The sequence below is a fragment of the Cygnus atratus genome, chromosome 14 (genome assembly GCF_013377495.2).
Source record: "Cygnus atratus isolate AKBS03 ecotype Queensland, Australia chromosome 14, CAtr_DNAZoo_HiC_assembly, whole genome shotgun sequence".
Lineage (NCBI taxonomy): Eukaryota > Metazoa > Chordata > Aves > Anseriformes > Anatidae > Cygnus > Cygnus atratus.
Window position 1 is genome coordinate 19,984,339 of NC_066375.1, and position 101,258 is coordinate 20,085,596.

Consider the following 101,258-nt stretch of genomic DNA (forward strand, 5'->3'; position numbering starts at 1 on the left):
GGGCGGATGCAGTTCCTTGTAGACCAGGACTCGTATTCCCTGTTGATGCTGCTGGTGGTGACCTGGGGGGAACAAACCCCAGCCCCTCCTGCAGGTGGTACAAGTGCTGAACGCTGCAGGGAGCTGAAAACGGGGGAATTTGCCCCATCAGGGGAAGCAGGACAGGAAGGCTTTGCAATAAAAGTAGTCTTTCAGGAGGAATTTGGTGAACAAAAAGTGAGGTTCTTGTTCAAGTATCTCGTGATTTCCTTTAAACGAGCTGTACTCAAATGGGAAGTAACCATTTGTGGGAATTGCTTGTAAAAGGTTGTTCAAAATCAGGCCGCCGTAGCCTTGTGTTTCAGAAACACCTTTTCTCTCCTGGCTGTGCAGGCAAGCACAGTTCTTCCCACAGCACCGGGGAGCATGAGCAAAGCATGAGCAAAGCAAAGCCCAGCCTGTGCTGGGCAATTTCTCCTCTGGCCCGGGCTTCTTTCAGGCAGGCTGATGAAACTGGATAGGGACAGGCTGCCCTTGTGCCAAGAGGGGACCAGAGGACAGCGCAGAAGGGGTGAGACGGGGGCACCTTGGGGAGGTGAACCTGCTGCTGGATCTGTCCCGGGCTTTTGATGGGATCCTGGAGGACAAAGTACAGTAGCTCACGTGGCTGCAAGGCAGTGTTAACATGCTCCTGCTTCTGCTCTTGACTGCTCTGGACTTTTGCAGAGTCCAAGCGCTTTCCTGTGCCGGTTGGTATTTTTCACCTACAGAACAGAGATCACAGCACTTCCCTGTGTCCCAGGGCTGCTGGGGTGGTGGCTGAATAAAGTCCATAAAGGGCTTCAAAAGCTGCAGGAGAGAGGCAAAGGAGGACAAGATGTTACCGCTGGTATTGTTCCCACCTCCTTAGGTCAGTCATGTGGTGGGCGCAGAAATGCCGTGGTGGTGTCGAGCATATCCTGTCCATGGTACTTCGGTGCAGTGGGGTGGGTGGGATGTTATATTTGACATAAACGGGCCCACTTCTCTTGCTGCACACAGAGCACCTGTGCAGTTTCACTATTAATTGCTCATGAGTTTCCTTCTCAATCAAAACCTGAGTTTTGCAAGCAGAAGAGCTGACAGAGCTTGGGGTCCTGCTGTGTCTTATAATCAAAGAGGTGTCAGCCACAGATGTGCAGAAATCAGCCCTCTGCCGGAGCAGATAGGCCTTCCGCTGACTGCTGCGTCCTGCAGCCCAAGCCAGTTCCCCTGACAGAGCTGAGCACCCCTGAGAAATGAGATTTTCCACCCCGTGACATGGTCAGAGGAGCACCAACAGCACCTGGGAAGGGAGAGCCAAGGGTGCTCTTAGCTGGGAAAGGCGTCTTTGGTCCTTGCACCCCTGATAATCAAAGGCAGCAGAGATTTCCTGATTTACCCCAAAGAAAGGGGCACAATCCCATTTGCAAGAGGACGAGCCTCACAACCTTCTGGCAGGGCTGGGCATGCTGACCCTGCCGCTGCACCCCCCTGGCTGTCCCCTTGTGCCGGTGTCAGCCCAGGGCTGTCCCCTGCACTGAGCCTGGGGACAATATTCCTTAGGTAAAATATAACAAGGCAAAAATCTGCAAATGCCCTTCCAGAGCAGCACAGAGGGAGCCATGTCATTGGGCCGGCGGTCAGGAGGGGACGAGGGCTGAGCGTGCCCTGTGCCTGCCAAAGGCCAAGTGTGGGACCCAGAGCGGAGCCAATGAGCAGTGCCTGGGCCGGAGACACCCCGCGCTGCGCCAGCGCCCGCCTGCGGGCTCGGGTTTCAGCTGCCTCTGTTTGTGGATCTGGAAATATTGTAGGGCCTGGGCTGTGCGGGGTGAGGGGCAGCAGCAAATGGGGCTCCTCTGGGTTAGGGCACGCGGCCCCCAGGGGACCTTGCCAGCCCCCCGCGCGGTGACACACTCTCCTTGTCAACAAAATTAAATGTGGCCCCAAGGGGACCAGCCTAAGGGCTCCCGGCTGGGTGGGCAGGGCTGGGTGGCCGTCCCGGTGGGCATCGGGGAAGGGGCTCTGCAGTGGGGCAGTGGGGTAAGCTGGGGGCAGCAAGTGGGAGAGTGCTCCCCGGGCTCCGCTGCTGCCCTGCCGTGCAGCCAGCTCCATCCACACGGGCTGTGAGCAGCCAGCACTGCTCCCCACGGGGCGGGCAGCGGCTGGCGATGCCGTGCCCCCATGTTGCACTGGGTTTCTTCACTGGGCTCCTTTCCACGAGCTCTGCTGCTTTTCCTCCTAAGCCCTGCCGGGCTCTCAGCTTAGCGCTGTGCTTCAGGAGGAGGCACCAAGCTCAGGGACCCAGCATCGCTTTTCCTCAGAGCTTTCTGTGTCCGTTGGCTCCTGAGCAGCCGTGCTCACCTTGCATTTGCACAGCTTCACGGCCAGCAAGGATTCACTGCTGCAGAAGTGCAGGGGACGGTCCGCATGGCTGCGATGTGGCCCCTTACTGCCTGCAAGCCCCCAGCAGCATCAGCGTGGAGCGCCGTCAAAGCCCTCGCGCAGGCACACAAGGGACTGATGTCCCTCCTGACCCATGTCTCTGCGTGCTGCAGCTCTTTCCCTGCAGCAGAGAGAGGAACGGAGCTGCTCTGCGTTTGTCAGAGCCTGGCTCCAGTCAGCCTACTTTTGCATCCTGCAAACCTGCATCCTTGCACATGGAGCTGAAGTCAGGCTGTTACTGCAGAGGAAACCTACAGAGAGAGAAACGTGGTGGCAGAGGAACAAGAAGGGCTTGAGGATTAGCTGCTGAAACAGATGGGAATTTCCTGGAGCGAGATGCAGAGCCGAGCGGGGCAGGGAAGGCTCCTGTGCGGTGGCTCATGCCGCCTGCCAGCTGCGTGGGCTGCGCGAGGAGACCACGCTGCTCATGGCCTCCTCGTGGCGGTGCTGGTGACTCACGGCGCTGCGGGAGGCAGCACACACAGCCGGGGCTGAGCCCCGCTCCGGAGCCCTCGGCACCGCACACCGGGGATGGGAAAGCAGCTAAATAGGGCCCAGGGCATGCCACTCACCCCGCTGCCCTGGGGAGGCTGCCCTCATTGCATCCCGATGCAGGGAGCCAGGCCTTCCCCTTGCCTTTTGGGCTGCAGATCGCCATGTGTGTCCCCTGCAGCAGCTCGTGGAGCAGTGACACTGGGAATGTTTGCTTGCCAGTGCCAACGGGAGCCATGCCGTATGGTGTGTGTCCCTCGTGCTTATTGTCTCAATCCAGCCGAACTCCAGCTCTCGCACTGCGCTCACAGTGTCTGTCACGTCCCATCGATGTCACCCCGCTGTCCCTGCCTCATCTCTGCCTGCCGGGCTGCCCGTGGCCTCGGTGGTGCTCTTTGCCCAGCCGCTGCCTGGCAGGTCCCCATCACCATGCCACCAGCCCTGCTGAGCACCTGCCCCCCGGCCTTCCTCACCCCACCTTCCTCCTCTCTGCCTTCCTCCCCCCTGCCTTCCTCCCTGGGGGTCCTTGGAGAGTGGTGAGGCCTGGGCAGGGGCTCAGAAGCCAGGTGTGGAGGCAGCAGGTGCTAATGTGGGCCTGGGGCCCTGCATGGCTGGCCCTCCCGGCACCTCAGCACTAGCTCCAGCCAGCTCTATAAATAAAATCAGGCTCTTCTATCCCACCAAATAAGCTTTCATTGATTTTACCGATTCCTCCTCCTCCTCCCTCCCCTGGTCCCTTTGATATGTGGAGTCAGCTGCGGAGGAGCTCTGGGAGCAGTCAGGCTGGCGGGCAATATGCCACCCCCCTCCTGGAGATAGCTGCTCTCCCCTGGTTTTCGCTCACACTGCTGGAGAAGCAGTAGCACAGCTCCCCGGTGGAAGTTTGCCGGCTAATGATTTATTCATCTCCTCCTGCCAGTGCCATCGCCGGCAGCGAGGGAGCCCCAAGCCCTGTGCTGTGGGGAGGAGGATGGGGAGCTTGGGGCTCACGGTGGCCAAGGGAGCTCGGGGCAAGCTGACACACGGCTCCCTTCTCCGGCTGCTTCGCCTGCAGCCATGCTGGCAGCTGGGATAAGGGGCCAGCCCTGGGGCTCTGCATCCCCACCCCGGCCAGGGTGTGGGCTGGTCCCGGGGCGCTGCCTGCTCCCACGCAGGCGATGCTCAGCCCCCCGGCCGGGCTGCGAGCAGTTCCCGTGCACACAGCAGCTCCCTGCGCAGAGCCCACTAGCAACAGAAATAATGCAGCAAAATCGCAGCTCGCGCCGTCTCCCTGCCGCTTGGAAGTGCCTGGAGAGCTTCAAAAGCCGCAAGATGCTCTCGTTCCCATCCTTTTCCCTGCTGCCTTTGCCGCTCGCTGTCTGTGCTTTGGACCCCCCCCTTTCCGGAGGGGCACGGTGCTTTCTCAGACAAACGGTGACAAATTCAGCATGGCGAAGGCTGCCCGCATCCTGCAGCGGGAGGCAGGCGGCCGGCGCACTGCCCGCCCGAGCGGGGCTGCGGGTGACTCATCGCCATGCAGCATGCGATTACAAAGGCGAGTGCAGGCCCCTACTGTTTTGCACAGGTATCTGTGTCAGCTGGGGCTATTTCGATCTCTCCTGTGTGCTCTCGGCTCATGAGGAAGGTAAGGAATGCAGCCATGTAGCTAATTTGCCTGCCACGGGGACGGGCACGATATTCCCAGGAGCAAAGAGCCGGGGGTTTGGGTATTGCATCCGAATCCCCCAGTTGCACAACTGGGGGAGAAGGGAGCGGCATGCAATTGCCCACACATTTTATGCAGTGAAGGGCATGCACACAAACTGAATGGAGGCACCAAGATGCATCATGACTGCACAGCAGCATTTCTGTGAACTAAGCGACAGGCGGGGAGAATTTGGGGCTGTTATTGTTAGCCGTGCTGATACATATAAGAGGGAAGCATCAGGGCTGGGGTGAAGCTGTGTTTGGGAATGGCCTAGCTGGCAAAGCAGGGGGGGCACCGGAATAAATGGAGCAAGGCAGAGGGCAGCAGTGCAATTTCTCCTCCCTGCCAAAGCAGGGAACTGGGAGCTCCGAGGGGCCACGTCTCTCTCACAACCCGCACGCTGACTGCACGCCACCCCCTGTAAAGCCGCTAAGCTGAGCGGCGCTTGGAGAGTGAGATCTTTTGATTTCCAAAACGTTTGCCCAAGACTTCACTCATTACTCTTCCTTCTCTTCTCTGCAAGCAGGAAGCGGCGGAAGGCTCAGACGTTGAGCGGTTCTTGGCTGGGCTCCAGGCGAAGGGCTGCAGCCCTCCAGCTGCAAGCAGCACTCCCTGCAGGGCTTTAAGCAACCAGGGTTGTCCCAGCAGGGCAGCAGCCGCAGCACAGTCCCCTTGGCCACGAGTGGGGGCAGCTCTGTCATTGCACCACCACTTCGTTCCCCAAAACTTGTCCGTGCCAGGATGTACGCACCATACCCACCTAAGAAGCCCACCTGGGCTGCTGCCTCGCACAGCCTTCAGCAGCTTTCCCAGGGTGCTGGAGGTTCGCTCAGCTTCACCTGGAGGCCGCAAATGCCCCGAAGACAAGTGGTGTTCATCTCCCCACTGGGCTCAGGGAGATGGGGCTGCAGGCGTGGGAGCAGGGGCAGAGCCAGGGAACGCAGGGCAGGGAGGCCGGGGGCACCTCCTGCGGTGCCCGACCAGCATGGGGCTGGCCTTTAAAAGCACAACTTACTTTTAATAAAATCCGAGCTAAGCAGCAGCGTCGTCAGGGTGATAAAAATAAAAAAGCAGCAGGGGTCACAGCCCCCAGCATTCCCTGGGAATGGGGCCTGGCAGCGGCCAGGTTGGGCTCCCAGTCCAGCCCGGCGGTGGGGAGGGGAAGGAAGGGGGGGAAATGTCCAGTGTTGGGCAAGGCTCCGCATGCCAGAGAAGGCAAAACTTGTTTGTTTTTTTTTTAATGACAGGTGCACTTCTTACATACACTTGTTATTTTCTAAATATTTAGTAACTTTAATTTCATTTGTTGCACGCATAAATGAGCAAACAGGACATATACAAATGTTGAAAAGTAAACTAGTTTGTTAAACTTCAATAAAATAAATTATGAAAATACCTAGATTGGAATGGGCTGACATCACATTAGCAACAGTGATAAGAAATGTTGTTTATCCATACAAATCTAGCTCTTTGAGGCTTGGCTTTGACAGCGTGCGTGGAGTCAATACACAAATTGTGGCAACTGGTGGCACCTCCGTTTGCCCAGAGCTGTGGTCGGTCACAGGACAGAGTTTCCCATCCTGGGCTGATGACCAAGCTGAGATATTCACCTCAAGATTGTCCCTGGAGGTCTCCTCTCTCTGGCTAGCCCCTGCCGGCCCTTTGCACAGCAGCCGCTCCCCACGCCCAGCCCCATGATGGCAGCACAGCGGGGTGTGCAGAGGAGTGGGAGGCTCCTTGGGAGAGCCCAGCCTGGCTCCCACATCCCCATGTCCCCATGTCCCCACGTCCCCACATCCCCACATCCCCACATCCCCACATCCCCATATCCCCACGTCCCCACATCCCCACAACGTCCCCACAATGTCCCCACATCCCCACGGCGCTGAGCGCGCCCCCCCCGAGGACTAATGCTGCTCCCTGCAGCAGGGCTGTCACTCTTGGCAGGGCCCTGCAGGGGCAGGGTGCCACTCCAGGGCTCCTTTCAAGTTCCATTTCTCCCTGGATTTTCTGGACCAGCTTTATTTGCAGGCGAGAATCCTGTGATCGGCTGCATTTGAATGCTGCTTCTCCTGGGCAGAGCGTGGCCATGTCTGGGGCAGAACAAAACCAGCATTCACGGGCGGTCATTGAAATTCCCAGCAGCCGTCCCATCCCCTCGCTGCTCACAGCCACACGGGTGGGTTTGTCCCCGGGCAGCAGACGAGCCGCGTCTTCAGGGAAGCTCACCTGTGAGCAGCATCCCTCCTGCTCCCTGCTGCGAACAAGAGATCAGGTCTGGGGCTGCCGGCACATTCCCAGCCTTGTTCCTTCCTTGTCATCTTCCTTCATCCCCCAGGGCTGAGCCGTGCTGTGGGGGCAGCCATGGAGCCAGCCCCCAGCACTGCGCCTCCTGCTCTGACGGCACGGCCCCAGCCCCAAGCCTGATGCCATGGGGCTTTGGGCCACCAGCAGCCAGGGGACCCGAGCAGCAGCTGAGTGCTGCATTTTCAGACCCCAACGTGGAGGAGGAATGGCTCGCAGGTGGCGTGGTTTGGGTGGGTTCGTCCCTTTGGTCTCACAAAGGTCCCCATCCTCAGCGGGGTGCCAGCAGGCGGGGCTGTCCCAGGTGGGGACAGGTAGCTGTGGCATGGGGCTGGTGGGGACACGCTGCCTGCAAGCCCAGCAGGGCTGCCGCTGCGAATGAGTTTAGTGGCCTCGATTTAATTCCCACTTGTGCATGTTTAAAAAAAAAAAAAAGAAAAAAGAAAAAAGAGGAGGAGGAGGCGTGAAGGCACAGAAGCACTTATCCTCACAGCCCGGCCAGGATGGGCACGCACGAGCCACGTAGGAAGCAGGAGTGGGATGTGCCCAGCCCAGGGGCACCGTACTGAGGTGGCGGCACACATGGGTGCTGCAGGGGGCCCAGAGGGACACATCCTGCCCACATCCCGGAGCCCCACACACAGGGGCTCCATTGCCTGTATTTGAGGTCTTTCGCCTGTCCTGCTCAGTGAGTTAATGGCTTGATTTCTGATCTGATGCTCCTGTCCCTGATGACTCAGGCATGAGAACTGCAAGCAGATACGAGCGCAGAGGCCTGGCCAGAGGGATGCTGGTGGCTGCTCAGCACCAGGCACCCCCTGGGCCTGGAGCCCTCCCAAGGGATTCCAGAAATGCTGCCAGCTGCATGAGCGGCCCCGCGGGCACGGAGAGGGCAGCGGCTCAGGGAGGTGCAAACAGAAGCAGTGGGCACTGGTAAGAGCTCAGCTCAGCCCCGTTACGGCTGTGCCACCACCCCGGGAAGGGCACGGGGTGTTTGTGCTCTGTGTGAGCCACACGGGTGGCATGGCAGCACCTGGCCCTAGGGAGCCCAAACAAGTGGCTGGGCAAGACACACGTTTTATTAGGTATGGGGCGGTTTTTTCCTCTCCCCAGTCATTTGCTTCCAAGTTCCTGAGCAGAGCTCTCTGCAGCTGGAGGGCTAACACTGCATCTAGTTCAAAAAAAAAAAAAAAAAAAAAAAGACCCATTTTTTTTCTCCTTTCCCCAAATCCAAGCATATGAGGTGCTAGGTGCAAGCCACGAATAAATCCCATGTACCCTGACCGAGCTGGGAGATAGAAGCAGGGGAAATGGCTCCTGCCTCCACTGCTCCAACCTGGGCACGCAGCTGTCCCTGGGCTTCCCTCTCGTGGGATGAAGCAGCAGGGGAGACGCTGGATGCTGCCGGGCAGCAGTGCTGAGCCTCTGCTTCCACCCAGGAGCAACTCCATGAGCAGGAACCCTTACCTCCTTTTTTTTTTTTTTTTTTTTTTTTTCCCCCTCAAGGCTTTATTTTCACTGCAGGGAATGATGCCCGGGGGGCTCGTGTGGTCTCTGCACCCTGGGGACCAGAGGCCAGGTGGGAATCCCTCCCTGGGGCTGCTCCAGGCACTCCCTGAGTGGAGCGGCACAACATAGCCAACCTTGAACTATTCCTATCACGTCCCATCTGGAGACAGAAATCTGCCTGCTGGCTTTACAACTAAAATTGAAATGATTTGATTATGGGGATTCATTAGTAAAAACAAACAGCAGGCAGCCTTCCTCCCCCTCCCCGCCCATCCTTTCCTCCCCAGGGTGTGTTTTAGGTAAATGCTAGCCAGGATGCAGGCTGAGCACACAGGAGGGATTTGTGTCTGCAGCCTGTGCCCGTGGTCAGGAGCAGCTCATGGGGCACAAATCCCACAAATCACCCCCTTCAGGCAGGGGTACCCCCTGCTCCCCCAGCCCCATTGGGCTTCTGCTTTCCACTTTGACTCGATTTGCTCTGTTTCCTGAATCCCTGCAGTGACTCGCTGCTGTGCCCTCGCTCCAGCCTGGATTTCCCTTTGCCTGGATGTATTTTTCTTGGCCGCAGCTGGCTCCTGCCTGAGGGTGAGGCTCTGCGGAGGCTGCCCAGTGGCACACGGAGGTGATGGAGTCCCCAGAGCTGCGGCAGTGCTGGGGGAAGTAATTCAATTAACATCCCGGCCTTGGGAACAGGCTGTGCAGGCCCCAGGAGGAGGAATGCTAATGAAGGAGCGCTCACAAGTCCCAGCCACGTTCGGTGCTAAAGGGGAGTCGGGGCTGCTGGCGGTGCTGGGTTTGTCTAGCAGCTGGGATGGCTCGTGGTGATTCGGCAACAAGGTGGGAATTACTCCACTTTTTTTTTTCCTTGAGGTGCCTGCGGCTAGGAGAAGGCTTTGAAATGGCTCCTGGCACTGCATTGGGGTGGTTGGAGGAGGTGTGTGCACACAGCAGGCAGCCCTGGCTGCCCGTGAAGACCCCAGAGCCTGCAAAAGGCAGGGTGACATGGCTGTCCTCAGTCAGGAGGGGCAGGGACACGCCTGGGGACGTTCCCCTCGGTGCTGGGATGAGCTTTTCCATCTCCATCTCCCACCATCAGTGTTTGCTCCAGCAGGAAGCTGCGCAGGGGATTCCCCCAGCACCGGTGGGAGCAGCCAGCTGAGCAGCACTGCCTTTGCACCCTGAGGGCCACCAGCACCCTGAGAACACCCCGAGAGGCATTTAGGATGCTCTTGCAGCCCCACGTACTGCTGTGACAGCCGTGAGCAGCCACCCAAGGGCGCAGGAGCGCCTCAGGCTGTGGGGTCTGCCCTTTAATCAGCCTGGCAGCTGTCACCAGACGCAGCAGGACCATGCCCTGCTCACCCTACACCCCTCACCACGTGCACCAGCCTCTGCTCTCCGGAAAGTCCCAGGAGCTCGCCCGCCAGCAAAGTCACCTTGGGGACGGGAGAGCCTGCGGGGACCTGCCGATGGCTGCCAGGAGGGTGAAGCGCCCACACCGAGGGGCAGGGGAAGCCCAGCGGGGGGGGCACGGTTCATCGCCCTGGGACCCCCGCCCAGGGGCTCTGTGCCCAGGGACGCTGCGGGGGTGCAGCAGGGACAGGGATGCATGGCGCGGTGCGGGGCCAGAGTGCTCACCCGGCTACCCGCGGTGGGCAGTGCTGCCTGGCCGCTCCAGCTGGCTCACATCACGTCGGGGACAGGCTGGCTTTGTGGTGGCAAGAAGCCTCCCCCCAGCTGATGGCATTTGGCTGAGCTGCAGCAAGGGAAGGCGGCGTGGGTTATAGGGTTACGTGAAGGTGCAGGGGGCATGGTGAGGACAGCGCCCGGGCTGAGACAGGGCTTTGCCTCCTCCACAGCACATCCCAGGACAAGCACGTCCCATCCCAGCTTCCCTTTGGGACGAAATTTTTAACCAGATCAAGGGTTTAACTTTATCAGCGGCTGGAAAACGTGACTTTTTTTTTTTTTTTCCCCTGGGGCAAAGTATCTTGGCTGCCTGGCATTTCCTGCAGGTTGCTGCGCAAATCCCACGCACAGCTCCCTCTGGCTCCCACTCGGCAGCTCCCTGGGCACAGGTACTGGGGGGTCAAGCTGGGAGCCCCCCGCAGCCCTTGCACAGCCCCATCCTCCCTCCAAAATTGCTGGTTGCACAGATCCAGGCGCACAGAAATGGAGCAGCGGGCATGTCCTCTCCCCCAGGGGACACGGACTGCCCTCCCGGTGGAAGAAAAACCACCACAAGACCTCTGTGTCCCCTCCAGGGGACGTCCACCTGCTGGCACTGCAGCCCCCAGCAGCACCCCCAGCCCCGGAGAGCCTCGCACAGCAGCCAGGCCTGGAGCAGGAGCATGATGATTGATTATTGCTATTAAGGCCGGCGAATGGTCCCTGCTCACATCCCAGTGGTTCGGCAGCAATCAGTCACCGCGCGGCGGGGGGACAGCCCCGCTCTCCTGCAGTGCCAGAGCAAGGGTCCCGCAGGGCTGCAGGCGCCTGGCACAGGGAGCACCGCCTCCTGGCACCCCCCAAGGCATCCAGAGGGCAGGCAGGGGGAAAGTCAGGGTCCGCAGCCCCCATCCCAGTGCCGTGGCACGGTTTCATGGCCAGCCGAATGCTGGGCGCAATATTCTGGGAAGGGGCTGAGCAGGAGGCAAGGGTGCTCAGCACTGGCTGGAGGGTACCAGCAGGCACAGCACTGCTGCGGGGCTGAGCCGGGCACAGCTCGAGCCAGCGGCTCATCTGGCAGCGCTGTGACAGCAGGGACAGAGGCAGCAGCCAGCTGCTGGCTGGGAAGGGAGGGCCTTAATGAGGGTCCGTCTCAGCAAAGGTAGCAGAGCATGAAAGCAATTTCACACTTTATTAGACAATTCAGGTGCTGGCTGTGCAAGGCAGGAGCCAGCAGCGCTGCTCGTGCCTCCCTTCCCACCTCCCAGCCCCAGGGGCGCACTCTGCGGGGCTCAGCCCCCTTCTGGCCCTGCGGGCAGCTTTCCCGGCAGGTCCTGGGGGTCCTGCTTCCCCTGGGCCACCCGGCTCCTGCATCCAGCCCCTCTCCCTGCACACTGCTGCACGTTTCCTCCCCTCCTTGCACCCTGGGGTGTGGGGATGGGTCAGCGTTTGGGAACCCCAGCTTGGGACTTCCATGGATGCTGCTCTCCTCTTTGTGGTGCTGGCTGGACTGGGCTCACGGCCATCCCTGCCTGCCCCCGGTGTGCCCAGCTGCAGGCACGCTGCGGCTGCTGCCCTGCCAAGCCTCCTGCTGCGTCCCTGGGGCTGTGCACACCTGGGCAGGGAGACAAGGCAGAGGCAGAGCAGAGCCTGAGCAGCCACTTCCTGCCTGCAGGAACATGGCTGTGCTGGCACCCTGCTCCTCGGGGACACCTCTCTTGCCTCTCTCTTCCCACCCGAGCAAGGGAATGGGGGATGCTGTTGTCCTTGGGGCCGAAGCACTGGGCAGAGAGGCAGGGGAGCAGCTCTGCGCCTCCCCGAGCACAGGGCTGGATCCTGCACACCAGGAAGATGGGGCAGGGCACATCTGCAGCATGCTGCCTGGGGCTGCCACGGGGACGAAGGGAGCTCCTGCTCCGCAAACAATCCATGCTCATGGAGCTAACGCAATGCTAGGCCAACATATCAGCTCTGCAGACCCTCCCAGGGCTCTGCACCCCTCTGTGCCAGCAAGAAGCCCCGTTTAACCCACACTGGCCTTGCCTTGACCACTGTGCACCCCCCAGCACACAAACAAGCGGGCCAGGGGCCAGCAGGTCTGATTTGATCCCTGCTGGCACACCCTGCGTGTGGACACCATCCAAATGCCTCCATGTCCAGGATGTGAATTAGCCCCAGCGCTGCGCCAGCACCAAACGCCTCGCAGGGCAGCGGGCAGGACACAGGCAGCAGCAGCCACCCCGCAGAGCCCTGGGCACGGCGAGACCCCGGGCTGGGAGCATCTGCCATGGGCACGGCCCTGCTCCAATACCTAACCTTGGCCTCGGCGCCTGGCCAGGAGCCGTCCCTGCCCGCCATCCCCCCGTCCCTGGTCACAAGCATGTTCCGCCCGCCTGGCCAGAGCATTCCTCCTAGGAGAGTGTGTCCTCGCCGTGCTATTTAAAGGCACTCTTGTGCCCTTTATTTTTCCTTGTGGTTAGGCTGGAAGAGACCTGTGCCCTGTGCTCACCCTGAGGGAGCAGCTCGAGGCTTGGGACAGCAGTGGGTGCAAAGGGTTTGGGAAATACTCTGGGAGAAGTGAGGGACGTTGGTGCCCCGCAGCCTCACACCATGTCCAAGGGCACCTCCTGGGGACAGAGCCTGCAGGTAAGGTCCCATGGCCATTGAGGTTCGGCGCAGGAATAGCTGGTACTGCAGAGCCCAGCTCACCCCTTGGGGCTGGGAGAGCAAATGAGCAGCACCAGCTACCTCCCCTCGCCCCCCTGTGGCACTGCGGCCTTGGCAGCTTGGACCTGAACTACCTACGGACAGTTCCATCTCATCACCCCTAGGGACACTTTTCCCACTGACACAAATTTCAACAAACCCCTGCAAACCTGCAGCCACCTGCTGGCACTCCGTCCCGAGCCTTCCCTCTGTGTCTCCCAGCAGTAAGCAAACACACGCGGGACACGCCACCCTCCTGCCTTCCTGCCCTCGTGCCCATCGGCACAAAACACGTCTCCCCACCTCCGTGCCCGTGCCCACGTCCCCTGGGCCATATCCTGCTGCTTCCCCAGCCCGGGGCCGTGCAGCCGCCCCCCTTCAGCATCTCTGCGACGAGCTCCTCGGGTGCCAAGCGGATGGCTCTCAGCTGAGAGCAGCACAAAGCCTGTGCCCTGGGGTGCTGGGCTGGCGGTGCTCACACGGGCAAGCTCCAGCCCATGGGCTCCTGCACGGGGACTGTCACCAGGTAGCTGGAGGGCACATAGCCCCTCTGGCCGTTCACCTCCACCAGGCTCCACTCCGTGCTGCCCTTCTTGTCATGTGGCTCCAGCACCACCACGGGCTGCCCCGCCTGCAGGCTGACCTCCTGCGGACTCCTGGCAGCGAAGGAGAAGCCAGCGATCACCTGCGGAAGGTGAAGGAGGGGAGGGAGCCCTTGCTGGGAACAGGAGACAAGAGGGGAAGGGACAGGCAGGGCAGGATCTATAGGGGACACAGAGGCTATTTCCAAGAGGGCAGCACAGTCCTGCCATCAGTGGAGGGACGGTGGGGACCCCACCAGGCACAACTCGCTTTGCTCTGTCCACAGCAGGTCCCAGCAAGGCAAATCCCAGCTGTGCCACTCCTGCCAGGCACACAGCTACATGCATATGATCCCACGTGCTGGAAAAGCAGGTCCACATCCCCACCCGCATGCAGGGACAAGCACCAAGCTAGCAGGGTCGTGAGGAACAGCCCCAGGGGTGTCCCCCACTCTCACCTGGAAAGCCGGGGTGAACGTGGCTACCTGGGGCCTGGGAGCCTCAGGTGATGCGTATGAATGTCGCCTTCTGTCTGGGACACTCTCCGGGGTTGGTGTCTGCATCCTGGGCTGCTGGCTTTGCACCGGGCTATAGGGCTGCAGTTTGCCAGCAGGCACAAACCCTCGGGGACCTGGAGGACATGCACACACACACCGTTCAAGCAGCCCTGCTGCCTGACACATGTAGGGCTGGCTGGAGGAGAGAGGGAGGATAATCTGGCTATTGCCTTGCATGGCACAGGAGCCCTGCTTAAACTGGCCCATTGCTAGGGGACATCCAGCAGCAAAACCCAAAAAAAGGGGTTTCAGGATGTTTCTGCATGCACAGGGTTCTCCTTTCCCAGCCGCAACAATTCTCAAGTGCTCCCTCGGGGAACAAATGCAGAAACCCAAGGTTTAGAGCTAAAGGCTACAGGTGTAGCTGGCAAAGCAGAGCTGGGTTTGGTCTGAGCCACCTTCATCCAAGCTGAGAAAATGGTTCGGATTTGGTTTCTGACCCTGGTGCCGAGGCAGGGAGAGCCTCCCCACAGCGCTCGCAGTACCTCCAGCATCCACCAGCCATCTGCTCGTGTTGCCCTTGGTGTCGACGCGTTGCAGCAGAGCCACAATCTGTCCCCTTTGCAAGGTCAGGTCCAAGTCTTTGCTGCCGCTGACGTTGCTTGTCACTTGGTAAAGTTTGTCTGGGCCGTGTTTGCTCACGAGGGAAAGGACCTTCCGCTCCTCGGCAGGGGTCAGGGGCTGGCGGGGAGCAAGAGACACAGGAGCACTTAATCAGACATGCAGCAGGCTGAGGTGCTCCATGTGCATGCTCCATGTGCACGCTGTGGCTGCGGTGACCTCCTGTGCTGCTGTCTGAGCCAGCCTCCCCCCAGGAGATGTCCTGCACCACGCAGCCTCAGTCCTGCTGGCCCAGGACACCCCTCCCAGCTCCTACCTGTGTCACGGGGCTCGGTGTGACCGTCTCAAACGCCTGGGTGAACGTACGGAGCTGGGCACCAGCCTGCTGCAGAGTGTCCTCCACCAGCCTCCAGAAAGCGGGCAGAGGCATGTGGCCATGGGGCAGCTGTGAAGACAGACCATGAGGTCAGAGGGGCCTGTAGGGACGCACAGAGCTGCGGGTAGGGTCAGAAAAGAAGGAGCAAGAAGAAAAGAGGTGACAAAGCAAGAGAACAGAGCGCTAAAGATGCACCTTGCAGTTGAGATCCAACCCCTCTCAGCAACAAGAGCTGCTGCCCTCTGGCTGTGAGCCGTTGGGCTGCACCCAAAGGAGCAGTGCCCAGGTCCTGTCCTGAGCCCCCAGCCTGTAACACCTCACCCTGAGGGACACAGGAGGGTCTAGCTCAGGGCTCTGCACCACAGGCCCCCAGGCCGAGCAAGGGGAACCCAGCCCCACCACTGGGGACATGCCAGCAGTGCCTGAGATGCGGCTGCACCACGTCCTCGTCTTGGTCACGGCTCAGGCCAGGGCCATGCTCACCCCTGAGCAGAGCCATCGCTTGCCAACAGCAGGCTCACGGTGCACGTGGGGTGAGGCCTCCTGGGAGGCATCTCCCAGGGTTTGGGGGCCCAAGCGATGCTCCTTCTCCAGGCCAGGAGCTCTCCTCCTCCTCCTTGTCCTCCTCCTCCTTCCCCTTCCCAGCACAGAGCTCTCCGGAGCTCAGAGCGAGCAGTGATTCTCCCAGCACCACATCCACAACTTACTAGCGCTACCCTCCAACAGAGAACAGGACAGCTCCTGGCAGCAAGGAAGAGAAAATTTGGCTTTCCCTGGCCGACGGGGAGGAGGGATCGCTTACAAGTGCTGGACAGGGAGCTGCGTGCCTGCAGGGCAGGCCAGGGACACAGCGAGCCCTCAGGGCCCTCATGGCCCGAAGGCAGGTCAGGCTCAGCACATACACCAGCATGTGCCCCCACGCCGAAGAGCCTCCCTCACCTGCTTCAGCTCCTTTTCCGCCTCGTGCAGGACCTCCGCAGCCAGGTCCTGGTGCAGGACGCAGAGGGAGCCCAGCACCTGCCCCAGGAGCTGCACAGCCACCTGGTTGAACCGCGGGAGCTCGGCCACGAGCAGGGCATTGATGGCAAGGTAGGTGTTCATGGCGGCTTCCTCGTCGTACGTCACACTGCCCAGCTCGCTCTTGCGCTCCTGGATCTCCTCGTAGTCCAGCAGCTTGTCCAGGCGCTTCTTGACCAGCTGCTGTGGCCCCACCAGCATCTCCGAGAGGCTGCAGAGGGGCTGCCAGACCAACCTGTCCAGGCGTCGCTTCTGTGGGGCAAGAGGACCCAAATCTCCACGTGAACCCCAGCAGGCCCAGCCGTCTGCACGGGGCGCTGCCTTGTGCATTAGGAAAGGCCTGGGGGACCGGTTGGAGGGCTTGTGTGGAGTAGGGCGCTCCCGAGGTGTCCTCCCCTGCAGGCACATGGGATGCCCACCAAAGCAGCCCCTTGGTAGAGCAGCCACACTGGCCAGGACACAAAACAGGGCTCCACAGGCCCCCCGGGGCTGTGCCTGCTGGTGAGGATGCTCCCTGCACTGGGGCCGCCCTCAGCTCCTGGCTCCCCAGCCCCTGGGGAGCAGCCAGCCCTGGCAATGCTTGCTTGTGACCCTGAAGACCTGTGGGGAAGGAGCACTCACAAACTCGGGGAAAACAGCGCGGTGGAGGTGCTCTGCGAGGCGGTGGTACTGCTGGGCAGGGCCCTCCTCCATCTGCAGCTCTCGCTTGTGTGGGGCAGGCACCAGGAACGCCTGAAAGGGAGGAAGCGATCGGGGCTGGCCTCCAGACGCTGCCCAGCACCAGCCCACCACGTTCCCCTACACCCATGTTCCCAAAGGCACGCCGCCCTGACACTTGGGTTTGGTGCTCCAGCAGCTTAGGGGCTTCCTTGTGTTTGTGTGCAAAGCATTTATGGAGAGCACAAGGGGTGGGAAGGGAAAGGAGACCTCTCCTTTGCGGCCCTCCCTGCCACAGAAGGGACTGGAGATGGAAATACAAAAGGGATTGACCCTGTGAGCAGGAGGTGGCAGCTCTGATCACTGCTCTGTGTGCTGCTCCCCAGCCCTGCAGAGGTGCTCGTGGCGATGTATGAAGCAAGGTTTGCTTCTGCTTTGTGCTGGGGGCACAGACATGCACAGGGCCCTGCCAGCCAGCGTGGGGATAGGCCAGGCCACCCCTGCCCTACGGGAATATCTTCAGTGACTCCCTGGAATGGCTGCAAGAAGCTTTCCAAGGGAAAGAGACGTGGCACAGGTGCAGCAGGCACCTTCCCCGACATCCAAGCCCAGCATGACTCCTACCCCAGCTTATTTCCTAGGCTGCCAGGCCTGTCTGCAGACCCCTGATGCCCTGGTTGAAGCCAAGGAGGTGACTTATGGAGATGCAGCTCCCCGAGGGGCAGTGCCAGGCAGGTTTCCAGGCACACCCGATGTCCTGGGGAACAGTCAGACCCTGCCACATCTCACTGGCGTGCAGATTGCCATCCTCTTGTTTTCCGTCCTTTTTACCCACTCTTTGGGCTCCAGGGAGTTTTCCTGTCCCATTTTCCTCCATCCCAATCCAACCTGGGGAACCTTTCTCAATATTTTCATGACAAGATCTTTCCACCCTTCGAATTCCTGCTCTCTGAACCCTCTGCCATTTCCTGAGATTTTCCTGGTAATAGTGTCTGGGGACTGCAAGCTTTGCCATCACTCATACTTTCATTTCCTTCAGATGCCCTGAGGGATTTCAATGAGAAAATCACAGCAATTACTGACCCAGGGCACCTCCAAAAGGAAGTCTGCTATTGTGCCTGATTTGGGGACACTTCTGCCTTCTGCCTCTTAATGCAAGAGTTTCCAGGCTGAACAACATTTAGCACTTTCAGCTGTTTGATGCCTTGCAGTAATGATCAGCATAAGGACTGATTGCTCCCAATAGACACCCAACTCTGCCGACGACGCCTTTGTTTTAACCTCCCCTGGACAGGAGCGATCCTCAGATATTGTGCAAGCCCCCAGCAAAACAATTCATTTTAGCTGAGAGCTGCAAGTCCCTGCACATTTCCAGCTGCTGTTTCCTTGCTTGGAAGTGTTCTGCTACCCTCTGAAATGCGTCCTGAGGCCTGGATGGGGCCAGTCCCCTGTAAGCGGTCAGGGTTTTACCTCTAAATGTGCCATGTAGGATGCCACGTTCTCCTTCAGCGCAGCCACACTGGATGTCACGCTCTGGAACTTCTCCTCCAGGTTGTCATATTCCTTGTCCTCCGTCTGCAAGACAAGGGGCAGCTTGTCCCTGGCTCGGGCAGGCCAGGGAAGGGTTCAGGCAGGGGTGATGAAGCTGGGGGATGAGGAGGGGGAGACCCTGAGGTGCTGCGGGAGTTTGAAAAGGGCCAAGGTCTGGGGTGTGTGGGATGCACACGGGAACAGGGCACTGCATGGGGTTGTGGTGGTGTTGGGGAAAATGCCACAGCTGCAAGCAGTGCTCCCTGCCACTGGGTTTGTTTGCTTTTGTTGGGATGCCCAAGGATCTGCAGGGCTTCTGGAGGTCAAGGCGCTCCCCTGTAACGCCTGCAGCTCCCACGGAGGCAGGCAGGGAGCTCTGTACCTGCATTCCTGACCCTTGCAATGGGGCAGCAGGAACCACCCTTAGGTCACTTGGCAGTGGGACAGGGGCTCGTATGGCGGCACGGGCCACTGGGCGTCAGCATCGGCCAGGCTCGGCTCTCCCCACCTTGGGTATGGGAGGAAAGTGTCAGAAGCAGCCAGAGGAGGGGCAGCGGGTGCTGGTCACGGACGGGCAGGCTCGCACCTTGCTCACGAAGCCGGCCTCGTGCATGAGGAGCCGGCTCAGCCGCGTGGTCTTCTTGGCAATGGAGTGGGTGTTGAGGCGAGCCAGGCGGTCCCGCAGCGTCAGGTGCTCAGCCTTGTTGTATTTGGTCGCTGCCTCGGGGGAGACATGATGTGGGGAGGGAAAAAAGCTGGTGAGGGGCCAGGCGTCCCCGGGGGCCCGGCACTGGCTCTGCAGGGGAACGGGCAAAGGGGCTGCTCGCACAACTGCCCTCCCCTACAGCATCCACAGGACCCTGAGGGTGCATTGTTCGTTGCTCGTAGGACAGCAGGGACCCAAAATCCTGTCCACAGCCCCTGGCAGACACAGATCTAACCCAGCGCAGCAGATCTGGCTCTGGGTTTGATGCAGCGCTATGTGCTGGCAGTTTCGCTGCAGGCAGATGTGTCCCTTGTCCTGGCCCTGCCTCGCAGCCCGAGAGGTCTCGGTGCGTGCTGGGGCAGCTGGTTGGAAGCTGCTGGGAATGAGAGGAAAATGAGACATGGCTGGAGAAGTTGTAAGAGCATCCTCGGCAGCCTGGCACAAAGCAGGGAAACTACGAGGTGCGAACAGCAGCGAGGCTGGGGCTGATCAACAGGATAAGCACAGCCCACATCAAAGAAGGGCAGCCCCGGGGGAAATTACCATGAAAACCAGAAAGAAAAGTGAGTTCAGGTTTGTGGGGAGCTTGATTTCTCCTGTCCCAAGGGCAGGGCTGTTCCTCCCGATTCCCCAGCCCGGGGAATGCAGGCAGACCAGTTCTGTGCTCCCCCGCTCCCCGTGCCACCCTGCTCCTGCAGCTTGGCCAGGGTGGCATCTGTCCGAGCAGGACCAGCGGTGCCTTGCGGCCCTCTTAATGAGCACAGCGCCAGGAGCTGCCGGCACACTGCCCCTGCTGCAGCTCCACCGGAGGGCAGGAGGAAGGGAGAGCTTGGACTTGAGCAGGAATTAACGCAAAAACATCAGGACACGACCGGGGTTGGACTGAGGCTTCCCGGGCACCGAGTCCATTGCCAGTGCCGTGCCCCCTGCCCTAACCATGCCCCCACTCACCCACTTCCTGCTGCCGCTTGTACTCGTTGATGTTGGCATTGGCCTGGGCCATGGCGCTGACAGCTGCGGCGAGGGCCTGGTGGGCGCTGGTGCCGGCGGGGGTGTTCTCCAGGATCTTGCCCAGCAGCAGTGGGTATTTGGTGACCCTCTGCACCGGCATCACCAGGAAGAAGCTGAGGTCCGAGGCGCTCGTATGAGGCCTGGTGGAGAGGGGAATTTCATGAGGCCGATGGGAAAGAGCAGCCCTCCTGCCCTGCTGCTTCTCCATGCTTCTCTGCAAGCATTTTGGGGAGAAAACGGAGCCTCTCCAGCACCAGGAGAGATTTGCTGCCTTGGACCTGCAGGTGAGCTGTGCCTGCAGCCCCGGTGGGGTTTCTGGCCATGAAACCCAGCTCCCCTCCAGCTGTGCCCCCCCGGGCAGTGCTGGCAGGGGGCTGCTGTCGCCCCCAGCCCCGAAGGCAGTGCCAGCCCCAGGAGGGTTCCTGGCCTCCCCGAAGAGTGCTGGGCTTGTCCAGCTGCTAGGCACGGGGTATGCAGGCAGGGACCCCTCCTTCCCACACAACCAGCCTCAGGAGTCATGTCAGCAGTGCTCCAAGCAGCAGGAAACCCCAGCGGCTCCTCCGCTGCCATTCCTGCTGCTGGCAGTGCTCGTGACCACGCTGATAGGGCAGGAGCAGTCCCCTAGGGCCAGCCTGTCTCTCTAGTGACGCCGGGGAGTGCATGCCCTCTGTGGGCACAGCCCTTTGGATGGGAGCGATGTGGGGGTGAGGAGCGGGCAGGGGCTGTGGGTGCCACCCCATCCCTCGATTTGGGGTCTGCCATAAGAGACCCCCAGGCTGTAGTGCCAGTTTGGTAGGTCCCAGAGGACGCAGGAGAGGCTGCCAGCAACTACAGCAGGCAATGCCATGACGATCCTGCACTCAGCATGGGTGCGTGCTCCTGGGCACAGAGAAGTCAGCTTGTTTAGAAGGGCAAGGCCAGGAGGCAAACCATGGAGAGGGAGGTGGTGGTCTCGGCAGCAGGTACCTACACGGTTGCATTCAGGGTGTCCATGATCTCCTCCTGCAGCCTGGGGTCCTTGCGGTAGCTCTCCACCAGCAGGAGGGCGTGCTCAAAGCTGGCGCAGTAGATCTTGTAGACGGTCTCCATCTCCTCTTTGAACTCCTGGAACAGGGTGCCTGGGGAAGGAGGGCCAGGCTGGAGAGGCTGCTCCTTTCCCATGGGGAGGGGTCTCGTCCCACACACCGAGACAGCTCTGCACCCCCAGGCACCTTTGCTGGGCTGGGCCCGACGCTGCCCCCAAGCACTCGCTTTCTGCAGGTCAGAAATCCAGCAGAGACCCCTGGCTGCAGAGGGGCCACTGGTGTGGATCTGCTCTTGGCACTGCCCTACTTACTGATGCCCAGCAGCTGATCGTGCTCCTGCACAGCCGTGGCCTCAAGCCCCCTGAGGAACTGTCTGGAGAGGTGAAGGATGTCGTCAATGTTGGAGAAGAGTCCTTCCAGGTCAAAATCAGGCAGCTGAAGGGAACAAAGTTGCCCCAAAACAAGCCCAATAAATGAGGTGGAGGTGGACCTTGCATCCCAGAGTCACGCCCACCCTCCCGAGCACCAGCGTCCTTCCAGCTGCCTCACATGACATTTGAGGAGCTGGAAATGCTCCATTCCAGGAGGCATTTGGAGATACTGAGAGCTGGCTTTGTTCCCAAGCAGGACAATGAGGCCTTTCTAACATTACAGAGGTACCAGTTAGAGCCTTAGGATGGCTGTACTGGGTCAGACCTGATGACCGTCCAACACAGGACCTTGGCTGATGGAGGCATCTGGGGAGGCTGGGAGGGCAGGGTGAGCAGGCAGTGACCTCGCAGCCGTGCTCAGCACTGCCCTTGCCAGGATTCGGGTGCCCCACCGCTCTCAATGGGCTCACCCTACAGTCCCCAGCCTCAGCACAGGTGCCGACAGCCCCCCTCACCTGCTTCTGCTGGAGGTGTGCCCGGATGTCCGACAGGCACAGCTGGAGGTTGTGCACGTAGCTGGCCTCGGTGGTGATCAGCTCCTCCACAGCCAGCCGCTGGCTGAGCTCCATCCTCTCGCAGAGCGTCACCTCCTCGTAGATGTGTGCGTCGGGGTCGGCTGTGCCCTCGGCGGGCGGCTCTTCGGCGTGGGGGCTTGCCATGCCGGCGGGATGCTCTGCAAGGGCAGGTGTGTTCAGGTCATGGGCTGAGCAAGGACTGTTCTACGGGGTCTGGCTTGGTGCCCACACTCGGTCCCCCTGTACCAGGGCAGGGAGCACGTCCCCGGGCACGTCTCCAGGATGCACGCTTGTTGCACAGGACACACAAGCTGCGGTGCCATACTCCAAAACCATAAAACCATAAAAACACTGCGGGTGAGGAGCAGGCCGGCTGTCAAGGGCAGGCACCCACGTGAGGCAGGCGGGGACTTGCCAAGCACCGGTGCCCAAATTCCTGCGGCTCGGAGCAGACAAGGGCAGCCCTGGCTGCAGGCAGGGGGCCGCAGCAGCACCCCCAGCACCAGCTCTGCCCCCCTGCCCCAAGAGCAGCCTGGGGCTTCAACGTCTCCGTGCCCGCGCCGGCGCTGCCCAGGCTGGCTGATACTGCTGTGGCAGCGCCTGGCGTGCTGCCTCGCATTCAAGAGTCCTATTCAAAGTACAAAGAGTGTTTTTGCAGCGCCTGAACAACAGGCGTTTCTGTGCTAGGCAGAGCTGATTTACTGGGGGGTGGGGGGGAGGGAAGAAGTGGGCAAAGGCGTGGGTGCCTTTGCCAGAGGCACTGGAAGCCCCTGGTGCTTTGCACCGCGGTGCCTGCTCCAGCTCCCTCTGCCCGCAGAGAACAAGAAAAGTGGAAGCTGATTCATGGCATTTCCCTTCCTGGGGAATGTCCCCTCTTCGTGCCGAGGCCGAGGAGGAAGGTGCAGCTCTCAAGGCAGCACAGATAGTGCTGTGACCTGGCAGCGCGAGGCAGGAGGCCTTGAGAGAGAGAGAAACAGCCCGGCCCACGCCAGCACGGCCCCCGGCATGCAGCTGCACGGCACCGCGGTCCCACGGGTGCGGAAAGCCCCGGGCACCTGCAGGGGAGCAGGGGGCTGAGGACAAACCGGAGCCTTTGCTCAGGGTCTGCTCTAGCAAATAGCGGGCGATGTGGCTGTGAGCACCAGGTAGCGTGGATGACCCTGCCTAGCAAAGCCCAGAGCTGCTCTGGAGGAGCCCTGGGCTTGGCAAGGGACATACGCTGAGAGGGAAGGCACGGCACCTCTGCCCGCCTTGCAGAACTTCACCCCATGAGCCATGGGCATGCCATGCCATGAGCAGGCATCCCTGCCCTCTGCGTATTGGGTATATCTGCATGTCGGCTGCGGCGGGGCATGGGGAGCAGGGTCCTGCATCCTTCTGGGTGCCACGGAGGTGCCCAGTCAGAGGGATGCCACCAAACGTCGTTAAACAAGCGAATGGCTGGGGCTGGCAGAGCTGGCTGTGAGCTCTGTGTGGTGCTGGGCACGCAGGTGTGGGGACCGAGGTGAGGGCAGAGCTGAGGGTCCAGCCCCGCCCCCTGAGCCCCCGCTGCTGCCCTGTGCTGGTTTCCCTGGGGTTTTGGGGTGTCGCCGGTCCCTATGCCAGCACCTGCGGTGTCACCAGTCCCTACGGCAGCGTCCGTGCGGCTGCCCTGGGGTGTCACTGGTCCCTACGCCAGCATCCCTGGGGATCATTCCCAGGCTGAGGAAACCTCTCCCCCCCTTCCATCTGACTCCCCAGAGGAAGAACAAAATCCAAACTCCGCAGCGAGCGGACTGCCGAGCGGGCTGATCCCCCGCTCCCCTCCCTGCCTGCCTCCCCCAGCGCCCCCCCGGCTCGCAGCATCCCTGCCCGCTGCGCCCGGCGCTGGCAGCACCCCGGGCCCAGCACCCTAAATCCCATCCCCCCCCCCCCCCGGGGGGGCAGAGCAGGGCCGGCTGCGAGCCCCCGGCTCCCCCCGGCTCCCCCCGGCTCTTACCTGCGGCCGAGGCAGGGGCTGGCGCCGGGATCCGCGCTCCCGCTGCTGGGGGGGGGGGCGCTAACGATAAACCCGCTGCGTCACGGCGGGGGGGCCGCGGGCGGGCAGGGCCGGCCCCCGGCGAGGGCCGAGGGTGCCCGGCAGGGTCCCGGCTTCCCCAGGAGCTGGGGGCTTCGGGGGGCCGGGAGCAGAGCTCCCCCTCGCCCCCTCCCCGGCAGCTGTGCCCGCAGCAGGCGCGGGTTCCCCCCCGCTGCGAGCAAGCGCGGCCCCCGGCGTCCTGGTGCCTGCTGCCTTCGCTCCCGCCGCCCCGTGCTCCCGGCCCCGAGCTTGCTGCAGGTGCCCGGACCCCGCCCCAGAGCCCCCCCGGCCCCCGCGGGGTCCCCGCGCCCCGCCCCCCCCCGCGCCTCCCTCCGGGCTGGGGCATCCCCTCGGCTCCGCTGTCAGTGCCCCGCTGCCCGGCCGCAGGGAGAGCTTGGAGCAAGCAGAAACGAAGGAGGCGGTGCCGCAGATGGCGCAGCCGGCAGCCACGGGCGTTCGGTGTTAGTTTTGTACACACACGTATTTATTCTTTGCTCGCGCCGTGCTTGCAGCCCTGCAAACAAGCTACGAGAAGGCAGAGCCCGATGCACAGCTCCCGCAGCCCTGTGCTCGTCCCCAGCCCAGCCGCGGGGAGGTGACGGCCACGCTGGGACTTTTCCGGGCTGACACACAGCGTCCCAAAAGCGGCACCGCAGAAAGGGCTCGCACACCGCCTTTTGGAGGGGTGCACCGGGGGCAGACACAGCCACGGGAGCACGCAAGCGACCCACACGCGGACAGGCAGCGAGGGCTTTACCTGGCCGGGACTTCGGGGACACGGGTGTGCTTCCTCCCCTGCAGCAGCGATTCTAGCCTTGCCCAGGTACCTGTGAAGCAGTGAGGTGCCCAGCCAGGCGGCCTTTGGGCCAGCATTGCAGTGCTGTCACGAGTTTCCCAGCTCCGTCCTTGGGCAGGTGCAATGACACCACGTCCGACAAAGCCGTCGCCCCTCGAGGCACATCACCACCTCCCTGCCCACATCAGCACCGGCTGCCTTATCACACCGGGGCCTGGCACAGGCTCCCCCAGGTGCGGACGGAGCCCTGGCCAGGCAGTGCTCCCCTCCTGGCTATGTCCTTTGCCCCAACGGGCTGGGGCAGCAGGGCAGCATTCCTGCCTGCCCGCTCCGCCCCAGCTGGCTCACACCGTGGGCGTTCCCCCAGCACGTTTCAATTCCAATCTGTTTTTCCAGATGCTTGGAAACACGGCTCAGGTGATTTCCTTGCAAGAGCACCGTGCTGTTGAGTTGTTTTCCCGAGTGTGAACGGTTTCCTTCTTGGTTTCCTCCCATCCAGCCCGGGGCTGGGGCTGTGTGGCTCCACACGGGTGGCTCTGTGACAGGTGTCACAGCTCTGTCACCACTCCAGGGCTCCCTGGGGAGCCGGGAAGGCGAGGGAGTGGGCTGGCCGCCACCGCTGGGCTCTGGTTACAAGGGAAAAGCGAATAGGTGAGGGCTAGCCCAGCACAACTGTGTTCCCAGGTTTGGCGCTCCCATTAAGCTGATCTGTAGGGCCCCAGTGCGCTCTGTCCTCGTGGCCAGCCAGCCCTCAGACCCTGCAAACACGACACCCAGTGAGCTTGGAGGGAGAGGCGCATGGGAGGGCGCAGTGCAGCGGGGGCGGCAGGGCAGGGCTGCCTTCTCCTGCTGTGCACCAGGTTGGTGCAGCCTCGCCGCACGCCTGTTTTTCCAGGAAGCTTCTCCCAGAGCCACCTCCACCACTGCCCGGCCCCGTCACACCCTCTGCTGCTTGGGAGCTCAGTGGCCGGTCCAGGACAGGGCGATGCCCCTGCGCAGGGTGATGACAGCCCGCTGACATCTCGCCCCAAAGCTGTTTGCTGCCGATGGCTCAGAGCACAGGGATTTTTCCAGCTACGCAAAACCTTAAAGCTCAGGCTGCTCAGTGAACGCCAAAGCCATCAGGGGGCTCTCTGGGGACGCAGCGGATGTGCTGTGAGCTAGCCAGGGCTTGCTCTGAAAACAAACACAGCTTCCAGCCACGCAAAGCACAACAGCTCTGGGTATGCCCGGTACCGGCAGGCAGGAGGTTCTGCTCGGAGCAGTGTGTTTGTACAGGAAAGTTGTGTTTACTTTATTTAGTCTTTCTCCATTATTATTGCTGTTCTTTGGATTTCTTTCCTGTTTTGAAAGGACTTCACGACCACACACTGCTATCAGCCATTCTTGTTGGAAACAAAAACACTTGGAAAAAAATAACTTGCTCAAGAATGCGCTGGCAGGTGTGTCCTAATCGCAGAGCTTCCTCCCACACCGCAGGTCTAGGAAGTGGACTTTGCCTCCAACACCACTGCGTGTGTGTGCTGTGTAAGCAGAGGATTCGAGCCAAGGTGCTAGGAAGAGGAGAAAAATGACGTGAAGCTAAAGGTCTTCGTATCTAGCTGCTCATCAGAAAAAGCGCCACCTGTAAAACCACATAGATGCCATTCCATATAGATGTCATTTCATTTCCTGCTTCTTCCCCTTCCAGTTGACACAACTGGTACTTAAATCCACCACGGGAGCAAGGAGGGCTGGGCACACCTTCTGCCAGTGCTGACACCCACGTGGCTCACGGGGCTGCGCCGAGGGGCTGCTCCCTGCAGGCAGCGACTGCCTTAGCTCCAGCGGTCAGACAGGAGCTACAGGCTCCAGCCTCATGCCGGCAGGGCACTGCCTCCACCGTGAGGCACAGGAGAAGGCTAAAAATAAGCAGATATAGAACTTGATCCAAGCAGAATAAATTGAGCCAGCTCTTTATTTCTAAGGGGGTCGTTTATGGGCTGTAGGCCTGCGTTTGTCTTAGCTGCGTGATGTGCTCCTTCGTTGCGCTGCATGAGGGTGTCTTTGGTCGCAGCGGCAGAAATCCCCATCACTGCTCTGCCCCCAGCTGTGCCATCACCTCCCTGCTCTCGTTTCCCCACAGCACGTGCCTGGTGCCCACAGGAAAAGAAGCACGATGATGGCTGGTTGACAGTTCCCTGTGCACAGACCGCTGCCGCTGCCCCTCCTGCTTCCTCCCAGGCCGTGGGCTTCAGCCTCCATTCCTGTGGGTTTTTCCTCCCCCACTGCAGGCAACCCCATGAAAAGAGCAATCCTCCCGAGGAAGGTGAAGGGCAGACAGACCTGCTTCATGGAGGAAGCTTCGGCTCCGCTCTGCCTCTCCAAGGCTGCAGCTCCCATCTCCTGTACCGACATTTTAGTGCCTGAAGCTTCGTGTCCACTGGCCTCTGTGGTCCTTCCCTCTCCCCACCACACCCCTAATGCCTTGCATTGCTTTCTCTGCTCTGAGATCCCCTGTGCCCTCCCAAGGCTGGTGATTCTGGGCCTTTTCTTGCTGGTATCTCTGTGGTGGAGGGTAACAGTTTGCTGGGGAGCACAGTCAGCCAGGTAGCAAGCGGGTTGTTTTGTAAGGGCCATGGTTTGCATCCCATTCCTGCCCATCAAGGACGCTGACGCGGGGTCCCTCCTGGGTTCTGGTGGCCCCACAGCCGTGCAGGATGTGTTTCCAGGGCCATAGCTCCCTCCTCTGGCCTGGCCACACGCAGAACTGTGCATGGTGCTTGGGGACAGGGGCGGCTTGCCCAGAGCTCCGTCCCACCGAGCCCTGCCGTCCCTCTGCTGGCCGTGAGGAGGCACGAGAAGAGGAAGAAGAAAATTTGGCTAATCTATGCCGATCCATCAGCAACATTGATCAAACTGACATCTTCTCCCTGCCTGACTTTGTACAGTTTCCTGCTCCACCCACTGCAGGATCGGAGCCCCACGCTGCCGTCGTGACGTCGCAGAGCACACCGTGCCTTCGCTCAGCACCCCACGGCCAGCACCCCACCCCAGGGTGCAGTTGCTGTCCTGCGCAAGGTGAGGGCATGAGAAGATCAGTAGAGGCACGTCCCCACAGGATTCACCTTCACCTTTGGGACCAGCTGCCTCTGGAGTCCCACCAGCATCCGCTCCTTGGGCAAGCCACTGCAGGAGCGGTTACCCTGCAGCAGCCACCGCAGTAGCTGCTCCCTGAGTTGCAGGAGGTGACTCCTCTTGCCCATTAGAGGAATGGAGGGTGGGAGGAAGGCAGGAGCAGCCTTTGAAGCCGCCAAGCCAGTTCGTGTACCAGCTCTCCAACCGTTTTTCCACTGACGCAGCTGGGAGTGTCTCTGATGTGATGGGGCTTGTGTCTGCGCCGCAGGCAAGCCCAGCAGCTGCCCCTTGGAAGGGGGCGTTGTGTGCTACTGGGGGCACAGCCCCAGCCCATGGATCTCAGCCATGGGCTGTGTCCCAGAGCACGGTACGGACGGCTGAAGGGAAGACTTTGCAGTAGGCCACCAGCTCCGTGCCCTGCCACGAGAGAGGGATGGGGTGGGCAGCCCCCAGGCTTTCTGCAATGGGCTGGGGAAGCCCATGGAGCCTTTTCAGAGGAAAAACCCAATGCCTGGGCTTCCCCTTCGGGTCTTGAGCAGATAAACGGCCAGCCAGGAAGAAACAGGCATCTCCACTGGGGGCGCTTCCAGCTCCACCAACGCATTGCTCCCTGCCTAAGCGGCAGTGCCCGCCGTGAGTCTCTTGGCTGTGAGCGGGGCTCCCCGTGCGTCAGCAGCAATTACCGCACCGCCTCCCCTGCGGCCGCATGACGATGGCAGTGTCACAAGGGATGTCGCCATTGTTAACCCAGGTACATAGTGCCAGCTCCAGCTCCTCCACCCACCTTGACTCACCAGCCTACACCCCAGCTGGAAACCTCTTTGCCAAGCCTCGGATCCCGCTCTTGGCCAAGGAGGGTCATGGGGTTCTCCAGGGCTCTCCAGCATCCCCAGACGTCTGCCTGAGCTGGAGAGGAGACAAAGCCCGTCCAGGCTCCAGGGTGGACTGGCACGGACACTGATGCTCCTTATAGGACAGCTGGCCTTGGAGAAGCCCTTGGGTTGTGCAAACCACCCCATGGCTGGTAGGAAACCAGCACGTCCCAGGTTTTGGGAAGGGGGCCTTTGGCAGGGGATGTGTCCTTCTGCCATCACACACTGCAGCAGGCAGCCTGCTGTTTCCCCGTGGGGGAGCACACCAGAGGTCTGTCCCCAGGTATTTTTGCACTGGGAGAGCAGATCTGAAGCACACAAAAGGTCAGCAGCATTGGGCAGGCAGCCGCCACTCACAGTGTGCCCTTCTTTCCTCCAGGAGCCCGGACGCATAATGAGGGATACATTTTCTTTCTGCTCACTGTCAGGTTTCAAGTCAACAGGTTTTCCTGGCTCCCAGCCTTGCAGGACTCCTCGTGCTCGGTCCGTGCTCCTGGCTGCAGCTGAGGTCCTCTCCAGAGGGCTGTCAGCAGGGTCTCCTTCCTCCTGTACCACTGCACCCATCGCTGGAGGACTGATGTTGCATGCTACCTCGCACCCAAACCCCATAGGCAATCTGCCCTTATCCACGAGCCACGGAGAAGCTCTGTGGACAGAAGTTCCAGGTCAGACCGGGATAAATGCAGCACTGGGGCAGGCTCGCTGGTGTGAGAGCAGCCTGCAAGAGAAAATGCACCGGTAACAGGAGCCCTCGGTTCCCGTGGGTCTGCCACACACCGTGCTGGCATATGATACTGCAGTCATGTTTTCAGATGCTCAGGACAGTTCAAGGAGCAGGCAAGAAGAGGAACAATCGTTGATTTGGCAATGAGCGGTTCCCAGAGCCTGGCTGATCGGTTACTGTTGAAAAGCCACTGATTATGAGAAATTGTTGCATGCTCAGAGTCCACAGCACCGCAGGCAACAATGGCCCAAACATGCCTGATTTGGGATTTTCAGAAAAAAAAAAAAAAAAAAAAAAAAAAAAAAGAATGGCCTGAGAAAGGGGAGGAACAGCAAAGTGACCGCAATTGCCAACAGCTTAGGAGGCTGTGTGCAGGTCTGGCTGTCCCCACTGCCTCTGTCCCACCGGGGACATGGAGCAGGGAAGGAACTGCAGCCTCTGTACAAGGAATGCTCCGTGGCCAGGAGCAGGGATGAGTGGGAGGCTGTGATGCAGACCTGGGAGGGACTGTGCACCACCTCCTCTGACGCAGGGATAGGGGCTCCAGCTAACACTACCTGCAGGGAGTTTAAAACAAGGAAAAGGAAGTGGTTCTTGGTTCAACGTGTAGTTAAACCGTGGAGTTCCTGGCCACAGGATGTGACAGATGCAAAGCATTTAAACAGGATGAATTCATGGGATAAAAATCTACTCAGTTATTAAACACGGAGAGCCATCACCAATTCCTGAATGCTGCAGGACTGTTGGAAGCTGAGACTGCACCGGGAAGTATTGCTGCACCCTGACTGTGCTCCTCCATCACCTGATGGTGGCCACAGCTGGAGCCAGGGCACTGGCCTCGAGGAGCCGCCCCATGGCTCTTGGATTTGCCACACTGGGCACTGAGGTGAAGCCACACACAAGGCAGCTCCCCGGGAACACCACGCACCGATGTCCTTGCCTTCAAGACGTGCTGGGCTGCCCGGGGGCACAGCCACCCCAGGGAGGCTGCTCCTCACCGCGGGCTCAGCCCTGCTGGTGCTGTGCTCTTGATCATCTCCAGACCACCACAAGGTGCTTCCCTTGCCTTTGGTTTTAACAGAGCAGTTGGTGATAATCAACTGGAGGTATTTTTCTGGAAGCATTTTTTGGAATGCCTTGTGACACGGAGCATCCCTCTGTGCTCTCTCTGGATTCTCAGGCAACACAGAGCCTAGCAAAAGCAAATAATTTGCTGTTAACAGTCATCTTGTGATGTCCTTGAGACAGGGGAGGGGGAAAGAGTCCAGGAATTCATGGAAACCACAACATGTATTCTGGTCACAAAAGATCATTTTTAAAAAGTTCTTTTGCTAGGACTCGCTTCAGCCTCTGTCTTCAGCCTGCATATGTGTGTGTCTCCTCTCCTTGCCTCCTGCTGCACCCCAGATCCAGCCATGGGTGCACATCAAACCCTCATTTCTGCCCCTCTGAGCTTTCATTTCCCCCTCCCTCCCTGCAGAGGGGAGGCAGGTCCCACACTTGTGGATTCCCCCAGGAAGCTCTGGTTGGTGCACATTGCTAATCTCAGCTGGCAGCTAGGTGCCAGCCCCAAGGAGCCTCGCTCCTTCAGGCTGGGCAGCAGGGCTTGCTGCGGGGCCCAGCACCATGCTGCCTCCCCTCTGGCAGCCCTGCTCCACGCCCTGCTGGGAGCAGGGGCACCGGGGACCTTACGAGAGCCACAGAGACGTCACCTGGAGAGGTGATGAGTCTCACACCTGCGTCACACCTAGATTGCAATCTGCTCCCCAGGCACTGCTGGGCTTTGCACCAGGCTGGTGGCACAGGCAAGCAGGGTGAGCAGACCCTCGTCGTGTGGCATTCCTGCAGGAGGATAATAAAAATACCTGTGTTTTTGCTCAGCCTGAGTGCAAACAGACCAGGCACAAAGCAGATTAGCAGAGCTGACTGGCTCGATGAGCCTGAGGAGGGTTCCGGGCTGGCGGGGCTGCCCCGTGCTCTGCAGCAGGGACCTGTCCCTGCTCCACATCAGCAAAGGATGATGCAGAGGGAGCTCGAGCTGCTCTTGCCAGAGCTGTGCTCACTGCAGAGCAGCAGGAAGGGATGCACCTCGCTGGTGCTGCTCCCAGGTTGGCATTGTGGACATCAGCAAAGTGCCTTGCTCTTCTAGGCACCCAGCTACTTTCAGGGCAAATAAATGGATGGCTCTGTGCCTCTGAGCAGCAGGCAGCAATGCAATGTATTGCTAGAAGACATGGTGGCCAAAAACTACATTAATGTGCCACCGAGCCCGAGTTGAGCTGTGCACTCAGGGTCTCAGTGCCACCGAGCTCTGGGCTTGAAGCTGGCATGTGTCTGGCTGGTTTGGAGCATGGGCACAGCGAGCGTAGTGCATGTGAGAGCCTGCACAGACATTTATTGCCTGTCTGTGTCACCTGCAACATCTAACACGGACACCTGCCTTTGAAAACTACGGCCCCGCTCCCCTGAGCTGTGCTAAGCTTCTGTTCATCGGTGCTAAAATTAGCCAGAGGCCCATCAATAAAGGAGCCCTTGAAGGAACTCGCTCTCAGAGGCACCGAAGTGGGACAACCTGCAGGCACTCAGCCCCACATGGTAAAGTGGGACCCGCGTAGCACGAGTGCTGCTCCAGAGATGCAGAGCAGGGCTGTACAATCAGGGATTGATTGATTTGTTAGCGATGTTTCCTGCACTGTGGCAGCAACAACATGTGATGAGCCTTTCCCCTTACCTGGCACTGTCCACCCTGCGCTTTTCACAAGTGCAAATGAACTGGAGCTCATGATGATCGTTGGAGGAGGGGAAAGAAAAAATTCAGGCATAATCAAACAGCATCTCTCGGCCCCTGCTTTTCTAATCTACACAAGAATTAGCTTTTGAATGACATGAAAAGCTGCTCCGTTGAGCAGAGAAGATGTTTGGGCCTGCAGGTGACTTCTGTAAGGGATGAGATAGGAGCAGATCCTGCGCTGGGAGGGCACACTCACAAAGGGGCTGCAGCCCCAGAGTCCAGCCCCAGTTTGCCTGGAATTGGGTTCTCCAGCCCAAGTCCAAATCCTGAGACTTTGCCCAGCAGCACCCTACTGCCGTGCTCTGCACATGGCACGCGGGACATGGGCCAGTGCTCAGCATCCCTCAGGAGCTGGTCAGCTGCGAATCTCCCAAGGACCTAGAAATCAGGATGGCCTAGGAAATAAGAGTGCATAAAAATCCCAGAGACATTTACACCGAGCCCCTGCAGGGGGGGGCTCTCCTGCTCTGTGGGCCCTGGGATGCTCTCAATCGTGTTTTATTTCCAACCCTGGGAGGAAGCAATTTGCTCCAAAAATATGGAAGGAACTATAATGCCCTGGCTGCCCAGGACTGGCTCCCTGACCCCTGTGGAGGTGCTGATAAAAGCTGCCGCAAGATGTGCTGCGAGCGATAAAACCACAAGGCTCAGCAGCCCTTTGCTTCGTTCCTCCTCTGCAATCTGCTCGAGTGCCTGCTCTGGGGACAGCCTGTGAGCATTTTGAGATGCAGGAGGTGGGAGACAGCAGGAGAGTCCCTGCTTGGAGGGCCCTGGGGACAGGGAGGCACTTGGGTCTGCTCTCAGCTCAGGATCGCTCCTCCCAAAATGTGCAAAGAAACCCAGAGCACGCAGAGAGGTGGCGGGGAACCTGCAGAGATGGGCTGCGCTCTGCTGGCTCCTGCCACCAGGAAGGAGATGTGTCCACGCAGTGTGACCAAAGCCTGTGCTGAGCAGGCAGGGCTGAGCCGGCCACATCCTGCACTGGGATGATGGCTCTGGCACCGCTGCGGCAGCAGGCAGTCTGCATCGCCTCCTCCGCTCCTCCTGTCTTCCCCCGGCATCCTACACCATGACACACGGCATGTATGAAAGCCATGCTCCTGGCTTGAGAAATCATACTCGAGAAAGACTGATGGAAGCCCTAGGTGTATCAGCTATCATCCACAAGCTGAATTATTTTGCGTTGGAGGAGACTCGCCTCGGTGATTTGCACCTGACTGATCTCAGCAGTGGAAATGTGCCTGGGACGCCAAGTACCAGCACTCTTCACTAGCAGCGTAATAAATTCACAAGCACCAGAGAAACTGCTGCTGAAGACTTACCTACGGATGTGACAAGCAATGAATCAGCCGTGCTGCCATTTACATCTATTTGTTCCATAATTTCCCGGGAGTCTGTCATCTCACCTCACAAGGCACTCATTGAAGTACCCGAAGCAATTTCAGGTCTGACATCACGGCAAAGTTCAACCTCAGCTTCGCCCTCCTGCAGCAAATTGTCTCTGGGGATTTTGCCAAACAAAAGGACCTGTGGTTCCTCCCTCTGAGTACAAACCTAAAGGAGAGCAGATGAACCCCATCAAGAAAATTTTAGGGCTCCTGTTTATTGACCTTTCTGCCTGGGTCCATGATCAAAGCCCTGCACCAGGGCCTGGGTGACCCATGCAGCCTGCAGGCACTGCTGCCTGGCAGCAACACCCTCACTGGGGAAACTTCAGGAGAGTCTTCCAGGGAACAAGTGCATTGGTAGAGCATCAGCTATGCAGTAACAACATTTGCTATGAATCACCAAAATTAGCTGAAAATCCCCCTTTTCCTGCTGTACTTAAAAAAATCTCACTCCAAACAGCCAAGAACATCCCAGGCTGCAGAATTCCCCATCCAGCTTCTCATGAGGCTTGGAAATGGTGCTGTAGGTTCACGGACATCTCCCCAGGGCCCCAGCACCATGGGGCCCTGGTCTCTCCTGCCCGTCTTGGCCAGGAGCGGGGCTGCCCTCTGCTAACCCCTAAACCTACATCGCCGGTGATGAAGCCCTGGGCTCTGGGTGTCTTTTCTGATGTGATGAGACCTTCCCCATCCCGGCAGTAACCCTGACGGGAAGGGATGGCAGCTCATTGAGGGTTATGTGCAAACTCCTGACACAGGCACCGTTGCCAGAAATCCTGGCACCTCCTGCCACGCGCCAGCACTGGCTTTGAAGCCCTGCGCTGAGAGCCAGCCTGGCGAGGACAGCCTGTGTCAGACTGCTCTGGAAAAGCTGAGTTATTTTATAACCTGGACAGGTTCCCCAGGCTGGCTCCCACAGCTCGTGCCCGGCCGTGCCAGCACAGGGGGGCAGGAACCAGTCGGCCGTGTCAGGGGCCAGGAGCACCACGGAGGTGCCCGTGGGTCCTCTTGGTGTCAGGCCAAGAGATGTGGAGAGACCAGGAAACTGGATCTGTGGGAGATGCTCTGAGGCCCAGCACTGAGGCACAGCATTTGTAGATGCTCTACCTCACGTTGGGTCCTGGGGCCTCACCACCAAAAGCCCGATTTGGCTCCTCATGGCACAAGTTGCTCCTCTCCAGCCTTTCTCCCAGGTGCCGTAGGCCCTGCTAAACATAGCGGGTCAGGAGTCAGCTAAGGTTGGAGCGAAGCCACAGCCCGTGGTGTTGGGGAGGGAGGACAAAACCTGGCGTGAAGGACACGCTGTGGGCAGACACCCGGTGTGAAGGACATGCTGCTGGGCAAAACCCAGCGTGAAGGACATGCTGCCAACAGGGCTGCGTGGGCCTGGGGAGTGCGAAGAGATGCTTGAGCAGAACGGGTGTCCCAAGACAACCTGCTGTGTCTACAGTCCTGTCACCCAGATCTAGTTTAAAAGCCAGATCCCACCCTCAGCCGTGGGAAGTGACAGAAACTCAGCTGCCCCTACTGCCGAAGAGCAAAGAGATACTGAGGTGATTTTGACTGTCCAGGACTCAGGGAAACCCACTGGTGGTGTTCCAGTTTGTACTTCTGCACCTGGATTTTGACCACTGACATGAAAACTGAGGGCAAAGTCACCATGAGTTCTCCCTATCTCTGGGACAATGAACACTTCAGAGAGAAGATGGGACCTTGGGTTGGAGGGCTGGACCTCACTCATTTTTAACTAGGGTACGTAGGGAAAATATACCCTTCTGGAGTAGGGCTGATGCTGGGTGGCAGGACTGATGAGGCAGAAGGCAGAAGATAATGGTTTTATTTCTGAAGATTTTTTTTTTCCCCTGCACCCCCCCGTCCTACACGCAGCAGCGCGAGCAGAGCCCTGGGAAGTGGCACATCAACCCCGGACAGCCTCGGAAATTAAAACTTGAGCTGAACGTGAGCTGACTGCTCCAGGGGAGAGGCTCTGCATGGCCTTTGACTTTTTCAGTCATGCCTTTGCTTGGCTTGCCATTTCAATGTTCCTCTCTCCCACTGAGCCTTTCGACGGCAGCCTGGAGTATCCCTGCTGCCTGCGAGGACGAGCAGCTCCCTCCTGCCCCGACTTCACAGCAGCGAGTATTTGCTGACACGGTTACGAGCATGCAAAGAGGAGGCTGCTCCACCAGTGCTGCATCAAACAGCTGGTTTATTGCACTGCAAACATTCCATTCCTTTGCTGGGATCAAATTAAGAGGTTTGGGGATGCTCGGTCACAAAGCAGGCACAAACAAAGGATGAGCAATGCTGAGGTCAAGGAGGGCCAGTCTCACTGGAGGCCGGGCCATGCAGCAGGGTTCCTGGCCCATCCCCTGGAAAAAGAGGAGAGAGGATTTATTCCTTTCACTTTATCAAGTGGTGCAGCTATAAACACGCTTTCAATGCCTCAGTGTTTCTGAAAGATGTGGAAAATAGTAATGAACAGGAGCCGAAGAATAGCTTGTGGGAGGCTCTAAGCAGCCAAATTCACCCCATCTGTTTTTGGCGCAAGGGCTGGTGTTATCCCTATCAGCAGAGAAATCAACAGTTCTTGTGTTCCCTCCTGGGTGTTCGCAGAGCACCTTTCCAGACAGCAGGGGATGTTTTTCCAGTTTTCCAATCCGACTGCTCCCATCTGGAGTTCTGGCTGACAGCATGTCACCACCAAGAGGGGACAACCCCAGGGGCCCCTGGGGATCCTCGAGCCATTCGAGTCACTAGTCTGGCAAAACATTAACACAGAAATAAAACCATGGGGAGGAACCATCCAGGCAATTTTCTAAGGGCTTGGGGAGCCGAAGCAACCTGCAGAAGGTCTGAATGAGGCGCTGGGAGCAGGGCGAGCATGAGGGGAGGACGCAGAATTGAGTCACGATCGGGCCAGCTGCTGCAAAACCACAGCCTGCAGTTCTCCTCTCAACTTACAGGTGCAGTGTTTTTAATTTATATCAATTTAAATGCAATCAGTATCTCCATGGCTTGTACGTTCGTACACATCTACTGTTTGTGTTTGTCTTCCCCAACTTCTGTGTATTCCTAAAGACTCAGGGCACAAACCCAGGACAGAGGCTGTGGTAGGATTGTTACAAGCCCGGGATTGCTTTAGGACTGTCAGTATCTCTGTTGTTCAGCAAGGCAAACCCCATATGTGGTGGCACAGGATGTGGTGTGCCGTGAGGGGCTGGGAGGGGAACAAAGACAGAACAGATCCGTGGACCAAAATAGAGAAGAGCAAAAGGTCTGGCATGAGAGGACTTTGGAGCTGCCCTGCCACAGATGGGGACAACCCACCAGATGAGACATCTAGGATCCTTTGGGCAGGCTATGAGTCTCCTCCAACATCACGCCTGAATAGAGCTGTTCATTCACCAGGCTAAATTCTGCCTACCCAGAAATACACATGCACCTTTCCCCTTCATCAAAAATAAATAGACCTCTCCTTGTTCCTGTGGAGACACAAGGAGAGCCCTAGGGTGGCCAAGACGTAAATGTGAAAGGTGGGCTCCACTGTGGTGCCCTCAGTCCATAGACAGACGTGGGCTGCAGCCACCAAGAGTGTGCAAACAGGAAGAGGGTTGAGGTCATCCTGGCATCATATGGTGGGATGCTGGCCCCAGGGCTCTCCAGCTGTTCCTTCACCTGCCCAACAGACGTCAGGAGCAGGCAGGCTGCCTGGAGCTGCCAGGGCTGGTGGGGGGCTGGAGGCTTTCCCCATACTACTGGTCCCAGAGCAGGAGGGTGTTCCCAGGCACCTTCCTTGCTCTGGCCAGGGGTGATGGAGCTGCAGCTGTGCTGGTAAGTCTTTCTTCTCCTCTGTATCCTGGTGTTACCCTGCTTTACGCTGGCTGACTTCTCCCATCTCTAAATATCCTCAAGCCTGTCCTGCAGCCCTTCCCACATTGCCTAGACTGATCTGCCTTTCAATCCCGCAGTTCCTAATACCACTGTGGGACCTATTAGGGAATGTACGTTAAGAATGACCAAGAAAAAAATATCAAATGATGATTGCTGGTCTTTTTTTTTTTTTTTTTTTTTTTTCATTGCAGACGTCTGGGAGACGATGAGCGCCTGGATATTTATTTTTGTACTGAGCTCAGCTCGGCCAGTCCCCATCCTGTGTGATATACATCCCCAGGCCCCGACACTGTCCCCTGGACACAGAGATGTCCCCCGGCAGTCAGGAGGTGGCAGCATTGCTTAGCCCAGGAGATGCTGCACTCCTGCATACCCATGCATGGTCTAGTTGCTGCCCAGGACCTGCAGACCTGTTTTTCCAGCTCCCCCAGAGATACGTGACTCGAGCCAAACGCTTCCAGACTGCTCAAATCCCATCCAGAGCAACCATTCAAAACAACCAAACCCCGAAGGCCTCTAAGTGCACATCAGTCCTGAGCTGTTTGCAAGTCACGATGAACAGTAATGTGAGGGCAGCTGAGGACACAAAGGCTCTGTATTTAGAAATGAGGTTGATGTTTAAATATACCTCATTTGCCCTTGAAACTCCAGCCCCCTTAAGTGCTGTGTGGTGCATCTGAGCTCCTCCACACAAAATCCACATTCCCTTTGAGTGACAAGAGTGCAGATATTCTTACTTGTACAAACGCTCCATTACAGCATTGAGGTGGGAACGAGTTGGAGGCTAGCTTGCTCTCTCAGCATCGCTTCATTCTGGTACATCTGGTACAGTCTCAGCTGATTTTGACTCTTCTGCATTTTATTTTTATTAAAGACACAGAGGGACCCTGATTTTGACTCTTCTGCATTTTATTTTTATTAAAGACACAGAGGGACCCGTAGAAAAACCTTGGGTCTAAATTTTCTGAAACACAACAGGAATTTGGAGCTGAGATTTGCAGTGCAGGGCATTGCTGCTTGCCAATTTTCCCTCTCCATTCCTCCTAGTCTCTCACCACAGAGTCATCCTGTAGCTAAGCGAGTCCACCACAGGAAGAAACACAGGCAAATCACAGACTTCCCTCGCTGGGTAACAGCCACATGGACACAAGCCAGGACTTTTTTGCACTTGTGCAGACAGAAAGTGTTTGTACCACAGTAACTTTACCAAGTTAGAAAGCAATATGGTGAGTGCAATAAAAGCCTCTATCACCATGTAGATGCTGTTATGCTAAGAGGACTCCTCTATCTTTGTATGAATAGCTTCCTACTGATACAGCAGTGTCCTAACCTGGACCTCTTCATCTCAATTTTATTAAAAGAGTTAGCTATTTAAAACAATCTGTGCATAGACGAGTCTTAAAATAAAACTTTTTGTTATTCACATGGCTTCAAGTGCACCAGGAGAGCTGGAAAGCAGTTCCTCTGAATGCCCCCTTTACAAGAAGATATCCTGAGTAGACGTTCCTTCTATACATAAGCTACATTACTGTAGGAGCTTTATTTTTCCCGAGGACTGAATCATTTCCCAAATGTAGGCTTGCACAGCAGAAGACGCCGTCCTGACAGGGAGTGATGATGAGTCACTGGGAATTCACAGTTTTGTGTTCCTGCAAAGGAAAAACTCACAGCGCTGAGCCAGAGGACAAGGGAAGAGAGCTCAGTTTTGAAAGTCAGCAAGAAGCAGGGGCTGCCTGTGCCAGGAGTCACGTGAAGCTGACACCTGAAGGCAGGGACCACAGGGCTCCAGGTGGTGGCCTTGCCAGGTGACCGTGCCCACTGTCTTGTGTGGGCCTCGCAGGGGGCTGCAGTCCCCTCAGTGTCCTTGCAAATTTGCAGCTGGCTCAGGAACCTCCCAGCAGGAACCCGAAGCCTGTTCAGGATTTCCAGCCCTGCGACTGCCATCCCAGCAGGCCGGGGCTGAAGGTCGGGAGCACAAAGCACGCTGTGCCTGAGCAGGGAGAGGCAGCTGCGGGCTTGCAGCATCACGGAGAGCTCTGCTGGGCGCCCGCCATGGGGTGAAGGCGCAGTATGCAGCAGGACGCTGGGCCGCGGACACATTTTGTTGGGTAAATGAGAATCACAGAACCATTAGGGCTGGAGAAGAGCTCCAGGATTATCTGGTCCAACCACCCCCTGCCACCACTGTCACCACCAAACCACGTCCCCAGGCACCAGGTCCAACCTTTCCTTGAACACCCCCAGGGACGGTGACGCCACCACCTCCCTGGGCAACCCGTCCCAACGCCTGACTGCTCTTTTTGGGAAGAAATGTCTCCTCATTTCCAACCTGAACCTCCCCTGGCACAACTTGAGGCCATTCCCTCTAGTCTTACCGCTATTTATCTACCAGAAGAGGCCGACCCCAGCTCCCCCAGCTCCCTTTCAGGCAGCTGCAGAGAGCGGCGAGGCCTGCCCTGGGCCGCCTCTGCCCCAGCCCGACCACCCCCAGCTCCCCCCTCACCCCCCCCGCTCCCCCTTGCGGCGCCTGCCCCTTTAAGACCCAAGTGCGGGCAGGGCGGCAGCCGCCCTTCCCCTTCCGCCCTCCCTGCGCCTTCCGCACCACGCGCCCGTCGCGGGGCGAGAAGCGCGTCGGCCATTGGCTGTGCGCCCCCACGCGTGGCGCCGGGCTCCTCCCCCTCCCTCCCTCCCTCCCTCCCTCGGCCTCCGCCGCCCCCTCGGCGCACGCGCGCGGGGAAGGGAGGCGGAGGGGGGCGCCCCGCCCCGCCCCGCTCCCAGCGTGCCCCGCGCGGTGAAGAAGCGGCGGCTGCAGGCTGGGGGCATTTTGTGTCCGCGCGAGCGGCGGCTGCGAGACAAGATGGCGGCGGCCGCGGCCGAGTGACAGGGGCCGGCGGCGGCCGGGTGCCAGCGGGCCTCGCGCGTGCCTTCCCCTCCCCTCCGCCGTCCCCCGAGCGGCCCGCGCGGCGCCTCTCGCCTCGCTGGGGGGCCCGGCGGCAGGGCAGAGCCGCCCAAGGGGGCGCCCGCCCGGCCGGAGCTGAGCGGCGGGGCCCGGCGGGCCTCGCTGTCCCCGCCGCCCCTCTCCCCGTCCCCTCTCTTCCCCTCCCCTGCTCCTCCGCCCCGTCCCGGCCTCGGCCGCCCCTTTCGCCATGGCGAGCAGCAGCGGCTCCAAGGCCGAGTTCATCGTCGGGGGCAAGTACAAGCTGGTGCGGAAGATCGGGTCGGGCTCCTTCGGGGACATCTATTTGGCCATCAACATCACCAACGGGGAGGTAAGGGCGGCACGCACCCCCTCGGCCGCTTGTGCCCCTCGGAGACCTGCGCTGACCTCCCCGAAGCCGGGTTTTGGTCCCTTTTCCCCACCCCACCCCCCCGTCGCCGTTTCTGAGGCGCCGGGGTGGGGGATTCTTCCCGTGGTGGGGGAGGCTTCCGCTGCCCGCTGGGTTTTGCCCCTAACGGCCGTGGTGTCCCCCACCCAGCGCTTGCCTGGTAAGTGGTAGGGAGAAGATCACCATTGTGGGAGAACGTACTTTGTCTTTTATCAGCGGCTGGAGGAGTCTCTGCCACCGATCGTCTCTGTCCCCTTGCTCTGCTGGGGAACACTTTGTCTCACGTTCATCAACGGTAATAGAAACAAAGAAGATCCCCTGTTTCTTCAGCTCATTTTTACCTTTTTTTTTTTCCTCCCCCTCACTGCTCTGAGCTGTAAAGAAGAAACACCCACGTATGTGCTTCCTCATGTATACGGATCTGAAGACATAACATTTCCAGCTCAATTTCATGACCTGGGATGGATATTTGTGTACAAATCATCACGATGAGGATTTTATTTAAAAAGACAACAAAGTGCAGGACGTTGACCACCGAAAGTTTAAAAAAATTACACCTCAGAGTAATTGCAGCAGGGCTGTGTGGGGAATACTGAAGTTCTGTGTCCCTTAAACCCCGGTGGCAAGGCTGTGCTTGGTGGACACTCTACTCTGATTCCTTGTTCCTTCTCACTGCAGGAAGTTGCTGTGAAGTTGGAGTCTCAGAAGGCTAGACATCCCCAGCTGCTGTATGAAAGCAAACTATACAAGATTCTGCAAGGAGGAGTTGGCATTCCACATATACGGTAGGAATCAGTTTGTGTATGTCAGTACGGTGACTTTCCTTTAATGTTAGTAGGAGGTAGGACACCACCATTAAGAGACTTAATCTGGGATGGGTCAAACTGTTGGGAAAAATGCTTCATTTGAAGATTAACAACTAGTTATGTATATTTGTAAACCTCCCCCCCCCGCTCCTGACTGTCTTTTATTTTGCTTAAATACTGTGCTGTGAAAGTGAGATCTGCAGCAGTTCCTGAGCTATGAAAAATTCTTACAGTAATTAGAATAAAGTGTGAGATTGTTACAATGAGAGTCAGCATTTTTGATGAGGTTGAGAGTTTGGGGCTGGTACTGGAAATGGCTGCTTTCTTTTGTTGGTTTTTTTTTGTTCCAACATGTCTTCCTCCTCCGCTCAGAAAATGGCGGATGGACGTGATTAACCCTCCCCCTTCTCCTGTTGGGACAAGGGACGTGCTCAGGCATGTATCTTTTCCTTTCATAGTTATGTGCTGGAAGGCTTGAGGCTGCAGAGAACCTCAACCAGGAATGAAATGGCAGCCCCTTTCTGTTACCCGCAACAGATGCGTCATTACGATTTCCGTACAGTTAAAGTGCCAAGATTAATCCCTCCCAGTTGCTTGTTATGCAGCTTCCTTGTTTCTTACCCTGTCTAAAACTTTTGGGAGTTTTAAATAATTTCCTGATTAGAAGTAAATTACTGCTGTTCTGGTGCAACAGACTCTAGGAGGAGTCATTTCTCAGAGATTATTGAGGTGTTATACTGGGCAGTTTCAACTACTGAATCTAGTCATTGAATAGACAAATTGAAACTTCAGCCTTCTCTAGAAACACTCTATCTAAGACCTTTTTTTGAAGTTTGTTACTCACTTTAAATAAACAGTTGTTATTTCTGATGCTTGCAGTATGGTATAAAGGGATTTGGTGTCTTGAGCTACAAAACCAGCTTCAGTTTAGCTTCTGGGTCAAACTGTGGATTCCATTTAGTCTCTTAACTTTTCTTTCACCTTTTTGCATGTGCATCAACGTAGCGGCCTGTACATACCGTAAGGACACAGTGATTTACGCGTTTTAGACTGCATTAATTTTAACAAAAACTATAAATATGTCTGCATTTCTGAGGTTGATAGCTCCCCTGACCCTGTAAACACAGCTGACTGTAGACCTGAATGCGTGCTGGAGCTCTATAGCCAAGGAGACAGTGTTGTCTTGGCCATCTGTCCTCTCCATTCATGACAACCTTCTGCAAGAATAGAATAAACATGCCAGTATGAAACAGTTGTAGTTTAAACAGAGTTGCTTAAGTGAAAACAGATTCGGTTTTTTATTTTAGACTACCCTCTTTTCTTCAAATGGGTGCAAATGGGTTATTTCAGAACTGAAAGAATAGGAATTGCGTATTGGAAAGTCGTCACACTATAGTGGCATGCTAAAACAAGGATACCTGGGAAAACCGCCAGAGTAAGTGGGTATCTGGTGTTTCATCACAAAAGTGGAAGAGCAAGCATGCTTAAGCTTAGTTTTTTTTTTTTTTTGGGGGGGGGGGAAGACTTTGATGCCATAATGAGGCTTAAGGTTTTATTTTTTTCAACTTTTCCCATGTAGCAGAAGTGAACTGCTTTTAAAAGTAAGCTATTTGGTTTGGTTAAAATGCCCCATGAAGAGCATTTTATTTCAAGCTGAGATACTAGAAGTCATCTTGTGTGTTGAGAAACTTGTTTCTAGTTTCATTTAAAGCAGTCATCTTGTAAGTTTTCTTTCCTCTGTATTTGATGTATTTTTATGACTTAACTTTTTTGTATAACCAGTAACTCTTGATTAAAAGTCTCATCACCACAGAGGAACTTTATTTAACACGTTTTTTCGCCCAGTCCCAGAAAGATGAGATTACTACAGTCCGGGTAAGAATTGTCAACTGAGACCACACTCATAGATTCTTATTAGATTAGATTCTTATTAGACATAGATTCTTATTGTCCTAGAGGTGTGTGATCTATTTGATAATGTCAGGGAGTCGTAAAGATTTTTGCTTTCAGGTTCTCACAGTGTTAATCTTAGGAGGCTTTTTGTAGAAAAGTGTTTTTTGGAAAATTCTTGGAAGTCTTTTTAATGTTCAGAAGCAGTAGTAATTTTAAATTTATGTATTAGACGTTGCTTGACAGGTTCTTTGATTATGCTTCTGTTACTTGTTTTGCTGTATGATATCTGGTGATGCTTGAAGAAACCTAAAACAGGATTTTTGTGTTTTTATCTTCTTGAAGACGAAGTTGAGCAGAATACCCTGCGCAGTTCTTCTGACAAACATTGAAACATGAGATGTTCAGTAGAATCACAATTCATTGTGCCCTGAATCTAGGGGGGAGGACTTGCCTTACGAAATGAGGTGCATCACTGAGGTGCTTAACAAAGACTAGGACCAAAGTCAAATTACTGTGCATATCGTTCCAGATATTTCGAGCTTTTCTGACATGCGTTTCTGGCAGCAGCTAAGCTGGGGGAACGTATGAGTTTGTACTTAGGTCACTCTGCGTGTGTAATTGATAATACTCATTCTGCCATTGTTTCATAGTGATATGATGTCCAGTTGGAATAAGCTGTTCTTGGCTCAGCGTATTGAGAAGGATGAATCAAGTTGAAGAAAATTCTTTCAATAAGTTTGTTAAAATTTCTGTAACTTGATGCCTTTAAGCAACAACAGCATAAATAGAGCATGTAATAGAAAACCTAGGAATCATTCCAAGCTTTTCCTGTTGCCATTCTGTATAAACTGGGCTCAACAGCATTTTTATCTTAGTACTTCTGTGGGATTAACTGCGAGCTTGCTCTCACTTGTGGAGAGAGGACTTGCTGCTTGCACTGTAACAATGCGTTGTTTGCACATAATGTAGCAGAAACTGAGAACGTGTTATGTTCTCTGGATGTTCTACACACCTTTAAATTCAGAAGAGGGTCTTCGATTTTGCTTTTTCTTGTTTTCTGGAAGAGTAGGGAGGGTTCTGAACTTCTCTGAAGTTTCACAAAACCTCACAAACTTAGTGGTAAGGTTTTGATTTCACAAATTCTGGTAGGCTTATTCTCATTGCTCTCAGCCATCAGCTCCCCCCCCCCCCCCCCCCCCCCCCCCCCCAGTTTTCAGTTGCAAAGCGTTTTTAGCTGTAATCTTCTTGTTAACCAGACACTGATCCTATTAGTTTGGAATATCTGCCTTTATTCCGAAAGTCTTGGTTCAGAGGAATGGAGCATGGTGTGTTTGAGTTTAGTATGTTGTTTTGTTTATAGTGTAAATCTGTTAAAGCAGACTTTATAAGAGTAATTGTTCGAATGATCTGTGTCAGCCACTCTTGATTTTTGCAATTTCTGGTAATTACCAATTATTGTTTGTGTCTGTTAAGAAGATTATCTTTAGGTACTTTTTCAGATACACTTTTCTTTAAAAAAAAATCTGAAGTCCATTTTTCTTTTCCTGATAACATAGTGGGATAACTTGTTGCCTACTTTCTACTAGAAATGAACGGTATGCTGGATCCATCTGTGGCTATTGATGAGGTATTGGAAGTATTTTGCTTAAGAGCAGACAAGGCTGAAGAGATACAGTACTCAGTTGCATGTGTGGCTAATTAAGGTGATACTTGAATTTAATAATTTATAAGTTTAAAAACAAAAGGTATTGACTTAAATTTTTTTTGCAACCTGAACAAGTAAATTCCTACACTTTAAGTTCTTGCAAAATATTTTGAAGTTGAGAAATTGAATAATTGAATATTGTCACCTATGTAATCTCCAGAATAGTGTGTAGCATGTTAAAAGTTGCGGGCCTAAAAGAAAATCTGTAAAAGCATATGAAAGTTTTGCTCTTAGTGGTGACTTTCTGCCATGTTGCTGGATAGTCTGTTAGTAACAGACTCCACCCATATTCCATCTTCACTAAGTAATACATGCAGTGGAAAAACATGGTCAAGCTTGGTAATCTTAGGCTTGTTCTTGTAACAAATTTTTCCCCAAGCACTTTCAATTCTGATCTCCTTAAGCAGTGCTTAAAAATCTGTAAATATGCTCCTCTAACACCATCATGGGGCACCATCATGGTTTTAACACCATCAAGGGCAACACCTTCATTACTGAAGGACAAAACTACTCTAGTAGATAAGAGGAAGACTCTTGTTTTGATAGCTCAAAGTAAAATTGGAAGCTGGTCTTTGAAATGAATCCCTGAAGTGTTTCTGCTGAGAGAATGGACGTCTTGAAACAAACTCTTTTTAATGCTTTATGACTACCTAAACTTCTGTCTTAATTGGCCTTCACTGGTCTCCTTAGAAGCTGCCAAGAAAGAACCCATTTTGAAAATAAATTAAGAAAAAAAAAACAATTATTTTGTGTAGTTTGATTTTTTCCTGTAGTCTTAGCTCAGCCTTTGCAGAAACAGCTGCAAAGGTATGCACTTTCAGTTCGGTGTTACTCTGTTTGGAACAGAAGATCGGCAGAGGTCCTACTGAAAGGGTTTGTTTTCCTCAGCAATTCCTGTAGATTAATGGCTTACCTTCTCAACTGAATTGAGCCTTTTGATTTCTATGGAAGAAATTTGACTTATGTTCTCCTCGCTTCCTACCAGCTGTTAATTTACTTCATTAAACAGCTAGCAAAGCAGCAAGTCGACTGCTTGGAAGTATGCATGCAACATAACACTAGGCAGATGAAATAACCCTTTTGCTTGGCAGATAAGTTGCACTGGCATACTTAATATATTCGTATTTTTCTCATAACTGTACAAAAAGTGATACAGCTCTTTATTTATAGAGCCTACCTAACTTCATAACATAGGGTGTTCTTTGCTGTTTCTTTATTTAGTACTTGGGTGGCCTAATTCGTACTCACCATGGCAACTAACGTTAGGTGACATCTGTTAAATATTCCACTTCAGTATTGCAGTCATGTCATATTATGTTAAGTTCATTTATATTACTGGTTCCCACCCAGCTAACAGTTGAGAAGTGCTTTTCCAGCTTTGGGAAAGGCAGACTAGAGATGTAAAATACGTGGGAATTTAGACATGAATCTTATAACCATAGATTGCCTGCCTTGTGTGTTGCTTCCGTATCTGTTAAAACTCTAAGTATATTCTGCCTGTAAAAATACTCTAGAGATTTTTCTAAAGTATCTTCATTTCTTGGATGTCTGTCCTGAGAAGTCTAGAACATGCAGCCAGAAGGGATCACTTTGGTCCTGTTCCAGCTCGTTTTGGTTAACATCCTGTTCTTTCTGTGAATCAGGCACGGCGTTAAAACTTGCCAGGTTAACACCCCAGGACTCATGATTCTGTGCTCGGAGAGAGCTTCAGTGTCTAAAGATGAATGTTATATTTATAGGCAGTCAGTGCCCACTTATTTCTTACCCATTCTTTTTTAATAGCCTTCTCCCTCTTTACAGCCCTCCCATATCTGTAAAGAACAGTTGCGTAACTTCCTGGCTGTGTTGCTGAGCTGTGTGAACGTGTGATTACAGGGGTCACCACCTTCCCATCCATTTCGAAGTCCTGTCCCTGTTCTGATCTGGATTTCCTTTCCTGGGTGTTGGTGACAGGGCTTTTATGTTGCTTGCCACGTGAAGGAACGTCAGTGCCTTAAGCATTGATATCAATTGTCTTCCAGTTTCTGTTGAGCACCTGTACTTCTATTGGTTAGGATTGCTTATTTTTCAGTGCAGCCTGATATTAGAAACCTATGATTATAGGGAGGTCTGTGTTTTCGCTTTAGTTTTATCATCTGACTAATGCCTAGTTCAGACATTTATATAAATGACTTGGTGCTTCCAGAAGTGGAATAGAGTTCCAGAGCATTCATCAATTTAGTGTCATGAGGTTTTCTTTTGGATCTCTGAATCCTTTGTTCTCGTGAGGCCTTCCAGACTTGTATATTCATGCTCATGTGCCTGCTGACTTGTCAAACTAATTAGTAAAGTGAATTCAGGTAATTGCAGTAGTTCTTTCCAGCTTGCTTGTTCGCTGTACCTTGATTTCGTTTTAATAGCCTTTTTTCAATCTACCTTAATTCTTCTGGCAATCTCCACTTTGTGTCACGTGAACTATCCATTTGGTGTTTGAAAGCCAAAAGGCTGGGAAACACTGAATGGAACTGGACTGAGTGATAATAGGGTAAAACAGTATGGATGAGGACAGTGGCAAAAGTTAATGTAATCTCAAAAGTCCAAATTGACCTTTTTATTGAATGCGAATATAATGGGTTTTGGATGCCTTTTCATCAATATTTTGAGAAGTTGTTGCTTAAATTCTGGAATACAAAGGTTAGAATTTAACTGTCTAAGTCTTGTCACGGAATCGTTGTGTCTTCCTTGCACTGAGGCACCAGGAGATATTTTTTTGTCTCAAACATGAGCATGCCTGGCTGCAGTTCTGTTTGTAATTCCATATGGCTGTGGCCTCCACTTGGCTAGCTGATGATAGTAGTCAATTTTACAGAAGCCTTTAGCAGAAGTTAAGTTAGTTGACAAAAACAGGTGTCTGAGAAGTGCTTTTCTGATCTTAAAACAAAAGAGTGATGTTATAGTTGCTTTGGTAGTAGGAAAAACTCCTTGTGACAGTGAGATTATGTTCTGGTTTTATATATGTAATAGGCTGTAGACATAATGAGGTTGCATTAAGCCTTCACTGCCTTCATGGTTCTAGAGTACTTGGGATTTGGGTTTTCTTTACCGATGACTAATAGCTGTACAGTTATTCAGAACTTTAGTTTGTCTCAATTTGAGTTTAAGACTTTCTTCATGTGAATTTCCTGAATCACTTTATTTAGTGCTTGACCAGTTCACACAGCTTTGACGATTAAAATTACAAGACAATCAATGTAATGAATAAAAATGCTGGATATCTAGTAAAACTGTAAAGTGGTACAGTAGTCTGTAACTGGGCTTCTAATGTCTGTTTCTGAATTGTTATCACTTTGCTGAGCTCTGTGCAAACAGATCTACCTCAGTTTGACTCTTTAAAGGAAAGAAATGCAAAATGTGAACAATGTTATGATGAATATGTTTTATCTGTTAAAAGTTTTAAAAAAAAAAGTTAAAACGCCAATTAACAAATGTTTTCTCAAACCTTTCTTTTGTCATTGACATTATTTAGGAAACATGCAGTTGCTGAAATAGACACCATACGACTTTTGAAAGATGCAGCTCTGAAAACAGGAAAAAAATAAGGTTTGGGTAGATCCAACCTATATAATTTGCTACTAAGCACTAGATGTGCATCAGTACTTCACTTGGTTGTCTCAAGGTTAGTTAAGGGAATGAAAAAAGTTTGAGTAAACATTTATTTGTTGTGTGATCTGGTGTCATACCCGCTTTACTGTGCAGGATTTGGAAACTAAATACTGTTAAACCGCTGCATCACGTGACTTAGTTGTTCAGCAAGGAGCTAAAACCCTGAAATTCAGGATGTTACAAAAAGTTTCAACTGTGTGCGTGCACAGCAGCCCCCTATCAGGCTGCTAAACCACATGATTTGGAAACTTGTTGACATGGTGAGTCTCCGTCTTCTGAATTAGACAAGTCACTGAAGTCAGATCAAGGTCACTGTTAGATCTTTAACTATGCTTTAACTATGAGAGCTTCAGAAAGGATTTTTTTTTTTTTGCTGTGTTCTCACTGATCTGTAGGCTTGAACAGATAAGGCAGGGGAGAATGACAAAGCATTTCCATGCACGCAATGAGTTGGGGCACGCCTTACAGCTTGAATATGGACTGCGGTTCTGCATCAGATGTTACTGTGTTACATTGCATGTTCAGAGAGAAACTCTGAGCTCTTAATAATACTGTCCTGCTAATATTTTGTGAAGCCTTCAGTAAGGTGTTCTATATCTGTTTAGCAAGCTGATAATCTATATTTTGCCTTTATTTGGCATAAGGAGGTATAGCTAGACCTGTGCTATAGAACTAATATTCTCTTTTATGCAGTATGTCCTGATGGGACGTGGTCACTGTGGAAATGAGTTAAATGAATTTTCCTAGTCTAGGAATTACATGTTTCTTTTGAAAATTTGTGGTGTGTAACTCATACATGGAGTCATTATCTAACCAAAGTGAACTGTCAGGTAGTTAAATCTCTTGTTCCTGCTTTACAGAACTCTCCTTGCTTAAAATGTATTGCTTCTTTAACTTTAGTATATGAGAGAGAGCAGATCATTGCTTCCAGGTTTGCTTCAAAAAAGTCCATGGAGTTCTAAGAGGCACTTGGAAAACTTGTGTTCTGAGATGCTGGTAGCATCTAGTAGTTGCTTAGGGCCTTGTATTGATCATTCCCTCATACTAGTAGTTCACTACTAGTCTCACTGCTGATGCGATGTTGGACCTCCTAAAGATTTCCAGTGGAGAGACTAGCGTTTTTTTGTCGGGGTGTGCTGAATTTGTTGCCGTATTGTTTTGCACTTTGCCCTCATAGTGTTAAAACTTAAATGCCAAAGTGCTCGTCCAAAAGGTGCGATCGTATGCCATCCCATGTTGATTATGGTATGCTTGCCAAGCTCTTAAGCATCATAATTTCCAAGGCTTCTTAGCAAGAGCCAAGACTTCTAACATTTTCACTCAGCACTGCCAGTAGTAGTAGCAGCTATGAGACGCACTGTGAATGGACATGATGTAGCCGTACTTCTTAATCCCATTTTGCCTGGAAGTGTTCCAAGGGAAATGAAAACTTACTTGCAGTGTTAGCAAAGTAAATAAAGCACACGTTACTCCAGTGCTTTTCACCAGTGTAAAATGGTCAGGAGATTAAAGTTTTCTTATGCATATGTGGAAGTAGGCTAAATGGATGTTGTACAATCAGCCTGAATTACTGCGCATCCCAGGCAGAGAGATCCCTATAGAGGAACCAAGTACTTCTCAAATGTTTTTCCCTGGGTAGGCTTTTCTTTCATCAGCTTCACTTTTTTTCCTAATGCTCTAACTAAATTATTTTCATTTTCTAACAAAATTATATTCATTCAGTTGAAAGCTGATACACGATCCTTTGTAGTGCAGTCTCAGGCATTGAACCATTACTGCACTGACCAATTACAATCAGCTTCTGAAACGGAGTTTCCATTTCTTGAGGAAAATCATGTTTTATCTTTATCTGGATTTACTATATACAGTGGCAGGCTTTAGAATGCTTTGATTCAGCTTGTTATTCTTGAGACTTTTTCACAGTAAAGCCAAATGTCATTGGAAAGAATAACCAGGCAGATCATCTGGTCCAGTTATCATTGCTCTGGATGGCTGTAATGTTTCATTTTGAAATGTGACTTAGTTTTTTTAGAGAGTTTTGCCAAAACTACTCAACAGTTTGCATAGATGACTTTGGTAGGAACCGAGAAGTAGGCATATTGAGCAATTCCTGAAATAAAGCTGGCTTACAGTCAAATAAGAGCTTTTGTAAACCATATCTCATATTGAATTTCTACACTGTATATTTAAAATACTGGTTTTGGTTGCTTTTGCTGTTAAAACTGGTTTCTAATAACTCTTGAAAGTGCCTACCTAGGCAGGTCTCTTCAGCTTTTAAGGGTACAAGATTCATGGCTCGGTGTCAGATTCCAGTGTAAATAGTGCCCTTCTAACAAGTCAAGTATTTTATCAAGTAATACTACATACTGTGCTTTTCCAGTTGAGTCAGTTTAAGTTTTTTGTAGATCATAACTTTAATGAATTTTAGAAGGCAAAAAAGATAAATAGTACTTACAGTATTGCTATCATTGACATGCTGGAGGAAGATGTTTTATTGGCACTTAAATGGAATGACAGCTTTAAAATGTGTAGTTTCTGTATCGCCTCCTTACGTAGGGAATGAAACTTGTCCTGTACTGACCTGTTATGTAATGACTATGGTCCACAGCCCACATATAATAACTTCATAATGCATTGTTACAAATCTGAAAGCGCCTGGTTTCCACCAGCATCCTGACGCTGGGAAGGTACAGCTAGTAGTTCCTGAACCAAATGCAAATCTGGAATCTTTTCTTTGCAGTCTGTAAATATTTTACTTTAACCTGACAAAGCTTGGAATCCTCTGTGAGAGTGCCAAGGAATCTGTCAGCTTTATCAGTAGTAACAATCTTCCAGACAACTGTGCATTAGTCTCCCGCAGTCATGGTTTAAAGTGGAAGTAAAATGTCTGTACGGCTCTTTCAAGCCCCAGCTACTGCTGGGCTTGGGGTGAAGCTTGATATATTTTTTTCTTTACCCTCACTCTATTGCTCTGGAGTATCTTGGTGTATTGGCTGCATCAATATTGACGAAATCGAGTCTCTTCCAGAAGACAGCTAGTCACTACATCATCCATAGACTGCTTGTACGAGGTCCTTGTCCTAAGGATTTCATGCCTAGCAAAGGCAAAATGCAGCTTTCTGAACAATAAGGTGTTAAATCTTTGCAGTGATGTACTAGCACTTAGCACAGCTTCTTAAATAGTATTTCTCATGCATGCCTCTCACTTAACAGTAGGTATCTGGAATGTGCAGAAGGACATTAGAGGAGAATATTCAGGTTCGGTGCCAACTTCAAATATGGGAGTTCACAGCTGAGACTTGCAGAAGTAAAGGGTCTTCTCATACAGCTTGGGTGGTGAAGTAATGCTCCCCCAGCTGCACATAAAGCCAGACAGTACTATGATGGGAATGCTAGATGTGGACTGGAAGGAAAAACATGTATGGAAAGCTTTCTGCTCATCCTCAGTGTTGTTAATTTTTTACCCCAAGTTGACATATCAGACATCTATGGGTTGATCCCATGGTTTGCTTGGCTGTGATTGAGGGTAGATATCTGCATCTGTATCTTTGATTATATGACACTTAAATGTTTTTACCTGTATAATGAAAACCTAATAAAGAGCCTTTATCTACTTAATAGTGCAGTAGAGCTTGGTTGATATTTATTAAATTTGATTGAATGAAGGAGGAGGTAGAAAGAATTAACTGCATGAACTCCTTTGGTATGCTGCAGAGATGTCCTACCTGAAAGCAAAGCCTAAAGCAATTAGCAGTATTTCTGTGAAATTAAATAATGCAGGAAACTAATAGGACTGTAAGGTGTTCTTCAGATTTCAGTTCAGCTACATACTGACGCCTCAGTATATCGACACGTGATGGCTTCTGCTTTGGTTGTTAATTCTGCTGTTTTGGTTGTTGCTAAACAGCAACAGCGATGTTTCCACTTCAGAGAAACTTCAGTGTGCACATGTACAGTTCTTATTTTATCTTCTGTTTTGTCCTCAAACTTTGCTTCCAGGAAAAATGAGAGATGATAATCCTAGTTTTTAGCTAGCTTCCTAGACTGTGACAGGGCACCGCTGGCTCATGCTCAGCAAAGAGGGCTAGTGATATCCTGGGCTGCATGAGGAGTGTTGCCAGCAGGTCAGGGGAGGTGGTCGTGCTCTGCTCAGCACTTCTGCAGTGGTGTGTCCAGTTCTGGGCTCTTCAGGGCAACGGAGACATGGGTGTACTGGACAGAGTCCAGCAAAGAGCTGCTAAGGTGATTAAGGAGACTGGAGCATCTTTCATGAAAAGCTGTCTGGACACAGATCTGGGCGGCTGGCTCTGGGTGGCCCTGCTTAAATAGGAGGCTGGGCAAGATGACCTCCAGAGGTGCCTTCCATCCTCAGTCATTCTGTGGCTCTGTTTGCTGCTGGTTTTGTTGAATATTCCCCTAATAAAAATGGAGGCGAAGCGGGGAAAGCATTTCTTACTATAGCAACTAGAAATTAAACTGCCTAGGTGCTGACTTTACTTCTCTGACTAAAGTTAACCATTGTACTGATAGTTGTCTTAGAGTTGACAGCAAGAGGAGCTCGTGCAGGTGACAGCTAAGCACAGAGAGCTTGGAAGCAATAAGATACGTGTTATAGAATCAAGTTACTTCTCCTAGAACTTTGATGTTCTACAAGCATATCCATTTTGAGGGTGATCACTTCTGTATGTTCAAAAGTATAACTTACTCCAATTGATGCTTGTCTCACCAATGCTTACTGATGATTAAGATTCAAATTTGTACAGTTCATGCTAACACTGAATAACCTTTTGTTGCAGGTGGTATGGTCAAGAAAAGGATTACAATGTTCTAGTTATGGATCTTCTTGGTCCCAGCCTTGAAGACCTTTTCAACTTCTGTTCTCGCAGGTTTACGATGAAAACAGTACTTATGCTAGCAGACCAGGTATGTGCAAACCTTACTGTGAGGAAGTTAAAAACCCTGAATTATTTTGTGTAATGTGGTTCTCTTTCAGTTGGTTAAATGTGTTAAGCAGTGTTCTACATGGCTAAACAAACACTGGACCTCTGTAGGAACAAAGTAATACTAGGCTTCTCTGTGCTGTGGCCTACAAAATGAACCTGCAGTGGGAGTGCGGTGGAGATACCAACTCCTTGATGCTATGGATCCAAGAAATACAGTTTTAAAGGGATCTCAGAAGTACAGTTTTAAACTATGCAGGCAAATAAGAGTGGATTAGTTGCCAGCATTAGCCATGGGGGTGGTGGGAGGAGGTCTGAAGCAGCCTGCCCTTGTGGTCTGATTCAATGAGAAGTTGTTCATGTTGGCCAGCTGTGTTGGCAGGTGGGCAGTGTGCAAGACTATGGGTCTGTTCTCATTGAATTTCGCTGTGCTCCCAAGCTCCTGTAATTCGTAGTACCAGACCATGAGCTAGTAAATACTGGTTTGGTCGTTACTGTGTTTAAGAAAGTTCGTTATTGAGATGCCACCTCAAACTTAACGAAGGCCTCGCATGCTTCCTAATAAGACATCAGGAGTGCCTATCAGTGTAGTTGAAATATACCAATTGCTAGAAAAAGACTTTGTCATGATACCATGTATGGTATTTGAGATAGCCGCTTGTTATTTAGCATATAGCTCGATTGTACTGTCCTCAGTTACTTGAAGGCAGTAAGGGATTCACGAGTCAAATTTTCAGTGGTAGTTTAAATTTCATCTAATGTTACGTAATTGATGTTAGTACCAAGTTGTCACTTGGCCAGATGCTCGTAGAATCCCAGGCTCATGGCCAGGGAAGCTCACAGCAGTTGTATGGAGACAAGGTCAGCTGTCCCTTTTCTCAGCTGATTTAAGCGACTGGTATGCTTGCTCTAGAAAGAAGCATTTGCCTGCTTGCTTAGCTAGAGTCAGGATGTTACAGCAGTTCTGGAGAATCTGCATAGTTCTTGTCTGGTATTCCTTTGTATGGTAAATGCTAATTAGTTGTCATCTGGGAGATGCAGCTGGAATGTAGGATGTCAGTGTATGAAACTGGCTTTTAGGCCATAGTACAGTAGAACAGCTGCTAAGGATATGATGTTTTAACAGTTCCACTCGCTAAAGACTGCATGAAGTGTTTTAATAGCCGAAAAGCTATAACATATAAACTTGTGTGCTGTGTTCTCACGTACAGGAAATAGCATGACCATATATGATGCTACAGTTGTATCAGAACTTGTTGTCTTTAGCAGCTGCCATTCTTGGATTGCAATAGTCTAGGATAGTGTGGGCCACAAAGTTGTTACTTGCTCTACGAAAAATACCTGGGAAAAAGTGATGCTTAAGTGAATAACTAGCTGAATAAATAACTGCGGTGGGGCATCATGTGGAGAGACAAGCTTTAAAATTCTCATGGTAGGTATAGAAAAGCTTTGTTTGAACTCAAAAAAGTAAATTACTCTTTAATGGGACACTGTAGTTAGAAGATGAACTTGAATGTATGGGAAATAATTTGAGGTACTTAATCTTCAAGCTCCTGACAAAGATTATAGAATTTTAACATGTAAAAAAAAAATTTCTTTGAAGAGCATATAAAAGACTTTATTTTCATCAAACAAATTATAAACTTACATTGCAGAGGAAGGTACGGCTAAAAAGTCATGCTTTAATTGAAGGTTTAAGCGAATTGTATTCTTACTGAATCTCACCTGTTCTTGTTGGTGTTTTGTTTTTTACAGATGATCAGTAGAATTGAATATGTGCACACAAAGAATTTTATACACAGAGACATTAAACCAGATAACTTCCTAATGGGTATTGGGCGTCACTGTAATAAGGTTAGTCGAATGCTGTGTTTAAAAGATCCAAAGAGAATGGCTGTTACTTGATTCAAGCTCCACAGCCTTGTTAAAATTCATTGCTGAAACTGATGTTTTGGATGCTAAACCATGATTCTTTGATGTGAGAACTTGGATTTGTGTCCTCTACTAAATAGTGGCATACGCATGGGTTTTCTGACTTGCCCTCTGAGATGGACTTGATTGCAAGATGATTTCTAGGCTTGCAACAAGATCATAAACTAACCCTAGAGAATGCTTTGTTACTTTCATCAATGATGGAGTTTCGTTATTGAGATGACTGTTGTAATAGCATTTTTTTCTCAATGATAAAGTCAAATCTATGGCTTTGGGGATAACTTCCTGGGATGAAAAGAAAGTACCAACGTGGGATCTCCTGACCTACCAGTCTTCAGGGCATTAAATCTTACAGTGACAGACTGGTAAAGAGAACTCTTCAGCCACCAGAATTGTGGATAAGACTAATAGTCAACATGTAGATCAATTGTCCATAAATAAATGAATCTATGCCAATATGTGAATGGAAAACTTCAGAGTACCTGAATATGTTGTACAACAAAAAACTCAGTATGTGAACAAAAGGTGGGTGGAGGAGGGGTGGGCTGAAGTTGTTACACATTTGGGTGGGTAAACATAGTCAGAAGTGCATGTTTGCAGTTGGGGGGGGAAAGTTTTCTGTATATAAGGTTTTATTTTTAGTCTTGAGTGAAATATGCTTAATCCTGCAATTTGTATGTCAAGCTCGGGCAGACAGGCAGCATTGGCAATGCATTAAGCATGCTACTTAATAGAAATTAACTTCAGAACAAATGTACATGATCAAGCTGTTTATTGGAAGCAAGATTCCCACTTATTTTCTATATATACCATTAGAGAATGTCTAATCTCTAGGCACTACTAGTGTTTAAAATGTTTACCTTTGTTTGCCTGTATGAATGCCAACTTCAGGGCCATGAACATTAGAAGGGGAAAACCTGATTAATATGTAAGGTAACAGCTCTTGTCTGAAGAGGTGCAGTGCACTGAATGTTTAGATACAACCATTGTTGGAAAAGCTTGTAAGTCTAATTGAAAGGTAGTCTTTTTGTAATCCTGTTGCTGTTAAACTTTGCTCATTCCCAAGTTTCATACTTTCACTCTGTAGAGCTCCTATTTTTCTCTGCTGTGTTGAGCAGTTAGGCTCCTTAATTTTCTGGCAAGACTTGGAGTAAAAATAAAGCTTTATTTTTTTCCTAGTTCTAGTTTCTGATTTCTAGTTCTTTTTTGGACCATTTTTCTATGCTTTTGCACAGTCATGCTAGGTTGGCATTGCTGCCCTCTGGTTCATCTTGATGCGGATTAATGGCCTAGAAGGTGCTGCTGTGCTTATTTTAGTGGAAGAACACATTAGATTTGCATCAGCTGGAAAAAAAGCCTATAAAAATTATTTTTCTTCTTTTCCCGTTAGTATATTAACTAGGGAGCCATGCAGTGTTATGGTGGCAAATACTTTCTGTGAGCGTGGGCTTTGTTACTGATACAGGGGTTTAGAGATCAGAGACGCTTGACAGAAACGTGAAGCAATAGGTTAACACGAGCAAAAGGAGAATTGGGTTGCTTCAGTTTGGAACTAGGTGTTTTATCTAGGGAACACTTGCCACCACACAGTATTTAATTTTCCAAAGGTATAGTTTTTTTAAAAAGATGACTGTACACAATTTAAGGAAAATATCAGCCACAAATACTAGAATAGCATGGTAATCTTGTTCCAGTAGCTTCCTGTCAGTTATATTAAAAAACAAACTTTTTTCAAATTTTAATTTGGTGATTGGGAGATACTTGGCTCCCACTTTAAAAGATGAATTTTCAGCTCTGCTAGAAATAAGCCCTGCATGCTTATGAAAGTAAACTTTAAGGTGACTAAATGCCTTCTACCTCTTCCTTACTGAAGATTTACTTTTTCTAAATGTATTTTGGGGGAAGGGCAGTTTGTGGAACCAAAGGATGCTTTTGTAAGCAAAACCTCAATTTCCTTTTTTAATAGAGCCAAATGTCACCATTGTTATCCCTGGTAAGGCAGTGCCATTTTGAAGCGGCTCGCAGTTGAAATTTACCTTGCCTCATCTTTCAAATTTTCTCCTTGCAAAAAAAAAAAAATAAAAAAATAAAATAAAAACATACGTAGCTTTTGGAAAACTACAGTGCTTGGTGGAAGAAGGATGGCATTTGGCTACCCTTGTTCTTTCTCGAATGCCTCGGTGTTGCCTGTCTGCGCCGGCCATTGTTGCAATGTAAGCAATACTGTTTGATGCACTGCCACCCTCTATTGTTTGTTCAGTGTTTAGAATCTCCAGTGGGGAAGAGGAAAAGAAGCATGACTGTTAGTACTTCTCAGGACCCATCTTTCTCAGGATTAAACCAGGTCTGAACTGTCTCCTATTCCAACCTCAACCCCAAATTCATGTGCTTTTTTTGTTTGGTTTTGTTTTGGGTTTTTTTGGTTCTGTTTTTTTTTTTTTCTGGAGAATGTAGACCTCACAAAAGCACCTCTTATGTTGGCATTATTCAGACATACTTGGCAAACATGTAACATTACTAAGATGTTTCCCTGCGGCGCTTGTTTAAATTGTGAAATTATTTCTAAACTTGGTTTTAAGAAGGGCTAAATGTACATGCTTGATTTCAGATGCAGAAGCAGGTTTTATTTTTGTCCCTTAAAATGGAAAGGCGAGCTCTTAAATGTGTTGAAGAATAGATGTGCCACCCAAATGAAATAGCAGGGCTTCTCTGCACAGCTGTCTGCTTGCCTTCCTGTAGGGTTCCCACAGTGTCTTTGAATGCCCATGGAGCAGTTCTGCTATCACATCAACCAGACTTTCCCATGTAGTTTTTGTTCAAAATCTTTCCAAACGTGTGACGAGACTCTCATTTTCATCTGTTGTTCTTATAAAATCAAACTACTCCAATAAGCTTGGAGAATTATGAGCCTATCTAGTGCTAAATGTAGTGCTCCTGATTCTTCAAAAGAAGATGAATCGGAAAGAAATGAAGACATATGCCTATTTCTAGCAGGACAACTGGAAATTGCTGAATATGAATCATAGCTGAGGAGTTTTGCCATACCATCAGCCTGTAGCTTTCCACAATAAATCTTCAAGTATTAAATCTTAGACAGCTAGCTGCTGTATGCAGGCTGACAGATTTCTGTTGCCTGCTTTAGAAACTTGCTTATCAGTTGAGGCAGAGACTTTGATCTACTTCTCTAGTTGCTCTTGGCAAAAATCTTGCCCTACTTCTCCAGTTTCCTGCTGATCATGCAACAAACAGAATTAAGGTGGTATGAGGTTATCTGTGGAAATACTTCTGTTTGCTGGCTGACATTGGTATGTTCTGTACTCATCCAAATCAGGCTATAATCTTCCACCATCTCTTTTTGAGGTGGACTTACTCATGTGCCTTCTGCCCATCCAGAATGGAAAATACAGAATGAGCTGAAGCTGGCGAATGGAGTAAACTTCCCCAGAGAAGTCAGTGCTGTCAAACAATAAATATCCAATAACTTCACTAGTGTAAAGCAGGACTATGTTTATGAATTAACTCTGTTTTTGTTTTTTGTCTTTTTTTAAAGAGGACCACCCATACATCTTGAAGAATACAGAATTACCTTTCTCAGGTTTAATGTTTAGAGCTTGTAGCAGCAGTGGAAGAGCCAGAACATCACTTAGTAATTTACTTTTCTAGCTCCTGAAGAAAGTAATCTGACAAGTCTGTGCTAAACAAAGAACTAGACACCAGCTATTTGTGTATTAGAGGCGTAGTTTGAATGTTAACTATATTGAATCACGATCTGTGACTTTGTCCCTTTGTAACATTAATGGCAAGATCCAGAAGATTACAGAAAAGAAAGAATGAAGGCTTTTAATTGTTAAACTTTAACTAGATGTGCAGTAAAAATGTTGCATTTGTAGCATTTAGTTTCCCTCCCTCTCGAGGCACAGTGTTTTACTAAAACTAATTGACAAAGACCTTGTGAAAGAAGTTATTGCAAACTGTACATCAGAGACTGTCATCAGATCATGGACCTTTAATCAGAAAATAGAGGATTGCGTTTGAGGTCGAGCTTTGCAGGAAAGTTGCATTTGCAGTACAGTAATCACATATAAACTTTATACTGTCTGCTTTAGGAGTTTAATATCAAAATTGCTAAATTCCTGGTAGCTTGAGGACATTTCCGTGCTCACTAAGCAAATAACTACCTCTAGTGGTAGCTGTAGTGGGTGCAACAAAAAGACCACTGCCACCTTTCCCAAACTGTTGTCTGAAATGCAGTTTAAAAACCTGTTTTACCTCCTCTTGCTCAAAGCATTCTGGGCTTTCAGGGTGATTTTCAGTAGGATAGTGTGTAGAAAGCAAATGTACAAAAACTTTGTTGCATGTAAGTCACAGCACAACTTCAGCTTAAGGATTTCTGCTCTAACATCAGCTGTATAAAGAAGGTTTTAGGGTTTTAACTTTGTTCTTTTTGCTTGTATAGACTGCTATAGTTAGAAATTCTTCAACCAGAATTATAAAATCTACTGTGCAATTCAGAAACTCTTTCATTGTCTTGCATTCATCCATGTCAAGTGTCATGTTATAATTCACAGCAATTCCAGTATACTGGAGTGACCCTGCTTTGTTCTTGAATGCAGATATACCTGCATATCCGTCTCAATACTTCTTTGCATTTAAAGCTGTATCTTCTGGTCCGGAATCACCTTTAAGGTGATGCTGAATAGGTTTTTACTGAGAACTTCTCGATCCTTATCTCATCTTCCATCATCTCCCCTCCCCAGTTACTTTTGCAGTATTCATTAATTTGTAGGGGTTGTAGTCCCTGATCCTGTAGCATTAATCCAGCCTTGGAAACAGCTCAGCCGGATAAGTAGATTGGAGACCGATTGCTAGAATTTGAAATGTTCCTTACGTACTTCTGCCTCAGCTGTTTTTTTGCCTAGTCCTGAAATCTTGTCGCAAGAAGGTATTGTCTGTATTAACATTTGTAGATAGGCTGGCTGTTAGCACACTAACTGGCATGCACTCAGTTGTTGCTAGATACCAAATCATTGAGCAAGCCTCATTATTAGAAACCTAAATTGGATTCCTTGTACTAGGCTCTTCCTGGCTGTATTAATATCGTCAGCAAGGGTTTCATGCGGCTGTGGTCATCTTCTGGTAGTCTTAAGAAGAGCATATGATTGAAAGCAAGATGTCTTGTTTGCTGATGGAGGTTTTGGTCTTATGCTCTGCAAAACGGCCAGTGTTCTTTGATACATGGAGAAGAATATAGGATGTGCATCACTTGCATTAAGCTGCTGAGCTGCCATTAACTATCTGTATGTGTATGCTGCTCTAGCGCGAGTGGGTTTCTGTGAAGTGTACGCTTGCAGAATCATTTTTTTCCCAGATTGTGCGCTGTAGTTACTGAGCTAATGTGATACAAACTGCAGTAGTAACCTAAGACAGTTGTAGAACTAAGCTACGGATGCTGAGTAGCACAATCTAACCTGTTCCACTGGACTGAAAAAAGGCTTGAACTAATTCACTGTAAGTTTTTGAACTTACTAGTTAAAATTAGTTGTGACTCTGCACTGTTACTTTGCTTCCTCTGAACTGTAGGCTCTTAGGTTGTGTGGATGTGTTAAACTGTAGCTAATGCCTAGTGAAAGTGGTTGGGGGTTCCTTGTATACAAATATAATGTGTTTTTATTTTTCTTTAAGTTATTCCTTATTGACTTTGGTTTGGCCAAAAAGTACCGGGACAACAGGACAAGGCAACACATACCATACAGAGAAGACAAAAATCTCACTGGCACAGCTCGATATGCCAGTATCAACGCACATCTTGGCATTGAGCAGAGGTGAGTTCAAGGAGATTACCGTTGTGCTCTTTGAGGCTGCAAGATGATCTTATTTGTAAGCTTCTGAGATTTCTAAACTAATTTTCTGTGAGTAAGTGTATATATCTCTCTGCAAGTGCTTTTCCATTTGGCTGCTTATGCAAGGATAGGAAAAGAAGACCAAAGCACCTAACTTGCTCCTTGGAGAGATGCTGTCTTGCAAACAAGAGGTAGATGTTCTGTGTACTTCCTTTTTTTAGGACAAGATACGCTGTTATGTGGCTCTGTCAGAGAACCTTCACAGATACACTTTTGCCTTTTTCTGATTGTGTTGGTACCTGTTAATGCCAGTGTTGACTGGCTTGAGATGCAATTCCGTGGCCAGAAAGGGTATTCTAAAGCTGGTGTTCTGTGACTTCCCTTCAAGTTACCAAATTATTGTTAATCCTCTTGCTTGCAAGTGAGACTTTGTGATCCCACGACTGCTTCACTCATGCTGTTTTGGTTTCTGCTGTAACAGTAGTTGCAGCACTGCATATATCTGTGTACACGTCTATATATATTTGACTTCTGTTTAATCAAAAAACATGTTTTTAGTGTCCAGATCAAAAGAATATTGTTGTTACAGTATCCTAGCAGTACTCTGTTGGAGAATAGCACTTCAGGTTCTTTAGAATTTAATGTTAGGCCCTTGTGAGTGATGAAATGATAGCTCAAATCTGTTCCTTGTTTGAGTGCCTAGATAATATATTGTGTAAGTATAATACTCCAGCTGTGCTGTATGATGCTGAGGTCTCTTAGACATAGCCAAAATTCCCTGAATGTCTATGCCTATAACTTTGAATTTAATCAAGATGGCAATGACAGAATTTCTAGTGGCCAATGTTGACAGAACATGCAACTTGGGGTTTTAAGTTGTTCCACGTTTCCTCTTTGCTTTAACTTCCTTAAGGTTCCTTAAGAATGTTTTGTCTGTCAGTAATATTGTTTAAGCTTGACACATGGATCCAGTAGGGTAAATGACAGGTGGTGTAACTTCCAATGTAAATACATTTTGCAGAATTTAAGCTTTTCTTTTAAGGGAATAGCCATGCTAGCCCTTGCAGTGAAGGGAGGGAGCTGCAAAGGATTACTGGTGTTGAATTCAATGTAGTTTGGTATATGCTAAAAGTTATTAAACTGTCTGTGTGAAACTTATGGCAGAATGTTTCAGCTGTTAGTGCTATAGTTGAACTGTTACACAACATGTTTTCCTGTATTTAATGACAGCTATTCCTAAGGGGCTGTTGGCAGTGTTCTCCATTTCTCGGTTCAGTAATGGGGAGTATCATCCCGTTTTCAAAGTCCTGAAAATCATTTTTATCAGCACACATTCAAATGTAATATATCCATTAAAGATTGCAAAACTAAAAATTTCCTACAAAAAAAAAATCATGAAATTAACGAATGAACTAGATGGGGGATGGAAGCTATTAATCCCTTGTGTGTTCACGAATCTACCACTGTCTTTTCAGAAAACTTAATTTTATGCCATGGCCCCATACTGGTTCACTGGGTTCTGTTGACAATTAAAATGCACAATTCTAATAGAATCAGCAAGCTTTGCAGGCAGGAGTTTGTAGTCTTCGTATCATTTTTCATCCCTCTGCCAACGGCTGTGGTTTCATGTTACTGCTGAGATGACCCGAGAGCTAGCTGCTGGTAAGGGGCGCGAACCAGTCTCATCCTTGAACCCTGGCCCCAGCTAGTGATTTTTTTTTTGTTCTTGCAATGTGGTGCCTCGGCAAGCCGAGCTGATTCTCTTTTGGGGTAACTCCCTGCAGTGGTTCCCCAAGAAGTCATCTAGAACAAGTGTGGGCTGACAGGCAGGCTTGGGGGGTATGGCTGGTGGTTACGCTGGCTTGGCCGTAATGTGAAGCTGCACCTATAGCTTCTTTCCTGTGGTGCCAAGATCCAGAGGTAGGTCTGTCTTGGTTCTTAGAGGTTGTTCTCACTTTAAGGGAGCTGTTTTGCCCTTATCCATATGTATAAGCCTGTTAGCACTCCCACTTTCTCAGCCTCGTACTCCCTTGTGAGGGTAGTAGGTGTATAGTCTTTCCTGCCACCATTTAAATGCTTTTCTTGTAGATCTGCCTGAGTGGCAAAGCAGCAGCTATACCTGTCAACTTCTCTTGATAAGGGAGCTGGGAGGAGAGAAATAAGGTTTTTGCTAGTTTTTTTTCTCATGTTAAATACATGTCAGCTGCAGAGAGACAGTCACAGGAAAAATCTGACTCTACTACAGCTGGGAAGAGGCAAGTTTGCCAAGAGGAAAAAAATCACGGAGGATTTTTTCCACTTCAGTGAGCCGTGCTAGCCTTAGTAATCATGAAAGTTGTGCGGCAAAGTATGATGGTATTCATGTGCCTGAAGCATGGATCTGGGGCACATGCAGTACAAAAAAAATTGGAAGCTTTTTCTCCTGAAAAGTTAGCGTGCAAGTTCTCAGTGAAGGAGAGTTAACTTTGGAGTTCTCCAGCTGCCTTGAAACAGACTTCCTGTGGGGAGAATGCCAAGAGGCACCTCTCTGATGCGTGCACCTTTCTGAATATGACTTGTCTTGTAAAAATTGTGCAGGCAATTCTGTGTTTTTTTAACAGAAGTGAGAAAAGGAATGAGTTATGCCTTTGTGAATACACTGCTGTTTTGGGCCTAGATGTTCATTATTGGTCCCAGACTGATGCAAGGTTCAGGGGAAAAGAAAAAAAGATTAGATCAAAGATTTTGATCTTCCTGAAAAAGTTAGGACTAATATCTTGCATCTCTCTTGCAATGTATTCCTTGGTTCCTACAGGTAAAACTTCGATTACTACCAAGCTACTTAATTAAATGGGGAAACCCATTTATTTTTTTCCTTTATTTTCCAAAGTTTTTGTGTTTACCCCAAGTATTCTACTGCAGCTACAGATAAAAAATACACAATGCCTACTAACTATCCCTTGATTCTTTGCATATTTTTGGTTTGTTTTAGTTTTACAATGATTTCTTACTTTATTTCAAGTAGTAAGATGCTGAAATTTGTAATTCGGGGTATTCTTTCCTTTTCTACAGTCGCCGGGATGACATGGAGTCTCTAGGCTATGTGTTGATGTACTTTAACAGAACCAGTCTGCCTTGGCAAGGATTAAAGGTAGGTAATGTTGCTTTTTTTTTTTTTTCTCCCCACCCTCCCTGTTTTTTTTAATGTTTGGGAACTGTACTTCTGCCTCCTTGTTTGGGGTGGGTTGCTATATATAATGTTTAGCTTCAGCTTTTCCCAAGGCACGATATTTATAGAATGTAGAAAAAAGATTCTGTCTGCTTCTTGTACAGAAGGCAAAATGTGTATTGTTTGACTCTCCTAAAATTTATGCTAAACAATAGCTTACCGTCAGCTTTGCAAATTATTATTGTCCTGTCCAAGGCTGAGACCCTCTTTGGGAAGTGGAAAAGAACATTTTTAGTGGCTGTCTGAATTGCTGCAGAGAGCATGGAAATCTCTTTTCTACCAGGTTAAGCTTTAATGCTATCTTCAGTCTAGTTTATGGCAAAACTGAATGATTGTTAGCTGAAACATACTTGTTTCAAGTATTATTATGTATGGAATCCAACTGTAAGCATGGCAGGTATTTCTTTTTTCTGTTATAGAGACTTCAATGACTAGTTTCCATGTATTAATTGTTTTTCTTCCTCCGTGTGAGTGTTGTGTAACTCAAATAGTGCTGCAGCTGCAGATGTTAGATTTCCAAAGGCAAGCAGCTTGTGGAACACTAGAACGCTTTAGCAGCAAATTACTGTAATGGCTGTGTACTGAAGCACATAGGCAGAACTTGAATGGGATACTAAATGGGAATTAATACAACTTTGGCAAGTAGATAGGCAAGTCTGGTCTGTTTAATGGTCAAAAGCAGCAGCTAGAAGTACACAAGCTATGCCAAGTGAGGGAAGCATCAGACTGCAACAAATGGTATTAAACTGTATCCAAATCTTAATACCAGCTTGACCTTCATTCTCTTTGCAGTAAGTGTGTGGGACTTGGAGATTTCGTGTAAAATACTTAGGGTTGACCAAAGGATTTTTCTTTTTTTTTTTTGCTGCTGTCCTTGTTAATCCAGTGTTGCACAATATCTCTTATATTGTGACCTACATGTTCCACAGGCTGCAACAAAGAAGCAAAAGTATGAAAAGATTAGTGAAAAGAAAATGTCCACTCCTGTTGAGGTTTTGTGTAAGGTAAGAGTTTCCAAATGATGTCATGCTGTGAAATGGAAATTCTTTTCTCTCTTGTTTTTAAAACTAGAGCCAGTGTATTAGTCTCACATGGCATTTGCTGCTGAATAATGCTCTGTCAGTCAATGGATGCCTTGTGTTTGGCCACCCAACAAGACTATGAATGTGTGTAATAGGGCAGGCATCCACCGCTGTTTCTTGGCATAGCTCATGCCACCATACTTCGAGTTGTTGGTGACCATCAGCTGTGCTCTCCAGCTCTCTGGAGAGGCTTATGCAGTTCTTAAACATTAACAGTGAATATTCAATATGTGCCGCCTTGAGTAAGTAAAACAGGTAGAGCTGTATAGGTTGCTTTTACCTGTTGGTGGTTCTTCTGAAGATTGTTCAGGTTATCCTCTTATCTCAAATGCAGCATGTAGTTAAATTGGATGTCAGTTACAGTTAGAGCCACGTCGCAGAACAGTGGTTTTCCAGTGCTGTCTTTTAAGGCCTTAAGGTTCCTCTTGGGCTGTACAGCCATGAGCTCATTAACAAAGGTCCTTGAGAACACATGATAGTTTTGCACTTTAAATAGCAGCACCAAGGGTGGTACCTTCCAGATATGCACACTTATACACCCTTAGTGTGGCATTTTCCAAACTGCTGAATTGTTACACACGGGTTTTCTTGTAGTATGCCATTATGCTGCATTCAGTTACCTACTTGAATGTAGGCTTTAGTACGTTCTTTAAAATCTTCACGATTTAAGTCTTCACAACTAGTCGTAACTGTCCTCTAGTATGTTCAAGTAGATTATCAAGGAAATAAGAGCGGGATATTTTCAGAGACAATTACAGTTTCTCATTTCAGAGGTCTAATTAATAAGAACTAGGTTTAATTAGAATTAAATTGCTTTAAATGTTATATATTGGCAGCTTTGGTTGCTGAGGATTTGATTGCAGACAATGCATCAGGTTACAGTTCAGGGGAAAGAATACATACCTGGTAACTGGCTGATCAAATCAGCTTTCTAAAATACCAGGTAAGGGAACAACTAGAAGCAAGGTAAATTTAGAGATGTGAGTCTTCAGACAGTTTTCTTTTTCCATTGTAGGTAGAGCTTTTTGCCTTCTGTAGGATTGTAAGGAGCTTTTTACTGCAAGTCATGGCTTGATTAATGATACTGTTGATTTACAGGGATTCCCTGCAGAATTTGCCATGTATCTGAACTACTGTCGTGGCCTGCGCTTTGAAGAGGCACCAGATTACATGTATCTGAGGCAATTATTCCGTATACTTTTCAGGTCAGTCTCAAAGTGGAGAAGTACAGAAACTCACCCATGCTTTACCAGTTGATAACCACTCTGTGGAACTTGCACTGTAGAAAGCTGCTCCGTGCGTGTGTGGTGTACGGAGTTCTGTGACTCCTTCGATTTTGGAGTTTAAAAAGGGATTATAAATGGCTCTTTAAAAGACCTGGAACGATACTGTGCAATGTCATGTATGAAGGAAAACATTCTCCTGTTTGAGTTGTATGATCTGACCACTAATGCTAGAGAGTTGAGCCCATGCTTCAAATTCTGTTGCAAGTGGATTATGGAACTGACCCCTTGGTAGAAGAATTTGAAGTTTTTCACATTTGCTGATGGGTGATGAGAATAGCAGTAGTGTCCAAGAGGTGGATTTTGGTGGAGGGGAATTATGATGTTTCCTTGAGTTTGTTAGAGAAACCGGAACACAAACCCAACCTTGCAGAGCGAATAGTGCCTGTGAAATGAGGAGCTGGTACTGGTCTTTCAAGAATATCCAAGTTCCTAGAATCTAAAGAAATTTCTATTTGATAAATTTGGGATTTACAACACTGCAGTTCTCCTCAGAACTGTATACATTAAAGAAGGTTGAGAATCCCAGTGCAGAGAAAGCAATAAACTGGGTTGTGAGGAAGTGCTGTTTCTACAAATGCGGGATATTGCATAAACAGTGAAGAAAACAGTTTGATGGTATTTGGGCTTGCTTCAAGAATCCCTTTAAGTTAGTAATACTTAATGTTCATATATCATTCATAATCTCCAAAGCAGCTTACAAAAAATACTAATCTCTGGTTCTGGGTTTTCAGCAAAGATTCGGTCTAAACAGTAAAGTGGCTATGATGTGTTACAGTAAAGTATTTCGCTCTTTTCTAGGACCTTGAACCACCAATATGACTACACATTCGACTGGACAATGTTAAAGCAGAAAGCAGCACAGCAGGCAGCCTCTTCCAGTGGGCAGGGGCAGCAGGCCCAAACCCCCACAGGCAAGCAAACTGACAAATCCAAGAGTAACATGAAAGGTTAGTAGCCAAGAACCAAGTGACGTTACAGGAAAAAAAATTACACTAATTTGGACAATGTTGGCAATTTAAGTGTTAGATCAAGGAGGTGGTTTAAAAAATATATTTGGCTGCTAATTAAAAAAAAAAAAAAAAAGACGTCCTTGGAGAATTTGACTACTAACTTTAAACCAAAATGTCCTTGTTCTTCATATCATTTCTTCTGGGGATGTTGGGTCATTTTAACCACTGCATCTTTTGCTCCTGCATTAACCACTTTCCAAAAACGAGAAACTGACTTGGTGTTGGGAATGTGACATTTTTATTTATTTTTATTTATATATATACATATATAATATATATTTATATATATAAATATATAATGCAATCCAAAATCCTAGACCTAACACTTCTTAAGGGATAATTCTCATCAACTAGGCAAGCATCTAGAGACTTTGGGTTCTACTCTGTTCCAGCTGTTGTAGTGCTGTGGGTTTGCTTCTGTTCTGTATGCCTCAAACATTGGAAACAGAAAATTGTGAATGATCTGGCTTTCTCTGGTGGGTTTGCATTGAGACATTTAGTCCACAGCTAAAGGAAAGGACCATTGGGCTCAAAATGTCTTGCATAAATTGAGGAGTAACCTTAAACTAATGTGGTCTGCCAAGTCACAATTTTCTGAAGTATATAGATGGTTTGTGGTGGGTCTTAAGGTTTCTTAACTATTTTTAATGTTTCTAGGTTATGGCTTCAAGGGGAAATGTTGTGAAATATTAAAGATGCAGTTGTATAAAAACTGAAAACTGAGTTCTGAAGAGGCACTTAATTTTTTATGCAGTCTGTAGGCGTTTAAATTTTTTTCAAGTACATCTGCCAGTGTTAGCCTAGTAAGCCACTGGAATAAAACAGTGCTACAGCTATTACAGTTAGTCCTCGCATGAAACTGATTCTTCACGATGAGGTATGGATAAAACTGAAGCCAGAGGGGTTGCTCAAGTGAGTAGCAGAGAGACTGGGTTTGAATTATGTACTGAGGTATTGCTACTGCTGGCTACTCTTCAGAACATTCTTGTCTTGACTCCAGTTTTAGTAATTATTAAATTAGCTTAATAACTACTAAATAATAATATGGCAGAGTTGAAGAAGTGCAGAAGTCTTTATGGAAAGTTTATCAAAATGTTGTTTTTTATGTGTTGTGGTAGCTTTTAAACCTTACCAGATGTCTTTAGTCAGAAGAGCTATCCATAGGTATAACTCTTGTTCTCTGTTTTTCTGGATGAAATGAAATACCTGCTGGTCTTCCCAAGGCTCAATCTGAATGTTCCTTGAAGGGAAAAAAAAAAAAAAAATCCATGGGGTATCATTAAATGTCAGATTCCTTGATACAGAGAGTCCAGCTTGGTTTGCTGGAGTCAAGGGTTTTTACAACACTGAAGGCTGTGAACGAGTTCCCTTGTTTGAAACCGTGGTTCATAATAGACTCAGGTATAAAGCAACAGGAGTGGATGGTTTCATGAAATAGGAAGCTCTGATTGGAGTTCGGAACCCACTGCTGAAGCCAGTCCTATGTCAGGGTGTGGAAAGGTTGGTTGTTAAAGCAGGAAGGAGTAATTTAAGCAAAAATGCAGATGGTCAAAGACCTCAATTTTCTGCCTCCACTTTTCAATGAAGATTTAGTGGCAGAATGCAAAGCTACAGCTGACTGACAAGCATGAGTAACAGTCTGTATTATGATTGAACCCTATAGACCATTCCTGTTTCTTGATGGACCTTTCCCATCACACTGGTAACGAGGTCCATGAAGACATTTGTTTTTCTAGTAGAGTTTCATTGGCTCTTGGAGTAACAGCCTCCCAGTGGAATGACTCCATCCTCTTCTCTCCTATCATGAAGAAAAGGTTCGTGAGCCTTGGATTGATCAAGCTGTAATATCAGCAAAGCATTAAAGTAGTGCTTGGGAAACATCTGAAGACTTCCCATCTTCTTGCAATGGTTAGCCTCAATCTCTTCTTCAAAGTAAAGATTCCAAATGTCTAAAAATTTTACATGCCTTTTTTGAGGAATCTTGCCAGTTACTGAAGAACTGAAACAGCTAAGCTCAAGCAGAAGGTTATATGATTCTCATGTTGCTGTCGCTTTGAGGATTAATGAAATATGTGGTTATTTTTTAAAAGTTCAGTTAAATTCTCGTGTAGCTGCTGTAGCAAAGCCTATCCTATCCTGCTGTCTGGAAGTGGCTTAAAGGGCTCCACCATATCAAATTATACCCACTTGGTAACCATATCCAGGTTAACAAGAGTACTGAATAGCAATTTACGGGTGCATTTATTGAGTAAAATATTACAGAATAAAGTGCAAGTACTACTGAAGATGTGCATCTTGATGAAAACGTAACCATCTTTCAAATCGTGTTCAGACACTTACATGACATAGGTTTGACAGTGTGTTCATCTGTAGATGTTCCTGTCTCTTGTAACTCAGTTCCACATGAAATCATTTCACTGAGTTTTTCTTGCAGGTTAATCAGGCTGAATATTCTGTTTGGTTCCAGGGTAGGCCTGCCAATGCCCTTTTTTCCCCCCTTCCTGTCCCTCTCTTCTGGAACCGTGTGGCTGTGTCTTTTGTAACAGCAAGATCATCTGGTTTTGAACTTGGGAGAGGTGAACTGAACAGATCGAGCTTCCCTGCTGATGCTGGGAAGTTGAGCTCAATCTTTTGACAGCGCAGTAGTTGTTCAGGTGTGATTTGTAACAATGGTTACAGTCAGCTTCCCTCAGACATAACTAACTGTTTCAGTCAATCTCCAGAAAAAAATCTATCATTCCATTTGAGAGATGCTTTCAATTCACTTCAGTGCAGAGTTCTTTAGCCCATCAGCAGTCCCATTATCGTTCACTGGATGCCTTTGGTCATGGCAATATTTCTCAGAACAGACTATTCATCTCTTTTTGAGATTTAGCCAATTGACAGCTAAACACTTCGCTGCTTGTTTCCGCAGCTAGCTATTTCATAGGGAAAAAGTTGGAACCCCTTTCAAGTAGAGGAGTCCCTTGAAGTATGACAGTACAGTTATTCTTCTTCCTTTGATCGAATCTGTGGCTATAGCAATATTAAAACAATTTGAGCATCCCTCATGTATCATTGGGGTGATGGGAGTTCGGGGAACACCTTGGATGGTCGAGGTGTGATACACGTGCAGATTTGAGCTGGCCCTGTATATGGTAAAGGCTTGCTACAGAGACAGATGCCTGCATAAGCTCTCCAACACACTCTTCATACTGGCGGAGTCATGTATGCTACATGACTGCTCAGTCATGTCATTTACCAGCTGTTGTTGGTCTGCATTTGTGAACACGTCTACGTAGTCTTAACAGGAGTTGTGAAGGGCATTGTGGGTTGAATCCAGCTCCCTATTGCTCTTTAAATAGTTGACAATTCTGTTGCCCATAGTACTTTGAATTTGAGGGGTTTAATTTGAAGCAACTTGCCTTGGGTTGACTACGTTGTCTACCAAGTTCTGGGTAAAACAGCTTGGGAAGAGCAGAGAAGAGCCATCATCATCAGAGTGAACAGTGGACGCTCTTGACAGCGGTATGTGCACCACAAGGCTGTTCAGCCGTTTGGGCTGGATTTTGAAATGTTTTCTTTCCGAGAGTTGACCATGAAGAATTATTTAACAGGTAATCCGATACATGAGGACAACAAACTGCTTCTTTCTCATTTTTGATTCAAAGAAAGGTGATCCCTGCTGCTTGAAGGAACTAGCAGTGAATATTTGTAATTGGGAATCTCTAATTCTCTCTTGTGTCTGAGAGATTTATTTTGAGAAGGCAAGCAGTGTGCTCTGGTTCTGATAATATCATTACTTTAGCCCATGCAAATCTGATTTCTTGAGGTACTTGAAATGTATCTGAGTTGAATAAAAGCATCATCCAGTTGACTGATACCTGTGTAAGTAGTTTAGATGCTTGTCTAACTGGAGAAGCCCCGCCAAAGATAGCCATATTGCATTGATTTTTTTCATACATCAGTTACCAAATGGGAGTCAGGAGCATTGCACTCTACCCTTCAAAAGGGACTTAGCTTTCCAGACTTCTGCGTAGTAAAGACTGTTAGCCCAGAACAAATAGCAGTGTGTCATTTGTTAATATATCCTTTGTCCTCCGGTTTGAGATCCCAGTTTCACTTGAAATGCTCGGGCCTCTAAAGCAATGAGTTGATCTGTTTGCTCCAACACAGGGAGCATACCTTCATTCTTAACTTAATTTTGGCTGCTTTGATGGAGAAAATGCTTCAAGTGATGAATCAGCTTTCACTGATGAACACATTAAATGGAAAAACAGTGTAACTTTCAGTTGTGTGCATCCAGTAAGGGTTATGCGCAACTTTGTCCCAGTGGAACTAAGGGATAACTGGGGCTTCTGTGAGAATTTACATGCGAGTAGGAATGACTGTTCCAATTCCAGCACGGGATTTTTGTTTTTTTTTATTTCTATTTTTTAGAATTCCTAGTGTTTCCTAGCTGTTTTTCTGGGTGCTATCCAGATATATTTTTGAATGAATATCAGGCTACTTTTAAGACTTGGTTGCGTAGGTTTCTTTCTGGATGACTGCACAAGCTATAGCTGAGGTCAGCTTTGTAGTTTACTCTGAAGATATTTCTGTTGCAAAATCCAGAGCTATTGCTCAAACAAATTAATACACTCACAGAATACCCTGCTGTTTGAAGGGCATCCAGAGTAGAAACTTGCTTGGCAAAGTAGTTTTTGGTTTATGTTCCTGTTAACTCTTTATAGCACAGTGCTGCTGAGTCACCAGAAATGAGTATATCAGCAGTCTCAAGAAGAGAAGACTAGCTTAGCTTGCAGTAACTGGTTCTTTGAGGTCTGTATGTGTGTTCTTTTTACTCTCTGCTTTCCACGATACGTTAAACTTGTCGTTTGGAGTTCTGAACTCAAACCCAGTTGTTTTTGACATCCAACTTTTGGGTCAGATGGGTTGTTTCCCTTGTCCTTGGAAGGACAGAAGGTATGCTGGGTTCCTAGTCACTGTTAGAGGTTCTCACTTCTGTTCTGGTTGCCCAGAGCATTGTACATCTGAGCATGTAGTGAACACCAGTTACTGTAAGGTAAGTTATTTGTTTTCTTTTTCTTCTGTCTGTGTGACATTACTGTACTCTCTGAAGAGCACCAGTGCAATCAGATGAGTCTGACGTTCAAGGATAGGAACATGAGATGTTGAGACAAGTAGAAAACAATCCTATGAAATTACATCCTGCTTCCTAGTGGCAATAACACATTTGCTTTCAAATTGTTGGTCTAAATTCGTGTTTGAGGAATGTGGCATCCAGCTGATGCCTAAGCCTTTTTTTTTTTTCCAGTGCAGTACTAGATGAAAGTGAGAGCTGTGCATTTTTGCTAAAGTGTGATGGCAAATACTGATTAGCTTTGGGAAAGGACATGAGGAACTCTGCAATTGTGACGTGGAGCAGCATTTTCCCCTTTGACCATAACTGATGTTTAATTCTCCTGCCCTGAAGGCTGTTTCTCATTTTCATCCAGTATCAGTAAGTTGCCCTTGTGTTTATCTTGCAGGTTTCTGAGCATGGAGAGGATGGGACAAAGCAGAGCAGATCGGAGCAGGACTTGTCACTCCCCAAATCCTAGAAATTTTAGTTCATACATACACTTGCCAGTGGCTGTGGGCAACCATTTACTTGGTGTAAAGAACTTAATATCAGTATAAACTGGCTCTGGGCAGCGTCAATGATGCTGCACTTTGAGTTGTAGCAGCTGTAATTGTGAATATTACTGAGATAGTGAAACATGGTGTCCAGTTTTCTATTGCATTTTTTTCAAGTGGAAAAGTTAACTAATGGTTGACACACAAGTGGAGAAAATTGTGCATATGCCAATTTTTGTTACCTTTTTACTTTGAACTACACTGCTTATGAGATCTCATTGTTTTGGAAGAATGGCATGAACAGTCTTCGGCAACAGTTGTGATAATTGTAAATGCTCACAATTGTGCACTCTTTTCTGGTTATTCCTCCCTGGGTTTTGAAAGTTGTACACTTTAAACATTCTTAAAATTGTTGGCTTCTATGTGCAACATATCGAGCCAGCTGACATGGTAGTAACCAAAGATTCCAGTTTTTAAGCGTATGAAAGACTCTGCCTGCTTACCTGTGCTAGAAATAACACATCTAAAGTGAAGACTTAAGAGAAACTTAGCGACTACTAGATAATCTTTAGGACTCTGCATTAACTCTATAATGTTCTTGGTATAAAAGGAAAAACAGCATATTTGTCACAAAATTTAGTTAACATCTTACAACTGAACCTGTATGTAAGTTGCTTAGATAAATGTAATCACTGTAAACATCTATATGATCTGGGATTTTGTTTTTATTTTGAAGCGGGAGCTTTTTTTTGTTTACAAGTTCATTAAAAACTAAAAACTGTTTCTGTAAGGATTTTTTTTTTAAATTTGCCTTGTTAATTCAGTTTAAGAAATCTGCATTACCCTGTTTTTTAAACCAGGTTTCAAGGCCATTTGTTAAGCAAAAGAAAGAAGTCATATTTCTTTCTAAATCATTTTAGATTTAGTGTTGTAACTCTTCCTCACTTTGTTTTTAAATAAATTTTGTATTTTTTCCTTGAGGGGGAAGGGGCAGTCTTGCATTTTTATAACTTGTTGTTTGAGACCCAGCCCTCTATACTAAGATTGGATTTTTTTTTTTTAATAAAGTAAAATGGCATCTTTTGCAGACCCGGTATTGGCAGTGTAACAAGTGCTGCCATGTCATGCATTGGCTGGACTGACTTGTGATTGCTAGTTTTGAGAAAAATTTGGATGGAGTATTTGGATGGTTTTAAACCAAGGCATTTTCTTTCAAGTTCTTGTGAAGTGGATATGACCAGATTTACTCTTGTTCTTGGGGACAGCCTCACGCCATGCAGAGTTCACATTGGTTACTGCCCCAGGCTGTCTTCCTTCTCACTCCTATTCTAGCCCAGCTGAAAGACAGAAATACTTTTATTGCTGGTAATTCTTTAACAGTGTAATTTATTCCTTTATAGCATGTCAGAATAAATTAAAAAAATGTCTGAAAATGCTGCCAGATGCCTATTGTGTAAATGTTGTTTGTATGTTAGCTTTTTAGACAGTTTCCATGCATGTAACAGAGTTCCTGGTCACAGTTCATATTTTTACTGTTTGAAAAGATCTTTCATTTTGAAACCTGTTTCTTCAAGGTAATAATTACACTGTGCACTCTGTCATCTTAGAGTGGTAGTCTGGATCAAGGCTGCACACTTGTGCAGTCACTATGCATACTGCCTGTACAGGAAGGATCTGCTCTGAGATGATAAACTTCAGCTGGAGAGCTTTGTGTGCTAACTAACAATTGGATAGATAAACTGGGAGTACAGGGAGGCAAAAAGTCTGCCAGGCTTCAGAGAGATTTGTGCATATTTGGAAACGTGTATGATGTTTAAGAGCATTCTTTCTGTTACCTGGAAGATGAAAGAAATGTAGCTCATTCTTCTGGATAAGTTTTTTTTTTTTTAAGGCTCATCCAAATAAGGATGCCTTATGAGCCATGCCTCAGATGAAGACTGGTGTGTTTCTATACTGGTATCTAGAATACTATGCTAAGTCCTTATGTATGATTTTTGCTGTCTAGGCAATGCATCTGACAGCATGCATCGGCGTAAGAGGAAGAAGCATCAATGAAATGCCTCCTTGGCAGCTGTTTTCAGAGTGGCTGCTTGGAATTGTTTAGTACCACTTCTCTTGCTTTGACATGAGATACTCTAAAAATTAGAGGAAATCATTTGGTTTCAGGAGAAGAAATTGTTTCCTCTGTTCATTAAACTTACTCAAAATTTCTAGGAGGGTTATCAAAGTTTAAAAACAAAACTGCCCTTGAATAAGCAATGTAGGCAAGAACAGCCTGTAATGCTTGGCATGTCAAAATGCGTTGGTTTGTAGTTCTTGCTACTGCAAGCCTTGTCATACAGAAGAGCGTGGAGTCCAGTTAGTCTTTAAAACTTGGTATGTTAAGGGTTTACTTCTACACAGAAGCGTGAGCTGAAACTGTCAGCTGTGTTGTGCTTCGTTGCAGAATACCAGCCTTCGCCAGACATGCTGAACAAGATGGCAACCTTTCTCAAAGAGATGCTGTGATGATATTGAACACTCATTTGCTGTATGATCTATTTGGTTTGTAACAAAGATTTAAAACTGAAGTATTAAAAACTATGTGGATCTTGACTTTTTGGTTGCAGCTTTGCAAAGGTCTTGTGTTGAGAGGTTTACTCTTATCTGCTATCCTCGTGCAAAGTCAAAAACTTCTGCAAGGAAACCCAGGCCCTTCCCAAGTAATTATTGTAACAGCCATACAGTGCAAGAACTACAACTGTGTGCTCCCTGTAAAGTGCTAGAATTCAGGTAACGAAACAAGACTGACAAATAAGCTCTCAGCCATCTTCCTAAGCTGCGTACAGTGTCTTAAAGCAGTTTATTAACTTTATAGCAACTCAGCCACCTTTTAAAGGCTTGCTCAACTGGGAGGGTGGGGTACTTGGGTAATATACGAGTTCATTATTTTTAACCAGTTTAAACTTTTCCTTGTTGCAAGCAATTGCAAGCTCCAAAAGACAAAGACTGCTTTAGGTCTCATCTATTACAGTATCATCCTGCTGAGGAACGTTGCCCTGCATTGCCCACTATCCTACACGGTGTTTGGGTGATAGTGATGAATGGAAGCCCTGGCTTCTCGTGCAGAAGCATCTGTGCTTGAATATATTGTGGCAACCTGCAAAAGCTATATGTTTTCTGCTGCTTTGGCAAGCCTGCCCATTGTATCCCACCCCATCTTTTTTTTGGTGGTTTCTATTGAATTTCATCTTTTTTTTTTTCAAGCTTACATGTTGATTTGTTCTGCCTGCTTTCTCAGTTGGCTTCTTCAGGTGTGTTGCTTATAAATTCCAGGAAGTTGGATGTGCCTTTGTGTGCTGTGCTTTTCCTTAAACAGATTTCAGCAGAGGTGAAGGCACCTAAGTGAGCTGCTGCTGCTTTGGGCAGGAGGTTGATCTAGCTCCCTTCCCGCAGTTCCTTCCAACCGGAGTTTTTCTGTGGTCCTATGTTAGCTTTTCGCATAAGGCTTTAACTTCTCTTGACAGCATTCTGCAATTCAGAGTATTTGTTGTTCAGCCAGCTCCGTCAGCCCATCTGCTCCTTACTTAATCACGGTGAAATCATAATGATTTCGTATCAGCTTGATGTCATAATGCAAGTTTATGAGCACTGCAGGCTCCAGACGAAAGGAAAAAGTGGGCTGGGAGGAAGAGCTGTCTGCTCTGAGCGCTAATGCCTCTGGAAACATGAGGCAAGGGACGACGCAGAGGAAGTGCCCACGCTGCTAATTGGGCCTGAGTGGAACAACTGCATTCATGGCATGTTCTAATGTGGAAATTGCTCTTTAATGCAATCCTGATTATCTAGGGCTAAACAGGAAGGGGGGAAGGGCTGTACAAGGTCTTCATACGAAGAATTGAGATTGACTGTTGTGCCAGGAGACATGTTCATCGTTGTTCATCATTTTCGGCTGTGTTAATGAAACTTTTTGGAATAGACTGGCTGTTTTTCCTTCCCTGTAAAGGAAGGGTGGTGTGTTAGGCACAGGCTATGTCCAAACAGTCCCTCTTCTTAAAGGAACCACAGTGAGCCCAAATGCTTTGCACAGCTCAATACGAAAGGCATGAATGCTTTTAAGACACTAATTCGACTTTTTTTGAGTTGTAAGCTGGTTTTGGATGTGACTGTTGCTAGTGCTGGATTCAGGTGGAAATCTGAGGAAGCGAGGGGTTGTTCCTGCTGCACTGGGTTAGAGTGAACAGATTGCCAAGTATTTGTCCATAAAATAGCTATGGAAGTGATGGGGCTGTTTTTCAGAGAACAGCTTGGCATTCTGACATCAGAATACCTGAGCACACTTTGAACCATTCCAGTGTTTTCTCTCCTCTCCCCGAGAGCCTTGTGTTCCTGTTGGTAATACTGATTGTTGTTTTTTTGTCAGCACAGCTGGCTTTACTTCACTTCTTTCCCTGAATTTAGAGGGATAGCATCATTATGTGTAACAGAAATGCCATCAGAACCGCTGTGTGCGTTGGTTGTGGTCAGAAAAGCAGGCTTCTGGTTTCCTTTGCTGCTCCCAGTTCTCCTACCAGCCACAAAGTGATAGCAAGCTTTGAGCAACTTTGCAGGCGACACTTTGAACTTTTTTTTGAATGGAAACCTGGAGAACAATTTGAGATCGTCAGAAGACCTTGAAGGAGTGCGTGTGCTATCGTACAGGGCAGACTGGCTTTGAGCGTCCCTTGTTTGCTGCCAAAGTCCATATGTTATGATAAATATGGGCCTTATCCTTTGTTCCTGTAAATACAGGGCATATGGTTGATTCAGCACAGTTCACGTAACCAGCATAGGTGGGGCAGTGGTCTTGCATGATTCAGCTATGCTGTGTGGGACCTCATGGTCCAGCAGGCCAAGGGCACAAGGAACAAATCTTACCTTTGCCTTCCTTGTGCCCTGAATGAGTCACTTTCGTGTGGCTCTGGCAGATACCAATGTCAGAGAAGTGCAATGGGACTTTGAGAATGAGGCAGGCAGGCAGGTGTGCTGAAGTGAGAACCCCCCAGGGGTTAAGGCGGGTTTCTGTGCAGCTTACTCTGCTGTCTAACTGGCTCTCACTGCTGCACAAACCTCTCATGGTTTTTGTACACCGACTGGTAACTGCTTTTCTGCACTGTGGGCGAGTGAGCTTAAAGATCCTCGGGTCCATTGTTACACAGCTACAAGGACTGATGTTTCACAAATCTCGCTGTCCCCAAGTACAGCGGTCTGACCCCGGGACCAGTTTGGGGTTTGCAGTTGGCTCTGGTATTGAGAAGCAATTTGTCACTGCTGGCCTGCAGCTGGACCAATGTGCAAGGCACTTGTCAGACCTTCCTCTGGTGGCAACCGTAGGTAGGGCTTTGCCCAGACCAAGGGAAGAGAAGCAAGGAAGGGTTTGCCTGCCTGCCAGCAGAGGGGGAGGACAGCGCAGAGGTGAAATGGAAACGTGGGTCCTCTGAGCAACCAGAACATCACTTAGGCTGCAAATCACTCATGTACCAAAGGCTTCCCACTGGCACAGCTCTGAGCTGGATCTCTTGTTGGTGGCTGCTGGCAGGGCAGCAGCCAGTGTTCAGCCAGGGTTGTTCGCAGCAGGTGTGTCTGAATGGGATTACCTGGTGGGGTGAACCCCACTAACGGCTTCAGAAGTATGTGCACAATGGAGCATATATTCCTGTGTCTTCAGGGCCGGTTCTCACATTACACAGGCTGAAGCTCAGGAAACTCCTGTTGCATGGCACTATTTGAACAGTAGGTATGGCCAGAAACTCGCACTGACTCACATCCTGGAAGTGCTCTCCTTCCTCTCTGAGCCCCTTTCTTCTGAGGAGGAAAGCAGAGTGAACCAGCTGTGGCCATTCTTTGCTCGGGCAGCACAGGAAGTATCAATTGATTCCTTTTATTAGATAGCCTCGTGCTACAATGGCCCTGTTGCTCTGCTTGCTTCCAGGGAACAGAGAACCATCAATAAACCCTGTTTGCTTTGCACCCCAGGCGTGGGAAGGTGCTGCTGTGCTAAAGCTGCACTGACACAGCTGCAGCGAGTTCCTGGCTGGCTAGCCTGAAGCTCTTAACAAATCCTATAAACTGATTATGGTCGTAAGTCACTCTGCTAAATGACCTTTCTCCTCACAGTGACAGCTTTTTCTATTGCATCTCCTGACCTTCCTGGTACCTGTTGGCAGGGAGGCTCCCCGCTGCTGCCTGCCCTCCGCAGGCCGGGGCTTTCCTTTGGTGCCAGCAAGCGGCATGCTGCGCTGGAGCCCAGGAGACAGAGCAGGGGTTGGGCGATGTGATGCTGATTGGAAGTGGCTTGTTTTTTTGCTGCCCAACATGCAAATGGCTCGCAGGATCCGATCTGTGTGCTGCTGTGCTCAGCCTTTCCTGGTGGAAGGCTGTTGGGGCTGTCAGCTGCGTGGGGAGGCTGCCTTGGGAGCCTGCAGAGGGGGGTTGGTGGCTGGATTCTCGGCAGGCTGGCTCGGCTGCAGCCATGCAGCTCTTCCTGATCATCCCTTACAAGGGAGGCACTGAGCGTTGGGACAAGGAACACCTTTGTGCCCGTGGGACTCCACGCAGGGTGTGTTTCAACGTATCTGCTGCCCTTGGCAGGGTGCGGCAGGAGGGAGAGGAAGCGGCTGTTCCAACACAGGCTGGTCCCGGCACCAGGACCCGCTGCTGTTTCTTGGGGGACACCGGTGTAAACCCCCAGGGGAAGCCAGAGAGGCTGAGGCTGCTCACCCTGATTGGGGGTGCTGGGCTGGGTATGGCAGCCAGGCAGGCTGGGGAGATGAGCCCAGCGGTGCTCTCCTTACCCCAGTTGGTGCAAGCACAGCCACGGCTGCTGCAGGGGGGCTGGGGCTGTGTTCGCTCCCCACTTCCCATAACAGGGCCCAGCTGCCTACAGTGAGGGCCTGGCTGAAGGACAAATGGCTGTCACTTGTCCCACCATGCATGGGACATGGGGTAGCCCCAGCTCACGGGTGGGAGCAGCCTGCCTTGCTGTGCCTCCCCCAAAGGGCTTGTCCCCTGGGCCTGGAGAGTGCGGGGATGTTTGGTGAGTGAGGTGGCTTCATCTCGGAGCCAGCATTAGATCTGGCAGCGAGAGCTGGGAGCGTTTGTCCCTACAAGCTGTGCAGTCAGAGCAGGGTACCTGGCGTCTCCCTACGGTGTGCCAGCACAGCGCAGGAGGGTTCTGGAGCTGCAGCGTCCCTTTGGCACGGGTACGTATCACACAGTCCGTTCACGGCAGCTTGTCTGCCCGCTGTAACCTCAAAGACGAAGTTTAAATGCCAAGATAGTAGAACAATCGGGCAGAGATGAGCTCAGTTCTTCCTGGGCGTGCTGCAGTGCCTGCTGTGTGCTCCATGAAGCCGATGGCATGCACCGTGCCGTGGTGGGGCTGTCGGCCCCAGTGCTGGCAGGGCAGTGGGGTGAGGAAACCAGTGCGTGTCTAGTTAAGGGCCGGGAGCAGTCCCGCTCCTCTAAATAGCTTGCCAGCTGCTAGTGCTTGTTAATGTGCATGAGCCATGGGGGGAATGTGGGGTACTTGGGATCCAAGTTGCAAGGGGAGATTTTTGGGATAAGAGGGAATCCTAAACCCCAGGGAACACTTTCCAGGAAAGAACTCATACCCAAATCCCCCTTCTGGGAGAGCAGGGCAGCCTCCCCTGTGGATTGTGACTGCTTTTGATCTTGCCACAGTAATCAAGAGTTGGGGCTGAAGTCCTGATCTCAGCCTCTCAGCCAACATCCTCAGAGCTAAAGGCTGAACCAGCTCCATGTCACCTCTGACAGCTTTCCAGCTGCCCCGCAGCTGACTCTTGGCGTCTTCAGGGTTTTGCCCTGCTCCGGAGACCTGCGTGCCTGTTCTGCAGTCATTGGGTTCACCCATGTTCCCTGCTCCCTGGTTCTTCCCCTGCTGTGGGTGAGGCTGTGGTGAGGCTGGTGAGGCTGGAGGCCAGCTGGTGCTTTCACAGCCCTGCTACGAGAGCTCCTTAGTGAGATGGGAATGGGTTGGAGCATGGTCTGGGCCAGGGGGCTGCTTCCTCTGCCCAGCCATGTCTGTGCCTGCTCGGCTAACCTGCTGCAGAGCCATGTGTCTGTGGTGCTTTGCACGTAGCTTCAGAATGAAGTCTTTGAAAGAGACCTCTGCTGGGTAACAGCTTGGTCTGGCTGCCCTCTCAAAGCAGCCCGCTCCATTCCTGGAGCCCTGCAGTGTAGCTGGGGAAATAACACAGCTTCTCTTTCAGGGGGAGCTGAGCAGGGACTAAGCTCCTTGCTCCAGCTTGCATCAACAGGAGCAAGGTAATCCCAAGCAGTTAGCCTGCCTCTGCCTGATGCCTGGAGTATGGAGGTGTCGCTGATGGAAAGCTGAGAGCAGTACGGGAAGTGCTTTGGCTTATAAGAGGGGCTCGAAGGCCATGGGTGCTGAGTCTGGGCCCTGGGCTCTGCCCCGCAGGCAAGGAGCCTGCTGGTGCAGGTGGCACCTTCCTGAGCCAGCTGCACGCCCGCCCCGCGTGTCCTGGTAGATGAGCGCTGCTGGCTTAACATGGTTGCTAGGCAGGACCAACGCCTACCTTTCCAAGCTGCCATCGAGTTGAAACACTGCTCCTGCTCTTGGCAGCATTTCATCAGGCCAGCACCTCTTCCAGCTCTGCTGTCCCAGGGGAGCGCTCGCGCCTGTCCTGCAGGGCGGCTCCAGCCCCGCTCCCCTCCTCACTGTGTGCAGGGGGGGAAATGAGGGCTGGACGTGGCTGTCACCGTGGCCTCTTGCCCCCTGTTCCTGCTGCATTGGCTGCCCCTTCCCTCCTCTCCACCCTGCTCCTGGGTGGTGCTGAGCACTTTGGAGCCCTGGCTGGCGGAGGGGGATGTCCCCTGGTACGGGAGCTGGAGGAAGGGAGCAGGGCCCACGGGACAAGCGGTGGAAGTGCTGATTTCTCCCCTGGGGGCTTCACTGGTGTCTTTCCCAGGCAGGAGTGAGGGGAGGAAGACAGGCCTAGCCAAAAAAAAGAGCCTAGGCCAGGCCTCTAGGAGCAATGCTCTGTGGAGCACCAGGCCGCAAGGCTTCATCCTTTGTCGCAGAGGCCTGAAGGGTGCTGACAGAGCCTTTGGGGCCATCACTGCACCGAAGATGGCAGGTTGTAAGGGGGCAGCAGGGCCAAGCCCTGCCAGTAGGGCTGTGAGTGCTGCCTGAGCTTCAGGCCTGTGCTTGTACTTGTCTCAGCGCGTATGAGCCAAGTTCTGCCCCATCCTCTGTCTTTGCAAGAGAAGTGTCCAGTAGCATGAGGCCGTTTCCAGATTGTGTTTTTCTCCCCAGCTACAGGAAGTTTTAGGGGATTACTTACAGTGCTCAGAACAGGCTTCTCTGTCCCATGCCAAACTGCAGCTCTGCGGCTGATCCTCTCCAGGGCTGTGCCACTAACAGCAGCCCTCTACAGCTCCCTTCATCCCACTTAGCCCAGATTTCCCCTAAGTAGGTCACTCCTTAATTGAGGGCAAGTACAAAGTTGCTCTGTTCCTCCTCGTCCTTCCAGGCTGGACAGACCCCCGGAGGAGCTGCGAGGCTGGGTGATGAAATTCATCCCTGCTGGCTGCTGCAGCTCCAGCGCCCTGCTTAATGCTGTGTGAAGCCGAGGAGGGCCAGGCAGGGCCGGGCTGGCTGCTGCGGCTTGTCAAAGGCTGGCCCTTGCTTGGCTGCAAGGAGGAGACAGCAACAGCAAGAGTCTGGTTTGGGGTGGCTGTGTGGGAGGGAGGGAAGGGTGACTGCCTGCTTGCAGGGGGGTGGGCTGCAGAGGGGGAAACGTGCTCTGGGTGGAAACGTGGTCTGGGTATTCCTATGTTAATTCCTTCAGCTCCTCTCCTCTCCCTTCCATCCCCCCAGACCCCAAAAGGAAACATCAGCTCCTCTCACCCCCCAGGGAGTGGCACCCATGGCTGCGGTTCCCCTCAAAGCATCAGGGGAGGGGACAGCTTTGCCCTTCACCTCCCCGGGAGGCACATTGTCACCACAGCCCCCAGCAGTGCCCTGTCTGTAAGGGGATGCCTGAGCACGGCAAGCGGGAGCGTGTCCCACCAGTGCTTGGTGTTCCCTCCTGTCACCACACAAACAGGGGCAGCCATGGGGCGCCCAGCTGCAGCTGAGCCAGGTGGGGAGCTCACCCTGTTCCCCCTCCTTTGCCTGGGCTGCACTTGCCAAGCCCGTGTTGCTTAGCCCCTCACCGCTGGCGCCATGGAGATGCCTGGGCTGGCTCCAAAGTCCAGCTGGGAGCGTGGGGAGGCTGGGGCTGGCCGTTTTCCTGCTGCCATCGGCCTGCTTGGGGCTGGTGCAGAGCGGTCTGAGCAGCCCCGTGCTGCGAGAAGCTGGTTCTTGGCCTGGGTCAATCCTGGGTGGGGGTTAATGCTATGCTGGGACTCGGTGCCCCAGCTCAGCACTCCAATAAAGCCGGAGCCCAGGTCGAGGTGTGCCTTGAGCTAATGCTGGTTCTCAGCAGCCCCCAAGGTGCTCAGAGCTGGGGAGGGGGGCAGGGAGCTGCTGGAGTCCCGCGGGGCAGCACTGCAGCCCTACATGGGAGGATCAAAGCTGGCCCCTGGCCCCAGCCCCTGGGGGACTCGGAGAGGAGGGATCAGAGGTGGGAACCCACTGTGGAGCCGCCACCACCCTTGCCCTCCTGGGTGCGTGTTGCTTTCCCAGGCTGCCACCAGCCTCAGGTGCCTGGGGTGGGAGCGGAGCAGGGCAAGCCAATCCCGCCGAGCAGGTTTGGAGCTGCTGGGCCTGTTCGCCGGGGTGGGGATGGCTGCGAGTTGCTGACGGAGGGGCTTTCGGGCGTTGCGTCGGGCTGAGCGTGCACGGCCGTGCCTCCCACCTCGGGGCAGGGCTGGGCACGGCCTCTACGCGCCACCAGGTCTGCTCCCAGGGCCAGGGGGTGCGGAGTGCCAAGGGGGTGCCAGCAAAACCCCTTCAAGCATGCAGTAAGGGACAGGAGCAGGGTTTGGTGCTGCATCCTGCATGAAGCCAGCGTGGCGTTCCCCAGCCAGCAGTGGGGAGACTGCCGCTCCATCGGTGCTGCGCCCCAGCACTCCTCCCCTGCTGACCCGGCACCCTCCCGCGTGGCATGGCGGCTGCTCAGGCACCGGGCAGACTGGGAAAGCGTGGCGGGGCCGCATGGGCGCTGAGTCAGCGGGGCCAGGCGGGCGGCTGCGAGCCTGGGCTGGGAGCGGGCTGAGCTCTGCGGCCGGGGCCTGCATCCCACAGCGTGTTTGTACCCCCTCCATGCCTCTTGTGCCCGTCGCCCCCCTACACCTGCTCCCCTCCAGCTTCCCAAGCACCAGGAGGGCTCTCAGGGGTGCAGCCGGGCTCAGTTGCTCGTCCTGCTTCCGTGAGCTCACATGTGGGTGCCTACACACCACCGCCTCCCCACAGCCACACTGATCTCTGCAAATCTGCTGTGTGAAAAGCCCTCATCCTGTGAGACCTTCCCAGCTCAGGGCTCCTCGGTGGGACGTGAGTTGCAGTGCTGGTGTCACCAGGGCCACGCTGCCCAGCGCGGGGGTGACCAAGGGTGCCTGGCTAGCACCGGGGCAGGGTCGTACCGTGGGAGCCGGGGGAGGGGAGCGCCCATCGCTCCCCCCCCTTGATATCCCCCCGCTTCCCTTTGGAGCTTGGCAGCAGATGAAAGTGCGGCGGGTGCTGCCCCGGGGGCCTGCGGGGCGGCTGCCATCAGCCCCCCTGCCCAGGGGCTAGCGCAGGACAGGGGATTAGGTTTAAGCTGATTGCTGCTGCCTGTTGGGGAAGCGCTGGGACACTTCTCTGTGGCCCCACTGGTGGGTGCTGGGGCAGGAGGGGCACGGCCGGGCTGCTGATGTGACGGCCTCAGCATCAACCAGGGTCCCTGCACCGCCTGGGTGCCTCGGGTGGGATGGGGTGGGCAGCGAGGCTGTGACCCCAGCCTGGGCATATAGGGCCAGAGGCTGGGGTTTGGCTTCCAGCTCACTGCCTCTTGCTCTAGAGAGGCAGCCAAAGACCCCCCTAATATTTTTTGGGGGGGTTGGGTTGTGGCACAGCATGCATGGCTCCAAAGGAGATGGAGAGGAGGCAGGAAAGCACAACTGGAGTCTCCCTGCAGGCACGGGAGGATTTACAGCTGCTGAGCTGCTGCAAAGACAATGACTTTGTGGGAATCTTGGAGGGGGCAGAGGGAAAAGAAAGCTGCCCAAAAAAGGGAGTGTGGCAGCTCAGCCTCGCCTCCCCGGAGCTGCTGCTGGGATGTCCCTGGGAGCCCTGCTAGGTCCTGAAGGTGGGCTGGTCCTGTGAGGAGGGAGGGAGAAAAAAGGGTGGCTGCCTGCGAGCCCCAGGGCAGCAGCCCTGCACCCTGCTCAGCCCTCCTGCTGCATCCTGCTCCTGCTGCTCCCAGCTCCCCGTGACTCAGTGCCGATGTTGCCTTGCCAGTGGGGAGACCAAGGCACGGAGTGTGCAATGCCTGTGACTAACGTCGGATAGGGGCAGGTGTGGCTTCCCCCGTGGTCATTATCAGGGAGCATGGCTTGTGCCGGGGACCTGCCGAAGCCCTGGAAAGCCCTCTGTTGGGTGGGGAGGTGGGGCTGAGCCCCCCAAAGCTTGACGAGATGCTGCATTAATGGAGCCGGGTGGACTGTGCAGTGGGAGCCCTGCAAAGCCCCCCCCCTGCCATTCCCACCAGGACTTGTCACCTTCCCACTGTGACAGCGTTGGGACCCCCGTGGTGGCTGCACTCCTCCCAGAGCCCCGGCCCCACGTGCCAGCACGAGGCAGCGCGTTCCCATCCGGGTGTTTGGTGTTTGAGCGCAGCCTTTGCCAAGCCGGCATGGCGGGGTGGAGCGGGGAGAGGTGGATATTCTCATTTCGGTGGCATAGCAGCTGGGAGAAAGTCCCAGGGGGAGCCGCCCTCGGTCGCGGTGCGCTGCAGGAGCCGGGCTGACTCAGCGTGGGGTGCTGGTGATAGCGTGGCCTCAGCACCGGGCCCTATACTGCTCCCACAGGGGCTGGCAGGAAAGGACAAACCCAAACTACATCTCAAAATGTCCCTGCACTGCCACGGGACCCTGGAATGCTCTTTAGGCACTGCAGGGGAGCCGTGCCTCAGTTTCCCTATCTGGGAAACGGGTCAGCGCTTTGGGCTGTGTGCGCAGAGCTGCCGGCAGCCCCTGCACGGGTTGGGGGAGCCCAAGGCGGCACCACGGGGAGATGTGCTGAGCGCGGGGAGATGTGCTGAGCGCAGGGCCTGCACCCTCCGCCCCGGCCACAGGGCAGTAAGGCAGGTAGGCTTTGCCACAGCGTGGGATGAAAGGTGGTCACGAAATGTGGGGAGACGAAACCCAGCCCTGATTTATTAGTGAGGAGGAGATTGCTGTTCCTCCACAGCTGCTGGGGCAGCTGGTTTGCTGGCAGGCTGGGGGCAGGTTGGGGATTCTCAGTGAAACGGCTCTTTTTGGCCAAGGATTGCCAATATTGTCCAAAGCAAATTTCTCTCACGGGCAGGGTCAGCTTTGATACATTTTTCTGGCTGAAAAAAAAGGTGGAGAAAGAAAGGAGGAAACAATCAAAACTCTCTGAGTTGGCATTTCCTGAACGAAGTGCCGTATTTTTTTAATTTGTGTGTGTGTGAGAGAGAAGAGGCTTTCCAGCCTGCAACTGCATGCCATTTAACCCCCCTCACCCAGCTGGGATCCAAACAAACTGCTTGGAAATGCTTGAAACAGAGCACTTGGAGCCACCCCAAACCAAAAGTGCTGTTGCAGGGAAAGCGGGGGGGAGGGGGGGGGGTGGGAACAGTTTGGGTTTCAATTCGGAATTTCCAGGAAGGTTTTTGTGATTTCCACTTTTCCTTCCCATGGGGGACGGGTTTCCCCAGCCGTGTCCTTCCTGGAGCAGGGTGAGGGTTTTGGGGTGCCCCCAGGAGAGGGGGTGCTATCTTGGTGGGTGCAGGGGACACAGCAGGGACCAGGCTGCAGTGCTGGGGACACGGTAGGGGACTGTGTGGGATGGTGCCCTTGGGAAGAGGCCGAGCAGCAGGCAGGGGATGAGGGGGACATGGGGGGCACCCCGGTGATGGGTTTGGGTGCTGATGAACATCCCACTGCTGACGCGGGCATCTCAGGGCTGGCAGGGAGAGGGGACTGTGGGGGACCTGTGACCCCTGTGGGCATGGGGAAGGGGACACCGGCTGCCTCTCTGGTGGCGTGGGGATAGTTCTGCTGCTGCGTGGGGTGAGGGTAGAAGGGGGGGGCAGCCCCAGCCCCTGCAGCGCAGGCAGGGAGGGCAGCACAGCCCTGCCTGCTGCAGCCGAGGCAGCACTGCCACCTGCTGTCCCTGCCTGGCCAGGCTGCCTGCTGCTGCCTGCTGCTGCCTGCTGCTGCCTGCTGCTGCCTGCCATATCTGTCCCCTTCCTCTGCCTCCATCCCATGCCTGCAGGATGCATCCTTCCCTTCGCGAGAGCGTGACTCCAGAGCGCAGTGTGCCCCGCGCTGCTACCAGCCCCGAAGAGACGGCCAGGAGAGTCACTTGGAGCTGAGACCTTTATTGGCGCAAGGGTGGCGAGGTGACATGCACGTGGGCCTGCTGAGACCCACCCCTCCAGGAGGGCACCGAAGGGCAGAAGCAGGGTGAAAGGCCACCAGCGGTGTTCTCTCGCAGGGGGCTGTGACCCAAGGGGACATCCGTCATCCCCCGGTCTTTGGGGATTGGGATTTCCTGGGCTGGGCTGTGTGCTGCCCCACATCTGTTGGGTTCCCACCCCCACTCCCAGCCCCCAGGCATGACCCCATACCTTGTCCCTGGCTCCTCCAGATGCCGTGGCTCCCCTCGGGGTCGGGCCATCTCCTGATGCAGAGCCATGGCCCCAAGAACAGTATTTCCAGGAATCCCCAACAGAACGCCTAAGGGATTCCTGGGAAAACTGGACCCTGAGAGCACGGCGGCCGCAGCTCTCCCCCAGTCCCTGCCCTGCATGTCCCCTCCTCCGGCAGCTGCCACATCCCCGTTGTCCCCCCGCAGCACCTCCACCACGCATGGCCCCCCACCCTTCTGTGCCACCTCCCTGCTGGTGCCCAGTGCCGGGCTGGGGGTCCTGAGCAGACACAGGGGGGGTCCCTCAGCCAAAGGAGAAACCTCCAGAACCGTCAGTGCTTTTTGTGGGCTCCTCCTCTTCCCCTTCCCCTTGCAGGGGTGTGGAGCTGTGGGATGAGCCCTTCCCCATAGCTGGGGCTCAGCATCCTTCTGGGGGCTCAGCATCCTTCTGGGTCTCCTGGAGACATGCTGGCTGCCCGCAGGCACCCTCCCCTCTGCTCCCCTACCAGCCAGGAGACTATGGGGCTGCATCCAAAGCATGTCTGGAAGAACTCCCCGCTCCCTTGGTGGTGGGAACCTGGCCCTAGAGACTGGCAGGATGGAGGGGGCAGACCCCTACCATCAGTCCTGCTCCCATCCTATGCCCTGAGAAGCCCCTCCGGAGCCTGCCCCCCAGCCACGAGCTGTGCTCCCATCCCGCTGCGCATCCATCTGCTTCCATCGGTCCTTGCGGCAGGCCGTGGTCCGGGGGGTGTCGGGGGTCCCAGGGCACAGTTCCTCCCTTCCCGAGCTACAGTGCTTCATCTCAGACTCCCAATTGACCAGAGATGCAGCACTGCACCTTGGGCTGGGAGACATGGAGGAGCCCGTGGCCGCGCTCGCTGCCTCGCTGCAAGTTGTGCCATGGCACGGCTGTGTGGCTGCTCTGCTGGACAGACAGACTTCATGGCTGCAGGGATGGACAGGGGCTGGGGGCTTGGTGAGGTGGGAGGGCATGGCCGGGTAGGCTGCAGCATGGGCTGAGATAAACTTCCGTGCTGGGAGAAGGGCTGGAAACTGGTGTCTGTGCATCCCAAGGGTGCTTCTGAGGGACCCAGGACCTGGATCCAGCACTGGGGTGTCGCTGCTGGGGGTCCCAAAGCACAGGGATGTGGCTGCTGGGATGGTTCCAGGATGCAGGACTGCTCCTCAGCAGGGCCAGGACACCCCCAGGACAGTGTGGGGATGGGGGGTCCAGCACAGTGCTTCTCTCCCTGACCTCTGCCCCTTCCCATCCCAGGATGCTGCTCCCAGAGCCAGTCCCACCCCAGCTCAGGCACCAGGGGATGAGAAGCATGTGAAAGCCCCACGGTCTTTCCCATCCCTGTCTCCATCCCTGTCCCCATCAGCACCTGCAGGAAGGCTTCACCCCAGCTCCGGGAGCTCAGACGCAGGCCAGGGGCTGCACGAGGGACACCCCCTACTCACCCCCTGCTCACCCCCTGCTCCCTCACTGCGGCCCCAAGGGAGAGGGTCTAGGGGGAGCAGGAGGAGGGGGAGGATGGAGGGAGCGGCCAAGCCCAGAAATATCTTTTGCAGGCAAGCACTAACATCCTGAGCAGAGCTGAGCCATGATAAACAGACCATCCATCACCGCAGCGTCCCGCTGCCGGGCCCCGGCAGCCACGGTGCTCCCGGCAGCCTGACGAGAAGCAGATGGCGCGGCTCCGGTGCGGCCCCCGGCATCCGGCACTGGCCCCCCCCGGCCCCCGGGGGTGGCTGTGCCTGGCCAGGAACCGGGGCACAAAGAGCCCAACGCCTGTGCCAGGACCCCAACCTGCCGTCCCCGGGTTTCCTGGGAGGAGAGAAAGGGGAGAGCCCGACGGTGCCCCAGACTTGGTGCCCATGTCACGGCGTGAGTCACCCAGGAGGTAGGTTTGGGAGCAGCCTCCACCGGCCCAGGTTATCCCTGCTCCCAGCCCCGGCCAGGCGGGCCCTGAGCCCTGGCCAAGTGTGGGAACAGCCACAGGGGGCTCAGCACCGCGGGGCAGGGCTGCCTGCAGGCCTCCTCTTGCTGCCTCCCTGCCCTGCACCATGGCAGAGCCCAGCCTCAGCCCCGTCCCCAGCCTCCTGCACGCCCAGTGCCATGCACACCCCATGAGCACCTCCCTGCAAAGCGGTGCAGTGCCTTTTCACAAAGGAGCAATGCCTGGCTCAGCACTTCCCCATGCCCCAGGAACCAGCCCTCCTGCACGCCGGGTGGTGGGAGCTGGGGATGGTGCTGGTTTGCTCGTGGGGGCTGCCGGCTTTGTGCTGGCACGCTGGCTTTGCCTGGCTCTTGCTGTCCGGGGGGTGTACAGTCCTGGTGCACCTCCAGCAGCTCCAGTGAGGACCATGTCCCTGTGAAAGACAGAAGGTGGCAGTCAGCGTGGCCGTGAGTTCCCAGGGGCTGCAGGCAGGGCTGTGCGGGGCAGTGAGCCCTGGGGCACCCCTCAGGTCCCTGGCACCCCCAAGGCACTGAAGCAGGGTCTAGGTGGGGCTCCGGCACAGTGCCCCGACCAGGGGCTCAGGTCTGGTGTGAAGGAGCAGGGGGTCAGGCACCCGGAGACCTGTCCCTGCCGTGCATCCCCTGTGGGCATGGTGCAGCCGCAGGTCATGCCACGAGCCCTGCAGCAACCCCGGTGCTGCCCAGCCGGGGGTGCCCAGCGGTGCCTCCCCGGGCACTCCTCCTCTGGCTGCCCATCACCAGCCCGTCCTCGTGCTCCCTCCCCTGGGAGCTGGACACAACCAGACCCACAGGGCACCACCGGCATGACGAGGTCCCCAGGCAATAGCAGCAGCTCCGTGCACGCACAAAACCCTGCAACGACCAGAGTGTTCCGAGCCTCCCTGCTCACACCGTGGTTTCCCCAGCCTAGCAGTGCTGGTGAGCCACCAGCCAAAAAGGCCACTGGCTGGGCACTGTGGACAGCTGGCGCTGCAGAACGGAGCCTCTGCCCAGCCCCAGCCCAGTGTGCTCTGCTCCATAGCTCAAAGGTTGCTCAAAGCTGCCCATTCCCCAAATTCTGGCGGCCCAGGACAAGTCCCCTTCTACTGTGAGCAAGCTGGAACGTCCCCAGCCCCACGTAGCCATCGGAGGTGCCTTGCTCCAGCCCCACATGGGGTCTAGGGACAGCCCCGTCCCCGCCTGCCGCCACCACCCTGGCCATCTTGGTGGGAAAAGCCAGGCCTGAGACTTCTCTTCACCCGCAGCATGGGGCTGGGGACCTCAGCTGCCGTCTCCAGGGAGGTGGCAGTGGGGGAAGACGTGCAGGAAGGAATGCACTGGGCTGCGCATCCCACCGCTGGGAAGCAAAACATCTGCCGGGAGCTCGCCTGGGGGAGGGAGGTGCCCTCGTCCTCCCCGCTCTGTCCTCATCACAGCCTCCTTGTCCTCAGGAGGGGCAAAAAAGCAAAAGCCAAAAAAAGGGTGCTGCAAGGCCTGCCCTTCCCCCCTTGTCTCTGCTCTCGTTTTGGCCCAGTTTCCCAGGGAAATGGGGCTCACATCCATATGCCATGCGGCTGCCATCCTGTGCTCAGCCTCTCCGAACCAAGTTGCCAAAGTAAAGCACTCAGCCCTGCCAGGAGCAAGTATGCACAAGGCGGGGGCATCGTCCCACCTCCAGCCTCGCCACCGCCCCATGGCATCCCCTGGCAGCACCGTGCCCCCCGCGTGGCTGCGGGGACAGCTGGGACGCTCGGAGCCACCGATCTCAGCCTCCCTGTAATGCCCGGGCACGTTTACGTGCAGCTCCCAGGACGAGATTTACAGCCCAGCCCCCGCATAATGACCACATGCTCATTAATTTTACCAGCCCCACTTTGCTCGTCCCCTCGCTCGCATGGCACGGATGTGCTGCGTGCCCACAGGACACACCGGGGCTGGACCCATGGAGCCCCCAACGTGCGGGTGCCACCAGCTGCCACCGCTTGCCCGGCCGGGCGCTCCCCAGAGGGTGCCCATGCAGGGCAGTGCTCGCGATGCCTCGGTGTCACCGGACCCGCGGGTCCTGCCCTGGCTCCTGCCACGCTCACCTCCAGCCTTCGCCTCCGTGTCCCCGCATCCCCAGCCGGGCGAGCGCCGGCGGCCGCCTGCTTCCTCGGTGGCGGTACTGGGCTGCGCCAGAGCCGGTCCCAGCGCTGGCCCTCCCCGCGGTTACAACACAGCGCCCTTTCCCCTCTCCAGCACAGCCGCTCCTGCAGGAAATGTCCTTTTTTAATAACAGTTGGGATTTGTTTCCTCCTTGAAATTCCCCAGCCTCCTTTCTCCAGCGGTGAGGGCCCAAGCCCAAGTCTTGCCTCAGCCTGTGCTTTCTGCCGAGGGAATCCCAAAAGCCCAGCAGGATGGCGCTGCCGCAGGGGCTTTGTGTCTGTCCCCTGCTTGGGGAGGACAGAAGGTGCTGGGTGACGCTGGCACACATGCCACGCAGGTCTGAGCTCTGTCCCTGTCCCAGCCGAGCCCACCCGGGGACCCAGCCATGATCTCCAGCCCCAAAAACACCCAGGTGCCACCTCCAGCTGGCCGAGATACTGCTGGGTGGCACCGGCGAGTGCTGCCTGAGGCAGGGTCCATGCTTGGTGCCCCCTGGGAGGACAGAGGTGGGCAGCTCTTGCTCACTCAGCTCTATGGGAATCGAAGCCACACATGGGGATGCAGCTTTTGGGGGCTCTGCAAGATGAGCGGGCAGCAGCCCCCATGAAGACCCGTCCTGCACGGCATCCAGCCGGGCCCTGCCGAGCACCAGCTCGCGCAGCATCTCCATCCTGGCCCCCACCAGCCCCAGTGGCCTCCTCCCTCGTTCCCTGGCCAGCCTGGTATTAAATCAAAGGTTTATGAGAAAACGGAGGGGCTGAGGGAGATCCTAATCTGGTCCCAGGCTGATTAACCCTGGGTTCAGGCCGAGGTCCCGATGCTCAGCTATAAATAGCAGTGCCTTTCCTTTCCCATCCTCCTGCCGGGGCTGCAAAATGCCTGCCCTTTTATGGACAAATCGGCAGATTTGGAGCCCGGGCGGCCCTCATCTCCCATGCTGGGGGCGAGCCAAGGGGGCCCAGGGGGATGCTGCTCTTTCTCTGCGGGTTTTGCTGGGATAAATTACAATGCCGAGAACAAAGGAGCAGGTCTGGGGGGCTTTTTTCCCATGTCTTAGAGCTGGAGATGGGTGCAGAGGGGAAAGGATGCAACTGGTTTGTGCTCCTTCTCCCTGGGCATGCAGCTCCTCTCCCGGTGCCAGACTGAGGCCAAAATAGCCTAATTTGGGGTCTCTGCATCCCTGTTGAGGCTCAGGGTGGTGGCCCAGTGGGGATGTCAGAAAGGTGAGCCAGGAGCAGTGTCTGGCGAGCGTGTCACCTCCATGCTGCAAAAGCAAGTGACATCTCTGTGTTTGTGACAGCAGGCAGGGGACAGGCCCCTAATCCTGGCCTGGCAGCAGGAAAATCCCTTCTTGCCCCCACAGCAGCAGCACTGGGCTCTGCTGGGTCCTGTGCTGGCTCCTGCAAACCTCTGGTGCTGGCTGCTGTGGAGAGGGACCAAAAGCCCTCCGGCCACACCAGAACTGGGCTGGCAGGGCAGAAGGAGCCTCTGGCAGGGCAGGAGCGGTGGGAGAAGGGATCGTGGTGGCACACAGCTGTGGAAGAGCCTGGCCTCCCCACGGACCCCACCACCTTTCCCACGGCCTCAGCTCTTCCTGCTGCCTCCAGCCCAGCCACCATCTCCCCCGGCCTTATCTTGCCTCCCTCTCAGCGCTGCCTCCCCCCATTTCCCTGTGCATGGGGGGGCTCCCCCAGCCCTGTCCCCCTCACTCCCACCTGGCCGAGGCCAGCAGGATGGCGTTTTTTGGGGCACAGGCATTTTGGGGGGCAGAGCGAGCCCAGCGGGTGTCACCCCAGCGGCAGCTGGAGCGTGGGAGCGGGCCGGGGGCTGGCCCTGCTGGGCTGTTTACACGACACATTCCCGGTCCGGAGGAAGCGGTGCAGGGGTGAGGTCCCAGCGGGGAGAGGCTGTCACGTCACCGGCCTCCAGCCCTCCGAGGGGACGGGAGCCCAGAGCAAAGCTCCCCGCAGGGACGGCTCCCAGATGGTGCAGGCAGGAGCGGGGCTGGGGCTCCAGCAGCCATGTGGTTCCCCCGCTGCCCCGCAGCCCAGCCGGGCTCTGCTCCTCGCCCATCCCTGGAGCCATCGGGAGGAGGTGACAGGGTGGCCGTGGGGATGTTCCTCTGCACCATGGCCCCGTAGGACTCCGCACGAGGCGAGCACGGTGCAGCCAGCAGAAAGGCAGGGACCTTGCGAGCCATGGTCCAAGTCCCTCCTGGCAGAGGCATGGTCGTGCTGTGGCTAGAGCTCATTAGGCTGCCAGCACTTCTGGCTGCTTATCAAGGCTTTATCATCTTATTTCTGCTCCAGCAAGGGAGAGGGGGAGTGCGTGTGTGTGCGTGCAGCAGATCCTGCACAGCAGAGGAGCCCAGTTCATAAATCACCTCCCCAGTAGGCCCCATCTTGGCTTTCCCAGCCCCTCCAAGCTGAGTCAGTAAGAGGCATTAAACACTGAAAGAAAATGCCCCAGATAGGCTGGGTCCCCAGCAAGAAGGAGACGAGGCACAGGAGATGATCCAGCACAGCATTTAACTCACGTCTGGTTCTCGGGGCACCATCTCCCCACGTGGCCAGGCTGTCCCGTGTGAACCTGCAGGCAGGGCTGGCTGGGAACGCCTGTCCCCACATGTGCCATGGCCACGGTGGGAGGCAAATCCCTGCACAGGGCTTGGGTCCCTCCAGCAGGGCTCTGGGTGCTGCGGTTGTGCTCCACCCCTTGCAGCACCGGTGAAGCTGCAGCCATCACCATGGTAAAGGAGAAGCACGAAGGAAATGCTGAGCCTGTCCTCAAAGGGACAAAAATGAGCCCACAGCCCCCGACAGACAGCAGAGGAGCACACCGTGGCACTCACGGCCCCGTGCACTGCAAGCTGCAGCCAGGGGGACACTGGGGACAGCTGCCTTTCCCCGCGGGTGAGACCACTGAGCGTTCAGCTCAGCGGGGCAGCCATCAAATAAGGGTGAGAGGCAGGGAAGAAAAAGAATGGCAAAGCTGCAATGAAGGAGACAGGTAAGAAGCCCAGGCTGGCAGAAGGACATTTCCCCCTGTACCAGCAATCAGAGCTGGTGCGTAGACAGCACCAGGTGACCTGTTGGCCAGCACACAGCATCAGCCCACACGAGGCACAGCAGGTCCCAGAGCCCCAGATGCATTCCCTCCCCACAGTGTCAGGGCACAGACCTTGCTGCCAACCCAGCTTCGCTGAGGTGTCCCAGTGCCCTGCAGCCACAGGGAAAGTGTCTTAACGGAGCCCTCACACCCTAGCCCAGCACCGCTGCAGTTGGGGCTGAACCCTCTTGAGGAGGCAGTTGCTGGGGGAGGCAGCGCGTCTGTGCTCAGCAATGGTGAGCCCCGATGATGTCTAACCGAGCTGGGGCAGCTCGCTGCCTCTCGCATGCCTGGACCACCTTCATGGCTGTACCCCTGCATGGCTCAGGCATGCACACCACGGGCACCTGAATGCGGGCACAGCGCAGGCCCCGGGGCTCTCCAGGCTTCCAGAAATGTCAATCTCCATCCCCACGACACTGTGACCATCTCCAGCTCCTCCACCAGCACAAAGCGGCTCCGTCCCTTGCCTAAACCTGGCAGCAGGAAGGTGCTCACCCTAAGCATCCTGAGCCCGTGAGGGCGCAAACATGGCCTTGTGCTGCTGCACCAGCTCCATGCGCTGCCAGCTGCACAGCGTGTGTGTGTGCATGGCTGGGATGTGGCTGCTGCTGCTGGGAAAGGGTCTCTGCCCCACCCCTGGGGGCAGCCCAGGGCTTCCAGCCCACCTATGGGATAGGGGTGTGGGACAGGAAAACCTGGGCACCCCCCAGTAACCATGTCCCTAACGCGGAGTCAGAACTCAGCCCTCCCCGTAGTCCCCGTGGCCGTGCCACACCAGCCAGCACGTGCTGTCCCTTTCCCAAGCCAAAGGGCCAGAGGCGCCCGGGGAGATGGGCCAGCACTGCACCTACACCTCCCGGCCAGTGACCCCCCTGCACGGCTGGGATGGGGCAGGAAGAGGAGGAGGAGGCCCTGCTCCCCTGCCAGACCCCATGTCAGCGGGGACATCCCCAAGCAGGGCAGCAGCACGTTTCCACTGCCTCAGAGGGAGCAGTGGTGGCACAGAGGTGAGGGCTACACGGTGGATGTGTACAGCCCCGGGTAGGCGAAAGGGCTCGGAGCGAGGCAGCAGCAAATGCTGCCCCGGCGCCCACCGGCCCGCAGCCCCGGGAGGGGTGCTGGGGCTGCTTCCCGTCTGGGAGCCTCCCCCCACGCAGGGTCTGCTCTGCTCTTCTCCTCTGTGTGCGTGTGTGCAGCCGGCCAAGGTCAAAGGATGGTGAAATGGCTCCAGAGCTCAGATTTCCAGCCTCTTGCCTCATCGCTTGCTATCTGATTGCGGCTCCCACAGACAAGCCCGTGCTGCTTCTCCTGGTGCGGGTTGCGGCGCTGGGCACTGCAAGCACCCCAGTGTACCCCCGCCAGGACCCCGGCCCCGTGAGCGCTGTGGGGTTCCCAGCCCTCGGGGATGATTCCTGGGCTGGCAGGGCCTCTCTCGTGCCATGCCAGGAGGAGAAGCACGCCGTGGGCGGGCGTTATGGGTCGATACGGCCCCAGCTTCTACAGGCAACAACGCGGGCGCCCAAAGGCACCCGGTTCCCCCTGCCCAGCCCTTGGAGCAGGGCAGCAGCGAGATGCTGAGCCCCTGGCAAGGGCAGGTTTTGCTAGAGTGAGGAGGAACAAGCCTCGGAAAATCCTGATCAGGAACAAGGCAGATTCTCCGTTAAAAAAGAAAGAGAGACCAAGAAAAGGCAAAAAAAAAAAAAAAAAAAGGCAAGAAAAAAAAAAGCCCTTAATCATCTCCAGACTGCCTCTTGACAAGCATGGAGGGAAATGCCACTCTTTCCAGGAGCCACCCAGAGCTGCAGCCTGTCTAGACATAGCCTTCCCCAAATTCCTGCTGATAACTGCTTGGGAAATCTTTGGCAGAGGCGTGTGCATGCGTTTGTTGGAAATTAACTCCTCTCCCATCGGCCGGCAGCGGGGAGGCGATGGCAATGCCCTTGGGCATGGTGCCGCGGGCTGGGATGCTGGGGTTGGGGCAGGAATAGCCCCGTGCTGGGGCAGGCCTGGGGACACTGCCACTGCAAGGGGATGCAGGCAGGGAACAGCACGAAGGCAACGAGTGCCCCGCGCACCCAAGCCAGGCACTGCAGGGGTGACGGCTGCAGGGGCTGGGGTGCTTGGTGGGTGCCAGCCCCACTCCCTGCCTCAGTTTCCCCATCGGTGTGGTGGGGAAGGAGACGAGGAGAGGCAAGGGTGGCTGCACAGAGGAAAGGTGACGGGTCAGGGAGAGGAAGCAAGGCTCCTGGAAGAGAAATGTCCAAAGGCGAACCGGAGCAACCAGTCGGTGTGCTTCAAGGAGCACCTCGGTGCTTTTTGTCTGGAGTTTTGGCACACGGCGGGCAGAGATGGGGCACGGCCTGGGGAGCATCGAGGAGGCTTTGCTCAGCTGAGGACCAAGCTGTGCCCATCTGCTCGCCCCTCACACGGACAGCAGGCCGGCCATTGCCCGCCGTGCATCCCCTGCCCTCACCACCAGTCCGGTGGCCAGCCTGGTGGCTCTGCCGCAGGCTCCCACGCTGCAACCATGCTCGGCAGCCGCCACTGCAGCACCGGGGAGGCGAGGACGCAGCAACCATTCACCCAGATTGCGGAGGAGCAGGGGAAACTCTGCAGCTTGGGAAGGCGCCAGCAGCGCCGGCTGGGGGATGCATTAAGGCAGGCAAGGCGAGCCAGCAGCGCGGGCTGGGCTGGCAGGGTCCTGCAGCTGCGGCTTGTGGGGTGCTCTCGGTCAGCACTGGGTGGGGTGGTCTGAGCACCCCGCAAGCCTCCGGCAGCGAGCCCTGTCTGCGCCTGCAGCCCGCTCCCCCTAGCACCGGGCAGCGCAGCAGGGCGAGCGGCCTGGGACCGCTTTCCTCACTGGAGCCAGCCCTGCCTGGGCTCACCGCTGACTTCCAGTTTTTTCCATCCCAGATGTTCCCGGATCAAAAAGCATTTCCTTCTCCAGCTCAGCCTCCAGATGGCCGGGAGAGCCCTCCGCCCCGCCGTGCACCCCTTCCCAGTGCCGGCACGGGGCTGACTTTGGGCACCCCTTTGCTGAGGACCCTGCAGCACCGATGCAGCTCCAGCCACTCCTCACCACCTCCGAGCATGGTGAATTTCCCATGGCCATGCTCCGTTCACCTCCCTCCCCTTCTCAGGCACAGCTCTGGGTTTGCAGTCCTGTGTGCACACACACGGGGTGGGGGCACCCTGCCCATGGCCCTGGAGACACCCCACCAGAGGGAATGAGGGTCCCATGCTTTGCAGAGGGGATGCTGGAGGAGCCGTGCCATCCCCTGCCTCCTGCCCACTGCCCCTGCCCACCCCAGCCCCATCCCGGAGCCCCCGCGGGCACCTACCTGCCACCCCACACCTGCCAGCGCTGTGGGGACATGGCTGCGGCCACCTCCTTCTGCCATCACATTATAACCCACCACTGGGACCCCCGTGCTGCCAGCTGGGGTTTTTTAAGCAGCTGGCATGGGAGCCCTCAGCGAAAACTCCTTCCATGCGGCTCGGAAGCTGGAAAACCTTTTTCTTTTTACCTTATATGAGCTGAAGAAGGAGGCCAGGCTGCCGACGGCCACATCTGTCAGGGGCGCCGAGGGGACCCATTGGCTGAGGTGCCTCACGTGGCGCCGCCGCCTTGACCTGCGGCCGCTCAGCTGAGTGTTGGTTTTACCCCCTAAGGAAGGGCTGCTTGACAATTTTCATATTTCTTCTAAATTTGGAGATTTCAGACAATGCTGGGAGGCTTGGCTCAGGATGCCAGAGGCCCATGTGGAAGTCATTAAGTCCGAGAGGGAGAGCAAGAGAGAGGGGGAGAGCGGGAGCGAGGGAAGGAGGGGTGGCGGGGCGCGGGGGGAGGAGATGCGAGCGCTGCGCCTGCTGCCAGCTCCGTGCCTGGGAACAGACGGGAACTTGCTCGGAGAAAGTTTTGGGGAAGAACAGGCTTCCCCCCGGCCCCCTGCCCATCCCGCCCCTGCCCGTGGGGCACGGGGGGCCAGGCTGGCAGCGGGGCCGGGCACGGGGCGATGCTGGAGGCTGTCCTGCCGGCAGGGCTGTGGGGGAAGGAAGCGGAGATGCTCCCTGGCCCAGCTTGTGGTTCCCATTACTTTGAGAAGCTCCATCTGGCCTGGGAAAACGGTGCTGGGGCGGCCGTAGGGCTGCCGTATGTGCAGGGACAGCAGCGGCTGTGGAACCGCAAATCCTGGGGTGGGAGCCGGGTGCCTGCGGTGCCTCTCCTCGGGGTTTAGCGTGGGTGCTCCATTGCTGTGGGGCCGTGCTGGCCCCGTCCCATCCCGAAGCACGAGCCCATGTATGGCAGCTGCCCCACGCTGAGGACAGCTGTAACCAGCAGCCAGCTGGCAGCTCGGAGGGAAATGCGCCGCACCGACGCGCCCTCATCCTCCCGCACCGGCCGTCAGCTCAGGGCACAGCCAGTGTGGGGGGCACGGCCGGGAAGGGGGGCACCCCTGCTTTTGGTAATGATGTCCTGACTGGTTCCAAGTCCCCCCCAAGTGATGCTTCAGCTTGTGGGGCTGTGACGGGCTCCTCCTCTGCAGCAGAGCATGGCTCTGGAGCGGGGAAGCAGGCGGCGTGAAGTCCGTTGCAGCCAGCAGCAACCAAGTGCTAGTCGAAGCCCAAGGCGGGAGGAATCAAGGGCCTCTCCTTCATGTTTTCCCAGCTGGAGACACTCCTAGGAGGAAGCAAAGGGCCGGGCTCTGAGGTCTCGGGCCTTGAGAGACCCTGGCAGCTCACGGGACAGTGCTCGGCCACCAGCCGTGCCAAGGCATACGGCTGCTGCGCACACCCAGTGCGAACTGGAGGGGCCTGGGAAGGGACACACAATGCCTGATCCCGCAGGGCCTGGCCTGCAGGCTGTGTCTGGTGGAGAAGAATTCCACTGACACAGCCCCAGAGGGGCCAGGAAATCCCTGCTGCCATGGTGTGCAGGGGGAGAGCAGCCACGATCGGTCCTCCCGTCCCCATCGCCTGTGATGTGGGCACAGCACCGAGGCTGCTGAGCCATCACACCAGGCTTTGCCCAGAGACAGTATGCCAGCATTTGGTGTCCCCTGTCCCCTCAAGAAGGACAGAGCTTGGGGAAGTCACGGAGATGCTGATGATGTGAGGAGCAGGGGCAGCATGTGCCAGGCTGTGTGAGGCACGGAGCTGTGCCCACAGGTCTGGGGACAGCGCCTGAGGAGCGAGCAAGGGACAGGGGGAGCAGAACCAATGTGGGGAGGTTACACCAGCAGTGGGAACGGGTGGTCTGAGAGGTGGCTGCAGGGCTGGTGCTGGGGAGGAGAAGCAGGGCCATGGGCCAGCAGGACCACGGTGATGGCAGGCCAGCACCTGGCTGTGCTGAGCACCCACGGCACCGGGAGCAGCCCTGGAGCTCGCTGCCCCCCCGGCCCCTCACCCAGCCGCACAGACATGCAGCCCCTGCTCTTGGTGGGCTGGCTGCAAGCAAAGCACAAATAAATGCTGCCATTAAACAAACCCTATAATTAGAAACCAGGTTTCCTAAATGAAGTGAAAAATGTAAC

General features: G+C 52.7%; 2 protein-coding genes and 1 long non-coding RNA gene across 7 annotated transcripts; 1 reads left to right on the forward strand and 2 right to left on the reverse strand.

Annotated features, from left to right (window-relative positions):
- Window positions 1–13,283: 13,283 nt before the first annotated feature.
- Window positions 13,284–21,919, reverse strand: ARHGEF37 (Rho guanine nucleotide exchange factor 37). Its single transcript, XM_035563973.1, has 12 exons — window positions 21,716–21,919; window positions 21,141–21,264; window positions 20,775–20,922; window positions 19,745–19,944; window positions 18,674–18,804; window positions 18,028–18,132; window positions 16,522–16,632; window positions 15,823–16,152; window positions 14,824–14,952; window positions 14,432–14,627; window positions 13,848–14,020; window positions 13,284–13,493 (listed from the first exon to the last, which is right to left on the reverse strand). Exons 1-12 carry the CDS (start codon window positions 21,917–21,919, stop codon window positions 13,284–13,286), a joined length of 2,061 nt encoding a protein of 686 aa, XP_035419866.1.
- Window positions 21,920–40,159: 18,240 nt separating this feature from the next.
- Window positions 40,160–76,276, forward strand: CSNK1A1 (casein kinase 1 alpha 1). 5 transcript variants are annotated; one of them, XM_035563928.1, is made up of 11 exons: window positions 40,160–40,682; window positions 41,418–41,524; window positions 53,582–53,708; window positions 55,481–55,579; window positions 57,918–58,001; window positions 61,340–61,479; window positions 64,549–64,627; window positions 65,635–65,709; window positions 66,886–66,992; window positions 67,872–68,020; window positions 73,594–76,276. In XM_035563928.1, exons 1-11 carry the CDS (start codon window positions 40,560–40,562, stop codon window positions 73,599–73,601), a joined length of 1,098 nt encoding a protein of 365 aa, XP_035419821.1. In that variant the 5' UTR covers window positions 40,160–40,559; the 3' UTR covers window positions 73,602–76,276. The 5 variants fall into 5 exon arrangements, with proteins under 5 accessions (XP_035419821.1, XP_035419823.1, XP_035419824.1 ...); XM_035563930.1 differs by having other exon boundaries at window positions 67,872–67,984; XM_035563931.1 differs by lacking the exon at window positions 57,918–58,001.
- An 11,941-nt stretch (window positions 76,277–88,217) lies between these two features.
- On the reverse strand, window positions 88,218–99,228 carry LOC118256725 (uncharacterized). Its single transcript, XR_004781308.2, has 3 exons — window positions 99,066–99,228; window positions 92,556–92,717; window positions 88,218–90,881 (listed from the first exon to the last, which is right to left on the reverse strand). It is a non-coding gene; the product is annotated as an uncharacterized LOC118256725 (long non-coding RNA).
- Window positions 99,229–101,258: the final 2,030 nt, after the last annotated feature.

Coding starts and splice junctions, on each gene's coding strand:
- ARHGEF37 (XM_035563973.1), bottom strand. CDS start 21,919: ATGGCAAGCCCCCACGCCGAAGAGCCGCCCGCCGAGGGCACAGCCGAC. Junction 21,265..21,715: donor CACACCTCCAGCAGAAGCAG/GTGAGGGGGGCT, acceptor TGTTCCCTTCAG/CTGCCTGATTTTGACCTGGA. Junction 16,633..18,027: donor CCTACATGGCACATTTAGAG/GTAAAACCCTGA, acceptor CCTCCCTTTCAG/GCGTTCCTGGTGCCTGCCCC.
- CSNK1A1 (XM_035563928.1), top strand. CDS start 40,560: ATGGCGAGCAGCAGCGGCTCCAAGGCCGAGTTCATCGTCGGGGGCAAG. Junction 41,525..53,581: donor GTTGGCATTCCACATATACG/GTAGGAATCAGT, acceptor CTTTTGTTGCAG/GTGGTATGGTCAAGAAAAGG. Junction 61,480..64,548: donor CATCTTGGCATTGAGCAGAG/GTGAGTTCAAGG, acceptor CCTTTTCTACAG/TCGCCGGGATGACATGGAGT.